Below are 144,179 nucleotides of genomic sequence, written 5' to 3' on the forward strand. Positions count from 1 at the left end.
ATCTCAGAGAGTTGGACCTCCTAGCTGCACTCAGACTGGGAGGTGATCTAGACTTTTTAGTTGCACGGGAATGGGAACTGCAGAAGGCATATAAAAAACAGTTTGATCGCGTTCAACAGTATGCTCCAGTGTCCATGGATTTTATTGATTATTCCTCCGAGTATGTTGACCCGGGAGAGGTGGATTATACTGTGGTCTCCACCTGAGCGCAGAGCGCTGCTGGCCTCTGATCCAAACCCGCAATGGCTACAGGGATCCAGGGAGATGGCGTCAGCCGGCCCATCTCCCCAACCGTAGCTCACATCTCCGGGAGTGGAGGAACTTGTCTTTCCTCCCCAGCGGTAGGCCGACCAAGAAGATTCCCTAATCCCAGCTGTTGTGCTGGCAGCAGCAGGAGCACCAATTTTGGGAGGGCATTGATGGGCCAAATTAACTGACTGACTACGAAGTCAACCCGTTTGGGGTCTCCTCCTGGGTCAGTCCCATTTGGAAGGGGGAGAAATGTGATGGAACCCTCCATCACTGGGACCACTGTAGAGGCCTGACTGCCAGCCTCCTCCCTGTTGACTATGGGCAAAAGACTTGTTTAAAGACTTGTGTGGCTAGCCCCAGCAGTATATCATCCCATTTCAGGGGATTATCTCCGGCAGACAGCCAGGATCTGCAGATTAAGGGGGCGGTTTGTATCCCAATATTTTGTTTTATGTTAATGTGTGTTTTGCTGGATATATCCAGCCCTGTGTGTCTAAAATAAATCAGTCTTTGTTGGTTTATACCCTACACTGAGTCTCGGCTAGTGACTGGGAAACCGGGGAAAGTGTGTGGTGTCCCAGGCTAAGGGAGCACAAGTCAGCGGAGGTAGTCAGTCGGACTAGCCAGCTCCGTGACAACACCCATTTAAAGTCATGACGTTCTGGGCACAATTTTCATTAACTGACTGTTTTTCATGACAATTGTCGTCAAGGGGTCAAAGGGATGTATTATTAATTTAATAAATTCACTCTTGGATTCCTGTTAATAGGCCCACAACATGACACATATAGTAATAATGTGAAATAACCATGCCATTGTAGCAGTGGCTGGTATTTAGGGATATTTAATATGTTCATGATGTGTGTAGAGTTATGGCAGGTATAAAATGATCAAGACAAAGCAAGAATTCAGTACATGGCCAGGGAATACCATTCAAAAAACACCTATGTAAGGCATAAGTATTAGGGATTTTGTCACTCTATATGGCCATATACTGCTTAGCCTGCCACTACATCAAAGTACCCCACGTTTGGTGAGTCCTGTCTAATTTTTCATGGCTGTATTGCCTAAAATAATACCTATTAAATAGAATGATGTGTGTGCATGGTTTATTTACTGGCTGCTAGTATAAAGAGATGTGCTGTATTTTAATATTCACCCAAGCTCGCTTCATGCTTTATGCTTCACCATTCTAGCACGCTTCATGCTGCAGTGAAATCAGTGGCCGTGGTTTATATAGAAGCTGAGAGTCATTGAATTAATGAGCCTGTTCATACAGTGCATAAATCAATGGTTTCAGTATTAATACCAAGATGTCTTCCATTTGTTGTTTAGGTTGATTTACATGAGGGAAAACATCTTAAATTATGGTTTTCTGTTATTGTAGTCTATGAAGTCTGTAAAGGGTTACGGTGATGGTGCAAACTTTTGTTCACTGTGTAGACAGTCAATATAAAAAGTATCTAATGATATCTAAATGAACATGTTACAGGACAGTTGCTACAGAATACACCCAAAATAGCCAGTTATGTGCTACCAGAATTACAAACAGTGTCAGTGCTCATTGGAGATCTTAAGGGACAGTTTAATGTCTCATGCATGTCTCACCAACAAATAATAGACATTAAAGAACATGTATAATTAGACAGCTGGTCTCAAGAGGAGAGGTGACCTACTGGAAAATCTCCCGGTATCACGGTAGGTTAGTCTGGCCCTGCTGCCACTCCCTCAATTCTTTTATATAGATAGCAATATTTTTAAAGCTTAGCAGGACTGAGCAGTGGACAAGGTGTACAGGGTACTGGGCAGAGAAATTATTTCTTATGCATGGGCATGCTGAGTACACATCATATTCATGTGCCTGAGGCAAGAACAGAAAATGATGCCTCCAATATATCTATACAGATGTTATTTTAAGGAAAGTAAATAGATAAACAACAAGGAAACTAATAATATTAAAGCTGCAGATAATTAAATTACATAAATAATGATACATTTCTACAAACCCAGTGATTTAGTCTCATTTTGTGCTGGTCTTAGTAAGTGTTTTGTATGAGCTTTATAGGATATCAAGGAAAATGGGACACTAGTAACCTTTGGCACTCTAGAGGTTGTGTACAATAATGCCCATTATGCAAATGGCTTAAAGTTAGCCAGATATAGATATGATACAGTGCAGCTTATAGTGCGCATAAGCACATAGTGAGCCTGAAAAATCCACTACTTGATAGTGATCCAAACACTGATGCCTGTACTGCATAACTCCCATCATTATACAGTATATTGAGCCAGACAATGACAGTGGTCCAGCATAACTTCTATCAATATATAGCAAGTCAGACACTGATGATGGTACAACATATCTCCCATCATTAACCCTTTCACTGCTAAGGACGTAGTGGTTACGTCCTCACAAGTGGGTTTCAGGTGCTAAGGACGTAACCACTAACGACCTACCTCAGTGGAGGTCCACAGCCTTCTGCCCCGGTGATCTGGCCTGTATCCTCACAGGCATCGCCGGGAGTTCGTCCTCCAGTGATGCAGTCATCGCGCAATGTCGCGATTATGTCATCTAACAACTTTATTAACAACTGACAATTGTCAGTTAAAGAGGGCATGCTGCTTGTATCTCAAGCATATAAGCAGCTACAGACATATACAGTTGAAAAGGTAACCTTTCTAATGGTATAAGGCCTGTAAAAGAAGAATAAAAAATATTAAGTTAAAAAAGTAAAAATGTAAAGAAAAGTAAAAAAAATTATTTGGGGGCAGATAAATAAAGACCACAATTGCCTAGAGACCCCCAAAATTAAATTTCTAAAAATAAACTAGTTTAACTTTTAAGTATTATAGTTATGAAAAGTCACATTCCCTTTAAAATGATCCCTTTGATCATGGGGTTAAATTTAGCCAATGGTAGAGGGAGGCAATTTTTGAAACAGGTTTTGATATTCGAGTTTAGAAAAATAATCCCCCCCCCATTTTTGGCTTTATTTTGCAAACCTAATGAGACATACACATACAAAAATAGTATATTTGGAATCTGCTGGGTGTGCTGAAAAAAAACAATATATGGTTTGTATAGTTTATTCCCAAGAAATTTACTTATAAACGCGTTTAAAAGCATTTAAACGTGAGCTGCAGCAAAATTCTCAAAATTGCCTTAGCAACCAGGGTGGGAAATGGCTTAGCAGCAAAGGGGTTAAATAGTAAGCCAGTCACTGAGGTGATACAGCATAACTCACATCATGAAATACCGAGCTTGAAGGTGGTACAGTATGTAACGGGTTCACCAAGAGAGCTGTAGTAACTCCCAGAGATCACCCACATGTATCCTCCTCTTGTCCCCGGAATCACTTCCAGCACCAGCCAGCATGCACACCTTGGAACCCTGCTATGTGTACCCAATAAGTAGACACAACTACCTTGAATTGAGTACAGCAGGAATGAACAGTTTATTGTTGTAAAACATAGACTGATATAGCCACAGAACTTCATTAACATAAATCAACATTGATAAACAAGTACATGTAGACAACCCAACCTTTAATCCCCTTTATCTACTGAATATCCCCCTGATAGCCATCCTGTTAATGGGATTAGTTTAACAATGGAGTTCCTGCCTGTTTGGCAGCCAGGCTGGAGCCATCTCTGAGTACCTTGGGCCCCTGTATGACAGGTCATTCTGTCTCACAGTATAACTCATATCAATATTTACTGAGCCAGACAGTGGTACACTGCAACTCCCATCTTTACAAAGTGATCCAGACACAGACAGTATGTCAAGGGTGAGTCGGGGTCGGAGCACAGCGCAGAGAGACACCGTGAATGACGTAGTAAGGGGCAATCCAAAAAGCAAAGTCCAGTAATCAAACCAAGGGTCAAAGTCCGTGAAATCCAATCTGAAACAGTACCACAGCAAGTGTTAATCCAAAAAGCAAAGTCCAGTAAGGCAGCCAAGGGTCAAAGTCTGGGAAATCCAATATAGAAGTAATCAGCAGCAAGGGTAGGGAAACCAGTAAGGTACTTGAACAACCAAGTACTGAAGGTACAGGGCTGCAGGTTTAAATAGCCCGCCAAGTTGCTTCACCTCCCACAACCCCTCCTTCCCCCTCCTCTCACTGTGACTGTCCGTCACTGCCCAACCCCGCCCCCCCTGGTTGCCTGCAGCGGTGTTGGACCGCAGGACACGCCCCCCGGCTGCCTACAGCGGTCCTGGACCGCAGGACACGCCCCCCGTTATTCCACTCGTTCTGGCGCCTGCGGCCCGCGGCAAGAGAAAGCAGTCCCGAAGACGCGGGCGCTTGGCGGAGTCCCCGACGGGCGAAGACCACCGCCGCCGACGGGGTGAACAGGTAGGGACCTGACACAGTATGTCAGGAGCAGTAATCAGGAAGGACAAGTTCAATAGGGAGCAGAGCTCAATATTCAGGCAGAGGCGCTTAGCAGATAAGGCCAAAAACGCAGTCAGGATAAGCCGAGGTATAGTACACAGGCGGGCCACGAGGTACAGGAGGATCAGACAAGCCAAAGTCAGGACACAAGTCGAGGTACGGTACACGAGCGGGCAACGAGGTACAAAAGGGTCAGTCACAGGAGAGCCAGGAATCACGAACCGTTTAGTGGATAAGGGTCAGGCAGGAGTGTGGTCAAAGGAAAGCCAGGTAGGTACACGGAGAATCACTAGAAAGGCGCACTCAGGATGTAGCAGGGAAGCACAATAACTGAGCACTGAGCAAAGCTCAGTGCTCGGTTTTAAACTTGCCGCTCGGGGGAAGCTCCACCCCCGAGTGGGAGGCTACAGCGGCGAGTTCCCGCGAACCCTGTTCGGGAAACAATAAAGTTAATAGAGCGCGCGCCTAGCAGAAGCCGGTCGGGTGGAGAGACCGGTAGGAGACCTGCTGGATCCGATGCCCGCGGGTAGCGGGCATCTAGGTAAGAGACCGCATCGGGTCGCCGGACCCCGGCGGGTACCGCATCGGGTCGCCGGACCCTGACAGTTCCTCCCCCTAACGGAAGGCCTCCGGCCTGTACGAGGACCGGGGCGATCGGGATGCCTTCGGTGAAAGGAGGAAACTAGAGCGGGTGCATGGACCGTATTGGCAGGTTCCCAAGAGTCCTCGCTAGGATCATAGCCTTTCCATCGGATCAAGTATTGCAAATGGTTGCGAAAGAAACGTGAATCCAGGATCTCCTTAACCTTGTATTCAGGGGAATCGTTGACGATGACTGGCGGGGGAGGACTAGCATGTCTACCGGGAAATGGGTTCATGACCCAAGGTTTAACTAAGGACACATGAAAAACCGGGTGAATGGACAAAGATGACGGTAATTGTAATTTTACTGCCGAGGAGGAGATAAGTCGTACAATAGGGAAAGGACCAATGAACTTGGGACCCAACTTCTGCGTAGGACAAGTCAACTTAAGATGTCTTGTGGAAAGCCAAACCTTGTCTCCAGGTTGGAAGGATGGGGCTGCTCTCCGGTGATGATCTGCAAAGTTTTTATAGCGGTGTTGAGCCTCAACCAAAGTCTTGCGTAAATGTATGAAAGTTCTTGACATACGTTTAACATGTTCGGCAACCGAGGGTACTGGGCTGAGGATCGGTGCTCCTGGTAGCATAGAGGGGTGATATCCGTATGAGGCAAAGAAAGGAGATGTCTGAATTGAGCGGTGGATGTGATTATTATACACAAATTCAGTGAGTGGTAGGTATTGGTTCCAATCGTCTTGTAAATACGAAGTATAGCACCTCAGATATTGTTCGAGCGTCTGATTAGTTCGCTCTGTTTGTCCATTACTCTGAGGATGGTAGGCGGAGGATAGGTTACGGCACATGTGAAGTTGAGTGCAAAATGCCTTCCAAAAATGCGAGGTAAATTGTGATCCTCGGTCGGAGACGATTCTCTCAGGTAATCCGTGTAGTCGGAAAATCTCCTTAATGAATAAAGCGGCTGTCTCTGTGGCAGAAGGAAGGCGCCTATAGGGAATAAAGTGTGACATCTTTGTGAACCGGTCAACAACCACCAGCAAGGTGGTAAAATGATCCGATTGTGGGAGATCTGTAATAAAGTCCATTGAGATGTCTGTCCAAGGGTTAGAGGGCACAGGAAGAGGCTATAAGAGACCTGTCGGACTTTTAGGAGCCTCCTTGGCACGAGCACAGGCGTTGCATGAGGCGACGTATCTTCGAACGTCCTTATGAAGAACCGGCAACCAAAACATCCGCTGGATTAAGTCTATGGTCTGATGAATGCCCCCGTGACCGGCAAGAGGGGAGTCATGATGAGCTTGTAGGATCTGTAAACGGGCCTCAGGGGGAACATAGATGCGCCCCTGGTGGTAGTATAATCCTTGGCGTCTTAGTAAAGTGGACGTCTCTGAGTTGTGGACCCTCGAATGTTCACGTACAGAGTTCCAAACGTTGTGTGTGAGAGAAATGAAATGAGTGTTTGGTAACACTGTATCCTGTTGTGCGGGATCTTTCATAGGTGCTTCAAACATACGAGACAAAGAATCAGCTTTTACGTTACGTGAACCAGGCCGAGGTTGTAACAGCTTAGATGATCGTAGATATTCAAGGTTTTTATGATCTGTATATACAGTCACTGGGTGTAGAGCACCCTCCAGGAGATGTCTCCACTCTTCAAAGGCCAATTTTATGGCTAATAATTCCCGTTCCCCAACGCAATAATTCTTCTCGGCGGGAGACAGAGTACGTGAGAAATAGGCCACAGGATGTACTTGTTCATCTTTGGCTTGTCTTTGGGATAAAACAGCTCCTACGGCAGAGTCAGAGGCGTCAACCTCAAGAATGAAAGGAACTTGAGGGTTAGGCATTTGAAGAATTGGAGCGGAGACAAACCTCGTTTTAAGAAAGTCAAATGCTTGTTGAGCGGCCTATGACCAGATGAATGGAGTGGTCTTGGAAGTCAAAGCTGTGATGGGTTGTATGTGTTTGGAAAAGTCTCTAATGAACTTTCGGTAATAATTAGCGAACCCAATAAATCGTTGCGCTCCTTTACGATCCGTAGGTGGTGGCCAATGGAGGATGGCCTCCACTTTCTTGGGATCCATTTGGATGCTGGTTGGCGAAAGGATGTAGCCCAAAAAGTCCACGCTTTATACCACGAACATACATTTGTCTAATTTAGAATATAGGCCATGAGTTCTCAATCTGGTAAGCACTTGACGAACATGCTCTCTGTGAAGTTCCAGGGTGGCAGAAAAGATGAGAATGTCATCTAGGTATATGATAACGAAGTGGTCCAAGATATCACGGAAAATATCGTTAACGAAATGCTGAAATGTGGCTGGAGCATTACAAAGTCCAAAGGGCATCACTCGGTATTCGAAGTGGCCATAGCGACACCTGAACGCGGTTTTCCACTCATCTCCCTCCCGAATCCTCACTAGGTTGTAGGCACCCCGCAGGTCAATCTTGGTGAAGATTTTAGCCGTGCGAGCATGCTCAAGTAATTCCGGTATAAGTGGTAGAGGATAGCGATTTTTTACAGTGATATTGTTAAGTTCACGGTAATCAACACACGGACGTAAACTGCCATCTTTCTTGTGTACGAAAAATATGCCAGCACCCGCCGGGGATGTGGAAGGACGGATAAATCCCCTGGCGAGGTTATCCTCGACATAGTCTTTAAGAACAGCGAGTTCAGGTTCTGACAACGGATAGATCCGACCGAAGGGAATGGCTGAACCGGGATACAATTTGATGGGGCAGTCATACGGCCTAAATGGGGGTAGAGTCTCGGCCCTTCTCTTCTCAAAAACATCCGAAAATTTATGATATGGTGTAGGTAACCCTTGAAGGTTGGTGGCCGACTGGGTGATGCAAACAGTAGTAGGAGACAGGCAGGTCTGGTTGCAGAAATGCGAGGTGAAGCGGAATACCCGGGTCTCCCAGTTAATACAAGGGTTGTGGGTACGAAGCCAGGGAAGTCCCAATATAATAGGAGAAATAGGAGAAGGAGCAACGTCGAAGTGAAGAGATTCCACATGTCTGTCTCCCAACTTGACGAGCAGAGGGATGGTCTCCAAGACAATAGGACCGGTCTTTAAGGGACTGCCATCGACTAGCAAAATGGAGAGGGGGTGCTTCTTACGACGAGTAGGGATGGAGTGAGTCTGAACATAAGTGGAGTCGATGAAATTACCACTGGCTCCGGAGTCGATCATGGCTGAAAGGCTAATAGCTCCTTTATTCCACTGTAACGATACGGAGAGGGAAAGGTAAGCAGATGTGGCAGATAATTGGTCAGAACGAAGTTGAAGATGAGCTATAGGCCTCTTACCCTTAGCGTGGCGAGCCCTGGATCTGCAGTCCTTGAAAATATGCCCAGGTTTGCCGCAATACAGGCACAATCCCAAGGTCCGGCGACGTTCTTTCTCCGCAGCTGACAAAGGACCTCTGACGATGCCAATCTGCATGGGTTCTTCCTGGGAGGAAGGTGCAGGAGATGGAAGTTGAGATCGCACTGGAGGCCCGGCAGAGGTGGTAGCCAACCGTTCTCTTCGTCTTTCACGAAGGCGGCGATCAATCAGGGTGACAAGGGTAATAAAGTCCTCCAAACCGGTAGGGGTAGAAGTACGGGCAAGCTCGTCCTTAACAGCCTCCGAAAGACCCCAACGAAATTGGTCGTGTAATGCAGCCTCATTCCAGGAAGAGTCGAGAGCAAGACGACGGAATTCGGTGATATACTCCTCCACTGGTCTTTTCCCTTGCTTAAGGTTTCTTAAAGTGGAAGTGGCAGAAGAGGCTCTAAAAGGGTCATCGTAGAGGGTGTCCAGAGCTTGCCGGAAAGAAGGCCAGGAATCCAGGACTGAGTTTTGGGTGTGGATCAAATTGTGTGCCCACATTTGAGGTTCATCCGCCAGCAGAGCGATGACTGTGTGAACCTTAACATAGTCCGTAGCATAGGTTCTGGGCTTGAAATTAAACAGGATTTGACAGGAGGTAATGAATGTACGGTATTTGGTACGATCTCCCGCAAATCTATCAGGAAGCGGAATAGCAGGCGGGTAGCGGGCATCCAGGGAAGAGACCGCATCGGGTCGCGGGACCCCGGCGGGTACTGCATCGGGGTCGCCGGACCCCGGCGGGTACCACATCGGGTCGCGGGACCCCGGCGGGTACCGCATCGGGTCGCCGGACCCTGACACAGTAGTACAACACGACTCCTATCATTGTACAGTGATTCAGGCACATACAGTGGTACAGCAGGACTTTAACCATTATATAGTGATTCAGACACAGAGGGTGGTACAGCATGAGTCCTATCATTATATAGTGATCAAAACTCAGAAAGCGGTACAGCATGACTCTTATTGTTATATATATATATATATATATATATACAGACACGGTGGTACAGTGTGGCTTCTTTTATTTTACAGTGATCCAAACACAGATCGTGCTTCAGTGATTCAGACACAGATGGTGATACAGCATGACTCATTTTACTATATAGTGATTCAGACACATACAGGGGTACGTCATGCAGCAAAAAAACTACTTCTATCATTATATAGTGATCCAGAGAGAGAGAGGCAAGGGTACAACAGAATACCTACTTTTAACTAGTGATCCACTAAGGATGGTACAGCATGACTCCTTTTACTTTATAGTAAACAAGATACAGCATTACTCCACTCATTATATAATAATCCAGACATAGATTGCAAGGCACTTACCTCGGGGAACTGGGATTCCCTGCCGGCATCCTCCTCTTCTCCTCAGCAGGGATGACGTAAATGCTCACAGTGGTACGAGGCAACCGTACTATATGGATTGTTTACTGATCCAGACAAAGAAGATCGGACAACATGACCTCTATCATTATATAGTGATCCAGAAATTGAGGATAGTACACCACAACTCCATACACAGACAGTGGTACAGCATGACTCCTTTAACTATATCGTGATCCAGACACAGATGTTGATACAGCATAACTCCCATCACTATATACTAAGCCAGATATAACTCCAATTTCCTATCATGATTTTCATTTTGTTGCTTTTTCACTCACTGTTATTCACGCTCTCTCACACTTTCACACATACTCTTTTACAGTCTTTTTTCTTCTGTCCTCTTCTCCTTGGTACCAGCCACACTGGACAAGGCCCCACAGAGCACTTCCTCAAAAGAACATAAGAATTTGTGCACGGAGGCTCTGCCCCTTTGAGAAAACACTCTGGAAGGCTTGGTCAAGAGAAAGAAGATGTGCATGCATATTTCAGATACAGCATCACTGAGCCACAGCTCCGTAAAGAGAAGCAAGAGACGTATAATCGGAGACACATGGCCCAAAAAATTTAACCGGGACTGGCAAAAATGGGACAGTTGGCAAGTATGTATTTATACATACTTAATACCTGTATTAAAAAATGATAAAACATAAAAAAAAGCTTTCTGAAAAGCCAGCAAGGAAACATATATGTTACCTTATTATATACCGGTAAATATATTTAAATACAATACTGTACACTGCCGCATACTGTACACTGTTTAGTTTGTATACACTGCTTCTGCACACACTTAGTCTAACCCTGACAATAAAATTCTACACAATTACAATTCTAACCTAAAACAATACTAAATAGTACCCTGGGCTAAGCGTATTTTACGGTGAATAATTACATATTCTTTAGGCCCAAAATAGCAATAGTAATGGGTATGCTGTCACAATACACATGCATACACTGGCCTTACACACAAAAAATACACTGCCCATAAACACACATATACATTGCCCTTACATACACCAGCCCATACATATACATTGCCCATGCACACATACTGTGCCCATACACACATATACACTCTACTTGCAAACGCCTGCCCGTATAAGCACATACACACTGCCCATACAGACACATGTACACTGCCATTTCAAACACCTCCCTATACACAATCAAAATACAAACACACACTTATTACCCCATCTCTTTTTCTTTATCTCTCTTCTTTTCTCCCCCTATACCTTTTATTCCACTCTTTCTCATTGTCTCCTCCCTTGTGACAAACTCTGTTAGCTGAGGGCCATAAATGTCACTTTTAGGAATTCTAAGCACGGTCCTCTAGGGCAATATGACTCAGGAACACCTATTTGCAACAAACTGTGTTCTTTATTTGCAAGTGCACAAATCAAACACCCCAAAACAAAATCATAAAACAAAATTCTAGCTCTCAGTTGGAGCACTCTCTGGCTATACTTTGTTGGTCCAGACTGACTAGCCTAAACACCCACTAACTATATCTTCCTGTCAGACCCATCTAAACCAGGTTCTGGAAATCTCCTCCAGACAGCAATAGCTAGCATGGATTTCCCAATGGAAGGGGCACTGAAGCCTCCCTATCCCCCTTTCTCCTCATCTCTTACCTTTTTCCATGCATGCATTCTTCTTCATTAAGTCTTGTGCCACAGGCTGTGATGGGAGTGCAAGGTCTGTTCCTTCAGATTTCTGCTTCAGCTCTCCCTTGCTGTGAGCACGTGTTCCATGCTGAGCGATGGCAAATCACTTCATATACCAGTGCTCAGAATCAATTGCTAACACAAAGTGGGTCTATGGGACCCAGGCGGCATTATGACGGGGCGGCAAAATTGCTGTCCCAAGACATTTTGTTCCTGGATAGATTTCTGGAGAAGAAGAAGTGTTTTGGCTCCTCTCTTTTCGGTGAATCTATCTGGCCTCTTGTGCACTTTCCAAACACTTATTTTAACCCTGTAAATTGACACAATGATTTTAGCCAGGAATAGCCATGGACATGGTTAATTGCATACATTATATATATTTTTTTTAAACTTAAAACAATACTAAAGAGTTCCCTTGGTTAAACATGTGTTAGAGTAAGTCAGACTTTTTTGGGCCCAAAATAGCAATAGTAAATGACACAAAACACACACATATACACTGCCCTTACACCTGCCTGTCCATATACATGCCTGCCCAAACACACACATACACGCCTGCCTATACACACACATACATACACACGCACATACACGCATGCATACACACAAACATCCTGGTTTACCCTTCCCCTTAGACAAACTTGCCCTTTTCTCTTTTTTCTTTCTCTTTATCTCTCCTCCTCCTTTTCTCTCCCTTTCTTATTATATCACACCTTTTCCCTATCTCTCCCCTTTCTCCCCATCTCTTATCTTTCTCTCTCTCCGTTTCTGTCTTCTTAATTCCCATGGTAGGAGTACAAAGTCTTTCCCTGCAGAACTCTGCTTCAGTGCTCCCTCATTGTGCGTGTGGCTTCAATGCTGAGTGCTTACAGTTTCCTACTTCATCTATAACCTATATTTGCATTAGATTCCTCTATTTCTGCTGGGGGGAGACTAAACCCAACCTGTCCTTCCATTACCTCCTTTCTTTGTAAATGCAAATTTGTTTGAACTCCATGCATGCTTGTTTTTCCAATATGCTTAAACTGAAACAAATGCAAATACATTGTCCTCATGTCGACCGACAGAAGACATATTACTTTTCAGGAAAGACAACGTAGCATTATTTTCCCCTGTAAAACATGTATAGCATAAGATCTACACCCTATCTGCTTCAATACTGTTTTCTATTTGCTTTAAATATAATATATAGAATCATTAAAGCATCCTTTGTGAGACCTTCTGTACAGAGAGGTATATACATATCTCTTCTTTGTAGTCTTAATACGCTAACCAGGAGAAAGGGCTAATTACTTTGAATTAGGGGACCTCATGGGGAATCAATGACATTTATATCAAGAATGTTCTTTCCTCCCTCTCTCATTAAAGTGTGGCAATATCTTATTGGCACTACCAGCCACATACAGTCAAAACTCACTATGAGATTAATTAAAGAGTAGGTAGCCTAGTTTGCCCTTTAATGATATATGTGTTGCAATAAATTCTTGACCTTAGAATACATAAAATCAGTTATAGATGGTTCAGAAACATCTTTCACACTATAATGTAATGGGTAAGATGACATGATATCTTTTTTCTTCTGGTTCTACTCTATTTACTTTTGATCTTTATTAGACAGACTTTAAAATTGTAATATTATTGCACATGAACTATTATTCTACTTACCTACAATGATAATTCAGTGGTTCCCGGTGGTAAGATGAGGACATCTTTACTTGTTGTTAAACTACAATCCTAGTTTGCGTTAGTTGGTGCAGACTATATTGATTAAACCAGACAGACTGAGTGGTCTTTAGCAAATAGACATACAGTACATGACAATGTGCCCATAATAAAATACCCTGTATTGTAGTGTCACTTCAAACAAGCCAGTGTGAGAACTAGTTATTTAAAGAAATTAAACTGATGGGATGAAGGTGCTCCAGCTACTGATGTGAGTAAAGTGTTCACTGTTCACTGATCATAGGCCACAAAATATATCTCCTCCCCTTAAGAAAACATAAAGCATAATAAAGTGTATTCATCGGCAAAGTAGGGAAATCCATTATAATCTATAAAGAAACAGTGGTGTGTTAATAAATTTCACTGCAAATAAAACATTCTCTGAAGGCCTTAATCGGTTTTATTAACAGATATCATCGGGTTGCAAAAAGGTTTTGATAAAGGCCTGCTTACTAACCACACATCTAATACTACCCCCTAAATCAAGTGTACTATTTGAAATGTTCAGAGACATGTAAAAACATTGGCTTAAAGTTACCCAGGTACCCACTTAAGGTCCACACAGTGGGCAAAGGCTGAAAATCACATCAAAATGTAATGGGGATCCCTAATATTTATGCCTCAGATAGGTGGTAGAATGGTATTGGATGGGTGTTCTTGCTCTGTTTTGTGTACTTATTGGTCTTTATTTTGAGGTGGTGCTAGTGGAGGGGGGGTGAGCACTGGAGGACAGACTGCGGCAGTGAGTATGAGTATGAGTAAAAAAAGGCACAGACAAGTTGTGTGGAGGTGATGATGGCACAGACCAGCTGCTTAGGGGCAAAGATGGTACAGATACACTGTTTGGGAGAACTGACAAGCTGGGGAAAAGATGGCAAAGGCAGGCTGTTTGGAGGTTAGGATGGCAGTGATAAGCTGCTTGGGGGCAAAGGTGGCACTGTGGGACATGTTGCTTGGTGAAGTTGCGGGGCCCCAGGCAGTTTCCTATGGTTTTTAGTTACACCCCTGTTGGAATCCAATTTACTGAAGAAAGAAATACAAAATCGTGCACAGTTTAGTCACGAGGAAGACTAAAACATTCCTCTCTGATCTTATATACTATATAGGACATGTTTTTTATTTTATTACCTAATTTACTGAAAGATTTTCATCTATGTCATTGATTTAATTACCACGAATAACAAAACTGCAATACAAATATCCAAGTCTCAATACTCCATTATATTTATGAATTAATAAACAAGTTATCTTATTTAAATGTGTGCTTTCCCTGTGTTTTAATTAAATTGTGCCCCTCTGGCTATTCTGCAGGCAGAATGAAATTAGGAATTTGCTATTTATTTGTTAAAATGAGTGACAGGTGATATTTTACTGTTGTTAAGCAGAAGGAATCTGTTACAGAGCAGCAAATATTTAGCTATGAATTTCAGTATATCAGATACATTTTGCAAATAACAGCATGGTTTATGTATTATGGAATTATCAGCTTTAAGTAAACTATATAGCAGATGTTCAATTGGGATAGGTCATGTAGGTTTATACATATATATTATATTTTTTAATAATTGTAATGAAGTTCTCTTGTGACTTTAAAATACCAGCAACAGTTTCTTAATTAGTTTAAGGCAGTGGTCATTCCATACTAATAAGCCATTTCACTTTTTGAATTCAAAAGTTAATTGAAGGAACTCTAGGGTCGAGCCAAACTGCAAGATATATGAGCATGTAATCTAATAATTTAATTGCTCATTTTGATAAATGTGTTCCTGATTTAGACAGCTTTATTAGAAGTTTAAGAGAAATATCGAGTTATTCAAATGAGCCACTTGTCATTGTTCCAGCTATAAAAAGGACTCGGTTTTCATGACACATAGTCTTAGGATATGTAGCCATCACCTTCACTTGTGATTATGTATACAAAACTGATTCTTGTAGCGTGTTTAAAAAGGCAATTTTATCACTAGTACAATTGATGGAAAAGTCCAATCTGCAGGAACATTCCACTGGTTGCTATGTACCAGTAACATGTTTTTATTGGTTAAACCCAATATAAGTTTATTGACAAGTTCCTTGTAGACCTCAGGGGTCTATCTTGTAACTAGAGGGTACCCTTTTTGATGCCTTGATGCCATTATACTGCCACATTATATCAGTGGAGATCTGTGATGCGGTTAAGAAAAAACATGCATTCATTTTATCAATCAATATCCAAAAAAGGGTGCAACTGCCAATGTTGTATTGCAAATAAGAATAAGATTGAATTCAGAGTGAGAACTCTTTGGGATAACCACAAAGCCTCTGGTCCCAAACATAACTAATATACACACTAGAATATACACACTCAGCATAACAGACACTAAAACACATCACTCACTCATCTATCACGCATCACTCCTATCATACCTAATACACCTTTCACACTTAATATCTCACTACCTCATACCTATCAAACATCACAACTCACTCCTACCACACATGCCTCTGCCTCACAGAGCCAGTCTCTACATTACTGGCTTTACCAAAGGAAAGTCATCAAAAAAGTTATCAAAAGAAGAACAATTTCACTATAAGATTCCCTCTTTTTAATGGCTCCTATATTAAGTGGTTGTGATGATGACATCCATTAATTCATCCAGACCAATGTTGCGGTAAAAAATATTTTAAATGCCATCCCCTCATCACAATCATTATAAGGACCCCATAAGGAGATTGTGTGTTGGTCACATTCAGATAAACCATAAAAGAAATGCATTCTTCCCACCATTGTTTAAATAGGCTGGTGTAAACTGGGGCCACAACATGTACCCATAACATAATGTCCTGTGTCACAAAGGGGTTAAAAATTTGTAAAGTGTTTGTATATCCAAAAGAATTTGTATAAAGAAAAATGTAGATATTGTAGCATGTTGGTTCCAACGTTTATCATGTAAAATAAAACCTGTAACACCAACATCAAACCCAGCTTACTAGCAGGCCCTATCTTGGATCCTACATACCGTATATCTTTAATATACTGTATATATATAAGTTGTTAATGCTATTATTTAGAATGAACATTGAGCCTCCTACAGATCTGTCTAAATTTTAATGACAACGTATTCTACAGAATTCAGGATCCTGTAGTGACTTATTCAGAAACTAAAATGTTGTATTTTAAAAGCATAATCAAAGACGTGGGTAACAATATGTCAGACTTGTTTTTAGTATTTATGTATTAAACAGTTTGTGTTTTGTTCAGGGAAGAGAACATACTTCAGTTGCCAGCAGTGCATAATTACAGGGAGTGGAGCAATTACTGCTTTGTTCATCAAGACCTTTGTGTTACAGTTTAATGGTGGGGTAATGTATGCAAAACCATATCATTTGTAGCAATAAATATCTGTGTGAGAATATGTCCACTTGAGTACTTATGTTGGTCATGGTCCATGGTTCTACGACCCAGAGCAGTGTCCCCTATGGCTCCCAGGTCCTACCTCAAAGAATGTCTCTTCCTCGTGCCCTCTGTGATAAATACTGGTTCATGAGGTCATATCCCAGTGCTCTGCCTCAAAAGGACATGCAAGGAAAAAATACTACAAAGTTTGTACCAGCTGATCTCTCCAAAACGCCTGTATAGTGTCAGGAATATGCACATGACTTTCTGTAAAGAAATGACCGACAGGCCTAATTTCTTGCTGAAACAGCAGGGCCGCGAAAGCACCGACATACCGGCAGCCAAGTTCATGTGGGTTGGAGAGTTAACAGTTGAGGTGCACATTGAAGATATAGCCTAGTTAGGAGACTCACATGTAGGGAGGCAATAATTGAAAAAAGGATAATTCCATTTTACACAATTTGTTACATTTTTTTTAAACAACAAAACTCTCCAGTTGATCATCAGACATCTGCGTACAAGTTCGAAGCAAAGCTTTAAGATGAAGTAGGAACAAAATGGTAGTTTTCAACTAACAAAGCACACATGGCATGTGATCAGGAACCACACTCCTACACAATGTGTTATATGGCATTTACATGTACAAAACAAAATCATGATATGTCTTTTTAAATCTACGTACACAATTTATCACTAAGCGATAATATATGAAAAATGAATTTGTTTTCATTTTTCAAGGTCAGAAATGTCCAAGTAAAATATTTCAGTGTGATTAAAATAATTACATCCAAGAAGTATTTTTTTCCAGGGGATTAGATTACTGCATTGCAACACGATATGAATCATTTTCAGAAGTTTGTTTCCATTGTCAGCTCTGATCAGAACCACCATTTTCTCCTTTGAAATAACACTGTCACGGTATTTTTCTATTTTATGTAAATTGTATGTTCAAGATGCAAAAGAGGTTATCTGCAGGAATATATTACTGCAAAACTAATTCATCAACCCAATATACTTGCTATAGTGAATTTTAACACCAATAATTTTCGTGAGGAATGTATTGATCCCTCTTAAACCCAGTGTCTAACCAAATAAATAAATATATTGCATGATCAAATATAATAAATGCAATTCAAGTTAAAATAATTTGTTCCGCAAGTAGAATTTGCTGCAGTGGGTGAGAGTTCTGTTTTTATTACATTTAAATAGCTTTGCCCCCATGTGTTAGCATTAACATCACTTTCTGTATGTGACTAGAGTAGTGCTGCACAAATCCGGTACTCGAGGGCTGCAAACCAAGGCTTGAGCACAGGCACCTTGATTACAAATGAATTAAACTACTTGTGTTTCAGGCAATGGATATGTAGAATTCCTGGGCTGTTTGTAGCCCTTGAGGACGGGAGTTGTGCAGCCCTGGACTAGAGGGTAATGGATAGGATACGCTCAGCTTTATACTGTCACACTGTTCATAGCCATAGAGGCAGACAAATCCATGTGTATCAGCCTATACTTCCTGTCTGACCCTGTGTGTTCCTGTACACAAGAGCTATGCTACCAGTTTACTAAACAGTATATTATGATTACGGTACATAACAATATAGGGTGAATAAATGGGTCAAGTCGCTAGATTTACACATTTGATCGTGGTTTTTATTTGCCCCTAGAATCCCTCTTTTGAATCCCTCTTTTCAAATGCAATGACATTACAAAATCCCCACCATCCAAGCCATTTACAACCGTGCAACCAAAAGCTTGCCAGGATCACCTGGGCCAAACCATAAACGTCACCTATGGGGGGGCATCCCATGAAGCCCTACCCCCATCCGAGGTTCTAGCAAACACACCCAGGCAGGAACCTCCCACCAAAACTTTTCCACCAGTGGCTATAACATTACACATGACACCCCCTGGCTACCTGGCAAGCTACCAGACAAAATGCCTAGAACAGAAACAGAGAAAATTAGTAAACATGAACACCAACCAGAAACATAGCAACAAGAAAACATCTCACAATAAATAAAGGGAGGGAGGGTGGGACAAACACACGGGGTAAGCTGGCACAACAAAACAGCCCAGAATCCCCCTTTACCTAACCTTATATACCCCCTTCACTTCCTCCCCCTCCCATTTGAACTTTACATGACCCCCTGGCCTAGCCCTGCTCCGCATCCCTGTCAAGGCTCCCTCTAGTCTATGCAGACCTCGTGGGCATCATTTCTGTGGTTCTTTTTGTTATACACCCCCAGACCGGCCATCTGGCACACTGGGCAAGTACGCGGTAGGACGCTGGCCATGCATTTGATCTGTTGCTTCATCATAATAGCCTAATATGTGGCCTGTCATACCCACCTGTTGTATAGCCAGTCTAGTCCTGTTCCTATACTATGGAGACTGGAGAGGTGGATGATTGTGTTGACTAGGTTAGTTTCTGATAGAAACCACCATTACATCAGATATGACTTATATAATGTTGTTGTTTTTGTGCTAAAAGGAAAGTCATATGTATGGTTTCCTCTGACTGAAAGCAATGACAATATAGCCAGCTCTCCGGTACGTAGTAGCAGAGAAAATGGTTTATCTTCTATAATGACAATAACTAAAATGGTAAATGCACATAAGTAACAGTCATTTCAATTTAATAAGTGGATACAACTGTATGAACTGTATGAACATCAGCCATTACATTGCCCACCATCAACCTCTAAATTGGTGGAAACCTTGCATGTTAGCAAAAGACTAGATATCCTTTTGTTTTAAAATTCAGCCTTCATGAAAAGGTCTATGGATTGATGTCTGTATGCTATTAAAGATGACGGTAAGGGCATTAGTCATGTTATCATCTACAGTACAGACCTATTTTATTATTGTGTCTGTGTTAAGATGTGTTCCCATTTGGCTTCTGGGCAGCTTGCCCAGAGATACATTTGTCAGTAGGACTGGCCTCTATTCTCCAGGGAAGTTGATAAAGTCACCAGCATGGAAAGAAAATGTGACAGTTGTCATCACAAAAAGGACAAAGTTTGAAGGTTTTATAGACTTCTGTGACAAGCAAACCTAGGCAGTCTCCAAGGCTCATTTTGAATGTCAATGTTGTATAGAGGGTGCTGTGTGGTCCTCTTTTATACATCTTTAAAGAGGAACTCCTAGCAGGATTTTTAAATTCAAGTATCACATTAAAAATTAAAAAAAAAATTATTCAAAATGTTCTATTGTTTGTTTTTTTAAAATGTAAAATCATTCTAGTTTTTAAGTCATACAACATTTTCAGACAATAGCATATATTTGTTATGTCTATTCCCAATATACTAGTAGAGCAGAACTGGTACCTTCTGAGCATGTAAGGCCAAGTGATCCCCCCGGGTCCACCTCACCATAATTTACAGATAACACACTTACACACTCACTCTACACACAGACAGGAGGCTGGGTTGAGTGGGGTCCTAATGTGGCAGCCGATACTTTATAGGGCAATTGAGTTGTGCGTGAGTATGTTAGTGTGTGTGTCTTGGTATGTTTACCACTTGGCAATATGATAAGGAGTAGTCATTGTCTAGTAGATTGGGCTAAGTTAACAGAGCTAGAACATATGCACAACAAATATGCATCATTTTATCATATAAGAACTTATATTGTTTATAAACAGAAAACACAATTTTTAAAAACTCATTCTAATGGAATAGTAGTAGGAAAAATAATGGTGGGCCTTCTGTTTTGAGACTCCTATTTCTTTTAATTATTGGCTGGTCAATTTTAGTTCTCTATTCCAAGGTTTATTCTAGAAGTAAAACATTCTATTATCTTTAAGAGATAAACTACACATTCAAGTCATACCCCTATGAGCTCAGTGCAAGGCAATTGTTGCAATGTGATTATCAGTTTAACAAAGCACTGTATAAAATCTCCTTTGCCGACATTACAATATACCATGAGTTGCTCATCTATCACTAGTCCCGAACAAATGCTTTTTTTTAAGTAAGAATTTCTTATGTTGTTAGCGTAATTCATCTTTTTTTTTGTACTTATGTGTCCTTGATGCATAATAGTACTTCTGTCTTAGACTCAAAGGGTGACCTCAATATCCACTTAATAAAATTGATATGTCTTAGATCTTGTTAATGTGCTTTTTTGTCTGTGTTATGCGTTTCTTACAAAATGTGCAATTTTCTGTAGTTTTTATTTGAGTGCCTGTGATATAGATGAAATGATGTGGAATTTATCATTAAAGCCATTGGACCCACCAAGTTAAAATGTATTTCTACAATGTGTTAAAAGACGTCAAGATGGCCTAGTTTTTTTTATATGATTCTACAATCAGATGGTTACTTAAGTTGCAATGTGCTCAATAAATGATCGTGAGCTAATCCATAGGCGTTCTCTTGATTTGATTTGTCTCTCTGATAAGGGGCTTTGAAGCTAAAACAGTATTGCACATATTTTTTATCTAGTTGATTATAATGTTTCTTGCATAGGTAAGCAGAGAAAAATGTATATCAATTTTGGAAAAAAGTTACAAACCCTCCTTTCCAGGTCTAGAGGTGAGCATGCCATGCCTCAAAGGCCAAGCGGAGCTAAATCCTTAGCTGAAACTGCAGTTGTGTGACTGGGAACTAAAACAGTTTTCATTTTTGTATATTATTTTCAGGAAGCATCAGTCATATGTATATGAGCTAGCTGTGTTATCTTAGACACCCTGACTCCTTTTCATATTGCCCGCAGTAAACAGTAGAATAACTCACCCGCCTGGACAATTTTCTAATTAAAGTCTGCAGAGGAATAGGCATAATTAGCATTGCCATAAATACTCAGCTCAGTGTAGTGTTTAAGCTGGGAAAGGCACCCAACATATCACACATGACAGGATTGGCAATCTCCTGGTCTGGTGATAAATAAAGCTTTTTGGAAAAAAAAAAAAGGTTTTTGTCAATGATAACCTACATGACTGTATACAGCACTGTATTTTCCCGTGAGACTTGCCGAAGAAGAACTTTTTAGAAGCTCTCTTGACTTCTGTGGCACATCTTTTCAGTATTGTTTTTTGTGTCAAATGGCAATTTAGCTATAAGTGTTAAATTCAGTAGGGGAAGCAGAGTCATTAAGTTAAAATACAAAACCTAGTGTTGTAAATTTGAAGCAGACTTTATATCATAGTCTTAGGTGTGAGGTAAAACCTCTTAATCTTATCACATAATGACACATACACATACATGGTTTGCCAGTTCTTGTACCTGTATTAATGTTACTCTATCATATACAAAATGATACATTTATTTAGCTTGAGGTGTTTTGGCATGGCAATATGTGCTCCCATTCATGTAAGCCGGAACCCAGAAATGTCAACTGCACCCTTGCTCAGAAGCTACCTAAATGTATTGATGGACAAATGACGGCATCACTTAAAATGATATCGTAAACAATGGTAGGCATTATTCTGTGCCTACTTTTGTTTCTTTTTTTGAGCACATGAGGCGTAACACAAAATGTTGGGTCCTGCCTTTCTAGAGAGAGACAGAGACTGATTGCTTGTATACGCATGGGAAGTGTAGTCTGAAATATGATCAATTTAGACTGACTAGAGGAGTGATTTCAAAGTCCCTAATATCTGGTTTATAGAATTAGTAATCGAGCTAATCTAATACTTATATGTCTGACTGAACTGCAGGATCTGTTCATTGCAGTTAGATTCAGACCTACAGTCTAAGACAAGACGTTATCTTCAACCATTTGCTGTATTAATAGTTTTGAAACCAGCCTAATCTATTTTAGAAGAAACTGTATTTTTAATATGCAGAGGCAGGTGATATTTAGTGCATGTGTCTAGCCTGTTCTGTCCTATAGAAGCTAACCCTTTTGGGTTTATTCACTAGAGAGTTGGCAGGTACAATGCACCCGGCTGCCCTGTTACTTTCATATTATGTGACCCCCCCTCTGGTATGTGCTTGCGTGTGTTGTGTTAGAGTAAGCCTGTGTGTGTTAGCGTATGAAATTAGAGTGTATGTTAATAGGTGTGTGTGTGTTTGGGTGTGTGTTAGCATATGGTGTTAAAGTGCATGTGTAAGTGGATGTGTGTGTTTTGTGGTGAATTTGCATGTTAGTATTGTATGTGCTAGGTAATGGGAGGGGGCAGAAGCCCAGAGAGAGTGGGGAGGAATTCTGGTACCAGCGTATAATATATATTTCTGTAATATTGCATATATTTGTGAAATATTTACTGCAGTGTCTGCTTAAAGAGAAGTGTATTGCCCTATAAAACAGCAGGGTTTTGTTTGATGACATTGGCTTATATCATCCGCCTACAAAAAATATATGCATAGGGCTCAACAACAGAGGTTTGCTTGGGGACTCATGAGAATTAGAGATGACTGTAGTCATTTGGTCCATCCAGGTAAAGAAAAAGGGTTGAATATATTAAATTGAATGGTATTCCACATCAAAAAGAGCAAGACTTGATCAACAGACAAAAAATATGTAATACGCCCTGGGATGGTTTCGCAGCAATTCTACCTTACCTTAAAATGCCCATTTATTTTTTACTATTGGATCGGCGATGACTAGTGAGTTTACCCCACTATGGGAATAGCTTCATAACAGTATTGAATTCCCAAAGATTACCCATTGGCTACAAGATTTTAACACTTGATTGTTCATATTGTTTATATTCCAACATTTAGTGAAATCCCCAAAAACATTTATTAAAACATTGTCATGGTTGATAAATTGGATTGAATAATTCATTGACAATGTCTGTCCTTGGCGATATATAACTTGCCATACCTTCGGGAACTGGAAGAAAAGTTTCTGTGTTGCATGGTTCACAGGAGGATAATAGCTGTGATAAATCAGGACAAGGTATTCCGAGTAGAGCATAAGACTTTTTAAAGGAACAGACACATGCATTATTCATTTATTGAATCCCCCTATAATTTTATATATAAAATACAGTGTTCCTATGATGAATACAATTGCGCTGTGTCAATCTCTTCTCTGTGCTGGTGCTGTCATCCTAAGCTGTTTTTCTCGCTACTGGGCCAATAGCACAAATGTTGTCCTTTTTTCAAACCCCAGCAGCAAGAAGAGAATGCATTAGGAACACCATTTTCTAATTCCAAGAGGCAGTGCTGTTTCTTAGCGTATTAAAGCTCAGATTGCATACAAAGGAAAATACAGAAAGCTACACTGATTCTTTAAAATGCCTTAACCCTTTCCCAAACACAAGTTTAATTCAAGTAGGTGGTTTTTAGTGATTGCATAGACAGTATGTGGTGACAACTCAGTCCTGCTTCTGCAACGGGTTGTTCTCTATATTAGCTTTAACTTTATATCATTGGTGAAGGGGTGAAAACAAAAAAAAACCCAAAAGGATCGATCCAGCACTTGAAAAAAACTTCCAGCTTTATTTAATTTACTAAATGATTAAAAAGCATAATTCACACCTAAGTGCATAGGAAACCCCAAATCTGAAGGGGTGAAAAATCTAAAATCTCTGTTATCCCCAGATCCAGGTGCCTCACAGGTTGTAAAATACCAGCAGCCATGAAATCCATGGTCAGGATTGCCAAGAACTTTGCATAACCCTAGCTGCCTTGGAGCCCTTCTATGCAGTGAAGCCATGCATAAACAGGACGAAAGCCCTCTCTTTGCTAAGGAATTGGCCAGAAGTAGGAACTAGAGCTCAAAGGGAGAACAGAGGAAGCCCTTAGGTCACATAGTGTGACTAACAAGCCACCAACCTCTAGCTTGAAATGTGTCTTATGAATGAATTGATCTTATATCGAGACTGTTTCAGAAGGGGAGGACTCCTGGGATAACTTGGACTCTGAAGAGGACCCTATTGACAGGGCCGGCCCAAGACATAATGCCGCCTGGGGCGAAGGTTAAAATGCCGCCCCCGCCCCCTTGCCGACGCCAGGGGTCATTATATACCCTTGCTCTCCCTCCCTATTATCTACCCTATCCCTCCCCCTTTGTACTTCACTTACCTTTCAGCAGTCCTATGGCGAGTCTCCATGCTCTGCCACGTTGCGCTCTGCTTTACTGCTGAGCACCGGAAATGACGTCATATTCCGGCGCTCAGCATTACAAGCCGGCACCGAGACCGAGCTGGAGGGCTCGCAGAGAAGAGAGAGGGGCGCTGTGCGGTTACTGACAACTTGGTAAGCGAAAACCACTCGGCGTCCCCCTCTCTCCTCCACTTTAAAAAAAAGAAGGCACTTGGGGCGGCAAAGTGCCGCCTCTTCAAAAGTGCCACCTGGGGCAATTGCCCCACTGCTCCATGGTAGGGCCGGCCCTGCCTATTGATGAGCACTGGGGTTCACATATAGTAAAAAGGGATTTTAGTTGGGCCAGTGTATGGTGGGAGGACCAAGACGTCTCTGATTAGGCCCCCGTGCCTGTTTTCAAAGACACAAAAAAAGAGGACGTTTTGATCGTGGTAGGATGTCTAGAGACCGTCTTTTTGAGGGCTACTGTCAGGAATCTTGGCATTAGATCAAGCAACCCTCAGCATAGGAGGATGATCACCTGCCCAATGTCACCACCAGGAGGCTATGTGGTTGCTAGAATTCCTGCTTCCACATTTCCTCTGCCTATCCTAGTTCTGGTTTCTGACGCATTTGTGGCTTGTCTGCTAATCAAGGGCCTATAGATATGAGCGCTTCCAATGCTTGTCTGCATGGTTTGTCCTCCAGTTTGACCCTTGGTTTTGAACTACAACCTTCTGTTGTCCTTTTGGTTACCTTGCTTGTTTTACATCACATTTATTTATATAGCCCCAACAAATTCCATAACGTTGTTACAACAGAGTCAGTAAAATAATTTAAAATCACACATAATAACAAACTGGTACAAAAGAAGAAGAAGGTCCTGCTCTTGTAAGCTTGCAGCCTGGACTAACACCACTGCTGCTAACTCTTGGTAGTGTGTGTGGTGCTCTCTAGCTTTTATGTGGCTGCTTAGACATGAAAACCCATTGCATTAAGCATTCAATGAACAGTTCCCAGACCGATATATGTTTTTAGAGGAAGTTAAGAACTTAGTAGCCAGAATTCCAAGCCAGATGAGTCAATTTTAAAACACTTTATCAATGTATGGGCCTGTGTGAACGCTCACTTCACAGCTGTGTAATTATTATTCTTAGATGTTTCAACTTCACCGTAACAGCACTCACCATTTACTGGGACAGCTCTAGTAGGGCAGAAAGGCAGCATCCTATGACAGTCCTACGTTGAAAGTCACTACATTTTACCATCAATATTTGTCTATGGAGATTGCATGGCTGTGTGCTTGTTTTATGCACATGCCAGCAGTGGATTCGGTTGCAATAAGCAAATCCACTAACTAAAGCAGACGCCCATATAATTTTGTAGCGCACCTCTTATGTTTATTAATGTTATTATCGCTACTAAATTAGTGGGTGCTCTATAATTAAATGTAATATTTTTTATCTGCAATCCCTTCAATCTTATTGTTTAGTCCACATCAATTATTCTGCTTCCATTCTTCTCATTCAGTTGTTCATTCTGATATTTTATGATTATATCCATCATAGATTTATAAGCCTCATATTCAGGCAATGTAGGTGCAAAGTTCCCCATTCCTTTACTGCAATTTCCCTTTTACAAACTAGGACCAAGAGCTTTTGTCTATTAGCGAACAGACATACCCCTGGGATGCATTTCTCTTCTTCTGCTTCTCCATTTTAAGCCAGGGGCCTGTCTATGTTTGTTAAAGTTGTTTCTCTGTGAATTAAATGTAGCATGTCCTTCATTATCATTCATTTTGTTCCTTGCTTGGGCTATAATTTCATCACAGTTAGCAATGATTTCTGCTGCTGAGGCGCATGAAATTATATCAGCATCTTTTTAAATTGGTGGAGTGGATCCAGCAGTTTTGGTTACTAGTGAACAAGAAAATATCTTCCAGATAGAAAAAGTTAACTTTCTGTATTTATCTAGTGGCACACAAATTCATGTTAGAGTAAACCAGTTGACCATCTAGTTGGTAATGTACAGGCAATGTTAGGAAACCAAATGCTCGCCACTTTCCCTCTATACACAGATGAAACCTCAAATCTGCCCATCTTTCACCTGATCTCTCCTTTTCTCACACCCTGTATTACCAACTGCTTGTCTGCAATTTGTTCCTGGATGTCAGAACGGTATGTGAAACATCAGTTATCAAAAACTGAACTCATTATCTTCCCTGCTACCATCTCCACCCCGGTATCTCAATCTCCATTAACAACACAACTCTCTACTACTATCCAGGCCTGATGCTTTGGGGTCGTCTTCGACTCAACCCTCTCGTTCACCCCCCACATTCAATACCTTGCAAGATCCTGCTGCTTGATGTCTAGACTACTGCAACACTCTTCAGGCTGGTATTCATCTGTCTTGACTTCTATTCAAAATGCTGCTGCTAGGCTTATCTCCCTTACGTGATTATCTTCTTCTGTTTGTGCGCTTGTGAAGCCTTCCACTGAACCCCAGAAAAAGTACATTTAAAATCCTTCTACTACTGTAACATTTAACACAATACTCCCCTAGTTGACTCTTAAGTCTTTCCTCTTCCTTTTCCTACTTACAAGACTTTACTCGTACTGCACCATAAAATAACGGCACTTCCACCTAACCTCCAGATCTTACCCTCCCTCTCAATATTTAAGAAAAACCTCAAAATCCACTTCAGAAAAGCATACAATCTTTTCAGCTAGAACCTATCTGCCACTAAGACAACTCCCACATCCATCAAATACACCATAACTCCCTCTTTATCTATACCTTATGTTTCTATACACCCCATTGCCTCTAGAATGCGCGTAGGCCCCTCTTTACCCAATGTGTCAGTTCATCTTAGTCTGTCAATATTAGTCATACACTTTGAATGTATGTATTATAAGAACCACGACATACATTGTTGGTGCTTTATAAAAGATATTTAAAAAATAGTAATGTTTCATTGCAAGGGGTTCACCATGAAACCACACAAAGAGAATGTACATAAAATTAAAATGAAGAAAAGAGAGATCTTGTAGGTGCTGCATTCCACTATGAGTATGGCTGTATACTTGTATTCCAGAAACGGTTTCTTTCTATGTTTCTATGTGGTATGTGTGAAAATGTCTGGGTTTAATCAAAAGAGGCAGGGTTGAAACTTTGTATTGTCAACTGTGATGTATGTATTTACTTTTGGCACTGCCCTATGCCAGACCCCCAGTTGTTAGTGAATCCAAATAAAGAAATGGGTCTGGCACTCATGCTTTCCTTTATTCAATCAAATAATCTATCAGTTGATGATAAAAAGCACTGCAACATTGTGGAAGGTGTATCTCAGCCTTACAAAAGCTTTACGTACTAGATGCTTAATCATGACCTTATGTGAGTGCCAGACTCGTTTCTTTATTTGAGGTCAGAGATCTCCCATGTAAGTGGCCCATTGGCCTGATCGCCTAAGATAGCAAACTACCAAACAGTTTTGCAATAGAGGGACTACTTTTTGATCTTATCTGGCCTTGGTTGGTTTGCATTATATGTCATAAGGAAGAATAGGATGACTTCACATGACAACTTTCTGCTCTGACAAAAATAGAAGGTGAGGAGGTGTTTAACCGGTTCCGCTGTGGCTTGCGCTTCTCCCTTCTCGAAGAGCTGGGGCAACTAAGATTTAAGCCCACACTGGCCCAGCTCAAAATAAGTAGTAAAAGTAAGTTCATTAAGTTTTAACCACAAAGATCTTTTTTCTTCATACGGTGAGTCATACAAAAGACTAAGCAACTGAGTTATACTGCTGAATACTTCTTATTTAAGCTGCTTTATCTTTCTACGACTCCTTCTTCATTATTATCCTGATTGTCCTGCGATAAGCTATTCTGTAGCAGGTGTCTCTTTGAATTTAAGGGTTTTCTCATAGATTAATATACTACAAGACATTGTAAAAAGAAGGTTGTTGCCTCCATTGATCGCACTCAGTATAATGTCAGCTGCTTTTACATATGCAACCACTCTTAACAACAGTTACTTGACTTGAGCTTTACATGATTCATCTTTTCAAGAATTGTTTTTGAAGAAACCAATTTTAATTTAAAGTGGAGGTTTATAATCAGTTCCTGCTTGTTGGCATTTAGTTTTCAGGGTTTTGTTGATGTCCTGAATCCATTTGAAAAATACAATTTGTGAATTTCTTAAGTCTTGTATACAGGGCCACCATCAGAATTTTGAGACCACTTACAGAACAACGGGTTGGAACCCCCTATGTAGATGACTCCCCTTCACACCACTAGGATTTTTTTGGTGGCAAAGGTGAAGCAGACAAGCTACGTTAGGCGCAAATGTGGCCCAGACAAGCCATTTTCGGCTCCTCCTCCAGCCCAATCTAATTAGTGGTCTAGTGTAGAGTTGTTTCTTTTTAAAGGAGGGACAAGCGGGCCCCTCAGGACAGCCAGGCTCCTTACAACTGTTGCATTGCAGGAGCAAGCACTGGTGTCTGTAGATAAGGCTTATGGACAGGGAAGTTGTTCAAGCAAAGCCACCTTAGCTTGACCATACTGGGCCAACTCTCCATGTTAGGCGAATACTTAGCAGAAGTGCACAATGGGCAGGGTGTACGTCTTGCTGATATAGAGTAGGGGGTAAGCTGCTGTGTTCAGTGTCCAGGGCTACTATGATCTTACCCCCCCAGGTCTAAAAGGAGCCAGCCCTCCCGTGTTTGTGAAAGTAACCATGGAGGTTTAAGTTGCCCATCCGGTCAGGTAACACTTGTGCCAACATTGCATTTATGTGTCGCCATGAATACCGGTAATTAAAATCACTTAGTGGGAAAACAGCTGTAAAAAGAGCCTGTAAGCATCTCACAAGGCATATAATTCTGAAAAGATAGCAGGGACGCATGCAGGGCATTAAGTAATTTCACTTCTGGAAGGTCAGAGTGGCTATACAATGTTCCGAGCACTGTAATTTTAAGATAGCGTGCCAGTGGCTTGGAGAGGTTACATCTGTGTTCAGGCTTAAATCTAGCTTCTAAGGGAGAATGTCTAAGGAGCAAGCTGTTTGGTTTACTGATAAACAGGGATCAGTGAAGCAAAAACAGTCACTTCACCGATTTCTAAAAAAAAAAGAAGAAATGATTGCAACTACCCATATTAACATTTCATGAAACACTAAGCACATATTTTGTTTATGTATTTATGTAAACCCTTACATTTGAGCTAGGTTTCCAACAGTAATAGACCAGGACACCAACTGTTTAACACTCGGCCGGTTATTTAATAGCGCTGTCAGCTGCACTTGCAGCATTGACTGATGCAGTTTGATGTTGCCAAAAGACTTTGCGAAGCCAGCTTCATCTTAGTTATATCTACAGATATAAGAAATCTTAGTGGTATGTAAAAGATATCCCAATCACAGATGTATGTTTGTTAAATGCAGTGTGAATGAAAAATAAGTCATAATCGCCATATTTTTCATTGCTGTTTCTCAAAACCAGCCTGATGAGAGGTTATTTGATTTCCAATGAAAACTCAGAATGTACTGAGCTGTGACCAAATGCCACCTTTTCCCGGGGACATGTTTTGTCAATGTGCATTAAAATTCCTGGTGTACTGCATAATACGTCTTTATGTAAGCATCCTTAAAATATTTTAACCACCATAAATGCACTTAAATTATGTTGTTTTTCGCCATATGTGTTTAGATACGGATTTCTCTACTATAGTCGTAGACCAGACATACAAAAGCAAAAAGTTAAATTAGCACCATTTGGTTATTTATAATAGGCTTCTTAATGCATACATCTATATTGCTTTCCCTGTGTAATAGAATTTTAGATGTGTAGGGAGGAGAGTGATTCTTTTAGTAATCATGTGGGGGGTAGCTTTGGTTTATCAGCATGGACACAGGTCACAGCTGCAAACAGCTAATCTATTGCAAGGACAGGTTTATAGGAGAAAGCAAGATAGGAATCTTTGTTGCATATTGTTATCTCCAAGTTCAATGTGGAATACTGATGAAAATATTTCTATTATTCTACAGATCTTACAAAGCAAACCCTACTGTTAGGCACAATAGTACAAAAAAAAAAACAATATAAAAAAGGCTCTTTTTCTGTATGAGCTGAACTGGGACCCTAATATTCTTCAAATATTAACTCATTAATAGCCATTCACAAGGATTATATTGTAATGACTCACTGATGCAGGCAAACAATGATCCCTATAACTGGCCTGGACTATTTATGTGGAGCATTAGGCAAATGGCCAGTTGGCAGATAGCATCTCCAATGCACTGCTGTATTGCTGGTCATGCAGTCGATACAATGCTTTAAAGTGCAGCTGTGTATGAAACAGCAAATGATTTCATAAGCAATTTTATATACAAGGACATGCACATATGTATGCTACAAAAGTGTAAGAATGTAGCATATGACCATATGGCAGACATATAACAAAAATGGCCATATGTCATAAATAGCATGTGGCCATCAGGCCGACACACGTCATTTAGCAGCTAGTGGCCTTAAAGTTCCAGGGCCAATTTTTATCTTCATGCTGCTCCTTAAAACATCTGTATTCTATTAGGTATTTAAACTGTTCTATACCACTAAGGAAAGCACAAATGTGAAGGCTCAAATAAATAATGCATTAAAGTCCAAATGATGGTTGAAGTGTGCCTCTTAACATACTACAGAGTGCTATTAACGTTTTGTTCAACAGCATCACTGAAGGGGATTAAAAAAACTCATTAATTGAGGGAAAGCATGGTCAGGTACATCCCCATCTCTCCTGAACATGGGTATGCACCAACATTACTTATGGTGGACATTTAGTGGGGTCTGTGGTGGACAATTTAATGATGTTCTACGGACCTTCACAACCCTTACCACGGACACTAGTGTCTTTGTACATACACTTTGCCTATCCCTGCTCCTGAAGCCCAGTTAGAGGGCTGGAGGGAGAGGTGAAAGGCATTGTGTTTCAGCTCCTTGCCTTCAGTGTACTCAACATATCCTTTCGTACCTCCGGTTTAGCATTTTCCGATCTTAAACCAAAGGGAGGTTTGGAGGTGCAAGATTTGGAGCTCTATTATCATGCGGCGCATTTGCGCAAGATTGTAGAGTGGTCGGTCCGTGATCCTAAACAATGGGTGATGTTGGAGGAGGCTGTTTGCTTCACCCTGCCCACTTGTTTCCTTGGCTACCGGACATACATAGACACAATTCTTCTGTGAAACATCCCACTATATCTCAAACAATTAAGATACTCAAAAAATATATATATGTCCCAGGGCCACTTGACCTCTTTTCTTAACCCTCTCTTTCCACTGTTGGATAATCCTGCATTTCAGCAGGGCTGATAGGTTATCTCCTTTGCCCTCAGCCATCTTACGAATACACCATGTTACTACTTCAGATGCAGCCTTTGAGAGAGTTGGTTAATACAACTACGTCCAAGATCTTTTTTCTACACACAACTAACTCATTTTGTGACTTCTTTGCCACAGAATGAAAGGTATCGTAGGCCCTTGACGGAGTTTGAACTATTGTGCTCAGCCAGGGGGAAAACTGCACATTTTATGTCTAAATGATATGCCATCTTATTATCTTTTCGCACTTTTCCAAAACCATATTTTCTGGCTATGTTGGAGGCAGACTTTCCCGGCATTTCATCTGCAGAGGATTAGGATAGAATTATCCGATCTGTACATAAAGGGGCTATAGTGAGTACTGACCCCAGAGGGGTCATTACAGTGCTCTTCCGCTTAGCAAATATAAGAATTCGGTTACATACCATGTCCTCAGTGCTGCAAAGGCGGCCATTCCCTGCTTTTGGAAAAAAGGGTACCCCACCTATTCCAGCCTGGCTCAGCAGAATGCAGTTTATCTCTTCTATGGAGGAGCTGGTGTGGGCCTCCAGAGGCAAAGCTCACCTCAATGACAAGAGGTGGTTTTGGTGGAGGGAGCTCATAACCTCTCTGGGGTTTTCTTGTGTGTTGGGTCTTATCCCCTGACTTGCCTCTGCAGCTGCATATTGTAAGGCCCTGGGACTCTATGCAGTCTTCTTATATCCCATTCTGGGATATTACGCATACTACTTCACCTTCACAACACACATTTGTGCTATATGCTTGTTTGGCTGCGATGCGGCACGCATCTTTACGTTAATTGGTTGATTTCATTATTATTTTACTTTATATCTTTATTTGCACTTTTGTGTATAAAACAATTCCAGTATTGTTGTACGATTGTCGGTGGGTACTGCTATGCCGCTCTGACTTCCACTGTATGGTAAACTGTTTATTTGGATTATGATATGTATACTGTTGCACTGTATGGTTTATCTATCTGTATTGTCTATCTATGCCTATAAATGTGTACTAACGGCGGTGCCCATATGTACTGTACATCCATTGACACTTTGCCTGTATACCTGATTACTCATATTTTTATGTTTATTGTATACTCACATTGTACTTGGATGTCATTGTATTTTCCATTGTCAATAAATGGAGAATGTATATTCCAACCCTAATGATACTTCTGCTGAAGAAAGAGCTTGCCTGGCCGTGTATCAAAATCCCCTTACACATTCAATTGTACAGGGGCAGCGCAGCCCTTCTTGCTGGGGGAAAAAAACAAAAACACTTGGCCGTGTTGGCCCTTCATGATGAAGGTGAAGCAAGATCTTAAAACCACAGCTCTGATGCAAACTCTCCTGCCCCCTCTCTTTTTAGTGAATAGACCCAATAGATTCACAGTTGCTCATATTGGTCTAGCATGATCTTTCTTTACAGCTCCATCATTTTATTAATCTATCGTTTTAGACAGGGGCTGGAAACCACTGACATTTTTAGTCACTGTGGACCAGGATTTACATGAGATCAAGCTTGTAGATGGCTGGATGAGAATTAAAAGGGAGTTGTAGCTATCAGCTGTAGAGGCTGAATATCTATGTCATTTTCTGAATAATCACAGAAAGCAAGAACTGCCACGCTTTGCTGCTTTTTGCCCCAGCCTCCTCCACACACTCAGTCATTACTGTTTCTCTGCAGGAGACCATTTTGCACATACTACGTAAAACTGCAATTGTTGAAATCTGAAAGTGGAAAAACCACCCAGATCTATAAAGACCACTGTAAATTACACGCTAGAGTGGGATATTTACATTTTGCTAGTCTACATTAAAGCTTATTTTTTCCTCTGAGTTACTGGAGTGGATATGCAATATATTATTAAAGAAGAAATATTTTAGGAATATATTTTCGTGTCCCACGTACAAACTATTCATTCTTTAGTTCTCTGGTTTTGCGACGTGTCAAAGATTAATTGTAACTTGTGACTGAAATTAATCATGTGAACAATTAATATGAACACAACATCCAGAATGAATAAAGGAATAAAATAAAAATAAAAAAATAAGACAGTCTTTATTGTCTGCCAATGTTACTATATGTATCATACAACATATTTCACTATGCATTTATAATGTATAATATATATATTATATGGCAGCAATCAGCTGCCTAGTAATAGCCATATATAAGGACAACATAAGAATAAATCCGGCAGCAGGCACTGCATTCGGATTATTATTACTATATAGAATATTCTGTCTACTGTTACAATGTGTTAAGATTTTTTAAATATTAAATAATACATTACAATAAAACCTTTGCTATATCACATTTAACATTAAATAACCTATATCAGCCTTGAATCACTTATTAAGCTAACAACTGGCATAACAAGGCTTTAAATGCAGCTGTAATTAACTAGTGTAACAATTATCACCATTTAAATAAGGGCTCAATTAAAGTCATTTAAAAAGCAAAAGATACAGTTTCTCCCCCTCTCATGAAGATGTTTTTTTTTACTTTTAAAGAAAGGCAGCATCTTCAGATTATTACTATTTCATAATGATCATAAATTAATTAGCTGCTGTCTCAGAGGGATCACGGGGAGGGAGGACTTAAATCTTTTTTTAAAAATCCTTTTTTTTTAAAATGCAGCTGACATATTTTATTTATTTTTAGCTGGTTTCATGCAATTATTCTGGAGAGCAGAGCAAATGAATGAATGTGTGCAGAGCTGCCCTGTGCTGTGTGCAGCTCAGCCATAGAATGGTCAGTAATGCTTTGCAAGCCAGGAGCTGATGAGGTGTATTGATTCTTCCAGTGCTCTCAGCCCAGGAGAGTGCGCACACTCTACGAGCTCAGCAAGGGATCCAACACAAGCATTTGTTGTCTTTCCCATAGACCTGTCACACTACCCGGATGGAAATGTAGTGGAGCACTTTCCCTACGAAACAATACTCTCCTCTCTGCCTTTATAATATATCCCAAGCAACGGCTCCGAGGCGCCTGCTAACGACTGCTACATACCGACCAGAGAAAGGGGTTGGTGCTGCCATTCCATTCACTGCTCAAAGCTCCGCAAGGTAAGTACAGCCTGTGTTCTTCATGTGCTTTTATACAGGCATTCTGCTAACATGTTACTGTCTTTGCAGCCCAAAAAAAGGAAAAACCCTCAATGTGTAAGATTCATCAAGTGCCAAAAGATATATATGTATATACACACAGATTATATATAAATAATCACACACATATGTGTATGTATATATATATATATATATATATATATATATATATATATATATATATATATATATATATATATATGTGTGTGTGTGTGTATAGGTACTGCATTTTCACAGTAAAGAGATGCATGATTTTTTCATGTTAAGCATTAAATACTGGTTAGGAGTTTCTATCTGAATTCAGTGTCATAATATTTTCTTGCTACAATGTTTTTTGAGATCTTTATATAATAATTATCCAGATTGCTGTGTTTTGCCCCGGTATGTTACTTAAACTTGTCCTGTTTGTACAGCACAGGTAAGCTCCGCTCTCCCTGGGCTGCTAAAGGGAAATTGCTAGCCTTGTGGCTTGCACTAATTCACTACAGAGGGAGGGAAGTCAAGTGTCAGCACCCTGGGATGCCTTGAGTGAGTGGTGCGATGGTACTTTGTATCTTGTAGACACTGCACCAGGAACCTTTACTGGCACTTGGCTGCAAAATGGGGTCTGTCAGTATGCGGCAGCAAGTTTGCGGATCTCTGCTGCATAGCATTGTTATGGGATCTGTTCATTCCTTTGTCTGTGAACCCGAAGCTGTTGACTCCTGAATACAAGCATTTATCTGGAGACAAAGGGTTAAGTTCAACAGCATCATGAGAGCATTGCCATGGCGATAAATCTGTTTTAACCATTTCATTGCCAGAGTGATGCACCTGCAGTACTGAATGGAATTACACTTTCACGCTTTCATTCCCCTAGAAATCAAATCGCTCTGTCCTACCATTCTAATTAGATTGGTAATTTCTTTTTGTCGGATTTCTCTATTATGCAATTATTTAACTACTACCATGCTAGGTTATGGTTTCTATAGATTCAGATTTGAAAAGTGCTTGCGGCACTCCTGGAAGACAGATTCAGTTTTATATGCACCATGGTACCAGTTACAGCAATGTTGATTGATTTCAATGTAAAGAAAAATAATAATGAAAATGAACCCTTAGAATGAGTTTTTTTCCCCTTGACTTATTGTCGTCGACTAATTACAGCAGTAAAAACTATATTACGAAGACGAATATGTAACCATTTAAGGTGGTGAATGGTTCTAATATTAATAATTTTTTTTACCTGCACTGTTTCGAACAAGTGGTAGATTGTATTCTGCATATCAAACAAAAAAAATCACTAGTTAAACAACTTTTAATACATTATGTTCTCTCAATGTCAGTCCCTATTATGACAATTCTCTGGCATGCATTTTCTTACAATGTCTCCAGTAAAAATCAACCGGACACCATAACTTAACAAGCTTCATCCTGAAATAACATGAGTTAGTTGGGAGTGGTTGTACCACTTGACTTCATCAGGACTAAGGTGGTCGTTCCAAGGACTGGATGGGCGACCCTCAGCACATTATGTATTAGTAATGTTGGTAGCTGCGGATTTTGGGAGTGGTGGAACCAACAGAGGTTTCCCAACCCTAGGCTACTTCTACTAGGGACATTAACCTGCCATAGGTTGAAATATAATTATGTCTGTGTCTCCCTAAGCATTAGACTTATGATTTGCCTGACAATATGATGGTAATTGAGGATTGCAGCCGGACAGCACCGCCCTACAACACTGTCTAATAGTAATATATATATATATATATGGCAAATAAACAAGATTTTATATATATATATATATATATATATATATATATATATATAAAATCTTGTTTATTTGCCATTTTAGATAAATTAGACTGAAAGCTAAAGACCAAGCACATCTCGCTCATTCATCCATGTCTTCATTTTGACAAGTACCCAGTTTTAGCCCCCAGACCCAATTATAAAAAGTATTTGTTTAAGGCAGCAGTCCTACAATCATTAAACTTACACAGATCCAACAGTTACAGATATTGTATTTAAAACAATCACAATCAACAATCAAAAATAGATGTCATTGTTTCCATATTAAATATTTTATATGGCTTTTTTATTATTATAATTTAGCTGAACTAAGAGAAAGGGAGATAACAGCTAAGAATGTTTTGCCGTCAATAATATAACATGGATTAATAAGAATACTAATGCAATTTATATCAATTAAGCTACGGAAAACTGTGCTACACTCCTTCAAGCATTTACTACCGTGGCAAGCGAATGACACATCCTGTGGTTGTCTTTGGTCATTTATCACGCCATTTGCTTTGGAAACACCTGCTGTTCAGGGGAAAGTGTGGTTTTAATTTGTGAGCTCCCCCTGGGACAACATTTAATGACTTTAATGGGTGTAGATAAACTAGCCACTTAAACACTTAAGGGAATATGTGATATTTTAAAATGCAAAAACGCTTATTTGGTTGGCTACCCACAGTGCACAGCGTTTCTCTGTAACATTTTGAGTTAGGGGTGCAATGGCTTTTGTAAAAATAATTTGTGACATCATAGCATTAAAACATGAAAGGGTGTTTTTGGAGTCACAGTGGGTATGCATGGCACTGTACTGCAGGTTCCTCTATAGACAATAGGTGATTACCTTGTTTGCTTTGTAGTTGATGACCACGTCAGCATAGTCCTGAAGTATGTTGACTGTATGAATTAATGGGAGGGAATTAATCATTCAGTTACATATACCTCATACTGCAAGGCAGCACTTTACATGTGCTGCTTGCCAGTGTATTTAATGTATACATTCTGAGGCAAATGGCTGATGTGGTAACTCTGCTTGTAGTTAAAGGGACACTCCAGCCATTATGTATAGCTTAATGCGTATGATAGCTGAATATTCCCTTTACAATACGGTTTTTAGTCCCCCTAGCAAATGCATGGAGGGATTATCTAGAATCCTCCCAATTCATCTCCTCTCAGCTTTGTAGGAGATGTGCTCGCACCCGCGCTATTCTAACTGCTGGCCAGCTCTGGCTCGCGCTAGGGTTCAAGGGAGAATATTGAGACCCCGGCGCACATGGCAAATGGTTTCAATAGGAGCCATTTCTTGCCCATGATTGGCTGCTTCCTGAGCCAAAACTGTCTCAAAAACTGCATAAAGGGGTTTTTGGGTTGGATCTGTAGCTTTTCCTAAATGTAAGTGATTTTTGTTTCCCTTTTCAGCTAAAGAATGCTTATAAACATACTTACAAAGTACTTAAATTGTTGTGGGCACGGTATTGTTCCTTCAATGCTCCAGTTCTGTCATATGGACTCTTTCGGTCACACAGTATACTTAGTCTTGAAAAAGTCTGTCCTTCCCTGGTATTATTATAATTATTATCTTTTATTTATATAGCAGCAAAGAATTATGCAGCGCTTCTTACAATACAAATATTCAAGGGGTATGACAAGACTAGAATTGACACACTAAGACAAACCGATACATTAGGTGGAGAGAGTCCGGCTCGCAAGTTTACAATCTTGAGGGAGTGGGGTGACAAACATAAGGCACAGAGAAAGGGTGAGAGGTAGTGTGGTGGTTGTGTCAGTGACAAGGAGGTTCTAGCAGCTAAGATGGTGCGGCTTATCTGAAGAAGTGGGTTTTGAGATGTTTCTTGAATGTTGGGAGGGAGGGTGAAAGCTGAAGGTTTGGTGGAAGTAGTTTCCAGAGATACATGTCTGCCCTTTAGCTAGTCATTTTATTTCCTGTGGCCCCTGAATTGTCCATCATATTATAGTTTAAGTTAATGACAAGGAAAGTTGCCAGGATAGCATCACAGGTGGACTGTGCAACCAGTGTAGAAGGGCACGCCAATTTATTACATATTGACATATTTTGTGTTATACTATTCTGGGTCAGCATGAGTTGTTAAATATTAAATCAGTCTCGAGAATCCAGGCGCTGGCTGTGAGGAAGATTATTTTTACTGCTTTGCTTCTTCAGATAAACATTTTGCTGTCAGATGTGACTTAACTCATATGTCAGTATCTATTGAGAAAAATATATACATTTATGCTGATATAAAATTATGTGCATTTATGTCTGTGTGTATGTATCTGTGTGTAGCGTGGGGCAAAAAATATTCAGTATATACTGTAAAGTGTTACCCTTTCTTGTTATCTTTTATTTATATAAAATATACTCTGCACTTCTTATAACAATCTGTCAGTTCTAGTTTTGTCATACATTTGGAATGTGTCTAAGACAACCCTATGCATTGGGTAGAGGGCCTTGCTCTTCTTTTTTGAAGCTTGGATATTATTGATAATGCGAACTTTTTCATAATTAGTTTCCTGTTACTATTATTTATTTATAATGGACTTAATGATTCCTCAGTGCTGTGCGAAGGGGGAAATCATGAAACTCTACCATGTAAAACTCATTTGAAGGCTGAGGTACGTAGCTATAGACGGACAACCGCATTAGTCCCCCAACATATTTCTGATAAGTCTCAGATTAGTATATTTCCACATAATTTAATTTACTTATGACCCATTCCATTTTAATATTTTTTCCTTACTTAAGCAAGAGGCATGTTTACAAACTCCTTTATAAACTGTGGTACGTACTGTACGGAGTATTTCCAATCAGTACCTGAATCAAGCATGGTGATCAGAAAATATTGCTTTCCTAAAAAAGTCTGTCACTTATAGTAAAGATAGAGGCGATAGATGGCAATCATTCTATATATATCACAGAACCAACTTTTTGAACTGCATTTAAGGGTTTCTAGGATGTCATTGCTCACATAACGATTCTAGATTTGGGAACCATAATGTTAACATATTTAATTTATTCTGGAATCAATTAAGACTATACAATTATGCAACTAAGTGTGTTTTTGCTATATGCAGTGTTCTTTGTACCTAGTATGGTGTATCTTCTCTGCAACTCATGAGGATTAGGCTGTGTAAGTGAATGCAGTATATGCCAAGCATCGTTGGTCTTCCCAGAGTTCTCCTGAGCCATGGGAATTGGGAGCTATGTTTAGGATCTTAAAGCTAAAATGGAGCCTGGATTCAAGTTCTTTAAGGGTGCTTTTCTTTTTATTCACATAATCATGGATTTAGCTGTGAAGGGACTCCAAGTTTAGTACTGAAGCTGGGTCCGGAAAAATTCTTATGAATACCCATGTCTATGCCTAATGAGGTTCAGCGAAAAACTCCAGTTTTAGACAATCTGTTAACCTTGTGCTAGTTTTGAAATATAAATTAGCAAAATTAAGATTACCAGGATTGTATTTGCTATAAAAGTGAATCTAACCTTTTAATCCCACGGGGTGTTATTCTTCCCACGCTTCCAGTGGTTAATTAAACTGGAGAAAGTTAGATTGATATAATCGTACGCCTGTGATTTTAGTCAGCATTTTTTTTCTTTTAGCGGCGTTTTGGAACGCAGCACTAGATGTTTGTTTTGTGTACATGGCTGAGATTAGAAAACAGATGGGTGCACAGAATGTTTCCACACTTGAATTTATATCACTGTGACATGCACCATGCGTTAATAACCAGGATCCTATACTTCAATTAGCTTCGCCTTTGCAATGGCTAGATGTCTACGAGTGTTACCCATCAATTAAAACCTCTAATGATATTATGAGCATCCACACAACACTATTGTTTGTATAAACCTTTTGGGAATATGTCTGCTCCAAATGAAAACTAGATTAGCAGATAACATTAATACCCGCTGACTTCTGCTCCCAAAAAGCCATTTATCGTTGGCTCTAGTGTGCATCCTGTTATAATTACCTGAATTTTATATTCTATAAATATAATAAAAATGCACTGTTGTCAGTAGATGCAAGAAAATGCCATCCTTTAAGGTATAACATGTTTTAGTGTGCCATTAATTGAATTGCAGATTTCTGTATTGACTACAGATTAAGAAGAGCAAAGTAATTTCCTTCGGGTAGTGAAATCATTCTCTATTTGAGAGAGAGATCTAACTAATTGCAGCATGCAAATGGATCTTTTTAACGTGACCACATTGTATTTCTGATAGATTGGCTTAGAAGAGCATATTGACTGTGGCACGGCACCTTTTTTCTTGATTATCTATAGAAATGTGTTCTTTCCAATGGATGACCCTTTGTCATAATGGGAATTGGGGCTGTCTAAAATTTATGTAATATGAAAACGAGGTTATTGATTTTTGAAAGGCTAATAGTTAAAAGAATAGGGAAATGCTAAAAGCCAACAAAAAAAATCTTTCTGGTAGACCTGTGCACCGCGAGCCAAGTTGCTTCAGACAACATTTTTGTTTCCTTTTTAATGTGTTTCACGACCATTTGGTTTGGTTGAAATTCAGAGGTCTTTTTTTTATTCATGGGGGTGTTCCTAAAAGGACTCCCCTATCACTATAGAAATTAAAAATAGGTACCCCCTAGGAAGTACAGTCCAAGAGATGCAACAGTAGTAGTAGAGCACTGGGCCTGGGCAGACAGACACTGGCACACCATAGGCACATGCAGCCCCTTAGAGCAGGACTGGATTTCCCCAATATTATAGAAATTAAAAAAAGGTTCCCCCAGAGTTAGGACTGTCAAAGAGATGCAACAGTAGTAGTAGAGCACTAGGCCTGGGCAGGGAGACACTGGTACATAACAGGCAAATGCAGCCCCGTGGAGCAGGACTGCATTTTCCCAATATTGTATATTATAATGCCTGGTTTTGTCACCAATATTTATTTATCAATGACGAACAATAGATGATATGATAGAATGATAAAAAATTGACTTGTCCACAAATTAGATGTTTGGCTAGTAGCATAAATGGGCAACTGTCTTAATCAGCTAAACTCCACTCAGGAACAGGGAAAAAAGTCTGCTGCAGTCCCTGTGATACACTACAGTAGTCACTACAGCTCCTCCAAGCCACCTCACAACAGTAAATATTTTTGCACTAAAATAATTAATTTGCAGTATTATATATGAGTAATGAGCATTAATCTCAGCCCCTGCAAAGGTCACTGTCTCACACTTCAACTCCCATCAATCTGTAACTGCTGCCACTGACAAGTTAAAATGGCGCCAGCACATTTATTTAACTAATGCTTGTCCCTTTCTTTGTAAATGCTGATTGGCCAGAGTGAAAAAAGTAAGGAAAAACTCCCACAGGTTGTTGGAGCTGTCAGTCACAGCCATAACCATCAATGAGACCACTTCTCATTTTTTGGCTACTTCTACCTATCAGTTATCGATATGTACTCTTCCACTTTACCTCATCAAGGAGCGCCAAAACAGCTTGTAATGGCGACTACACGTGGCAACAAATGTAAACTAATATTTGTCACTTTTGCAGTTTGTTTTAGTTCATTTCGTTGGAGCTCACCCTAATTTTTTTGTTGATTCGTACCAGTGCTTGAAACATGCTATTTTTGTTCAAAATAAAGTTTGTACAAAAACAAATGCTCAAGTCTACTTTCTGGTGCCAGCAGTTAATATGTTTAAATCTATTGACAAATGTGTCAAATCACTGCATGCTCTAATATAGCCAGAGACTTAAAGGCATGGATAAGTGTAACTGTCTCTTTGTTGGTAAGACTTAAAGGATTTGTGTTCAGAGAGAGCGAGCAGTCACAGTAAAATAATGTCTCTAAAGAAGGTAGGCAACGTAAAACAAACTGGATATGAAGTTTAGACTTGATATAATATCCCTGCAATGTAAACTGACCCAGGAGAAGAAAAAAAAGTAGCTATTTTTTTATCCTCTGGGCTATTCTCTGGCCAACTCAGTCTGCGAGACACTTCCACATATACACTCATGGTAATGCACACTTACACATACAGAATCATAATATGGCATCCATGAAGAAAATAGGAACACTCGCATGACTTCGTATTATATTCGGTCTCCTACACAGAGCCTTCATCAAGTATATACCATACCAGAATCGCTATAATGCTTATACACATTAGTGCACATACACTAATACGCTCATACTAACACACACTTAATCTTACACTTCCCACACCTCACACGCTTACCTGGCTTGTAGCTCTTCCAATATTACCGCGTATCATCATGTTACGTGACCCAACTTGGACAATCCCTGTTTGAAGAATTTTGGACCCTCAGTCCTTGGTCCTGTTCTAGAAGATGCTTTTTAGGAGGTGAGGTTTTACTTAGATGGAGATTGAAAGAGCTGCAAAGACCATTACATGCTCCTATTTGGATTATTTTTTTATTTGTGTGCAGCTTCATATTTCCAAGTGGCACTTTTTAGGAAGTAAGTGCTAATTGCATTCATTACCACACTCCTTTTTCTATCTACTACAGAAGATGGTATGTAGAAAACCAAACAGAAAATACACATTATTTATCAATAAACAATATTGACAGCAACTGTTTTATAACATGAAAGAGCATGAAACACCTGTTATCATTATGACTTTTAGCCAAGCATTTCTTATGCATCAGTAAATTTGCGATACATTGTTCAGCCATTTTTTTTATTATGGGTTTTAAATCAAGGCCGATGCAGCCACCAAGATCAGAAAATCCCTACTGGTTTAATAAACTCCATAATCAGAGGGAAGGCCGAAGGGATGAAATGCATGATGCAGTTTATGTGTGATGCATTTTAATGCATTTTGTTATATAAAATATGGTTATAAGTCTTATCTATTAAGCTTTGCTTTTGTAATGCATCACATGCCTGGACTGAATTTTACTGTGGTAGCAAATTAATAAAATCTAAGTGCAAATCATACTTTTGCAGGCAATTAATAAAAGTTGGTGCATTTAAAAGTGATGTCACACACCAGCACTTAGAATCAGAAGGATACCTGAAGTAAAAGATACCTCCGTAATATAAATGGGTAATTTGAAATTAAGATCTCTGATCTCATCAGCCAGGCCAGTGAATACTAGTGCACTTGTGAGCCCAATAGGGAAATCTGGCCCCATTGCACAGGTACTGCGGCCATAGAATATGTTGCACCCCATATGCTGCTTCCTTGCAGTATGTAGGGTACAAATCCAAACTGTAATGTTGTACACTACTTGTTATGTCCTGTTTACCCATTATAAGGTTCCATGGATCCATATAAAACAATAATAATGTATAGCTGAGTAACTAGTTCCCATTTATGAGTTCAAGCTTCCCAGATATTACAAATGGGAACTTTGCATTGAATATTTGCAATAACGAGAAATATGTGTGTCCTGGAACACATGGCCCACGTGGTCACCCCAGCTGCTACAGGTATGATATGTGTACAAGAACTTGAGTAAATACGTTTACAAGGGCAAACTAAAAAGCAGTGGTTATGCCATCTGTACCATTAAAACCCACTTTTTTTTTTAGCAAATAATCCCCTTGGAGGAAAATTAGATTACTTGTATGTATGTCATCTTTTGACATTAAGAAATTGAAAGGTTTATATACTTTGACATAACAAATACATAAATTGTATTTGTTTTTTCCTCCACAACCAGGGAAAATGATAATCTAAAGGGGACACTTGGCAATGATATGCATTAACTACATAATAGAACTTGTATATATCACAGTGTTGTAATTTTTACTATTTGATTTATGTAAATTGCAGTTAAGTATTTTTTTAAAAAATATATCAAGAAAATATAGTACATTACACAAGATGAGCAATTTATAACTGGACCAACATCTGATAAAGGAGCATATGTACTATGCCTAAGTCGTAATATTTCTTTATGTGAATGTAGCTATATCCCCTGTAACAATATCATTACAGGACAAGGACTAAGTCTCAGGGATTTATGTATACAGTAGCAAGAAAAAGGAAGTGAATCCTTTGGAATTACCAGAATTTGTGTATACATTTATTTTAAAATATGATCTTCATCTAGGTTACAATAATGAACAAACACAATCTGGTTTAACTAATAACACAAAAAATATTGTGTTGTTCTTGTCCATGTTGACTGCATCATTCAAACATTCACAGTGTGGGTTGAAAAAGCTATATGAACCCCTGGGCTAATCACTTCAACAAAAGCTAATTGGAGTCAGGGGTTAGCAAATGGAGGTCTAATCAATGAAACTGGATTGGAGGTGTGTTTTAGAGCTACTTTGACATAAACACTCAAACATTTTGAGTTTGCTATTCCCAAGAAACATCTGCTGAAATGAGCCATGCCTCCCCAAAAAGATATCTCAGAAGACCTACAATCAAGAATTGTTGATTTATATAAAGCTGGAAAGGGTTATGAAGTCATGTAAACAAAGAGTTTACATATTCATCATTCCACAGTTAGACAAATTGTTTATAAATTGAGACAAGAATTGTGGCTACTCTACCTAGAAGTGGGCGCCCAGCCAAGATGATTCCAAGGGCACGATGCTCAATGCTAGCTGAGGAGTAATATCTAAAATCTTCAGGGAATAATTGGAACTGGTTGACATCATGTTCCTGAGTCTACCATATGCAAAACATTGAACTGGCATAGAGTCCATGGCAGGACACCACATAGAAAACTCACCGTTTGCCAAAGAGCACCTTGACACTCCACAATACTACTGGGGAAATGTTTTGTGTACTGATGACACTTAAGGTTGAATTGTTCAGGAAGAACACAGCATTATGTATAAAGTAAAAAGTGCACTGCATACGAACATGAAAACATTATCCCAGTATGGTTGAGGGAGCTTCATGATTTAGGGCTGCTTTGCTGGACGATGAATCCCCAAGTTTATCAAGGTATACAGGATAATTTCAAGGTGGCTGTCCATTAGCTGAAGATCAGTAAAAGTTGTGTAAAGCAGCAGGGCAACCTTAACATCAAAGTAAATCTGCTACAGAATGGTTTAAATAAATAAAATAATGCTTTTTGGAGTTGCCTGGTAAGAGCCCAGACCTTGCCCCATAAGAGACGCTGTGGAATGACCTCGAGAGCTGTTCACACCATACATCTAGGAATATGACTGACCTTAAGAAGCTCTGTAAAGAAGAATGGTCTAAAATTCCTCCTGAACTTTGTGCAGGTCTAATCCACAGCTTCTGGAAGTGCTCCTCTGAGGCTATTGCTGCCAAAGGAGGTCCGACCAGTTATCAAATCCAAGGGTTTACCTACTTTTTCACCAGCACTGTGAATGTTTAATGGGTATGTTCAATAAAGACATGACAGATTATCATTGTTTGTATATTATTATCTTAAGCACATTGTGTTTGTCTATACTTGTGACTTAGATGAACAATTAGTGCAGAAAACCAAGTAATCCCAAAGGGTTCACGAATATACAGTGTATACATGTGTACATGTGATTTCTTATACTCACACTTGTGTAAGTATAGTGAAAAGACCACTTTCAAAACTGCCCCAGAATTATCAGCTTATACTGTGTCAAGTAACACTCATTTGTAAATACTCATATACTCATTGTGGGCAATTATTTATATCTGGCCTTGCTGATCATCATTGTGCATGGTCTCAATTAAATGTAATTGGGTCTGTATGACAGTATTTTTTGGACAATGTTCGCTTTTTTCATGATTATTAACATGCAATTATTGAATTGTTTGACTTTTTTATTACAAAAATCAAGATTTAATAAAACAATGTAATAGTAAAACTTGCAGATATTCATACAAACGTTCTTTACTGCAATGTCAGAGCTATATTTATAATTTATTTAAAATATAGAATTAAAAAAAATACATTAACCATTGTGGATTTTGCAGAATATTTCAATACTCAAATATTTTAGGTCATTTTGCTTACTCTTGTTAAATGGACAAGAACACACCAAACTTGTTTGCTCTGAGTAATTCAGGTTGATAGGCTTTTTAAACCCAGACAGGAGGAGAAATCACTGAAACATATAACAGAAGGAAAAGTAACCAGAGAATCCTAATTGACAATAAATTGAAAATGTAATTGCCAGTCCAGCCAGAGCGCTTGAAATGCTGTCAGATAGCAAGACGGGAATTGCCAAGGGGGTGAACACAAGTAATATTGCCTTTTATATCAGCCTATGATCTTGAATGTCTAGAGACAAAGTGCAGGCACAGGATTACTGAGAAAGAATATTGATTCACAACAGAACGCTAAAGTTCTAGGCTAGAAACCAAAAACTTTAAAATCCTTTTTTCCAATTTGTGTACTAAAGAGGAATTTTGTTACATATAAAGGCATATGTCACTGTGGGAACTATTGGTTATGCTGCTGGGCCTGATGATTCACTATGAGTGGACAGTGTTCTAGTCCCTAGGGTGGCATGCCTTTCGTTGTTGGCTGAAAGCCTTTATTCTATATCTGTAATGTGGTAGGGTAAGTAGGAGTGATGTCACGTGACAATGTACTAGGGTGAGCATCAGCCCATTTTGCCTCCTGCATCACAATGTGATGTCTAGCGGGCGACAGGTATATCTTGGAGGAGTTGAAGGTGTATGTTGGGTGGTTGTGTTGGACTGAAATGGACTGCATTGATGTGCACTGTTCAGTAATATTTTAGTGGGGGACTGTGCTGTGTTTATACCTTGAATGGTGCATTGTTAGTGTTATATATTGGGATAGATTATCAACAGAGAGAGATGGGGGTTTTTGCTTTGGTCACAGCTCGTTAATGACTATTGTAAGCTGCTATTTAATAATTATATGATGTTAGCCCCAGGTATCGTTTGGAGCCCCAAGCAACTTACTGAAGCTCCAACTATGTATGTCCATGAGATAAGTTTTCTGTTAGTGAGGGATGGACATGACTTTGCAGAACCAGGTACACACTAAAGATCTATTGTAAAGCTAACCACTGCAATGCAGGTCCCATAAATGAGCACTGTGCATTTACCCTTGAATGATGTGCTTTCAATTCAGGATTACTTAGAGTTGTAGAAGTTGTGTGTTTCCCTATTGACCTGTGGGGCAAAAATCTTAACTTGTATTTTCTTACTGAAAGAAAAAATAGTTTTCACCAATTATCTACCTTGGGATATTTTTTAATGCAGTGCACTACTATTAATATTTGGCGTTTGAATAACGCCACCAAAATTATACAACATTAAAGTTACACTCCCCTTGGGTAATCCATCCACTAGCCGCTGTTTGTTTGCTAGTATCTTGTCTTGTATCGCAGTGCGCTGTGCATTGTCAGTGTAATCTGAGCAGAGCTGTGTGTGTACACTGTGACTAACCATGATTTACAAAATAAGTAAAAAGGAGTGCTTTTGTGCAGGAGGGGAGGACCCTACTTAAACCTACAACAACGGGATTAAAAAACAAAAAAAACCTATGGATCTGGTCTGACACGAGTCCACAGTTTGGTGGTGCCATTCTAAAAGGAAACTGCAACATTTTGCTTTGTATCTTAGATATGTGTGGTGGTGTTGTATACTCTAGTGAAATTTAACACAGTTTTTTTTTAGATATGGTCACCTAGTTGAGAATAAAGGAATTGAATCCTATCCAAACACTAAGCCAAAGTAAAAGAAAATTAAAAAATAACTTTTATTGGTACACTAAAATGGGATAAGTCTGAGAAAATCGAATCATAATAAAAATTAGACAGATAAGGCAACCTTACTGGAGCACTAATACCTCAGCTCCTGCTGACCTAATGAATCCTACCAGATAGTTTAAGTTCCATGCAGCTGCCAGCATTCTTCATCTGGACTATATAAAACAATGTGCAAAGTACTGCTAATACCATTTTAAAATAAAGTTTGCACGCTGTCTGCAGTACACCCTCTGATGCACAATGGACATTCCTTGCTAAAAAAAAGACACTTTGGATGTATGGTTTAATAATTCCATATTTGTTGCATAATTGCCAGCAATTTAATTATATCTTGAGTGGGCTGTGGCATGAGATCATTTCATGTTCAGCCCACATTATGTGGCAGTGTTGTGATATAACATAGCAGATTATTCCATTACTGAATATCTTGCGCTCCATAGGGAGTCGTTACAGGTCCTGTCCCGCCCACAGAGATACAATTAAATAAATATATTGGATGTGTTGCTACTCTTGACTATTTTGGTCAGAGGGACACCATTAGTGCCATGCTGACCATAATTGGGCTATTGGTAAGCATGATTTTGTCTAAGGTAAACAGATGACACAAAACACATCAGATTGAATAGAAAATTGCACAGCATGTTTATGTAAGCAGGCATGTTCATTAGCTAACCAAATATACTTGATCCTCATTATATACCTACAGTACTGGGGATGGCAGACCCTAAACTTGTTACAAATCCCATTTCTATATAAGACCACTATTCAGAATATCAAATAGTTCTAAGACTATGGGTTCTAGGTCGTAACGGCTTAATATTTAACACCTGTTGTTTAGACTTGCCAAAATGGTCTTGGTTATGTTTTATCTGCAAGGTAAATGTTAGGAATGTGTGCTGATCTTATGAGCTGTTTATATAGATTTATGAATCGGAAAAAAAAATATTTATAGGCACAACGAGATTTGGATTCCAAAGTGATATGGATTAATGTAAAATTCCCATTCTCACTGACCATTCCATAAACACAAAATAAGGACCTTCGCCCCTTTTAATCTGTATACACTATCACAAATGTTGTGGCAAACACAACCCCCTCTGTTCATTACATGCACAAAATGCAACGGATAATGTAAAATATTATGTGGTATTAAATCCTAAAATATTCAGAATTTCTTGATGAGTTTCTATGTGTGCTCCAAAACTGTCATTTAAATACTACTGTACTGTAAATAGTCCTTGGGCAACTGTGTAGGAGGCCCCCTGTTGTATATAATAGCACGATTTGTATGACGTGTTCAGTTCTGCAATGTTGTTACAGATTATGCATCTTGCTTATATCTAAGTAAACATAGTTGTAATGATTTTGGGTTTCACACTCAATAGTCATGCTGATGCAATAGCAACACGGTTATATCAGTGTAAATCCCTTCTCTAGCCAGTATTAAGAACATTTTGGATGTAAAGATGCATTATAGTCAGCCTTTTTGAGAGAAGAAGTCAAATGTCTAGTGGTATCCAAGAGGTTAGTCATGGAAGTCTGTATTGAACTGTATTAATAGCATTCATAAACACATGGCTAGCTATATATTTTTACAGTCCATGGCATTACAAAGTCACAGTTTACTTATAATGAACCCTAAACCGATGATTTTTTTTCGAGATACTGATTGTACATTTCCATTGATTATAAGTAACAGAAAAGTGATAAAAAATAATATAGTTCCATTTGATCGAGTTCAAAAGTCATTGCAGGGATTCTGGGTAGGCACATGCAAATAAGGTCAACAATAGTCACCTTTTGTCTAAAGGCTGTCTTATACAGCGGGCAATTACTTTGAAGGGATCCATGTATAAAGTGGATATAGAGGCGAAAGGTGATTATTGCTGACCTTATTTGCATGCGCCTACCCAGAATCCCTTGTGGTTGTGGCAGCACCATGAGATTTCTTAGGGAAAAACAAGCCTTCTGGCATGTCTGGTGTCTGCAGATGAGTGTTTAATAATGCTTCTACTACACATTCTTATCTGCATATTAAGAAGCTAGAGCTCTCTTTGCAAACACAATGCACATTTTAGTAACTTATGTAGTGCATACCGATGTTGAATGTTTGCCGTCAGTGTGCAGTCCATCTTATGGTGCCATGTTACTGCCAACTTGTTAAGATTTGCACCCCAGTTCTGTTTACTTTAATTCTGAGTTTGGAAATGCTTTAAATATTATTATTGGTTCAGTTTTGAAATAAAAGTTGGTATTTTACCATCTATATGGCTCTCCAGCATAGAGTAAAATGTCCATATATAGCCTAATGCCATTGTGAAAGGAGTAAGACTGTCCTTGATTGAGTGCAGCTTGTGTAAATTGAATCAGACTGTTGCATAATGAGTGATGTTGATTTATGTTGAGTGAGCTGTACATAAGGGATGAGAATGTCTTAATTCATACTCCGAGCTGTCTGTCATGCTGCCTTACATTTAATTAGGCTGGCCTGGTTTGTGGGGCTACCCCTCTACTAAAGGAGGATTACTAAGAGGCAAGTGACATAGGCTGCAAAGAGCCAACGCTCGCAGAGATTATATAAAATGCTCTGGCTTAGACTGTATAGATTGTAGAGTGATTGCATTGGGCTTTTAGTATCTGTGAAAATAACCTCATTATTAGTTTTGGCAGAGACACTGATGAGGCAGCAGTCTTATTCAATATTTAAGAAAGCTGCAATGCAGAGCCAGATCCTGGACAAGTGAGCTGCCTGTGTTTTGTATGACATAAACTACTAGAACAACTCGGATATTATTTACATTGTGTGTGTGTGTGTTGTGTCCAATCTTTGCCAGAGGTTATGTTTTAACACAGGCTTATTGTCACACTCTGCTCTTCTGCAGTTACATTTTATTGTATAATGCATTGGAACATTATAGTAATAATCTTTATTCAGCACCTAATAATTTGGAAACAGCTTTATCCTACCTGAAAATATTAATTTTCACTTCATAAAACGTTAGAAGTAGGTCAGTCATTTCCGGGTTTTGTTATTCAACTGGCTTTTAACCTGCGTTACTCAAGTATGCAAAAGAAACATGTTAGAATTTTCTCCTACTGTTGGGAACATACTTAATGGCTTGCATTACCTTCATCAGAGATAGATACCCTTATTTTAAAGAGCCTTATGATTCAAGCTGTTTTTAAGGGATATTAAAGTATAACTAAGCGATCATTTTGAGTTGAAACTAAAGTAGGACTAAAGGATAAACCTTGTGTTAATATGAGTGAATTATTATTACCACCAAATTTTCTACCAATTAATATATAAACAATACATATTTTATATAATTTATTACAAATGTCCAACATTTCAAAGGCCACATTGTTGCTCTATAATATAAAAACAATTGTATGTATATCTTTTGGCTGTGTTAGTGTATTTGCTCTAGCAGTTTTGTTTGTGGCAACTTTAGGAATGTGTGGAGCAGCCACACTTCTATTGCCTATTGTCCCTTATGTATGTGAACCGTTTGTCAGAACCCTGGCACATTGCACATAAACCCTAATTGTGTGTGCTGTAAAACTGTACAATAATAATTCAGAATAGTGAATGATGAGGCTGTATATAAAGTGTGGTATATTAACCCCCTTCTTGACATTATGCATGCGATTTATTTTATTTGGCCATCTACTTCTCATAAAAAAATATTGAAGCGCTCTTCCACAATGATAAACATTTTTAGTATTTTGGAGCCACTGCTGGCTTGATTTCAGTATGAGAGTTATAGCGTATCTACACTTGGAGGACTGCTCTGGAGACGCTAATGCTTAAAAACAGTGAAGTGCAATGAAGCAAGAGAAGATACCAAAAACAAACAAAAACACATCATTCTGATATATTTTTCCTTTTTGGTCTGGAATATTTTCACTCTTTTTGGCAAACATTTCTTAGATATGTTTGGTGTGTTTTTTAATTTTCATAAAATACAATCATGATATAACCCTCCGTGGTCCAGAACCTTTACTGCCATACGTGATATATTGGCCTAGCTTTAGTGAATTGGCATACCTAACAAATCGGTGTTCTCAAACACAGTAACAATTTATTATACATAGTAATAACCATTCCAGTGGATCTACAGATTACGTACTGGAGAGAAAACACCTATTTTCTCTTGTTCTTGCCAAGAAATGGGTTAATACCATATGCATATTTTTTCCCCCGCACACCTAATATTGATAACACCGGGAATTAAGAAGCATGTAATTATAGCTCTTTAAATGCTGATATATATAATTATTAATATCTAGATTGACAACATTATATATGTAGATGATAAATTGTTGCTGTTGTATTATGTTTCAGAAAAACATCACACATCCCCAGTTTTTTTTTTTTAAGTGATTTTTTGCCTGATGGAAAGACCTTAATAAAATACTTGAAGCAAGAACCACAAATCGATAATAACAAGGCACTGATTACCGTGGGTAAGGATGGGCAACCCAATAATATCTACTAGTCCCACTAAAGGTTTTGATGCTTACCTGAAATATTGAAAGATACAGTACCTGATATTGTTGACAGATTTTATTATTGCCAAGGAAATTATACAATTGGACCAACAGAATTAGGCTTGTATATAGCTTATTGCCTTTTATCATTTGGAATGAGTACTATCGCGAAGGGCTACTCTATTCTTCCCTGCAATGCCGAGCAACACTCCTGCTTCTTAACTGGATGCATACCTGTTAAAGAGTGAGAGATGGACAATGGGCTTTCACTCCACATAAGATTCTTATCTCCTTACATCCTCGGTCAATAGTCAAACTGTAGTGAATGGTAACCTCTGTATGATTAGAATTAGGACTTTTTTCTGCCTGGCTGGGTGTCATTTAAAGTTAAGATGCAGCAATAGTGTACTGCAGAGCTAGGTAATGCCACATCGTTAGGTTATCAGCCGTTTGTCTTGTAATGATGGGAGAGCTATTCCAGTATACATTTACTGCTAGGTCACCCCTGGGATTTAGCACATTAAATTCAATTTATTTCCTCATTGAATGACAGTCACTACTGTCTGTCATTATAAATATGGATGTTTAAATTGGCCATTTGTTGTCTAAATCCAGGTAAACTCTGTAAATAAATTCTTATGTGCACAATGTGTGTGTAAATATGTTCTTCTGATCAACTAAAGTCTCACAGATTAGCACAGGATAGGCTATACAGTTACACAGTATAAGTATCTGATATCCATGATAAATGCTAGCAGCCCCTTTGAAGGCTTAGACGTTCCAAGGAAGTTTCCATTCTCTGATTAGTTATTTAGTAATCCTGGCCGGGGTTTAAGACCTCATTTTCCACAGTTAGATATTGTAGTATATTTTGTATGTTATAAATTATAACTGGACACGGTGCCAGAGCAGGAATATAGAGGCATGTGTCAACAGGAGGAAGGGTTCTTTCTTGTTCTGCTAGACCACCAGCCATGTAGTCATTTAAAAGCTAGGCAAGTTGTAGAGGGATGAAGACAGATCATTTAGAAAGCACAAGTAATGGTATAAAAATAATTAGATGGAAAGTAAGACATAATAAATGTAGAAAGAATCACAATGAATAAAACGGGAGATAATGGGTGGGGAAATAAATATGAAAGGGTTGAAGGGGGGTAGTAAGAGGGAAGGGCAGAAATTATTTGGAAACTAATGGGATGGGAACAATTTAAATGTGAAGTCTAATAAATGACTAGAAAGAAAGATTTCCCCCAGAATAAGATGGGAAATCTGCTTCACAATTAATATTATATTTAGTATTCTAAGACATTGATGACAGATGGCTGGTTTTCTTACATATGTTTCCTATTGGTGTGAATATTTCAGTTTCAGTTAGTAAATCTTTTTTTCTGTTTAAAGACAACCCATACATTGTAAGATAAGAACACAAAATGTGTGAGAGCAATGAAATGGAGTATACCAACAGACCTGTGGACTCTCTGGGTTGGGCACAAAGACCCAGCACCTGGAGACTCTAAGTCAGTATATTCTTTCTCCAGACTAGCGTGTGATGGTTGGATGAGACCCACTACCCACTCACTCCATTCCACTAAAGGCTGTCTGGAGCTAGCCCTACCCCTCTGTGCAGCTAGCTGTGACTCCTAATGAAGTCACTCCTAGAGAAGCGGTAGAGCCCTGGGTAGCATACCCCAGAAAGTTTCCAGGTATGTCTATAGCGTTTTTCCCCTTTACCAAGCCACTTCCTGAACACTCATTGAGATGTTGCACAGGAGGTGTGGATGAGAAGGGCAAACCAATCACATACCAGGTGGGCTGATTACCGACAGAGGTCCAAACTCAAAAAAGTGAAGCTGCGCCTATCCAGCTGTGCAAATCCAGCCACCAGATGTGTCATTAGGTGGCCATGCGACTTAAAGCAGCAAGGCTTTCTTGTCAAATCCAGTCCGGCCCTGGGATGGTCTACAGTTAATGGTGTGATCAAGGGCACAGTTCTACTGATGCTAACTAAAATAGAAATGAGTAGAAATTAGTTTGAGATAAGAAATAATAGAAATGAGGGGGAGACATGAGAACAGAGCAGAGAGAGGAAAGAGGGGCATAAAAACGAGGACACAGGAGATGAGTGAGAAAGGATAGAGAAGAGAAAAGGATGGGAGATAAGTGTGAAAGAGGAGGAAAGAAGCAATAGAAGAGAAGAGGGGAAAAAAAACCCCACTTTAGCTGGTGAAGGTTGATAACATTTGAACACCCCAGCAGCTGCATAAGAGAAAGAAGCTATGCCCAAAAAAGCTGCTTATAGGTTTTGTGCAAGAATAATATACAAACGGTATTCACATCCGTAGTGGTAAATAATAAAGATAAATCAATACTCCCCAATGCTGGGACATGTGGCCCCTGACAGCCTTGATGCTGGAGGTTGGTTATATCTAGCAATTATGCCAATTTTATTATTGTGATTATTTAGGTTTGTGCTCCAGCTATATGTACAGCTATATAGTATCACTGCAATAAGGGGAATACAGATAACATACATGACACATTTTATTGTCATACGCAAAGGGACATCATCATCAATATCTGACAATATACATGTTTTATGGTGTTTTTTTATCAACCTATTTAGAAAAAAGTAATACTACTAATGTTTTAATGACGGATATGTTTAATCAGTAGGTGGCAAAGACATATGCTGCACAAACTGCTGTTTTTGAAGCTCCTAATTGAGAACTATGGGTCATCAACTATTAAATGAGACAGTTGAGACCAGGCAAAACTAAATATAGAAAAGATGCGCAACAACCTTGTAAGATTTTATAGAAATGCGCTTGAGCCTAGGAATTTGGTATCATTACGTGATGGTTGAAGGTGGTGGAACTAAAGCCCCCTGTTGTGAGAGTTATTATTATTGTTTTTATGTTTGTTTTGGTAGCCTCAGTATTTGTTTGTGGTACTGTTTTAATGGATTTGAATAAATGTATTTAACGTTAACACACACACACACTTTATCATAACCAGGTGTTATGACGCACAGGAGACTCAAAACACATTTCTGTAAAGGAATATGCATGGGTGAAGCATCTCCAAGGAATTAAATTATTAAATTTGCAAGAATCTAAGAAATAGTTTTCCCCCATAATGAATCATACATGACCTTCAACGAATAGCTATGCTTTATTATGACCTTTTTAGATGTTGGCATTTGAAATCCATGAAATTGTAGTGCTAAACAAAAGTCAAAGTGCATATCACTGACCCAAAATGATAAAATAAAAAAAAATTTGCATGGTGTGGTGACCTTCATAAGAAGCTCAATAGTCTTAGCAGTGTGGTGGAGGAAAAGATCACTGAATCAAACAAGGAGCATATAGTATGAGATTTTTCAGCCAGCTTTTGGTAGCTCTTGTTCTAAAACGGATTAAGGTTTGAGGGTTCAATCCAGAGGAAGGCTGTCACTTTCTGGATCGCGGGTGGGGGGTGTCTAAAGCCAAGTGGCGCTTACACACATATGCTTACAATACTTACACACATACATACGGTAACACACACAAACCCTTACACCTACACATTCAAGCGCACACACAAACACTTATGCATACACTGTCACTCTAACATGCAAACATTCATACATACATGCATACTCCCTCCTTTACCCTCTCACTGACTCAGTCCATCCCTCACTCCCTCCCCTCATCTGCAGATTTCTCACTGGTTGCTCACACTCTATCCAGATGTGTAGGTTGGAAGGGTTTTCTACACAAAGGGGCTAACCAAGACAGTCTTGAATAGGAGGGAATGTGGGCAAGGAGTGGGCATGACTAGATGTTCCTTCCTGGAGAGAATAAAGGGACCTTAAGAAGCAGCGCTTCACCCAAAGATGCATGGCCAAACATGGAGAGTTCCTAGTCATGTTGACAGGTTACTATTCGTTTTATTAATAGGAATAACCATAACCACTAATTACCAGTGTCTTAGTTAATTTGACGAGAGGAGAAGATTGGAGGTTTTTCCCCCTTCAGCAACATTTGAAAGCATGTGAGGCATTGGCCACTGTGCTGTATACTCTGTGTTGAAGTATTAATGAGACTTCTTTCTATGGGAAAAACAACAACTGGTTCTTAAGATGCCTCTCCTGCCAAGAATTACATAAATTCAGCACAGGTGGAGATGTAGTCAACATATCCCTTATATCCGATGGGTGCTGAGTGTCCACTTTAATTTATTTCTTTGCTGCTGATGCTGCAATTGGATACATGGGGACAGAAATTTACAGCCCTATTGAAGAAACCAGGCTGAGTACTTGTTCCTGTATATAAATCGTGAACTGCCCACACTGTTCATTTAGTAAATTAGTTGAATAAAGGTTCAATTATATATATAGGTGACCGCGCCCCTCACACCAAGTGAGTATAAATAATGCAAATGATACCAATTCAATGTAGCTTCAAGGAAATCCGAGCAGTATGTAAAATTCAATCATAAAACAAAGAGAAAAGAAAAAAACATCATAGTGTAATTCATCAAAATAGTTGTGTGTATATATCTAACAGGCAAAATGGACCCTTACGTTTGGTGGGGCTTATTCAAGCCCATAAACCGCGTAGGGGGGTGATCCACCAACGTACCTGAGGAAGTATAGCACGAAACGCGTCGTACGTTGCACGTTGTGACAGAGGAGAAGGAGGACGTGACTTTTATTTGCGGATATACATTCGGCTGTGCAGCAGTGGATGAACGCGGGACGCCGTGATTTTGAAAACTGCCGCTAGTCCGATTATTTATTTATTTTATATATTAAAGTATTCATCTTTATCTCACCCTCGCCTCCGGATCTGTGCTTTGAAGAATTTGGGAGTAGTTACCTCGATTTCTCGCTCTTCTTCCGAGATCACGAAGTTTTGAATAATTCTACGGTGGAGACTGAAATTTATTCGGGAGACGAACAATCCCTCCCGCTCACCCCCCTACGCGGTTTATGGGCTTGAATAAGCCCCACCAAACGTAAGGGTCCATTTTGCCTGTTAGATATATACACACAACTATTTTGATGAATTACACTATGATGTTTTTTTCTTTTCTCTTTGTTTTATGATTGAATTTTACATACTGCTCGGATTTCCTTGAAGCTACATTGAATTGGTATCATTTGCATTATTTATACTCACTTGGTGTGAGGGGCGCGGTCACCTATATATGTTTTTGTAGTTTTTCTTTAACAAAGTGGGGATTTGTTCTGAGGTGTACCAGCAGCACATTCACATTTATTTATTTATTACATTTTTTTGCTTGTATATTTGCATCTTATATTATTTATATAATTCTATTGCGCACTACTCACTTTTTATTAAAGGTTCAATTATGTCAACACTGCACTTTCTACTTCTACATATATATTGTTTTGGGTCAAACATTTCTACTCTTTGAAATTCCCAGCTGGTGCTGAATTACCCAGATGATGATAGCAGTTATGAAACAACACCTGCGTCCAGTCCTTAAAAATATAATATAATGGCTTATGATGGTTTTGGGAGCAAATAGCACATGGAAATATTTCACTCCATAGCTTGCTATGAATTAACTAGATTATTTTATATATCACCATCAAATTCCACAGCTCTCTTCAATAGGGAAACATAAGAAGTAATGGACATAACAAGTAGTACGGATTGGAATTACAAAATCCAAGGGTAAGGAAAACCCTTATTAAAGAAATGTTACAATGGGGAGTGTTTGAGTTCAGAAAGATAATTTGCAAAATTGTTGATATCAGCCACGATTGTCATTTAAATAAAAAGGTGTAAACAAATACCAAAAATAAGGTAATATGTTATATGTACTTATTTTAACTGTGCAATTATAGAAATGGTTGCATTATGCTTCTACCCTTTTTCTTCTCTGAAGCCTGGGGTAAACATCCCGTAGAGAGAAAAAAAGGTGCCACATGGAAACCAGGTCCCCAATTTCCTTCTTCTCATAAGGGGATATGCAGCCCCTTTCTTTCATTCCTAGAAAGAAGTCAAGGTAGGGTGGGATCTGACCAATAAACTGTCAAAAATGAAATCCACATGCGCACAAAAAAAGAGCTAGTTAAATGTGTGATCAGCGTGCCGTGTCCGGCCCCAGACTATGTCTATTATTATAGAAAGAAATTCTCTGCACCAATAGGCCAGGGCAGATTTCAGTGAGGGATAAACAAAAATTACATAGGCTTTGAAGGGTACGTGGTGAATTCTGCACACAGCAGAGCCAGCGCTGTAGGTGAGTACATCAAGTCCAGGGAGATATGTTCGGCCAGCCACATATCCTATAGGGTGTGGGGAAAGGGGCAAATGCATCTGCAAAATGCACACACACAGAAATTTAAAGGCACCACACAACTATCTTATGCATTAAAGCTGGAGTGCCACTTCAACAACAAAAATAGTTTTACCACTTCATGGCACACAAGTTACATGCAAAATATACCTGGGTATATCCATCCGGCCATCATATAGAAACGAAAGAGAGACCAAATTTCAGTCTTTCTTGTGGTATCAAGTGATTTAACTTTCTAGGGAACTAACTTTTCATAAAAATCGTATTCTTCTGGGAAAGAAAACACTATTCCTTCTTCTTTGTTAGGTCTAATTTAACAAAGTTCTAAGTTTTTTCAGCCGATGCGCCAAATCTTTGGCAAAAAGACTGAAGACACATCCCATTTGCTCCTGGGAGTTAAAGACTTTGCAGAGACCCGGTACTTTAACTGGATTATTCAGCAAAGACATGCTACTCCTGTTTGTTATGCATAGTAGTTAATTAGTACAATAGGCTTTTTATTTAATTTAATGATTTTTTGCCTAAAGGTGGATTATGTATATTAAATAACCTTCTATGTGCTATGACTCATAGTATAGATTTCTCTCAATTAGTGAGACAGTCTTCAGGCTGTAACCTTGTTTATATGTGATTATGATGCAGGAAAATAAACTTTTACCTTCCAATTTCTTTTGCTAGGGAGGCTATGGTGCATTTCTTTTCCAAAGAGTTAGTATTAGCTCTGTATAAATGCATCTATGTATGCCCAGTGTACAATTTATTTGGGATTCCAGCCTACTATCTTTTCTCTTATCCTTGTAGAGCACCTTAATTTCTAAAACATTTGAAATAATTAAGAAGCTGATGTGGTAGATTACCTGCATTATGTTCTAATAACAAAAAAATGTGTTAGTACTTGTTATACAAAACAGAAAGCTATAGTATTCTCTTTCTGAATGGCTGTCATCTTAAAAAGACCAACGTATTTAATTACACACTCATATGGGAACATTTCTGCATATTCAATGAGGTGTGACTGAGCAAAAAACAATAGAGTGCTCCCACCTTACTTCAACTAAACACTGCCGCATAAAAAGCCATGCTGTGTAAAATGTCCCCTGCCACCTGTGGCACTCACCAATGCAGCCATGGTCCTCACTACTGAGATCATATCTGGGTTTGACCTTAAGTCTCGGGGTATTTGCTCCAATTACAAGGTTTCCAGATGAGAGGCCTGTGCATGATTGGCCATTACAGTTTTAATATTTAAAGAGCCTTAGGGTGATTCATGTTGAAAGTTCCCAGGTATGGATAGGATTTCATATCACTGCCCTCTGCAAAGCAACATGAGCGATGCCTCTTACAGCATTCTATGGGGATCTTCCCCTAACCCACCCATTGAGTAGCTGTACACCAGTACACATACCTGGGAACTTCTGGGATCCGGCTATCTAGAGCCCTCCCAATTCGGGATGCAGGTCTGTTGACAGCAGTGGGTGGACCCATTGATACTTATGGGCAGGGCCGATGAGGTTGCAGGCAGCGTTAGCAAAGCGCTAGATACCTGGAGAGTTCCCAGGTATGCCAAAACTGTGATGACCTTCTCGCCCACACCCTGGACCAGAATACACCATTGCTGCTAATAAAAAAAAACACTGTGCATTTATAAAGCCATAATAATATTATTATTACTATACTATATTAATATTTTTAGTATTACTGACAGTAACCACAAATTATTCTCAACCATTAGGAACAGACATCTATGCAACAACTTGCTTGGTTTCTTCAGTATGCTTCACACAGCAGGTTTAAATGGAGTTCATGTCAACGTAGGTAAAAAAAATAAGAAGTAATACATTATGAGTACTCATTTGCATGGAATCTTGGGGCCTGGTACATACTTAACACAGTGCTCTCATTGCTTCACCTATAACTCTGCCGTCAGATCCTCCCATAAACTCGCTTTAATACCCACTCACTCTATCACCGCACACTACATACTCACGCATTCTTTCTCCTGCTCCTCCTCTCCGCCCCTACCAGGAGCCACTAAGCTAGGCTCATCCCTAACACTCTAACACCATACACTGACACACAAACTCAGAATAACATCATACGCTGACACCTACACACACATGCTAACACCAATTTATTCTAGTCTTGGGGTTAATGGACAGATTCTCAAGGTGATATAATTATTGTTCATTTGGTAACTTACTCAAACGTTTTTGGCATGGCAGGCCACTCAATCCTTTCTGAGATTGCAGTTTGACACAATATTATTATTTTTTTAGGGTAAGGGTCTCCAACAGCCGAATCCTATCACACTGGACTGGAAACTACCTGTCCGTCTGTTTCTGTATCTATAAATACCCATGTATTTCTCTCTACTTGGTGTATGTCACTTGCTTAGTCTTTTGTTAGTGGGAAACAGATACCGAAACACACTTTGTGTGCCAATGGTGTTATTTAATCAAGCATTCTTTTTTTGTTTTAAAAAAGGGTATATAAAGTAAAAAAATAAAGACAGATAATGTATATATTTTGAAAGTTTTCTTTATCATTTTTTCAGTTTATTTAAAATGTTCCCATATTTAAAAAAACATAGTAAATTAATGTGGTTATGGTTTCAAAATAATATAAACATTGTTGTTTTGTGTGTACTAAAGAAGGCAGAGAGAAATTAAGGTTCAAAGAGAAAGTACTAAACTGCTTGCATTTTCAAGAGTAAAAAAAAAATGTCATCTTTTGCACTAATCCTGAATCTGATTTCTGGTGTTAGTAATTTTAATGGAGTTTTTTACTTCATTTTTTAAATTCTGAAAACATAGGTCATATAAATAAGCACGGTGGTGATCTTAGAATTCTGAATAAAAAAGAACTGTGCTCTAGGAAGTGACTAACATTATTGTTCTACTGACATTTCTTAGAATCTTACCCTCATATTTATGGGCCTATTGTCCACATCTGCACATTTCAGTAGTTGTTGCTATGAAACAGAATGTTTCTGTGCCAGCTATTTAAATGGGCCCTGTCACTTAAAGGATGTCTTCACAAATCAATACAGCAGAAACTACCATTATTATATGTTGGAAGAACATTTTTAAAAAGTTTCTTATGCAAAGGCTTGAAAAACGCATAGATCTTACCTCGCCTCATACGCAACATAATATATAACATAAAAAGCGGCAAACATATATTCAGCCAATTAGAAGAAGCTGTTTTATGCCTTAATGAGTTGATGTAAAGGAGTCTTAGGTCCACAGGCCATAAAGAAAAGGTTTAGGAGGTTGAAATTCACCAATCTTTGTATGTGCTGTACATACACTTTATGGACAAAGGTATTTGGACATGGACACCATACCTTTACACCAACAGGGACTTTTATGACATTGCATTCTAAATACATAGACATTAATATGTAGTTGGTCCCCCCTTTGCAGCTATAACAGCTTCCACTCTTATTGGAAGGCTTTCCACAAGATTTTGAAGTGTTTCTGTGGGAATTATTCTGTTGGGTGAGAAGGCCTGGCTCACAATCTCCGTTCCAGTTGTTTCCCAAGGGTGCTCAGTGTGGTTGAGGTCAGGGCTTTGTGCGGGCCAGTCAAGCGGACCTTGCTTTGTGCGTGTGGGGGGAGGGGCAGGCACAGTCATCCCAGAATAGTGAAGGGCCTTCCCTGAACTGTTCCCACAAAGTTGTAAGCTTAGCATTGTCCAATATGTCTTGGTATACTGAAGCATTAAGATTTTCCTTCACTGGAAGTAAGGGGCCTTAATCAATTCCTGATTTCAATCATTTAGAGCTGTGTCCCAATACTTTTGTCTATATAGTGGTGCACAAAGCAAGGTCCATAAAGACATCTTGTGGAAAGCCTTCCCAGAAGAGTGGAAGCAGTTATAGCTGAAAAGAGGGGTCCAACTACATATTAATGTCTGTGTAAAGAGAATGCAATGTCATGAAAGTCCCTGTTGGTATAATGGTCAGGTATCCCAATACTTTTGTTCATATAGTGTATCTTGGTCTTGTAATTCTGCTTTTGCTGGACTTTGCTATGCTGAAAATTAATCACAGGTTTTATCTGTACATTCACACATATGCATTTTGCAAAGACAATAGACTCTAGTCAAAGGATTCAGAAATATAATTGTTATTTATGAAACAGTAATGCTTATGCTCGGTAGCACTTCCATTGAAGTCAAAGGAGCAGAAGCCAATCACACGTATGTTAGCAAAACATCAGTGTTCAGATAGCATTCATGAGATTGTATGGATACAGGAAAATGGAGGGCTGGGGTGCTAATATTTTATATAATGACATTTAAATAGGGACTTTCTGCTTTGTCTATCTGATTATGCAATCTAATATGCCTTCTAGGCTTGTATTATTTGAGTAAATTCACAGTGTATGTTTTGAACCTTGGTTTTGTATGTTTGCCCTACCAGATACTGAAGAATCAACAATGACGGACACCGTCATCGGAAACTCTTCCAACCGCTGGATGTGTCCAAATGACCGTCAAATGGCTATGAGATCTAAGTAAGTAGAATTCTTCTTGAATTATGCAGTATGAGATATCGACCATTTTGTGCCAATATTCTGGTTCTGTATTGCATATTGCTCATCAACTCTTATTTACTAACGAGACCTTATTTTCCAATTTGCCTTTATATGTTTATGTACATTTTACAGCTCCATCTGTTTTGTTTGAGTGCCCTTTTCATTGGCATTGTAAAGCTTTCTTTTTTCTTAGTGTTTATTTTACAACGTCTATATTGGCATGAGGTGAGAATGCTACTAAGGGCATGGTAGCAGGGATCAGGTTTTTTAACCAGCATTTTAGCCAGCTGTAGACTTGTGCACATGGACTAAAAAACACAGATTCCATGAGCATTTTAGGAACATGGGGAGTCGCTTGGAGAGATCAGTGATCTCCCTTTTACCGGCCAGCTGAACTGTAGCTACAGGAAGCCTGATTGGCTAAGAAGGTAATAGGCTTCCTGTTTTGCAACAGAGGGGCTATTTCCCCTCACGGACCTGTCTCCATAGGCCTATTCAGCCTAGCCCAGACCACCCTACTGCCCCAGCTGCCATCCTTACTGAAGAGGACAGGGATATAATGTAATTTCCCACCTCTCTGTGTCTTTTAGTAGATCCTATTAAGACTGTGTTCACTTGGAACACTCTTCCATAGTGTAATGCTCCAGTTAGGGAGGTCAGAAGTATCCATTGTAACCCCTTAATGTGCAGTGTCACATTTGGGGGCATGATCAGCCAAGAGGGACATATGCACCTTTTCTGTGGGAGGGAAACTTCTGCCGCCTGGACCTGCTGCCATAGGCCTATGCCGGAATTAGTCGCTGCCTGAGGGCATACAAATAGTAGGGATAGATTTAATCTTGTAAATAACTTTCCACTTATACATTTGCTACCCAACGTAAGGTTCCAACGACGTACAAACAACTTCCTGCATTTAGTACTTTGTTATGGATGACATAATTGCCTGCACAGGTATTGGCATCCCTAAAAACAGCTGCATTGATTACATTTTTACATTTTCTCCCAAAAATGAAGGGCATATGACCAATGTGTACCACGGCTTCAAAGTCTGTATATATATGCTTCTGATAAAGGCTGCTTCTGCTTTTTTTCTAACACACAGCACTGCCAGAGCCTTCATGTATATAGTGAAGTGTTGCCCAGGGACATGGTGCTGCTTTGCAGTATCATTCATCTAACAAAACTGGCAGTCTACATTTGCTCAGCGAGCTCTGAAACCACACAGCACACATTTCATCCGATCGTTTACTCACAGGGAAGAAAACCCTATACCTTATAAATATATTTTACTTTTCATTGATCATCAATATCTTGAACAAATAGTTTCATACATTTTGTTCCATCTACTAATGTAAGATATTTTTTCTGCGGTAGCGAATGCAGCAGTGAGCATCATTTTCAAACTTTTGAGACCTCAGCATTTGAAGTTTTTAAGTACCTTTGTCACTTGCTGGGATTATGCTGCCCAGGGTAAAACACATGTTTTTTTTTGAGATTTATTGGAATGCTGGAGCCAAGTTTGTTTTGTTTTTCTTTTATTTTTTTATCTTTTTTTTATTTTATTTACACAAAGTCTGTGTTTTGGAGATATTTGTTCCTACACACAGTCATAACACCTTATCTAGTGTGTTACTTACGCCTTTAGCAGTAGACACTGCAATATAATGCCTACTTTAATTGTTTAAGAGTCTCTCACAGAGCTGTGGAGAAACCTTGCCCCCCTCATCCATGCACAACTGCTTTAACTCAGTGACATTTGTGCGTTTTTGGCATGAGTTGTTAATTTTAGATCCAGCCACATCATCTCAGTGGGGTTTCCATATGGGCCATTCCAAAACTTAATTTGTCGATCTTAAATCATTCTAATGTAGACTTGATTGTGTGCATTGGATCATTACCTTGCCTTACTGCATGACAAGTTGCCCTTTGGTTTAAGGACAGATAATCTGACTTTCTTCTGTAGAATTCTTTAATAAGCAGAATTTATGGTTCCTTCAATGGTGGCAAGTTTTGCAGGTCCTTCATGTAGCAAAGCATCCCATAATTTAACACTACAGTCACCATCATTGTCCTTTAATCCTTAATGTGGAATGCAGTATTTGCCTTTCAACAGACATAAGCTGTGCCAAATCAGGTCAAATAATTTACTAAAATCTTGAAACACCTGGATGGGGTAAGTTGTTTTTAGCTACGGTCTGCATATTTAGTTACCTAGCATCAACAACACTAGAAACCAAACATTAGCATTACATAAAACATAAAAAACTGCCTGCTTTACTATGATACGTGTGATCTGACCAAACTCAACTGAAAAATATTTAAGAATGCAGAAAATTAGACAGGAGGCAAATACTTTCAAACAGCAGTATTTGTCAGTGTATATAAAATAGTCATACATATTTGGAAAGAAATACCTGCTTACTATGTAACATTAATTAAATTGTTTTGTAAAATTAATTAAAATTCTGTTGTGTAAAAAGCAGAAGGTGCTTTCTAAATTAAAAAAAAAATAAAATTGGGCCTGGCAATTTAAGACCAGCGGCCGACTGGATGCTGCATGCTACGCTTTTATATGCCTCCAGCGAAGGGCTGCTTGTATCCAGCTGGCGGCTACACACTGGAGAACCGTATCTGCTGCGTGAGTGGCGGTAAATGTAGATGTGCAGTGCTTGGCCACCAGCCCAGTGGGCATTCACCTGGTAAGGCTGATAATATGCATGATTTAAATGGCAATAATTTAAAAGATGACCGAACACGTTTTTGTTTTGACATATTTTACTTACCTTGTATCCCATCCATGCAAAGTGTTTTACCGTACAGAAAACCCCTAAATAGTCATACCGCTAATAAATAGTTATGCTCCTGTAGTAAGCCACCCAGACTTTGTGTGATGTTTGGTAATATAAAGCCAGATTAAACCCATTATGTAAGTAAATTATGAGCCAAAGGTAGTTAACATCAAATCCCTAAAAAGCCTAGATGACTTACAATGGATGTCACATTTTCCCAATTCATATATTTAATATATTAAGTATTAGAATAGACTTGAAAGATATACACTGATAAAAGGTTATGCAGCAGCAGAGCGATATTTAAATTATTGATTATCCATCATTGTAGAAATACATTTTGGACAAGATACTGAAGTGATTTTGGAATTATGATAGTTTGCTTTTGGCATTTTATTTTTTAAATACAAAATAATGTTAGACGATTGAGCATCAAAGTTTAATTAAGTAAAAAATTATTTATATACAGTGCAGGCCACACTGTTTTCATGTACAAATTGCAAGCATTTTCCAGAATTTTGTATCACTGCTTGGGAACAGAATGTTCTCGTATGTTTGAAGAGGTAGGATACACAGCCTGGCTATATAAAGTAGTAGCTTTTCAGAACAGAGGTGTTTGCTAAATATACAACATAAAAATACATAATAGTTACCCCAGTTCACCATTTGCACAGTACATGGACCTGCTAAATCCTCCCCAATTTAATTGCAATTGATTTAAGGATAAAAAAAGAGTGGCTGTCGCAAAATTGAACCGAAGCACTGCAAAATCTCAATCCAAATGTACCTCTGAAAATTGCATTGTCCTTTAGAGCCTAGGGAGCTTACTTAAAATGCAGCTGCTTTATTGTCTCAAGTGAAACAAAGTATGATTGAAACCATACCTCCCTAAAGTTCCCCTTCATGGCTTAAATCTAATACCTTTACTTCCTCGATGCCTTTTTTCCCAAGAAGTTCAAAATGTTTAGTGGGTTGGAACATGAGCATTCTATAGCTAATAAAGTCACAATAATAAAATTAAAATGTCTACATTTTCTTCATTTTTTTTCTATAAATATTCTTATGAATGCCTTAATCTGTTACATTATTAGCATTTAACGGTTCACAAACAACCCCTACTAATAATTGCCCTTGTTTAGCTGCTTGAAATGTTGGGAGCAATGCAAGCTTGCAAGTAAATGACCATGTTCTAGAATATAACACTGCGCATAAGAAAGATGTCAAATGAAAATAGGATTATTATTCAAAAAAATCAATGTGAAATATGAATTAACAATTATTCCTTCATTAAGGTTTCTGATTTGACAGATCACTTTTGTTTGAGGAAATGTTTTGTTACTGGAGATGCTTTTAGCGTAATTAATGCCTTGATTTCATTAAAAGCTGTAAGCAATTAATAATGGGAATTTTGCTACATGGTAGATATCCATTTCAAACTACCAGGAGCAAGAGTAATATTTAGTCAATAATGCTCATATAAAAATGTATAAACAGGTACGTTTTCTGCTTTTCTACAAATTTAGGAAGTTCTGATTTGCTGAGGAAAATGTGCAAATTGTTTTGAACTTGAGACCTAAATAGAAGTTTATATATAGTAGCAAGAAAAAGTAAAAGAACCCTTTGGAATTACCTGGTTTCCTGGCGTGAATTGATCATTAAATGTGATCTGATCTACATCTAAGTCACAAGTATAGACAAACATAATGTGCTTAAGTTAATAACACACAAACCTTATTGAACACAACTATTAAACGTTCACAGTGCTGGTGAAAAAAAGGTAAGCGAACCCTTGGATTTAACACCCATTGTACAGCTCTATGGAATTTTTGAAATGACATTAAAAAAAGACATTCACACCAGACGTCCTAGGAATATGGCTGAGCCTAAGTAGTTTTGTTAAGAACAATGGTCTGGAATTCCTATTGAACATTGTGCAGGTCTGATCCACAGCTAACTGCTATAGGGTAACTTAAAATTTAAGTTATGTCGGCTGGCTTAGGCAAGTTTAGGTGATTTAGTCTGGTGCTCTGGGCTTGTGCCAAGGGATTGTGTTTTGTTTGTTACATTGGTTACAAAGTTATATAAGTTACATTTGAACGTTATTTGTTTAAATGGTAAACTAAATAAGTCCATGGCCTGATTCATCCAAATATGGTGTGTTGTGTTTTATTTACTGATGGTTTATATAGGTGTAATATATATATATATATATATATATATATATATATATATATATATATATATATATATATATATATATATATATATATATATATATGTGTGTGTTTTAGTTCATTATGGTTTATGTCCCTTACAACCTCATGTGTAAGATGTGGAATACCTGTTTACGTTAAACAGTGAATGGTTCCAATCAGTGAATGGTTCCAATCCAATTCTAAACCCAAATTTACTGAAATAATAATGTAATTATAATTCAAACAGTTCAAATTATTACAGTATCAAATGAAACAGTAACCAGTTTATGTATTTGGTTTCTACTGGTCTACTGCTATGTTCTTCCACATACCACTTAACTTTGCCTTCCTCAAACTCCTAATTCTGACCTTTTTTCCACTTTGCTATGCTTTCTCCTAATGCAGCCAATAATGCCACTTTCATTGTGGCACAGACAAAGCGAAAACACTATTAGTTTATAGAATATAAGAGACCTTGACATCATCACACTGACTCGCATCCCAAACAATGGTTCCCAATATTTAAATTTTTTTTTGTAAAAGTGCTTTACTTTGTTTATGAATAACATGTTTTTTTAGTACCAGTATTTTGATTACTAGAGCATGATATATCTGACATTGATTTTCTCTTTTCTTCCCACTGCTTTCTCACAGTGAAAAGGGACAGTAAGTATTAATACATCTGATACTTTTTAACCTACTTCAATAATATCAAACTTTTGAGCTATACATTACATTTTCTTCCTGTTGTAACAACTGTGAATACATGTTTGTGGTTTATTTTTATTTTTTACAGTTATTCATGTGCCAATGCCTGCAGAAGTAGTGCAGGGATTGCTTTTTGGGGAGATTTCACAAAGTATCTGATCAGTGACATTTCAACATGTACAGTCACCCTATTACCTTCTGTAAAGGTCAGAAGTGTCGCCGTGTAAATGACACATGCGGTGATGCTGGCCATGAAGATTCTGTGTGTAAAACTAGGCATTTGACTGCACACGGTTTGTGTTAGTTGTTGAAATACTGTTCCTTAGTAGAGACTAGAGCTGAAACAACGAATCGATAAAATCGATAATAATCGATAACGGAAATCATCGATAACGATTTCCGTTATCGATTAATCGAGTGATCAATTCGTTGTTGGAGCACTCGGCTCCTTTTACTTACCTCCGCGAGCGTTCCCCGCTTCTGCTACACGCTCTGCAGTCTCCGCCTTCTAGCTACGTGACGGATGTGACGCGTTCCGGAGGTAAGTATTCTTCATGTCTATGTGCACGGATCGCACAGAGCCACTCGCACAGAGCGAATCGCTCTGTGCGAATGGAGCCACTCGCACAGAGCGGTTCGCTCTGTGCGAGTGGCTCCACTCGCACAGAGCGGTTCGCTCTGTGCGAGTGGCTCCATTCGCACAGAGCGGTTCGCTCTGTGCGAGTGGCTCCATTCGCACAGAGCGGTTCGCTCTGTGCGAGTGGCTCCATTCGCACAGAGCGGTTCGCTCTGTGCGAGTGGCTCCATTCGCACAGAGCGGTTCGCTCTGTGCGAGTGGCTCCATTCGCACAGAGCGGTTCGCTCTGTGCGAGTGGCTCCATTCGCACAGAGCGGTTCGCTCTGTGCGAGTGGCTCCATTCGCACAGAGCGAACCGCTCTGTGCGAGTGGCTCCATTCGCACAGAGCGGTTCGTGAGTGTGGGTGCAGGGCAGAGTGGGGGTGGGGGTGCAGGGCAGAGTGGGGGTGGGGGTGCAGGGCAGAGTGGGGGTGGGGGGTGCAGGGCAGGAGACTGGGTGCAGGGCAGAGTGGGGGTGGGGATGCAGGGTGTGAGTGTGGGTGCAGAGCAGAGTGGGAGACTGGGTGCAGGGCAGAGTGGGGGTGGGGATGCAGGGCAGGGTGTGAGTGTGGGTGCAGGGCAGAGTGGGTGCAGGGCAGAGTGTGAGTGTGGGGGCAGGGCAGAATGTGGGGGCAGGGCTGGGTGCAGGGCAGAGTTAGAGACTGGGTGCAGGGGCACAGTGCAAAGTGCTGGGTGCAAAGTGCCAGGGCTGGGTGCAAAGTGCCAGGGCTGGGTGCAAAGTGCTGGGTGCAAAGTGCCAGGGCTGGGTGCAAAGTGCAAAGTGCTGGTGCAAAGTGCTGAATGCTGGGTGCAAAGTGCTGGATGCAAAGTGCCAGGGCTGGGGCAAAGTGCTGGGTGCAAAGTGCTGGGTGCAAAGTGCCAGGGTTGGGTGCAAAGTGCTGGGTGCAAAGTGCTGGGTGCAAAGTGCTGGGTGCAAAGTGCTGGGTGCAAAGTGCAAAGTGCTGGGGCAAAGTTTCTTGAACAGTAATAGTCCACCTCTCTTCAGAATGTTTGGGGTTATTTTGTTTCATAAATATTGTGTTTGGGTTCTTGTACTTTGAAAATATTGTTTTTTATTACATCATAACAAAATAAGAATGTTAATGTAAATTTTAAGTTGTTTTTTAACATCCAGTTCATTAAATTCTTTTAAATAAACGAAAAATTTGCATATTGTTTTTTTTATCCGATTAATCGATTAATCGAAAAAATAATCGGCCGATTAATCGATTATTAAAATAATCGTTAGTTGCAGCCCTAGTAGAGACTTAAGACTTTGTCCATTTACGTTACCAAACAAAACTTCTAGTTTGTGGACAACACAAAACAATCCAAATTTTATTCATTGATAAATATTGGTGACAAAATTGGGCATTTGACTGTGTTTGTGCCCAGTGTGACTGTTTTTTTAGTTCTTGAAATACTGTTACTGATGTAACAGTGTATATCTCCAGGCAGATGTAAACTGTATGTAAGAAGCATTTAAAGAGCAAGGCAGGACTGTGTTCAACCTCAATATTACAGCAGACTGGATGCCCCTCATGGGTTTGCAGGATCCAGTCTAGGACTTTAATGAAGCCTGCATCAGGTACAGCTGCTGGACACTAAAACCCCCAGGAGCCTGACAATCGGTGAGACTTTTGGAGGGAGAGGAAGTTCCTCAGTGCTCCCTGGGCCAAAGGAGCCTAGCTTAGCTGGGTTTGGCAGAGAGGTATTGTTGGTGGGAGTTTAGGCTGGTCAGTCTGTATGCCTGCAAAGTACAGCAGGTTGAGCTCAAATTGGGAGTAATGCTCTCCTTTTATGATTTTGTTTCTGAGATTTTCTTTTTGGGCACATGCAAATAAATAACAGTTTGCTGCAAATCAGTGTCCCTGACCCTTTTTGCCTGAGAGGCAACAGCTAACAGTTTATAACATTGAGTAGCGTTTATTAAGACAGTTGCTCATTTACAATACCTGCAAAACCTCTAGTTTGTGGACAATGCAAAATTATTAAAATTACAATCATTGATAAATATCGGTAACAAAATTAGGCATTGGACTGTGTGAAATTCCCGAGTAGGGTTACACAGTTTTTGTGGGTTGGCCAGAGCTGGTGGCAGGTATGTACAAGTAGTCAAGTGACCCCTGGTATACCAGTCCCAAGTGGGCTGAAGCCTACTTGCTAGGAGTCAGAAGTTAAACTACCAAGAGCTGCGTGCAGCAGTAGTGCTGAATGTCCTCGCTCTAGTAGTGCTAAAATTGTGTCCACCCCACCTACCAAAGTAAAGCCCCTCTAGATTGTAAGCTCGTTTGAGCAGGGCACTCCTCACCTGTTGTCTCTGAGTCAAATTGTTATGTTACATACTACTTGTTATGTCCTGTCCACACCTTCTACAGCGCTACGGAACATTATGGTGCTCTATAAAACAATAAATAATAATAACTAAGGGGTATTTTATTTACAAAGGACTTACAGAGAGGTCATGTGCTGGTGACTTGGTAGGATCCAGGGCGAAGATAGCTTGTAAACAAGGAATACATACACTCAGTGCAACCCTAAAGCCAAGCAGAGGCTCTTCCAGGTGAGAGAACAGGGAGGTCACCCCCGTCCGCTTCCCAGCCATGCCTCTTTCACCAGTACTGGGCGTACCCACATGATGGTGGTGCCCCGGGATGTTAGACTTCCGGTGACTTCCAATATGATACATGAATATAGTATTTCAACGACTGATGGCATTTAGTGTTGTGGATGGAGTACGATATACCACAATTCTGTAACATAATGTGACACCACAACTTGTAATTCCATTTACAGCATTTAAGAATAATGTAATTGTTTAGATTGATTATAACCAATCTTTTTTGTTGAGGTGGTGCACTGAGGGTAGAGGATATACTGTACTTCTAATGGTGTTCATAGACACACTGTGAAGGGTGTTTGGTCTTAGTTAACTAATTACATGATCTGTTTAATGCACTTGGTTTACAAGTTAGTCAGGTTAATGTGTTTTCCAACATTCAACACCTTTATATTCATTATATGCTTAGAGGAATATATTTGAAATGTGTAGGATGACACAGCCCAAAACATCGTGCTCCATCTAGCAATTTTCCTTCTAAGCCTGTCACCTCTTTTGCACCCATTGCACAAAGCACTGAAACAGAAGCACTCTTGAGTCTATCTGCAGTGTATGACATGTTTTGCACCATAAATCTGCAATGTTATGACTCATTACAGATGGGAAAGAGAATGATTACGAAATGAAATTAGGTACAATTTATACAAGCGACAAAAAAAAATGCATTGAGGTGATTGAAACGAACGTTCTTCTATATTCCTGCTAGATGATGAGCCAAAAGAAAAGTTAATAATGATAAAATTTGTATGGGTAAGCAATGAAGCATTTTTACAATCACATGGCTATCTAATTAAACTTACAGATAAGGATGATAACACAATAATATTATGCAAAATAATCACCTTTGCTGTACACAAAATACACAATTTTATTGCATTATATCATCATTCTTTTGTTTATTTCTATAGTCATCATGATTCATATTTGCAAACATTTGAAAAAATAATTCCAGGCACACTTTGCAGCACAGCTATCAAATGCTTACTTGAAAATCTCCCACACCCACTGCCCTAAAGCTCTGCCCACATAATTAGCATAATTTAGCTCCACCCAGATATTATGGTGCAGATTTTATTACCAAATTGACAAACTGACTTGCCATTGCACCCGCAGGAGTTGCCCCTACACCCAGTGACCTGGATGCCCACGGGACTTGCCATAGCACCCACAGTAACCTTATCTGAAAATCCCTTATCAGAAATAATCTGAAATTAATTCCCCCCCCCAGATAAAGGAAATTCAGATAAGGAATACTTGGGACAGGAAGTGTCTGACCTCTCCTGTAGTCAGTAGATACTTTCCCTGCCTCTTTTTCAGCTTATCCCTGCTGTCCGCTCCATTGTTCCGGCTTCTCCTAGTCCCAGAGCTTCCGGTAACGTGAATAATGGACAGCAAGACACAAGTTGTTTAAGATTGGGGGGCTGTCTGAAGGAAAGTAGGGGAGGCTGTGGAAAAATTTCCCTGAGTCTGTCATCGGTGTGTAGTGTTGTTTGAAGTTCTTTAGATATTTTGCGTAGAGCTTCTACCTGGGGGTGGTAAGTGACAACCAGAGGCACACGGTTTCCAGTATGATGTTTTTTGTACTTTAGTAATTTTTTTCTGGGAATGTTGGTGGCTTTCTGTATCTGGTTGTCAATTATCCTGGAATTGTAGCCCTGGTTCATAAAGTCTACCCTTTAAGAACTTCAAACAACACTACACACCGATGACAGACTCAGGGAACTTTTTCCACAGCCTCCCGTACTTTCCTTCAGACAGCCCCCCAATCTTAAACAACTGATAAGCAGGAGTGCCCTGAACAAGTCCACAAAAAATGGCACTTTCCCCTGCCTACAAGGAAGGTGTAAAACATGCACACACATCCACACTGTGGACATGGTGCCTATACCAAATTCAAATACACATCATAAGATCAATGGTGCCTTCTCCCGCAAATCTTCTAATGTGGTTTACCTTATTATGTGTGCAAAGTGCCCAACAGCCCTCTATGTGGGTGAAACAGGCCAGCCATTGCATAAAAGGTTTAATTCACACAGATTCAACATCAACAACAAGAGAGCAGAGATTGTTGCCAAAATGGACATAGCATCAGAGACATCAGACTGGCTGTATTGATGGGACTGTTCAAAACTCAGAGGGAGAGAAAAATATGAGAGGTTAAATTAATACTTAAATTTAACTCTTTAAATGCTGGCCTCAACCCGGGGATAGGGAATTTGTATCCCATTATCGCTTTGTAGATGAACAAACCAGACATGCACACAACCTGACCCCATTAGAGTTGTGAATACCTCCTGACACTTCCTTTTATGACTCCAATCCACCTCTGATTTTAACACTATTGACTGATCAAAGAACCTTGCCTTAGACTTTTTGATGTTATCTGCTTCCCATTCGTAACCATGTTATTTGACTGATACTTAAAGAGAGGTCTTTCACATTGTTGTATAACATGCCCGATGAAGGGACCTGAGAGGTCTTGAAAGCTTGCAATCTATATTCACTCAGTTAGCCAATAAAGGTATCATCCTAACTCCACTTGTCTCCTGTAATTTTACGGCTAACACGGTACCAACTTTCATCTTTTAGACACGTCATGGAAATACATTCCCTTAATGACAACTGACATGCCTGGCACATCATGTGGTTAAACGGGTGTGGAAAGCAATAAATGCTGATTGCTTTCTTTGCTCAGCTGTTGCAAAGGCATGTAGCAACCCCCCAAAAAATAAAAAATGTAGGGGCCCGTACACATACTTTGGAGCAGTAGTATTTACCACATTGAAAAGCTATATGCCTTTCAATTATGGCAGCACCAGGAAACTAAAAAAATGTACTTGGGAGGTGATCAACGATTGCCTCGTAAGCTCAGCCAGTGTTGCTGAAGTGCTTCAATATAGAAGCATTCAGCCACGCAAAAAAAGTCAGGGTCCCCTTTTTTATAATAAATTATTATATAGTAAATTAGATTAATATAAGGATATCTAAAGAAACCCCTTGTCCTGAAAAAAAACTAAATGAGAGAGAAGAAAATCACAACTCAAATTGAACACTGCCTATGCGCGCACACACACACACACACACACACACACACACACACACACACACACACACACACACACATATATATATATATATATATACACAGTGCCCATACACACAATATACAGTGCTCTTACACACACTCACACACATATATATATATATATATATAGTGCTCTTACACACACACACACACACATGCACTGCCCTTACAAATGCCTGCCCATGCACACACATACCATTACTCTTTTGCTTTATCACTCTTCTTTCTCTATCCTTATCTCTCTTATCTCCCCCTTTGACATTATCTCCCCCTTTATCCACATCTTGTTTCTGAATAGATGCTCTCTTTCTCACTCTCTCCTTTCTTTTTATCTCTCATCATCATCACTCTTGTTGTTGCTACAGGCTGTGCTTCTCTGGACATGCTCCCTAGGTCACACAAAAATCCATGAGATGAAGGTCTTCCCTTTGTTCAGAAATATCATATATCCAAGCCATGTTATATTATTTACTTCTCCAACTAGTTCTCCATTCTTGACTGATCCTTGCTTTATTGGCTGAAAAGATTAATAGAACACACACAATACATCATATATGCTTGAAAAACCTTAGTTTATCTAAATGACTTACGTCTACTTTGTCAAAATTAGAATCCCCCAGCTGTATTCAAGCTTAAGTACTTCCCTTTTAACATTTATGGACCCCTCTTTTTATTTCTTGTTCTTACTTTCTCTCTTTCTAGTTATCCTGTTAAGATTATTTATCTCAACAGGATGATCTCATGAAAATGAAATGCAGTTGCAATTCTTTTAAGACATGAAAATAGCCCAAAGGTGCTAGTGGGCCAACATCAATGCAGAGGAAACTCCTTTATTTGCATATTCTGAAAACAAGTAATAATAACCAGGCATGATATATTTCTGCATACGTTCTGATCACACCCAAATAAGGTCTCTAAACATAATACTAAAAATAATAATGTGTGTAATATCTGTGAACATGGGTATGTTCATAAGGCGAAGAACCTGCACAAGTAGCTAAAAATTGTGTTTTGTTTTACTGCTCTGTGCAAGTTTACTTCTCAAAAGCTAAATGTGTCTTTTCTCAGGCTTGAAGACGGGTGGTCAGTACACCCTGCAAATCAGGGAGACAGACAACGGAAGCATGAAGACCTAACTGATGAAGAAAAGGAGATAATAAACCGAGTGATTGCCAGAGCAGCAAAAATGGAAGAGATGGAGCAAGAGCGAATTGGGTAAGAAAAATGGATTCTACTTGATTTGTCGAAACCTCTACATTTGAAATGTGAATGAGGTAATTGATGTCAGTGACTTACCAAATGTCAGATTTGTAGTAGCACTCTACTTAAGCTATATAAAAAAACAGAAAGTGTGAACATCAGTAAGATCAGGAGGAACAGATTAGTTAGGTCTTCTCACCAGAGAAGAAGGGAATATGAACAAAGTTACCAGCAGGAAACCACTATTGTAGAGAAGTAAAGCTGAGAATTTTTACCAGGTGTGTTCTCTGGGAAATCCTTTTCAACACTTTTTAAGCCTTTTGTAAAATGTTATACTCTTGGTCTTACATAAAAAAAACTGTTTCTTGTTAGTTCAAAATGGAACCTGAAAAAAGTAAGCTCACAAGAGGACACCAGAAGTATGCAGGGGTGGGCTGGCACCTTCTGGCCCAAGGGGGAGAGCAAGTAAAGTGGCCCCATCGGCCCCTTTCACCCACCCCCGGTAACTTGCATACACACTGGCATTCATATTTACACACACTCTCAAATTTACACACAGGGGCCTAACTAGAAACCACAGGGCCCTGATGCAAAAATTGCCCAGGGACCTCACAACTTGACCAAGCAACATGTCCAACAGTGCCATATTTGCCCCAAACAGAATGTAAGTGTCTTTGCCCCAAGCAGCTTATATCATTCCGTCTCACCCCACTTACACATCCATGCTCACACACACACAATTACACGTCCATGCCGACATACAAAATCATACATACATAAATACAAACATATATCCATACCCCCTCCGGCTTACCTCTCCAGCAGCTTTATCTCTGGCTACTCACACACATGCACATTCGTGCTCACACACATACATATCCATGCTCATGCACGTACACATACATTCATGCCAACACACACTTAAACATACACTAAATACATACTCCCTCCCTTATCCTCTAACTGACTCACTCACCCCTTTACCTCACCAACAGCTTTCTCTCTAACTGCTTGCACAGTGCACGAGCAGCATTGCTTTTACTTTTTTGCTGCCCCAGGTCTGTTCAAAATTGTTCATTAAGGACTGGCTATCCTGGGCCTGCCCTCTCTTTGAAATATGTCTAATACTGCTGACATAGTTGCTCTTCTAGCTGCATGTCAAGGTGATAATTGACATGCAACATCCCAGCATAACTTGAAGGTGATTAGACTCATCATCAGCTGTGCTTGCAAAATCTTTTGTCTGTTAAAATCTTTCAGAATTCTTTGGGAATTATTCCAGTGAATTCAAAATTGCGGCATGGCAACAAGTGAACTGAATTAGTATTTAGATAACCTACACTTAAACCACCCAGATGATTATAGATAGTGTCCACATTATGGCAGGGTACGTAGTGCTTTAATTGGTGGACTCTAATGAGTTACTTATAAACACACGCTGTGCCATTCTATCCAATATATAGAACATCATTAAAACATGAAATCCAGTACATCAAGGAGATATGTGTAAAGAATACAAGACAATTAAGGAGATATATATTTTGAAAGTATTTATTCTGAAGACTGAAACATTGAAATTATTTTGATACATATAAAAACCTTCTCAGTGTGAGAATTGTTAGTCCCGTTGGGCTGGGCTTTAAGGTAATTTTACTATGAATGGACACTGTAGGGCCTATGTGACAAAGAATTAACACTATGTCTCTGCTAAACCATGCAGTGTACAGCGAGGTGATGCTGGATTGTGTTGTGTCCAGTGAGGAGATGGGGATGCCAGACAGCATTGTGTGCAGGGAGGAGAGGGGTTGCCTTCAGTGCTTTTTGTGGAAGGGGCTGCCGCATAGTTCCATGTGCAGTAGGGACTAGAGGCTGCCGCATAGTAATATGTGTGGTTAGGAGAGGGGCTGCTAGATCCTATTGTGTGCCGGGGGGGAGGGGATGCCAGATAGAGATAGAAAAACTAGAAATGCACATTATTTTAGCTTTAGATGACCACCTCTGCTGCGTTATCTACTGCTTGCCTTTGTTAAGTATCATCATCCCTTATTGTAACAATGCTACAGAACGTGTGGGTGCTTTATAAATAGATGTAATATGTGGTGAGTTATTACTAGCTTGAATAGTTGTAGCAGCACAGAAGTGTTTTTACATGACAAACCAAATGAGATTGAAAGAGATCATAAATTGATGTAAAAAAAATCAATAATCTACTGAAGGTTTTGATGCCTTAAAGCTATGCTGGCTATCATTTGGGTATCATTTGTTGTGGCAATACAAATGCAGATTTTAACCTTTTCATTAGGATTGCATTGTGTGGGTCGAATAGTGAAGGAGTTTGTCTGTCTTATCTTGACATGCTAAGTAAATTGGAATTCCGTAGGCTGCATTAGGTTTTCCAGCCATACCGTGAGTTGCACATAATTCAAGAAAATGCATGGGAGAAAAGAAAATAACATCTAGCACTGGCCTTGGGCAAGCTGTTAACATTTTCCTTGCCACATAAGTGTGATCACAGAGAAGTATTAGGGTGTTTCCATAATCATTGTCTTATTATTTACACAGAGCCCCAGCATATAAATATTTCCGTCATTGAAGAGGTGAGCCATTTATAACAGTATGTTTACTGTTCTTATAGACTGATTCTTACATTTTACTTCTTCTGTAATACCAAGATTGTCCATGTGTTTTTTATCACTGATTTGATGAAAAAAAAATTGTTGCTCAATGAAATAAAACCTGTAATATCTCTGCACCGTTTTAGGGTTAACTGGACATGAATACTCCCCTTACACAAAACATTGACCAAATTGGCGGCCAATTTTTCTTAGGTCAAATGATAAGCTAAAATTAAAGGACAAATGTAGTGCCCAGTATTTTAATTTTTAATGGAAATTGGAGTTAATTTCACACGGACTGAAATTTTTTTTACAGTATGAAAATCTGAGCATATATCATTTTTTTTATTGGCTTCCTGCCCACGGCTGCCACTAATGAACCAGGAAGTGCAAACAGGAAGCATACTTAAGTATACTTTCTACACAGTCTGTGTACACATTTGAGTGTGGGCTTTGTAAATAAAAGCTACTTACTGGCTCCTCGGTCAGAGTAGTCGGGTGAGCAGCATTTCGGCCTGCCACCCCTAGACCAATCCTGCCAATTCCCATCTTGATTCTACGTACTCCCTACCATTTTCAAGCCACCTAAGGTCTAGCACAGGCCTTATACATGGCAAGCTGCCTAATAGAAGGAGCAAAAGAAGATGAAGTCCACGGGATAGGAGGGGGAGACCTTTCCAGGAGATCACCAGATGCCCATGGTACTTTTGTTTTTGAAGCTAACAAAGTCTTCAGGAACTGATGTAAAGCTCTGCTTGAGTATGATAACAATGAACACAATACAACACAATACAGCAGTATACCAGTGATAATCAAAAGGGCATGTTTAAAAGTAACACTACCAAACTCTTGTCTCCTTATATCATGATCAATATATAATCATACAGTAGGTCATTTATTATAAGTTGTAAATTTCCAGCATTGAACCATGCACATCGTAACAGGTTCACAGCTTCATCTATACTTCATAGCCGCACTAAACAGGTTTTATGGATTTATTTATGGCTCGTGTGTCACGTATGTGACAATTTCTTTCCTTAGAAATCATCTTGTCGATAATGTATAACAATGTGGTAAAACGGGTGTCCTCTCTTCCTTAAATATCTTTTTTTTCTGGGACATGTCAAGACTTTCCCAAGTGCTGCGCTCATTGCCAACTCTGCAAACCCCCTGGGAAGGCAGGTAGAAGTCCAGGCTTTAAATTGGTCTCCGAGAGACTTTAACGTGTCTTAAAATAATGTTCTGCTATTTAGGCCTATTCCATTTCATGCAATTTATAACTGTCAATGTCTCTATGGTATCATTATCATCTATTTTACATCGCCAGTCCTAATACTCAAAGATCTGCAACACAGAAACAATCCCTGGCATGCTTTATGACTATAAGAAGCAGTCGCATAAGATAAAGATAGTTGGTTCTGGTCAAGTGTATAAAAGTATGACTTTTTGGGTGATTGCCTCATGCTGTAGTACTGATATCTTTGCACAGAGGTACAAAGTAAATCTGGTGCAAAGGTGTTTTTATCATTATGGCAACCAGTTGATTGTTGTAGCTGATAGGATCTTTCACTGGTTGATAAGATCAGTTTTAAAACTTTGCACTTTGAATTAAGTTTATTTCATGATGGAAAAAAATCTACTGATTTTTAGCAAATTGCTAGTCCCCTTTCTACAAATAAAATACATGGTAAAAAAAATAAGTAAATGCTCCCAATGGTATTTTTTAACCCATTCATGCCACAGAACAAGATGGGTGGGGGTCAAGCAAATCTTAGTTTGTGCTTCATGTAGAGTATTTTTAACCCCTTAAGGACAATGGGCGGTCCCTAAACCCATTGAAAACAATGCATTTTAAGCCCGTACATGTACGGGCTTTGTCATTAAGGGGTTAATAGCATTTAATCCCCTTACCCTCTGAGCAATGGATTAGGGGCAGGTTATATAGGACAATCTATCCCCATATTTTTTCTTAAATTACCTACCACCCCAACCCACAGGGCTGGACTGGGAATGAAAAGCAGCCCTGGAAATATTTGGACACCAGCCCCATGTATTGCGTTGCGTGGTCGAGCTCTTGTGGCCACACACCTCTTACACGCTCCTATCTGAGCCGCGCTATTTACCATCCAAATAGCTACAAATCATTAGTTTATAAACTATATTAAATTATTATTACAATTCCTGGAACCAAACGTGTTAAAAGGCCAAAATAAGTATCTGGGAATTGACAGAATCTTAACTCTTCGGCATCCATGTTTGCTGGATAAAGATGACATCGGTGCTCAGCAGATAATGCTAGATAGAATTGTATTGTATTGCCCCCAGCCACCCTCCTCCATTTATATTGATTTTGTAATGCCAAAACCCAGTCACCCCCCTCCTTTGTATATGGGTCTGCTTTCCTATTACCCCTAACTATGTTTCTTGGTTATACTTTTTTCCCGCTCTCCTCCGATGTGGTGATCCTCTCCTTGTCAAGAGGAACTCCTCTGTGAGCCCTGCCCCCTTTATCGCCACGTCTTGAAAGCGGCAGCCCGGCCACGAAGTTCAAAGCTGCCGCTGTGTGGCTATGAGACCGCCTCCGCCAGCCGCCTAATGAAGTTAAAGCGGCCGGTGGAGGAGGTTTTACAGCCACATGGCGGCTGCTTTGAACTTCGCAGCCGGGCTGCCGCTTTTAATGTTGGTCTGCCGGCCCACGGGCCAGCTGGCCCACTGGGAAATTTCCCTGTATCCCGATGGGCCAGTCCGGCCCTGCCAACCCACATGAGTCGCATGCCCTCACATATTGTTTTGCAAGTGTTGACATACGATGGTATGCAACTGTAGTCAAGTTGGATCAGTTAAGTTAACCCTTGCCTTTTGTTTGTGAGGGTATTGGACTGTGATTTTGAATGAAACAGCATGCTAGATAAATTGGACTTGTACATACATATACCTGCAAATTTTATATGATATACCTGGAAAATAATAAAATTCTAGCTAACAAAGTGTTAAGAAGACTGTAGGGCTTTTAGCTATTCCTGGCATTCGGTTTCAGAGCAGCATAAATATTTAAACACAAAATCTGGCATGTCTCTCATTTTTTACCTGACGGAGCTTTTGATGCAGTCTAACATGGGCTTAATGAAAATGCAATTTATATTTCACATGCTCATTTGAAATTGTCCAAAATAGAACAGTTATGGTAGATAAAATATGGTGCCAACATTTGGCCTCATATGTAAGGCAACCTTTTAGTAATTAGAAACTGTATAGGACAGTTTGCATGTTTATATAGGTGGCAAATATTTCATATAGCACAATTATGAATCTGAATTATGAAGGATTTTTGATAGGGTTTTTCTGAGTAGGTTTGGCCCTTTGTGAACAATTTTGGACTGGCCTGGGGAGGCAGAAATGCAGTGGGATCACGTAATGCGATGGTAGGTTACTGTGCCAGTATGTACAGTGAGAGTGGATGTACAAGTGTTTTGTGTGTGTTTGCATACATTTACATATACAGATCCATGACACACACATCTACGCAAATACTCACACACATACACATTCATACTCACATACACATTTGTATGTAAGCATTAATGTGTATATATGTGAGCGTTTGCATGGATCTGTATGTGTGTGTCAGCATCGATATGTCTATGTAAATGTGTGTGAGCATGAATGTGTAGGGTATAATTGTGTCAGCATGAATGTGTATGGTATAAGTTTGCATGAGCATGAATGTGTATGTGTGTGTATTTTTGTGCAAATGTGAGAGTCCATAAAGACATGGTTGGATGAATTTGGTGTGCAATAATTTGACTGGCCCGCAGAAAGCCCTAATCTCAACCCCATCAAACACCTTTGGGATGAACTGGAATATAGATTGATGAGCCAGGTCTTCTCGTCCAACATCCATGTCTGACCTCACAAATGCTCTACTGGATGAATGGGCAAAAATTCCCACAGAAACACTCCAAAATCTTGTGGAAAGCCCTCCCAGAAGAGTGGAAGCCGTTATACCTGCAAGGGGGGAACCAACTACATATTAATGTCTAATGTCCATGTTGGTGTAATGGTCAGGTCCATATAGTGTACGTAAGTGTGTGCATGTCTGTATGTGTGAGGTCCATAGCAGAAAGACGTTAATTGACCATAATGGGATCAATTAAGGAGTGAGAGGCATGATTGACAGTATTGACAGTATTGAGACATTTATATATAAAAAATAAGGATAGCATTTACTTAAATATAAAATTTAGTTAATAGACTAATATGTCTTTTTAAATCAGATTTTGTCTCCGATATTAGAACCTGGGTGACCAGATAGAATTATGTTTATCACAATTAGAATAGACAGCATAAAAGTATTTTTCCATTTTACATGTATGATCAGGATTTGATTGATAGCAGCTTTGCAATATATTTGGTTCCTCCAAATTGTACCATATTAAAAATATTTTTCAGTAAACCGGTTGTAAAAACTAAACCAACCATATGAATGGTAAAATTGTTTTTGCTTGTCAAACATGATCTTCTGATATTACTTTTACGGTATTCCTCTCAAATGGAGTTGGTCACTGAAATACATTTAGGCTTTCATTAACTAAAGCACATTTTCTTTTTAATGGAAGACAATCTCTAAAAGTAAGACCCCCACCCACACACGCGCTATTTTCCAAGAACGTTGGAACATCACTGTGAGCTCCTTGTTGGTACTTAGCATAACATGTAAGTAGCTGCCATACAGATGATCAGCCAGCCTGGAGTCTTTTGTATTCTGGTGGATAGCCAACACCGAGCTTGCTGCCAAGGAAAAGGGATTTATTACAGAATTAATGCTTCTCTTGCAGACATCTTTCAGTGATCTTACAGGGCCTTAACCATATAGGCATAATGTTTTACCACTACATAATTTTGCTTTTATTTTAATAGCAATCTTAGCTGGCAGGAGATTTAGCCCTCTGTTGTAGCACTGATATCCTAAGTCAGACTTAATGTCTGACCAGTGTGGTCTTGACTCATGGGGTCAATGGGTTCTCCAACTATGACAACAAAGGGGTCTATTCAGTAAAGTGAGAGTTGGTAGGAGAGTTGAACTCTACTCCTGTTGTAGAGATCTCACTGATTTTGCTATCCCTTATACAAGGCCAGACAAGCTCTTCCTGCATCAGAAGCTCACTGGGATTGGACCTTCATAAATCAATAAGTCAAGCTGTTGAAACCACAACTCTCCTGTAAACTTTCCTTTCTGTGAATAAACCCCAAAGCCTCCTGTCATAAAGAAAAGGATTGATACGGTTACCTTAATGTCTTGAATGCTAACTGGCTAACACAATTTCCGTTTCTATCGTGGAAACTGGGAAAATGCCAATTTGCCTGTTAGATGAAGAGTCCCTTAAATATCTTGGAATTTTGAGTCCAGTACTACACTAGCCCTACCACTTTCATAAACCTATTTCACGGTCCACTGCCCATACTATAAAATATGTCTTTCAGAACATATACTTTCAAGTAAGCACACATTGAAAATATCGATGAAAATATCCTTTTTAAATGCAGTGTTTTACAAAAGGTACTCGGGCATGAAAGGCAGCATTCCCTGCAGCACAAACTTAAGAAAAAAGAAGCTAATATTGAGTTCTAGGCTGCACTTCTCTGTTTTGTTAGATGTAGGTCACCACGTAAGTGGAGCGTATAAAACATCCATGAATCGGGGATTTCTAATTTCATCTCCCAAGGCTTGTGTTTGGAGCAACTAAATAATCGAGTCATGGTTATTCTATTTTTAGTACTACCGATTTGAGCAATTAACGTCAACATCAAGTCAAAAAATCTAAATTTTCTTGAAGTGTTCTATTTAAAAGCAGATTTGTTAAGTTATTATATGTTTAAAGGGACACTATAGTATCCCACGGTACCCTATGTCCTTTAATATGCATAACATTTTGGGAGAAGCTGCAGCTCTAGAGCTTCTGTGCACCTCATCCCCTTCTGTGGTCTAGATTTGTAGTCACTTCAGTGCCAATCATCGCCAGGAAAGTGCTGCCATTAAAACAATTGGTTCAGGCTGGGCACATGCATGTGAGAGGTCTTGTTGAAACCATTGGAACAGTCTTGGGAGTTGGAGCTGGCTGGTGGTGAGTATAGCATGTGTGCAGTGGGGAGCCGGATATGTGTTCAGCGGAATACATCTCCTGCAAGCCAAGCTGATTTGGGGCATATGGGTAAGCCTGTTCAATCAATGCATTTGTGAGGGGGGGTTAGGGGACAGTGAGTTATTTTATGCAAATTATGCCTGAGGTCTCACTTTAAATCGACATAGGCATGTGTATAGTATATTTTGCAACAGATTACTGGGTATATTGGAGGGGGCTGGGTACACTTGCAGGTTTAAGCAGGGAGATCCATCTTACTCCTATGAAAAAAGATTGGTATGCTAGTATCAATCATAATACTATTTAGGACTGCCTTCTAATTGCTAAAGACCTTTCCACAGAGAATTGACAACCTTGTGCATTTTAGCTCTATATGGATCATTTGATCCTTTGTTCAATATTATTAATTAAAACAATAACTCTTGTCTCCTTTTTACCTATAATTCTGCAATCTAGATTTGAAATGACTTTAACTGCAAGTGATTGTACTAACGTTTGGCTTAAATTGTTTTACTTTTTTTTTTTATTCTGCAAAACTTTCCTTTGGAATTTCTGTTGAACTGCACAACCTACAGGCAGCGCTGGTGGTGCACAGAACCAGGTCTTTTTACCAGTGTCCAGCCGTTTCAGTAGTGTTGTCTCTGGAGGGACCTAAAAGTCCTCTGTTTCACTGAAGTGCCCAGCACATACCTTCAATACACTGTACATTTATCAGCTGTGAAACACGTTAACTGGCTTCCCATGTGGTACAGAAATTGCAGGCTTGTCAGAAGACGGCTTTATTTTCATTGTATCAGCAAGTTCTGGGCTTTGCTGATACGTATATAGTAAATTAAGTATATGTCCCTGTGGTCAAAACACTCTGCAGATGGAAAAAGATTGGAAGTTGTTAGAAATTAATGGTCAACCATATTTTCATAATGCATATTGGAGTAATTTTTATAACTCTAAATCAAATTTCATGTAAGGCGTACTGTATTTAATGGTGTGATAGAATGAGCACTCATGTCTTATTTAACTCCGCCCCTGCTGCCTTTGCTGAAAGCAGGGAGCATTTCTATGTACACTTCTTGCACATGCTCAGTAGAATTCCCATGCCCCTCGATGGGAGCTGAGCTGCATTGGAAATCAGTAGGGGGAACATAGTTCATTGACTTCACTGGGAGTGTTATACAGCCAGGACTCTAATTTTCTCCAGCAACCAAAAAATGTTATTGAATGTAGTACATTTTGGAGCAGTTCTTTAGAAGTTCAAATTTTTTCCAACACATATGTATTTAAGAAGAATCTGTTTTTCTAGATGCATCCATTTTTAATCCCGGTCTTTTGTTCCATCTAGACGTTTGGTTGACCGTTTAGAAGACATGAGAAAGGCAGTGTCTGGTGACGGGGTCAATCGCTGTATCCTCTGTGGAGAACAGTTAGGGTTGCCAGGAGCTAAGTGTGTTGTTTGTGAAGACTGCAAAAAGGTAATTGCCACGATTAACATATTTAACCATATTTAAATCTTGAAGAAATCTCTATATCCAAAAAAAAAAACCCCATATGAATGTGATCTATGAAAATATTCTAAGTTAACTGGCACTAATGCTAACCAGGAGTACGAACACATATACCATTATCGTTATGGTGCACCGTAAATTCGCCAAGTATTTTGCAAGAGACAGTTTGAGTACAGGAGGTCTGTTCCGTCTTCTGTGTTTGGCTGATTCCTGATTGTGGTCAGTGTGGAGAGCCACAATTTCCCAGCAGCGGATGTGCATAGAATGTGAGGGGAGAGCGTTTAAAGTCGGAGGTGTTGATTGCTGCCACAGCGCCACCTTCTCATGAGCATGAAAGATAATTCGCTATTTACAACCACCCTAATAAATCATATGACACTTGACCTTCTAATAAACCATACATGATGTTAAATAGATTATGTGCATATGCCTCTGTTGATGAGGCTGTATGCAGATGCTCCAGTACAATTTGCAATCATTGTCCTTATAACAATATATTATGCTGTGATGCTTGTGTCTAATTACCAGACTAGAAATGATTATTTCCTTGTTTATTTAAGTTTATATAGGTATACCTTGATAATGGTGCCTTTTTACTTCATTCATTAGACTGCCTATGTGTTCTGATATTTAGGCTGTTTACTGTAAATATTATAATAGGAGGGATTATAGTTTATAAAATGTTTTTTTTTATTTTTCTAGAACGCTTGCACGAAATGTGGTGTGGAGACCAACAGTCGTCCTCATTCCATCTGGCTCTGCAAAATATGCAGCGAGCAGCGTGAGGTGAGTACTATCAGGAACTACTTGGGAACCTAGGAACAAAGAGAAGAATTTTCTAATTTTCTTAACCCCTTAATGACAAAGCCCGTACATGTACGGGCTCAAAATGCATTGTTTTCAATGGGTTTAGGGACCGCCCATTGTCCTTAAGGGGTTAAAAGCCTTAACATAAAATACATTGCTGTGAGGCAGGGGTACCAGGGAAGGGCCATCACTTGGGACAAGGGTGCAATTGCCCCAGGGCTTCTCTTGACCCCTGGTCTAATATTTGCCTGCTCTCCCTTTTATGATGACATAAACTGTATGTGTAGAGGTGGACACAGCTAAATAGCTGGATCAAACCTAGATTGTACACCTTGGATAAGATTTGGGTTATTTTTTTGAAAATCAGGATTATCTAGGTTTATTGTTAGGTCTTTTAGGCTAAAATGGTAGGTGAGACCCGGAGATGCTAGTGATTTCTCTTTGTGTTTGGGAAAACTTGTTGAATAATGCAAATATAGTTTGAATGTGCTTTTTTATTTTTAAGTATGTAAATAATCTAATCTATTTTTTTTTAAATATATTTCCTTTTGAAAATCGAGGTGTGGAAGAGATCTGGTGCTTGGTTCTTCAAGGGCTTACCGAAGCATGTCCTACCACAGCCAATGCCAGTATCCAAGCCCGAGAAACCTCCCAGCGAACTGGCTGAATCAGACATTTCAGCACCCGAGCAGAAACGCTACCCTCGCACTCAGAGCCGAGGTGATCAAATGTATTTATTTTTTAAAAGCCTACAGACTAACGGGCCAATGCATTTACATATATCAAATTAATTAGTACTAAGTATGTATGTGTGTGTATGTATATAAGTGTGTATATATACATACATAGGATTATGGATTATAATATGTCTTGGTTCAGCAAAAATACATTAAATGAACCTAAAATCAAAAATTCATCTTTTTAGTCTCTGATTTTATACCACCCTACTACCTGTCATGCATGATAGTTAAGAGTATAATATGGTTTAGAGATTGGCTAATGTCATTAGTGTATGGAATGTCAAGAAAATAAATTAAGACAAAAAAACCTAATCAAAATGATTATATATATATATATATCCTGCTATCTAAAGTAGAACAACATACACTACATGTGTGTCATACCTCCATTCTCTACGGTAATTACTTTGCAGCATAATTGTTGCGGTAATGCTATACCTAGATAAGAAACATTTGTAGTATTGGCTAAACAAATCGGTGCATATTAACTGGTTTCATTTATTACATGTTGATGTATATTAAGGTACTAATTTATGTTTATTTACATGTTGAAGCTGTAGCGGAGAGTAATGCACAACTGGATCAAGAATTGTATGGTAAGAGAAAAATGGAAATGGAACGTGTATATCAAAGGAAGAATAAAAAGCATGTTTTGTCATCTGTTGTAGAGAAATAATGAAGAAATTAGAATGCAAGACTTACAATTTTTGGCTCCCAATATTACTATGGTTACGTGATTTAAATATAATTTTACGGTGGACATGTAGAAAATTATAATGCATTTAAAACAGCAGCAAGTCTGTAAATAAATGAAAGGAGTTAGTCAGTTGCTAAGAACATTTTGTTCTCTACGAAGTTATCTTTTTCAAATTAACAAAGTATTATCACCTTTTGGGTTATTAAAATATGTGGGTTCTTATAAACTAATTCGCTGTTACTGCTTATTTTTTTAATAAAATCTGGAAACAAATACATACATATTAGCAGGGCATTCTGTTTTCAGAATAGTTGACCATTGTTTACAATTTTTGAAGGTATGAAATCACCTGTGAGCTCTATTAATTGGGCCCATGAAAATGTAAGGATTTCTGTAATTGTATGATAATAACATTAGTTCCAGAGAAAGCAGATTTCTTAGTAGTTTGGGAAATCTATTAGTAGACCAGCAGAGTTAACATACCTAGGAACTCTTCTTTATAGCCTAGAAGGCCCCGGCTATCATAGCTGATTATGAGCTTCTAGAGCAGTGCTGTGATCTCTGGCCATTGGGAATGTTTTCTTCTGCCCATGACCCTAACTCTTCTAGTGCCTGGATGCACCCCTACTGGAACTGTAAGTCAATCAACCCAGGAAGGTCTAGGTATGGTAATAAAACCAGGACAAACCTTTTGATTGTTTTAACATGCATTGCCCAAAATGAACCACTTTGTCCTAGAAGAGCCCAAATCTGTGTTAGTTAGGACCTGTCTCTCCTCATTAATCTGGACACTGTTATCATTTCCACCTGTAAGGTTTTCATCTTGGATAGAAGATTTTCATGGCAGCTTTGCTCTTCTATTTAGAATGTGCTCTTATCATACCACAATAAATTGATGTGTAAAATTGTAAATGAATGGCACAAGAGAACACACCTGTCTTCAATTAATTAAATGTGCCATGGAGCTTATTTTGATCAAAGGTTACATTAGTTAAAGATATTAACTTCACCGACTTAAACTGCTGATCGCTGGTTTATGATAACAGATGTAGGAGTGCAGACACTAGAGCCTCAATTTCACACATAATCCATGTCTTACAGGAATCTGGGCCCACTGTTCTGCAGACTTATTCTTGTTTAATGCAGGCTTTATTTATTGCGCAAATTAACTTTATTTAGCATGGCTGGTTACATGGAAATTTAAGTTTGACCACTCTTAGCCTTGCAATTTCTTCCTTGCAACAGAGCAAAGCACTGAGACGCAAGCAGCGAGGAAGCCCTGTTTTCCACAATGTCCCTTTCCTACGCTGATACAGAAGGCCAGCATAAATGCGCTAAAGGCTCATAGCACAAAATGTGATGGACATTGTTTTTCTTTCTTAGGGACAGTTGGGCTCAGTAGATCAAGCCCTACTCTACATGTATGTTTTCTCAAGCTTCTCATTGGTAGCCCCAGAGTTACCAGTAACATGTCTGTACAAATATTAATCGTAAGCATTTATGTTAAGTGGTAGAGTGTGACATTTCTATCATCAAAGTCATAGAAAAAGGTTCTAACACAGTGTGACATTTTCTATCATCAAAGTCATAGAAAAAGGTTCTAACACTTGCATGGGGAAATTTGCTAGCGACCATGATGAAAGGGACATCCTAGTTAGGCAAATTACCTGTGTCAAGGCTCGTGAAAATCATATGTCTAAACATAATTGTGGCTTCTGCAGTTTTATTGTAGTGTTAATTGAGAGTAACGTTCCAAGCATGGGGGTAATAACATAACTTAATATTCCAAAGAAGGCCCCGGTGTTCAAACAGAGGTTTTTTTACCTCTACAGATCTCCTTTCTTTTAAATGCTGACCACTTCTAGCACAGAAATATTTATTTATCAGTAAATTCTGTAGAATGTTTTAACCTTTGATTTCTACTCATCCTTGGGAACTGGTTTGTGAAACTCTGTCTGTAATTGTATGTCTTCCCAAAACTATAATTCATACTATATTTATAATTTAACATAATTTAGGTCACCTATTATTTTTTTACTTTAACTTCTTGAATAGTCAATTTTATTTCATGTTGTTAGTTTTCCATACATATAGTACACCTTTGCATTCCAGTACCTTGCCAGTTTAATATTCCGTAGTTGTGTTGTTATAAATAGTCTAAATCCTTGCTTAATAGGTTACTTTTGAATATGCCATTTTTTTGGCATGGCCATGTGTAGCTTAATACCTTCAAATAAAATAAAACCTTTTTATAACCTTCGTCCTTATCTATTTGATATATTATCAGCTTGGAGGCAAAACAGCTAATCTTCAGTAACAAACACAACTGGAAATCTAAATTTAAAACTGGGAACCACACACGTAGCCTAGAGAACTTTTATCGAAAAGCATTCTTGTCTACTTTTCTTGTTCCAGAGATAAGCTATTAAAATTTTGCTTTGAGTAGAAGATCCTTAACAACTTCAGTCTAGCTGAACAACCACAACCTAGGTTGGCTCTTGGCTGCTGAGGCCCAGGAACAGAGAATTGTTCAATTACATTTGATGCAGCACCCCATTTTTTCTCCTAGACAATCTCCAGCTTAATCCATTTTGGCTTTATTTTTGTTGAATAAATCATGACACAATGTCATATGTCACGTGTTGTTGTTTATCTGAGGTTGCATTTACCTTATTTTTAGACCTACTAAAGAACAGATGATTGCTATTGTGTCCTGATGTGTTTAAGAATTATGAGGGGATGTACTTTATTTTTCACACAACTGTATATGTGTCAATTCTGCATACTGAAGTGTTCTTTTCATCTTAAGAAATGTTCTTTTCATGTTGTGATCAAGTATGTCAAAGCTGTAATCATCATAAGACAAACACTTATGCTTCCAGGCACCGAATCAACTGCTGCTACTACTGGAAGAGGAAATTATCCTGCTTCTGCCCGTAAGCAAACCGAGTCAAGAATGGTTTCTAGTGGAGGGGAACACACTGGTGGAGACCAAGAAAGCCGAAACTATTCTTACAGCGGAGCAGACACTGAGACCAACAGAAGTCCTGGAGGTTTGCAAACATATGTCTATTATGGGGTTGGGAAGCATTATTTTTGTAACTGAAAAGATATTTTTGCAGTGAAAAGAAAGCTGTAATACACATTGCTAAAGGCAGCAGGTTTACTTGTTAGTTACCTTAAAGATAGCCCAACTTTTTGCCTGAGCTAAATATCCAGCATATTATGTGGGGGGAAAAAGGTGGTTTGTGTAATACAACATGAACTTTTGACTCATAGCATTTGCATTTTGTGAAAAAATGTTGCATATCTCCAAGCTAGCTTAATTCAAGCATGTCAGATCATGTATTTGATGAATGTGTGTATCATAATTACATTGCTCAGAATCGCAAGTGTAATTCTTCTTATATTGACTGATTATCTCTATCATTTGTTAAGTGTCTGTTTATGAATGTATTATCGTAGAGCTGCAGTGTATCAGAACAGTCTACAGTCTTCATTCAGATTTGGGCCTCCTATAAGTCGATAAACATATTGGAGGTTCCAGTTTAGTGCATAAAACCTAAAGGCTTAAGCAATCCATCACAAAGATTGTGTTGTTGTGGCATTGGGATGATTGTGATATAGAAACATAAAAGACCAACCTTATACACAACCAACTCACTCCATATTACTCTGTAATTTATACTTAATGCAATGGCATGGGTCATTTCGTCTGACCTCAATGCACCTACAAGTCACAGTCAATGGAATTAACCGTATACTACACCCTTGTAAGCTTCAATTCTACCTTAGTGATCCAGGCTCAATATATGATCAAACTGAAGCATACAATCTAGTTCTTGACAGAATTAAGGAAAACATGTTGAGGTCTTAGAAAGGTTAACTTCATTATTTCAGATTTTATTGTTCTGATTTCATGACCGTAAGCAATGTACATGTTGTGCAGCCAAGCACAGTAAATTATCTAGATCTGTAACGGAGAAAAACCTTCTCCAATCCGTTAATTCAGGCAGTTTTACAAGAAAATATTACTCCCTCTTCCCTGGTAAGGCTGGTATTTTTTTAGATGTCATATACAATACACACAGTCCTGACATTTCCACACAATCCTGACATACAAGCAAATATTGCATGCAAAAGAGAACAGGTCACAGTCATAGTCCTATGAACAAATTAAAGGAAAAACATTAGAATTAAATTCAGTAACTGTGGAGTAATTCATCACCCCGAGATAACATTCCCACTAATTCATATTCTACATATTGTATCATAGGTTTCACCAATAATGCACCATAGTTTAACAGATTTTGACCTCCGGTAGGTCAATGGGTGGCACTTGTGACTCCTTATGATTAAAACTCCTTATTAGAATATTTACAATGCGTAAACAGGACATGTATGAAGGTAGTTGGGATGTTCTGTCAATAATCGATACCCACCAACAACCTACTTACCCAAGTAACCACGCTGACTGGACCCACGCTGACTGTCCCCAGAGGCCGCCGCGCCTGGGACAACTGATGTGTTTCCAGGAGAAACCTCTTTTCCCTGCAGATGTCCCTTCCCCACCCCCACCTGAGCTGCCATGGCAGCTAATTGCTGCGCTGCATGTCTTGGCAGTGCCAAAAGGTCTGCAATTGCCCCCCCGGCCCCTTCTTTTTCACATATCTTGGAACTTGTATGAATACTGAACCTGTGGAGGCCCACTATTCGCCAAACCCGCCAAGACCTGTGAAGTAGAAATATATGCTGCGGTGAAGTTACCCCAGGCATGGTGGCATGTCAAGAGGAGTTGCTGGATCCTGGTGTAATGTCCCATGATGGCAAACAACGTCAATGGTTATGGCAGAGGACCCAGCCTGTATGGAGAAAAGTGGTGAGAAATTAGGGCCCCAACATAGCCAGGGGTACCCCAGACAGGGAGTGATGATCTGTTCAGCCACCCGCCTGGTGCCACGAACCTAGGGACAAGCGGAGTGGTAATGGCCACCTCGCCTAAGGGGCTGATATGTCATTGTCTTTGGACGCTCTCTTGCCCCTAGCAGGTAAACGGTCCAACGTTGCTGCCCTACTGGGTCTTCTCACTCATCTTATTGGCCTAGTAGCTTCTCCTGCTCTCCGTCTGCGCCTCCTAGCTGATCTCCGGAGGCCTACTGAGCCTATGCTCCCACATCTTCCCATGCGAATTTCAGCATCTGCTGGATGGTTCTGTGTGGCCTGCCGCTGCCGAGGTCATGGGTCGCGCAGCCAGCTGAGTGGTCTTGCAAGACTCAAGTGACCACTCCATGCCACACCAGTGCAATTTTGTTGGAGCCGGGGATGTAGCTTGCCACCTCTCGGGACTCCTGTGGTTCTGCATCAGGGCTCCAAAGGACACTCCGAATGAGCAGGAGGGTGGGCGTGCCTGCGGACTGGCACACGAGCGCCAGATGGGGCCTCTGCTGCCCCACCAGACCCTGAAGGCCCCCAGACACTGCAGCCTGGGGGCAAAAACATGCTTGTATATGGCTCTGCCGCTGTCACCCTCTGCAGCAGCCCTGAGAGCAGCAATGACATCCTTCAGCTCCATGTTCTCAGGCCATATCTACAGCTCAGAAGTATCAGGTAAGGAATAATTGGTAGTTGTTACAAATGGCACTTACCAGGGACACCAAAAGGGCACCCACCCAACTCATACATGTGCACTGTCCGTTAAGTAAGTGCATTACAATTATTGCTGGAATTCTGTGTGTAGCTGTTGAATGAGGACTGAGCAGTTGGCATGTTAATTATAAACTGTATGATTGCTTTGTATGGTCCCTTGCCATAACAGAACAGATGATTCTTGTCTGTACAATGATTATTTGTATTTATTTATTTATTTTAAGACTAACGCTCAGTCTGGAAAGTCATCTTTCTTGAATAAGATATTGTTAAATTAATGTAGTTTAAGGGGCTTTGAACATAAATTTAAAACTATTGCTCTTGTCAAATGCAAGTTATCATATTGAGATATAATATAAATGGCACACAACATCAGAATGAACAACATGAATAATGTACACTCACCATGGGAGCATTTTACCAAATTAATGGATTACATTTTTTAATGCCTTCAAGAAATCCTACTTATTTTATTTCAATACGATACACAATGACAGCTCTCTCTCCCAGGCGGTGATAGTGACTGGAGGCTTAGCTCAGTGTGTTTTAGGCTGACAGGTTTGTAACTCCCAGGCATTTACAGTAGAAATCTTCCCACACACTATGTGAAAGTGTAAAAAGAGTCTTTAAAATAAGTTAGGCACACGGGTGGGTTGGATTGCTGTAACCTCCACCCCCTCCTTTAGGAGCACCTACCTGATATTGATGTACCAAACCATTAATCCTGGAATTTAAAATTAGCTTTCATGAAACCTTCAGAAAAAATATCTTTTTAGTCATTATATATTATAAAAAATTCTAATTATTCTGCCTCTAATATATTTATATTCAAATACTTGTTTAACTGGATCTCAAATTTATGTCTGTTTAGCTGTTGAACTGCAACCCCATTAAACATTTTCTCGAATTGTACAAAAGTACAGCCCTGATGAATAACATTAAGGAGCAATATACAGTCACAGTTCTCTTAGTTAATGGTTCGTCTTTAACCTCTAACCATGCATGCCATTCATTTGTTTTATATGCCTTAGATTTAAAAAATCTTTTACTCATCCAAAAAAGCTAATGAAAAAAACCTGCTAAATAGATTCCACTGTTTGTCCTGAGTTTAGAAAAAAAACCTTTTTTTCTGCAAGTTATTGGCATACCTGGGAACTTCTGAGTACCCAGAGCCTTCCCTTGCGGGACGCAGCCAGGACTGCCCACTGACGCCCCCCTTTAAATGGAAAATAGGCGGGGAGTGGGGTGTGTCAATGCCTGCTCCGGCGACCCGGAGGATTCGGGTGTTGACGCGGAGAGCCGCAGAAGCGATGCTTCACCCAGAGATCTCTGGATCAAACTCGGAGAGTTCCCAGGCAATAAGTACAAGTAGCGTTTTGCTATTTCAGAACCATTTTTTTTCCAAAACTGGTCATTCTACATCATGTGCTATTTCGGGTATCTTTGAAGCCGGCCAATGAAACTTACCCCATCAAACCATATATTTTGGAAAACTAGACACCCCAAGGTATTTCAAATGCTGACCCTTTCCATGCATGAGATTCTACCACCAGCCTTTGCCAATGTTTGTGGTAGTATTTTTTTTTTCTCCCCCACACAAATTGTATTTCAGTTAGTAATTTATAGCTCCTGGCATACGTCACTGTCACACAACACCCTAATATGTGTTCAGCAACATCTCCCAAGTACAGGGATACCCCCCCATGCATGGCTTAGTCAGGTTGCCACATTTGGGAAGTGCACATTTTTCAGCTTGAAACTTTAACATCTGGTCCTACTCCCCTCATGTGCTAAGTGAGCCATCTTTGAAGCCAGTTAATTAAATTTACCCCATCAAACCATATATTTTTGAAAACTAGACAACCCGGGGTATTTCAAATGGTGGTATTTTAAACCTTTCCATGCACTAATTTTACCACCAACCTTTGCCAAAATTTGTGGTAGTCATTTATTTATTTTGTATCACATAAATTGTACTTCAGGTATATGTCACTGTAACACAACACCCCAATATGTGTTCAGCAACATGTCTTGATTACAGTGATACCACCCATGCATGCAATTGTTTTTTGGGGGCTAAATTTGCTTTTTTCCCCCATTTTGGTCAGTCTGTGCCTATCTTTGAACCCAGCCACTCCAATTTACCCCACCAAACCATTTTTTTTTAAATAGACACCCTTGGGTATTTGAAATGCATTTATTTTAACTCTTTCCATGTTAGGATTTTTAGGAACATACAGTGCTAATTTAAAACAGAATTGAAAGCTGAGCTCCATTGACTTGCATGGTTGAATGCAGTACCTGTATTCAACCTTGAAGGGGAGCCAGAGTTCTCAGGAGGGTCTTCATGTGCTGACATTTCCAGGGATACATAATGTCTGGGAACGGAGTACTTGGCCAGGGACTGTCCCTAGAAACAAGGACTTCTGGACACCTTATTGTATATACTCAACAACACTTTTCTTTCTTTTACCAATGTGCAGAAATCCGATAAGCTGTCATGTGACATCCTTTTGTCACATAAAAATGACATTTTTGTGCAAAGTCCATTAGCAGACTCACACAGCTTTGGATTCTCTGCTTATCCCCGAGGTACTAGTTGTGACTGGTAAAATGGTATAGATTTCTCACTGTCTCTTCATTGTTCCACAGAATGACAATGTCCCCAAGGCCATAGTATATTCTTAAATTGAGAATTGATGAATGACATCTCCTAGAGCAGGTGCTATATCGGGTTTTGTGGGTTAATTGACAAACTTGCAGCCAAATTTTAAAGTGAGTAAACAAAAAGTCCTTGGTAAGATTCCAGCCTGTTTCTTTCTTACCGTCTGTTAATCACACAGCTGGCTGCCATGTACCACATCAAGGACTATTTAGTGAATGGGGAAAAATACATTGTTGATTGGAGAACTTGATTGGCTCTATGTATGAATGCAAATTCTGCAATTGGCTGATTCTGCCATTGTTATATCTGATTACAAGCATCTTTTCCAGAAAAATAAAGACGTTCATTACAATCTGCATTGAAATCAGGCTAAATGTCTGAACAGGAATAGCTGTAAATATATTTTGGAGTGGGAAAGATGAGGTACAATATATGCCCAAATCCTTTACGTCATTCTCTAAAATATGCGAAGTTGATGAAAAACATGCAAAGCTTGTATACTGTAGTAGCAGACTTGCAAACTAATGCAGCAATGAAGCTGTATTTAAATACATTTTCTTATTTTGGTAGTTAATGTGAAATCAGGACCATCTTATATCATAGAGGACGCAACTCAGTGAATGCAGATCTCTTCTTTCTCTTGATCAGAGCATTTTCTTGCACTTTTGCATGCAGCGAGTGTGGTTTAGATGACTAGATGACTCTCCCTATTCGTATTATCACAATAAATCTCCTACCTCCTCCGCTCGATAATTGGTTGTAATCGCTGGTATACACCAGGTATCAGAAAGAAAGAGAGTGTGCACAGCAGACGTGATATAAGACATCATCTTGTTAAAATAGTATTAGCAGACCACAAATGTAGCCATTATAAAGTGGCAGTCACCTGACGTGTTTCGTCATTCTGTCTTAGATGTAGGTCTACGTCAGGTGAGTGCCGCTTCTTGATGAGTTTGATGTACTACAGCTACATTTGTGATCAAATCTGCTAATACTATTTAAGAAGATGAAATTGTAATAATTACGTAGGAGACGATCTTGTAAAGCTAACTAGGCCAAGCCACAGAAGACTAAACTCAGAATACACTGGAGGCGGGAAATCAGAAGGAGACGTAGTCAGGCAAGCTGGGTCAGAACCAGAAGGACAATGTCAAAGTCAAATTAGAATCCAGGGTTAAATATCATAGTTCAAGCAGGAGTGAAAAACACAGTCTACACCAACCAAGGTTAGTGAAAGAATGAAGGTCCTGAGCTACTATAGGCAGTCTGGAGCAAAAAAAGGTAATTGGGGTCACCAGAGGTCATATATGCGTGTCACGAGACACCATACTAAAACATAGACATCATTCGGCCCATCTAGTCTTTCTGTGGAAACCTCAAACATTTGTTGATCCCTGGCCTTGCCTTATATGCAGGATAGGCTTATGTCTTATGCACATTTCAACCTACAGTATTATCCTACACCACTTCTGCTGGGAGTCTGTTTCAATTTTTTACCCCCCTCTCAGAGAAGGAAAACTTTGGTACTTGTTGTATCACTTTATGTATTTTCCTAATAAATAATCATGTATATAATTATAATCTTAATTTAGATAGTGCCCCAAAACTGTGGAGAATTTATATAACCCATTGCTGGATCAAGACTCTTTTGGGTACCCAGGGAGCATGCATTTTGGCAGGGCCTGCTGATGTCTTTTGGTGGTCCGGAACACACACCATTTCTGGAGGGGAAATGGCCAGGGAGCAGGGTGGCAGTGACCTGGAGAAGTGGCGCCACTCCTTTATCCTGCCATATACTTTAATACTAAGGAATGTACAGACAGCCCAGCTTATGAACCATTACATTATCACACATTACCTTTTAGCATAAGGCTGTGATTAGCCAGGTAGGCTATAACGTGATGCCCATGTGTTTAGTTCAATAGTTCTGCTGCAATTCAATTTTATTAACACTCCCTGCCACCCATTTAGTTAATTGGTTATTGGGATTAAAGGAAGCTTCTGCAAAACTTAAATCAAACCGGTCTATTAAACTAATTATCAAGAGTACCACAGGAACACACAGATGTTTGCAACCCAATTTAAAAAGGGAAGTTAAAATAATTTTTTTCCTCTGGAAACTTAATTCTAGGGTATTTGTGGTTTAGTACATTGGAATATACAAAGAAGATTTGCATCATTATATAGTGTCTGCTAACATGTGGACCAAATACATGGGAATTATTTATTTATGCTTCTACAAATGCTAGTAAGTTACCATGAAACGTAATTTTTTTCAGCACAATGCATATGATGATTTTTTTTAACTGAATGATGCTTAATAAGGAAAGCACATTAAATATGCAATAATGGACACCACAAAATATGTCCTTTAAGGGAAAACAGTACTTGTTGGACACTTATTATCACACACGGTGAGCAATTAGTGGCAAGTAATCCATGTTCAAAATTGTTAGGTGTGAAATGCACATATAACACAAATTTGGAATCGCTAAGAATGTTACTATAAAATGTTGATTGAATTGCTAATTATCTATTGGATAAAAATCTGTTTTAAAAAAAAACCCAGTGCAATAACTTGTATTCATTAAAATGCATATGTGCCCTCCAGGTTTTAAATGGTTAAAGCAGATGTTCTGAACTGAAAAGTGTTTTGCTTACAAATGAGTTTGAAGTAATTTTATGAGCCAGAATTACAAGTAATTATTTTCTGGTTCCAGACCGCCAATGGCACATTATAAATATCTCCAAGCAATTTCAAGACAATCAGTAAAGGCTCTGTCCCCATTGCCGCATTTACAGAGCGGTATCTTAGCAGATGCAGTTAGGATTATTAACATTAACCCTCAAGTAGACCAAGAACTTTATACTTTATAAAGTAAACTGCCAGTGTGTTAACATTGTGTACTGAAGGTATTGAAAGTACTTTGTTACGCTCTTATCATGTATGTTTATTTGATGCCTGCCTGCTTTGTGAATTTAAAAGCAGATAAGCTGCATTCATTATTTTGAATCATTGTAGAATTTTTTTAATGTAATTTTTAAGATTTATGAAAGAATCTAGAGATTGATGTGCTCAGCCATGTAATAGTGGGCACTTGCCCTGGATTTGCCCCATGTAATTACTTGATTATTTCCATTACAGCTTTTGATTTATACCCTTTTAAACCAGTGTCCATTTCAGTGTCCTATATATATTGCTACTAGCCATGTTTTATTTGTGACTGCAAGAGAGAATAATACAATGAAGAAAAGATCTAAAAATGTTCATCAAATCACTTCACAATCAATCAGAATTAGAAAAGTTAAACTTTTCAAATAGATTAGCATCGATGTTTTTTGGATTCATAGCTATTAAATAACATTATACTGTGCCCCTTAGCATGAAAAAAAATACTGCTGAAATAATTTCTTTGACTTTACAATGTAAATTAAGTTAATTGGTTTTAATTTTTTTTTAAAGGTGTAAGACGTACCAACCCTTCCCAAGGTGCCAGAGCTGCTCCTCCTGCTAATCAAAGCACCAACATACAGCCTGCTCAACAAGGTTTGTTGTTATTATTACTACCAGAAACCAGTAAGCTGTGCGATAGTTTTCTGCTGTAGTAAATGGTACTGTAGTATTTGTCAGCTTAATTATTTTACCAGTCATATGTTATTTCTTCTAGCTCCTCAAGTAGGGGGCAGATCAGCACCAAGGCCAGCTCCAGCCAGCAGATTTTCTGAAGCCCAAGGTAACGAGCTTATGGTGTAACCGAGTGATCTGTGTTTCTGTGTGGACAGTATGGGATTCATATTTACCAAACGGTGTTTGAGGTTTACTCCCTAATGTGTGAGTTGCAAGAAGCATTTGCAGTGGAGTTTTGTTTCTTTGGGGTTCCTCATGCAAGTTTCTCAGGAGAATGCATAGTCCAGCCACTAAGGTGTCTTTCAGCAAATATGTCAATAGTTCTATTGAGACCCCTGCCTGAGGCATAGGAAGTACATTTGTAGAGGTTGCATTATAATTTTTCTTCTTGTTTAACCCGAACAAGGTATTTTTGGGCTGGCTCTCAGATAATTAACCACTCAGTTTACTTAGGTAAGCTCATTTAAATGTATAGACTGTTGCCCATGAAGAAACAAATGATTCTATTATCTTCCGTTTTGGAGAACTTATTATTATTTGCATTATTGTAAGGTGACTTACATCATTGTTTCTACTCCCCATAGGCAATTCCCCTCCGCCTGCAGCTCAGACTGAATCGGCCTATGCACCTCCAGCCCCTAGAGAGGAAAGAGCAGGGGGTTTCACTGTACAGGGGGTGAGGGAGGATAGACCTCTCCGGCAGACTGCATCATACAGTTCAGTGACGCCAACGGCCACAGCAGCTCCTCCACGGCAGCCACAACCACAAGAGGAGGAGGAGGAGGATGCCAATAGCTATGACTCTGATGAAGCAAGTAAGCAACAAGACATGGGCGACCCTTTTTCTACTGAAAGATGTAACACAATGGTTTGTTTTCCATCTACAAGAAAGAGTGTCTGTTAAGCAGTGGAGCTTCGTGTATTTTAATCCCTTTGTGACAGAATGCAACTGAGCATTCCTTTAGCGACATAGGACATACTATTACGCCCTTTGTTAGCTTGCATCTGCAGAGATATATTCCTACCTAACGATGAAGATTGATAATAGGTCATAAAATGTGTAGTTATTTTTTAAGAAGAGTTCACCTTGGTTGATGCTGGGCTCAGATAGTTCTGTTGGTAAAAGGTATGACTGGGCTGGGGAGTTCACTACGGGGCTGCCCCATGCCTCATTTGCATTGAAGATGTATGTTTGTGTCCCGTGGCATACAATACAATTGAGAACACAAGGATACAACTTAATAAGGTCACTACTGCACACCAGAAAAGGGTACATTTTGCTTAATTTATTTGTAATATATTTTTTTGAGATGATTGGGCGACTCCAGTCTCCAGCTTCTGCTAAAACAAAAATATGCAGAAAGAGTTGCTGAACACGTGTGAAAATATATTCCAGATGTTGGCAACAAGTTTCAGAAAGCCTTGACATACTGTTATGTGTTTCTTTTAAAGCCATTTCCACCTCCAGCCATATGTACCAAGTCGTATTTCCATCACATTTCAAAAACGTAGTACAAAACCACTGACTTGATTATACTTAAAAATGGTGTTTACAGAACCTGGAAACTGAGTAATCTACATTTGAAGAAAATTGACTTTTTCTAGGCTGCTCTGGAAGAGATGCTTGATTGATTTTGTTACTTTTGGTGAACAGTTACAGCAAATGAAAACTGTTACTTAATGGACCAGAAAAACGTTGCTTATTTTTACCGTGACGGAAAAAACACTATTTCTTTTATTTTCTACCCATTCAAAAAGAAACGCATTGCACCATGCACGGTAATTCCATGTCATGGCTCATTAAGAAAGCTATGTCCACATCAGCGTATTCACCTTTGTGTAAAGATAATACTGTTTATTTTCCAGCCACGCTGGGATCACTGGAGTTCAGTCTTTTATATGACCAGGCCAACAGCTCTCTGCATTGTACCATTATCAAAGCAAAGGTATGTGACCTGCCTTTTCATGGCAAGCTTGTAGAGGATGGATCTATAGCGGGAATACGGTTTCCAGAGCAGCTCATTGTTAGGGCTTAGTGTAATTATTAGCCTTTGAAACTTAATGATCTGTCAATCATTTTATGAGGATTGAGTGAATACTTTTTGATTATATTCAGAGGAGACGAGATTTCTAATCACACACATGTGAAGATGCCCCAACATTTCTCTAGGATTGAGTAAGATTCTTAATTGTAAACTCCAGTTTACTTATACACTATATGGACAAAAGTATTTGGACACCTGACCATTACACCAACAGGGACCTTTATGGCATTGCATTCTAAATATGTAAATATTAATACCAAGCCCCCCCCCTTTGCAGCTATAATAGCTTCCTCTCTTTTGGGAAGGCTTTCCACAAGATTTTGGAGTGTTTCTGTGGGATTTTTTGCCCAATCATCCGGTAGAGCATTTGTCAGGCATTGACGTTGGACGAGAAGGCCTGGCTCGCAATCTCCACTCCAATTAATCACAAATGTTTAATGGGGTTGAGGGCAGGGCTCTGTGAGGGCCAGTCTGTCACGGCTAGAAGACCAGCAGTGCAGGAACTTGGTTGTGACCACCAGCCGAATAGGACAGGCAGCCACACAAGCCGAGCGAATCTGGATCACATAAATGTTCAGAAAGCGTAGTCGGTACACAAAGCCGAGGTCAAGGATTAGCGAGGACAGGATAATCAAACAACAAGCCGAGTCAAACGTAGGACAGGAACTTCAAACAAGCCAGGGTCAGAACCGGAAAATCAATAAGAATTTATTATACGCAGCCAAATGCACAAGGCACTAACACAGGCACTGATACAGCATAAGAACCATAGTCCTTGCAATTAAATTCAATGATTAAGAGGTGTGTCCCAATACTTTTGTCCATAAACTGTATGATGGTGGAGAGTGTCCTTTTAATTAATGTTTTTTTTTAGCATCGAAATGCATATATGGACTCACCAGAATCACAAATAAATAAATCATTGCCTCCTGTGCTTGTTTTGAGAGATCAAACACATGACCCAGTTTTTTGTGGCATAGAGAATGAGGTCTATGTGCCTTTTAGGAATTTTATGTACTGTACTGTACTGTGTTTTGATTCACTCTATACAGCAACACTAGATACATCATGACGCATACTTGTCTAGAAACAAATCCAATCAGTATACACAAGAAACAAACATCATGTACAAATATAGGTTTACAGATATACATTATGCGTAATACACAAGTTTTATTAATAAACATAAGCTTCATGACTATACCATAAACAAATTTATGATCATTTTGTATTTTAGAGCAATTTGTTCAACTGATAAAGCGATAGGTTATTCTCTTAAGTCAATAACACTATTTGGCACAAAGAATATATAACCAAAAATTTGAACTTATCTATGTTAAAACATGCATGCTGAAAACATACACATATTTATATATATATATATATATATATATATATATATATATATATATATATATATATATATATATATATATATATATATATCCCTGCTCCTTGTTGAGAGCCAAATGTGACAATGCGGAAAGCTATAAGGAAACATGGTTTGTAGACTTGTTCCCAATATAGTGCATTTAAAGTTGAGGCAGTGTTGTACAACTGGTCGCTATATATATATATATGTAGTGATATTACATTAACCCATGTTTACATTGTTTTCCAGGGCCTCAAACCCATGGATTCCAATGGCTTAGCCGATCCTTACGTGAAGCTGCATCTCTTGCCAGGAGCTAGTAAGGTAACTTATAGAGCAGTCTTATATAAAAAATAAGGATACAATTAAAAATGTTAGTTATATTAAAATATGGGCTTTTAACGTAATTGAAAGGTTGTGCCTTTAAATGCTATAAATCATTATAAACAAGGCAATCGTCTGATTACACCAGAGGCGGGCAGACTAATATTCTTTAGGTAAAGTGCAGCTAGTTGTAATGATCATCTACCAGATTTACAGCCACTGGAGAGAAATTTGTCATAATAGAAAATATATATAATAGAAAAAAAGAATTTGCCTAGGTGATTACGGTTTTCCTTTATGTGTATGAGAGACTTTCAGGCATATGCATAGCACGATGGAATTTGCATGTGCCCTATACACATCATTTAATAATAATCTGTGTACATATATCAATCATATTGGTCGGTCAAACTGGCGGGGGTCAAGGTCCAATCATAGGGTACTATGATACAATTTGTGTCCTGTTCCACTCAGCGTTCTAGTTCCCATGATGATATTTGTGCAGTTTTGGTTGATATCTTTCTTTAGAAATAGGGGAAGATTTAGTTACTGGTTTCATGGCGAGTGATGTCATGAGTGATGTCATGTGGCAATATGTCGGTATATATATATATATCTTACCACTCTTTGTATAGAAAGTGGCACAATGTGAGTGTATGGTGGGTATTTGTTTGCGGTGAAATACATATATTAAGCACTGTTAGTGGGATACATTTTTGTGAGAAAAAGAGCTAAAATGGTTTCATGCACGTCATTTTAATGACAGGCATATATACAAGTACCAGTAATTATAATATAGGTCTAAAATATATTTACTTCCTTGCCTTACTAACCCCTTGTTAGTATCTGGCATATACCATCTGTTTGGTTTTTGGGCACTGTATGTTATGGTTATTTTGTTTTTTGTAACTTAATGATTATTGTACTAAGCCTACACTCTCTTTAAAACAAGTAGGATTCCAGGACTCTTTTGAGTTATTTACTTACACAATCGTTTATTACTATCCACTGTATGGTTTGTGTTTTCAGGCAAACAAATTGCGTACTAAGACTCTCCGAAACACTCGCAATCCTATGTGGAATGAGACGCTTGTCTACCATGGAATCTCGGATGAGGAATTACAGAGAAAAACACTTAGGTAAGAAGTATGTTTTAACCCAGTGGATATGAACAGCCCATTCAGTGTTATTTTACAGACTTGAAGTACTCTGAACTATGCAAAGTTACTACTCTATTCCTAATAAAATGCTATAAGTATAGTGTATATATGTATTTATGTATATGTGTGTATATATATATATATATATATATATATATATATATATATATATATATATACATATATATATATATATATGTATATATATATGTATGTATATATATATATATATATATATATATATATATATATACACACACACACACACTTACACTAAGTTGCTGTTGTGAGTGACGTTGGCCGGTCTGCTTCATTTACTGAGATGTTAACCAGTTCTGAGTTAACCAATTCTGACAAAGGAACTTATGTGGAGCAAATCTTTATTTTGACTGACCAGCTTGACTAAACTCAACTTTTTCAGAATAGCCAGTGTTAGGGGATAAACATAAGGGAATACACAAGTATTTCCATTAATGCCATATCATCTGATCCAAGAAAAAGCTTTTCAACGCCATGGTCTTAGTGATTATTGCAATCCTTTATTATACCATCACATTCAGACAAACCTCAAAGAGTCTTTGGGGATTATTCACTAATGTGGGAGTTGGCAGGAAAGCTTGTACCAATCGCAGGCTAATTTCTCAATAAGAATGCATGAGCCGGCCCATGTTTTATTACATACATGCAGTTAATGCAAAATGATCATTCATAATGTACCTTTCAGAATTTCTGTTTGTGATGAGGACAAGTTTGGCCACAATGAATTCATTGGTGAGATCCGATTCTCACTGAAGAAGCTAAAACCCAATGTGAAAAAGAACCTGAATGTGTGCTTGGAACGTGTTATCCCGGTATGTTTTACTATCAACTAAAAACTGAATTTGACAACAGATAAAGAACATTCTGTCCATCTAGTCTGTACATCTGCTATATATCATGGTTTTTTGATGTGGTAATTAATTTGTTAAACACTGAGTTGTAGTGAAAAAAAAACCTTATCTATCCATAAAAATAGTACATTATTAAGAGCTGGACTTTATCATGGTGCAGAAGAAGCTCACTTTGAGCTATCTGCATAATGCATAGTACATGGCAGTAATACGTGGCATTAATATATATATACAGTTTTAGTGAATATAGACCTCTTTTTCTCCATGGGGCGGCCCTCATATTCTAACTTTGTATCACTTTGACCACAGATGAAGCGCGCTGGGACTACAGGATCTGTACGTGGAATGGCCCTTTATGAAGATGAAGTAAGTCACTTTCTTTAATGGACACATTTAAATTGTTGTTTTGTGGTAACTGTTATAAGTAAAGATGTAGCCGAACTGCTGAATTCAGGGAATGAATGTGGGATTTTTATTTTTTTTTTTGTGAAAAAAAACCCCAAATCTACTGGTAGAGTAGAAAATGCTGAAATCTTATCTCGTGCCACAGGCTGCTTATTAATTCATTGCCGTTTTAAAATTTAGCAGTTTGAGAAAAATTACTTTCAACAAAATGTAAACTGTAATATGTGAGTCACAGATTTATAACACTTGTGTGCATACCAAAAGAAAACACATCATTTTCTATACCGCATCATCATCATAAACCGAAACAATTTTTTCCACTATTTGTTGTATACGCTGTCTATTGTGTAATGAATACATATTTTGTAAACCATATAGCACAAGTGTCTTGCGTACCAAGGCTTAGGAACCAAAATGCTCCCTGAATACAGATATCCCTTTATTATCTCATTTCCCTAACACCATAATTATATTACCCCAGCAGTGCAGCTGTATCTGCCACCAGGCTGAAAGGGAATAATAGATTATTACAAATTCCCACAAAAGTCATTAGTGGGACGTGAAGATGGTCACGGTTCTGCAGTTACTGTGAGATTTTGTGATCCAAGCTGCAGGTGTCTTAACTCGACATTTCCCAAGCCGTCTCCAAAGACTTTTGTTGCTTGTAATGTTCCAAGATTTGTGTAGACAGACCTGTACTGCATTTTTATCTGTGTTAGAAGCTGATCATTAAATCCAACGCTGGTAAAAAGTGTAAGCGATACATAAATGGAATTGAACCTGGTATTATTGCTCCCTCTGGTGGGATAAACTGGAATAGGCCCATTGCATGCTTCAAGACACAGAAGACACTGTCTTCCTGCACTTTGCAATCATTTACAGTAGGAATAACACATGTATGAGATATATAAAATATATTTAACAGCAATAAACCATGTGTTCCATCAGCTTTCTTCCCTTCTAACAATTTTATATTTTATAACTAAATGGAATTTAGCCAATGGTCAAACTGTTTGCAGCGTGGCAAATCTGGTCAGTTTTTTTAATAATTCTATCTTGCATAAAGACTGTCAACTTAATTTAGCAACGCCTTTGTTTCAAAGTAAAGTTTTAACATGCTCTCAAGAAAACCTTAGTAACTTATCAATAAATACCTGATATCGCTGTCTAATTTGTTGACTCCCATGCTCTAATCTCTGAAGAACCTCACAGTTCTTTCCGCAGCACTACTTAATCACTTCACATTGCCTTACTACACCATGTAATGTCACACAATCGTATCGCAAGCACTAAGCACCATGGCTTCCAATCAAACAAATGGCACATCACCACAGCAATGGCAGATTACACTGGACGGGGGTTAACATGAAGGTCCAGCCAGACTCTGCACTTTGATTGGTCCTTTGCATTAAACTATACCCAGTGTGACAAATGGTTCCCGCTATGGCAAGCCTTTTACATGCGTATAAGTGTGTGTGTGTGTGTGTGGTCAGAAGGTGGAAGTGTCCTACCAGCATGACCAGCCAATTCCATACTGACATGGATCTCATATGAATAGAGATTATTTGTAAAGAGTATCTTTGTTTTTACAATGTTTTTAGCCTTTATGCACACATTTTTTAAAATAGAAATTGAATAGTAAATTAATTTTATGATCGTGAACCAAGTGATTTGTTGAAGTGAAGGTTAAGTGGCACTCCAAACTCTTATGCAAAGAGCCTGTTAACAAATGCTACACACGTTTTTCTTGTAATATAGGTTACATTGTTTGTGTGCCTGTGTCTAGAACAGTGCAAAATGTAAGATCCAATTAAAGAAACTCAACAAATAATACAGCGGAAAAAAAACCTAAAATACTACATAATTGCTGTTCCGCTGAGCTTAACGTCTGTCTGGCGCACAATAGGGGGCCTGTGTATGTGTCTTGAGCAATCGGTTCCAGTGTCTGTCTGTACTTGGTGTTCCATCCACATTTTCTACACCTTGTGATTGTGGCACCTGCTGTCATTCTCAGTGCCATCTGGAGCATTCATCATCCTGCTGACTGCAAAGTATACAGTCAATCAAAGCTGCTTTGCAGATCCAGTTAAGGAAGTGTTGTTTTCTACCTAAATGAAGAAAAGCCTATTTATTTTTTTTCTTAAAATATTTATTGTATGAGTTTAGGTACGTTTTACTTTACAAAACAAGTTTGTGGTCTATACAATCTTTCACTTTTACATTACATAGGTTTTTATTAGAAAATTGAAAATTCTATCGTTAAAGTAACCTACTTTAAAAAATATGCGAAAGATCATCCTATATCCTTTGGTGACCCGATCTTGGAGTGTAGTTTATATTGTAGAGGCGCATGAACTATTTTTCTTTGCCTGCCAAAAAGAAAAATAAATTTATGGGAGCTGTAGTTTATGAACATCTGAAAAAAAATAATGTATTTGACCAACTGCTTTTTTTGGAGCTTAAGTTCAACAGCATATGGAGAAGACTGTGATTATTCAGTACATTTATTGAATCTTTCCACTTAATTGTTGCTTTTAGACGGAGCGCGGAGGTGAATTGGAAGACAGGGGGAAAATTCTTGTGTCGCTAATGTACAGTACTCAGCAAGGCGGTCTAATCATTGGAATTGTACGTTGTGTTCACTTGGCAGCAATGGATGCTAATGGCTATTCAGATCCATTTGTCAAACTGTGAGTGGCTATATTACTTAAAAACGTTCATATTTAATATGTACCTAATATAAATATTAAGTATAAACATACATTAAGTTTGCAAGCATGTAGAAGATCAATAACATTCACAAAACTCTTTTACTGTATATCTTAAACTTTAACCCCTTAATGACAAAGCCCGTACATGTACGGGCTCAAAATGCATTGTTTTCAATGGGTTTTGGGACCGCCCATTGTCCTTAAGGGGTTAAATGTGGATAAGGTTTTTTATGTACTCTGTTCACTTATACTGTATATAAAAGGGTATTAATGACAATATAAAGTGTATACAAAGAGAGTCTCTAAAGAATTATGTTATTGTACATAGCCAGAAACCTCAGTACTTAAATAAAAACTATTACATTAAAAAATGCTTAGCGCATATGTAGGGGGACTCCTGTGGCAAAATAAAAATATAGATTAGATAATATAGATAAAGCATAGACTGCAGTTATTCCAGTGGGAAACTTGGGTGCAATATACAGATAAACTCCTGATAAAAACTGAAACTTTTTCCTCCCCATGTCCAGATGGCTAAAACCAGATGTAGGGAAGAAGTCGAAATTCAAGACTCAAATTAAAAAAAAAACACTCAATCCGGAGTTTAACGAGGTAAAGATTCCACAATTGGTTTTAAGTTGTCACTAGACTGTGTATCAAAAAAACTTGGCCATTTCTTTCTATTAAGGGTTCATTTATATTGGCCATTAGGATGTAATCATGCACAGAATTGTTGCCAGATGATTTTAGCGTTGCTGATAAGCTACATGTGGAAGTGAAAACTGTTTTATCCTTATGCTTTTCTTTAGTTCTTTTCTTTAAGTTCTTAAGCATATTATGCCACATTTTCATGGCGGAGGTGAATTGAATGTATACCTTGCTACCAAAGCTATATGTACTTTGGCGAGTATGTGGGAGGAAACAAAGGGCCTTAGAGGTATGATCTTTTATCCATCTGAAGAATAGACCTTAAAAGTTCTTAAAATGTATGTGACTCTACATCTTTTTCTGTCTTGGCCGAAAGCTATCAATTTTGACTTAATACTCCTCCTACATATAGCATAGGTTCACTTCCCACATCCAAGATTTTTTTTATGAGAAAAATACAACGTATACATTACAACTGACAATTTTTCATTGTTTATTATATATTGTTTTTAATATTTTTTTTTATTGTTTTTTTTATCAAGGAATTCTTCTATGAAATAAAGCATAGTGATCTGGCAAAGAAACAGCTGGATATATCAGTTTGGGACTATGACATTGGCAAATCCAATGATTATATTGGTAAGTTATTCATATACGGCACAAAACTACTTTTTCCCTCAGTCTGTGTTCTTCAGGAGCTTTCATGGTGGTCCTCTGTATGACTCAGGGGTGTGCTGGAGATCGTTGCTTTTGATGAAAAGTAAAACATAGGAATTTACCACTACCTGACTATTGAGGGTAATGTCTTAGTTTGCATGGGCACCATTTATATAAACACAATTTAAAGGCTTTGCCCAGGTTCTGCATTATATAACTGTATAACTATATAGTTATAACTATACCTATGTATAACTGTCTATACTCTAACTCTATATCAGCATGTTTATTTATTAACTGCTGCTTTATACAATTCCTGTGTAATAATAAGTCTTAGCAGTGCGCTTTGCTCTCTCACCCCAGTATAAAACACATCTATAGAAAACAAGTCCGGATCCGTTTATGTGCCCAACATTTTTCCATTTAATATATGAGTAGCTGATTTATAAACTTTTAATTGTTTGCAATGCATCCATAATATAATCCCAAATGGTGAAGGCCATTTAGGTAGATTTTAATAGACAGAGAGATTCACGTACCGTTAAGCAGCAGATCGGTTGTAAAATGTGTCCGGGGTCTTAAGTTTGTTTTCCCGATGTCCTGTTGTTTATTGTGATTGCTGCATTTCTTTTATTTATTTTGAACTGCATTGTATATGCCCAGAATTGGCAAACCGCTGTAAATTCCGGTGATCTCGAAAACCTTCAGCTGCCCCTAACCAAGTCCTTGAAAGAATATGTTGCCGTTTCTTGCTGTAACACTTTAGATATATCTTATGACACAGCTAGCCGGTTATACGTTCAACGGTAGAGAGCCTCTACGGAGCTAAAAGATTCACCGCGTGATAATTCTTGCCTTACAGGTGGATGTCAGCTTGGCATCACTGCTAAAGGAGAGTGCTTGAAACACTGGTATGAATGCCTGAAGAACAAAGATAAGAAAATTGAACGCTGGCATGTTCTACAGAATGAAAACCATGTCGCAAGCGATTAAGTGATGCAGCTGACAACATTTTCCACTGACATACCTGTTGCGCACCAATTCACTGTAAAATTTTTATGTCTTGTCTTCCAAAGTGTTTACACTTTTAGCTGTAATATTAGGTAGCGAATGGAGAAAAAAAACTAAATATTAGTTGCTTTTAGAATTGTCAGAAGCAGTATCTGCTGCAGACTGTAACTCCCATCATGCTCTACCAGCCTGTAGACGCATCATGTGTGCCACAGTAGTTGCAGTGCAAGGCTTACTTACTCCTGTGTATAGGCTTTTAGAGAAAGGCTGACTATTTATTATTATGACTACTTATTTATTATTACTATGATTCTTGCCTCCATTCCTTCACACGCCCTTGTCCAATTTAAACTTTTAATAAAATGTCTCAATGTTACTCTATTATAACTGCATAATAGATGGTAAATAGAGAAAATATATACATTGAACTTTTTTTTTTTTTTTTTAAGAAAAATCCTTTATAAAGGCACAAAGTGTGTTTTGTATAGTGTTGAATAATATATATTTCTGCTAAACTGAACAAGGTCTTAGGGCAAAAATAGTCCACCAGTTATGGGTTCATAATATGCCTGTGTGCTATTACGTATTCACTTAATTTGATGTATCTGAGCACAAAATATTGGAAAGGGAATTATTAAAAAAGAGAGGAAAATATAGTGATATTGTCTTAAAATGTCTTAGTGATTAACCCCTTAAGGACAATGGGCAGTCCCTAAACCCATTGAAAACCATGCATTTTGAGCCCGTACATGTACGGACTTTGTCATTAAGGGGTTAAAATACAGCAAATATAAAAAATGAAGACTGGCCGGGACCTTCGTTTCATTTGCTTATTAATCAGCTTAACAAAGGTTCCTTAATATGTATGAGAATTCACTAAACAAGTGGTTTGTGGAAGAGTTAACCATTTTAACACATACTTTTAACAAATGCATTGTGAAAGGCCAGATCCAGCAACATTTTCCTATAACAAGAGGCTGGTTGGCCCTGTACTGCATATAGTTGTTATACGGTGGTGTCTATGCATTATACAGGGCCACCTCAGCTCAACTTCTTGCTGGGTTTGAATAATGCATAAGAAAACATTGGTGGGCTGAAGTGCTCAGAACACATGCAAACTCCTGGTTTAGTGAATACACACCTTGGTTTCAAAGCTTCCATAAAACCTTATCTACGTCCATTGAGCCTAAGTACAATAGAGAACACGAGTATGGTCCCATATGACACTGTAATGCAGACTGAAATTGTCTAGTACATTGTTTCAAGCACAAGGGAGATCTCTAAACACTACTCACAATCACAAAAAAATGATCAAATATGCTGAACATTTTCCACCACTTAACAGCTCTTAGTTGCTGTAATATTCCATTACGTTGGAGTTAAAATAATTTAAAAGCTTTGTTATGAGCAGTCATCTCACTTTTTCTAACAAATAATCCAATAACTTGGTATTTAAATTTAGAACTAGATGATATATGCTTTCTTCAATTGTATTGCTTGTAATGCTTTGTATGACAATAGGTCGCATGAAGTGCCATTGAAAATAACTAAAAAATAACCAATGTACTAATGCTCATGTTAGGATATGCTTTAGCCCAGGCTTAGACAGCCTTTGGCCTGGGTACCAGATGCGGCACCTTCAACTTTCCCCCTTTTAAGAATTATAAACACTTGCACCCAACAACTTTAAAACATAATCTCCCCATTAATAATTATATTTTACCATAGCCTTGTAGTATAGTCAAGAAAATAAAGTAAAATGACTCGAATTTGCAGTTAACTATTTTAATGTTAGAAATAAATATCTGCATCCACTTAACCTGGGATTTTGGAACCAGTTAAGGTCATATGTATATGTAAAATATCAAACGACATCTCCTTAAAATGTACCATTTTTATAAAATAAAAATAAAAGAAAAATAACTAATTGTTTTATGCCATGAGCACTGTGCATTAGGGTTCACTGAGGGTCCAGAACCAGTTACCTGTACTTCTGTAAATTTGGGTCACCAATATTCCACTAAGCAACGAGGGACTTCAAATTGAGCATAGGGTCATAATCCCAAATTTTGATTGCATGACATGTCACCAAAATAATAAAATAAAAATAAAAAATAAAAAATTATTGTGAAAATAGGTGGACATCAACTCCAGTCATGCTCACGGAGTTGTTACCTTGCTATTGGCTTTCAGAGCTACAGGAGCCAGACTTATATTGCCCATCCATGTTTCTAAACTATTTACACCATGCTACACACCAGTAGACACAATTATCTTTGTATATGTGTAGAACATTATCATTTTTTACATTGTTTTCCATACTTCAAATCCAAACCCATGTAGACCCCCCAGTTAGTTAAATGTGTAACTAAATACAGAAAGTGGAAATTATTTTAGTTGAATTTTGGTAGATCTAGTGAGTAATGTATCAGTGCCTATGTATGGGTTACTGTTCTGTCCATTCTTTAAACAAGAGTCAGTAAGCTCTGTTGTTGGAGGTGGTTTCACTTGGATCGTCACTGTATTATTTATGCCTTTAACCTGGAAGTGGTGTATAGTGTACAGCTTTACCATTCATATTGGTTTTAATATCACAAAAGCTATCTTCTATGTGGACCTTCCCCTTAGCTTTATATCATCTAACACATATAAGATCAAATCGATACCTCCAAATATTGGTGATCTCATATTTCCTTAGTAACTATAAATCTTAGTTTCTTGGAGCCGTAGACATATGAGAACTTGAGGGCCACACTGGAACATCTCTGGCCTAATATAGGAGATACATTCTTCTTGAAAAACACATGTCAGCAGGTCCTGTCTGGTAGCAGGTCACTAGGTTGCCATTGAATAAGAGAATCAAAACAAGTAACACCCTCATTTATTAGAAGAATGTGGTGTTTTTTTGTGGTTACATGTAATAATGCTCGAGATCTACTATTCTTCTGCATCTTACTCCAGTATCCATGTATGACAAATTCATTATATTTAATATTCATTAGCAGACATTGCATTATGTGTACTTATTACAATTTTTCTTCCACTCCTTAGCTTTGGGTGTTACAGCAATTATCTAGCTGCTGTGGACTCTATTGTGCATGAAGCCTTCACTGCCCTGAATCTCAAAGAGTTCTGTATTCTGAATAAAGGTTTATTAGCTCATTGTGTACTTTTGTTACCTGTCCCGAAACCACTGCTTGTTGGTAGCCACACAAAGCACAATGCTCAGTATAATAACCTCTGTATTACAGCATTTGTGAATTGTGCATGTTCTTGAACTTTTCTTGTCCTTGTCTACTATGACTCTTTTCCATTTATAAAAAAAAGATCTATGTATCATGTATTGTATATTATCACATGAATCAATATAAGTATTATCAATCTTTATAATTATTCTGCAAGTTCTAAGTGATCATCTTTGTATTGTTCTGAGGCTTTATGAGCCGGTTATATGACACCTGTATAATTAACCCTAGGGTTTTTCATACATTTTTTTCCAACAACAGAACTTAGATGGGAACTTTAATGGTTATATTAGATTTCATTTTAATGGTGCATTTGGAAGCGCCATGTTTTTCCAAGCCTTACTCAAAGAGTCTGTGTGAGGACATTAGTAAAAAATGTATTTATACCCTAACGCTACAGGGGAACAGAAACATATACTGAATGAATACGGTAATACGGTGTCCCAAAAAGAGAGACCAGTGAAATATCAATGATCATTAGTGTGTGATGAATCTTTTACAGATACTCAGTAGTTGTGACTAATATCTAATATAGATGACTGGATTTTGGGAGTCTCTGAAAAAAGAGACAACAGAAACATCTATACAACTATTGTGATAGAGATCTAATTTGCTATTAAGCTGAACAAAACTCATTGGAAAAATTCAACACCTACTGACATTGTCAGGCTGTAACAAGCTTGTCCGTACCTTGTTTGTTAATAGTTTGATTTGAGCATTGGTTCCCAGGAATACCAAATAGATTGAGATGGAACCACATCTTTAGTGTTAGGTTGTTCCACATGAAAGATCATTCACTACTTTATAAAGAAATGTTTTATGCTAAATGACTATAGGATGCATGAAATACCATGTACTCTTTTTATGATTAATACATTCTGCTGTAGTAACAATACAGTTTCAAGTTTCGTAAGTGTCACTTTGCTAAATGTTAATACATTTGGCGACATTTTTGTTGCAGTATTAAAGTCAATTTAACACTTTGAGTGTTAAAGGGTTTCTCCCCATATTCTGTATCTTGAGTACAGGGGTGCAGGTGATGTGTCAGCTGCAGGAGAACAGGTCTCACTCAGGGTGATGGGGTGTAATCCAGTATATTGGTACCAGCCTGCATTAAGCCTATACTGGACACCACAGGTGAGGACTCAACTGTTAGGCAGAGGACACCAGAAATATAATCTTTTCTCAAATAATTATAGAGCAGCAGTAAGAAGTGGAGTGGTGCAGGTAAAAGGGCAGACAGGACAGAGCGGTGGGCTTATTCTGCTCCAGATGATGCTCCTCACCTCAACACAACAAAATTATAGCAGGGGTAAGAATATTGGTGGCTATCTATACAAAGGGCTTCTGGCACAGTTTGATAAGCAGTCTTTTCACTACTGCAACCAGTGGACTCAGTCCGGTGCTTGGTCTTTGACACAAATGGCACAACTTATTGAATGCAATGCACAAATTATTGTTCCTTGTTTATGCAAAGTAGGAATTATCTTTGCATTATTATTTAATTAACTCCTTGATAGCCAGGGTATGATGTATGGTTTTCCCTATTGGCAACGGAAAGGTTCACGTTTTTTTCCTCTTTAAAAAAAACAAACAATTGCGGGCTATAATTATTTTAACCATCCACACCTGTACATTTGTCTCATTTAATATGCTCTCATTAGCTATATGATGTGAGCAGGACTTGTTCCCCTCTGTAAATAAAGCATGCGCATACAGGCAGAGTTGGTGCAGACTTATATGCTGATGTTTGCATTCTAAATAGCATGATGTGATATTAACAAAGACCTGTCACATGTCAGTTAAAAGGTTGATGTAACCCAGAATCTAGAATTAATACTGTCTTCCTCTGCATGCGGATAGCACACTTTGATCTCCCTGTGTGATGTGTCTAATAAAGGAAAACACAATACTGGTTTATTTGTGCCTTTTTTCCCCTGTGTCATGCAATACACAGCCTAATGCATTATTTAACACCTATGAATTCACTATGGAGTAAATCTGCTTCACAAGCATTATCTAAAAGGACATTATATGAACATGTTCCAAACAGAATGCCAATGTTCAGTGTATTCTCCAATTAAGGATTTTGCAGGAATCACATCCATTTGGACTCATTGATGTTGTTATGCACTGTGGTGGCCCTGCATAATGCATTGCTTAATCAACAAGAAATCTTAGACATTAACTATTATACAGGATCTGATCACCCCTTATAATGTTTGAAGCTTACTTCAGATGATCAGCCTTCCTGCAAACTTGTTGAATATGCTGAGTATTAACTGAATATTGTACATCTTGTTTGGAACAAGTAATTTAGCTAAATGTCTGGATAGGGAATTTAGCATTAAACAGCTTAAACATACATACCGAACTTAGTAATGTTATAGCACCAAAAGTAACATAAATTTTATGTTTTAGAGGATATGTATGTTTGTAAGAATGTGAGCATGGATATCTATGTATAAGTTTATGTGAGCATGGATGTGTATGTGAGCATGAATCTTTATGTGAAAGTGTTTGTATGTACAACATGAAAGTGTAAATGGTGTTAGATGGAGCATGTGTGTTAGTGAGTATGAGCAAGTGTATGTGTAAGCATGTGTATGTGTGTTAGCATGTGTAAATGTGTGTAACTGTGTTTTGCATATGTGTGCCAGAGTATATGTTGGAGGGGGGTGAGAGGCAAATAAGGCACACACAAGCTGTTTGGGGGCAGCAATAGCACAGATAAGCTGTTTGGGGCACTAACAAGCTGGGGCAAACATGACACAAGGCTGTTTTGGGCTTAGGATACCACTGATAAGCTGCTTGGGTGCAAAGGTGACACCCACAAGTGTTTTGGGGCCATAAGGGGCACTGTGGGACATGTTGGTTGTTAAGGTTCAGGGGCTTTTTCCGCAGCAGGGCCGTGTGGCTTCTAGTTACGCCCATGCTAATCCATATTAAAATGCATATGATGGCTGGAGCGTACCTTCTCTTTATTACCTGTAATAAACAGAGTCAAAACACATTCACAAATTATAAAACATACAACACAAACATTATATTTTTTAGCATAGGTAGTGGATTCCGGAGCTTTACAATAGGGCTGCAACAACTAATTAACAAAATCGATAATAACCGATAATGAAAATCGTTGCCAACGAATTTCATTATCGATTAGGTGAATTGATTTTATTGAATATAAGATGAGGTTTTTTCGTAGCAAATGCTGTGAAAAGTACCCTTCGTTTTATAATCCATCCTCAAATAGAGGTCGGATAATAACACTAAGATCCAGATCCCCTGCAGCGCTGTGGGGGACCTGGATCCTTCTCTCCGACAGCTGGCGGGCATCTGTGTGATGCGCGCAGACATCCTTGGTACTGCGGACACTTCCGCCGGGGCTTCTATGATGGAAGTACCGGCCAGCAGTAGCGGAGCTTATCTGTGCGCGTTGGGCAGCGTTCGCCAGCTGCCAGAGAAGAGGATCCACCAGAGCGCTGCAGAGGAGTTGGATCCTCCTCCCTGGAAGCCGGTGGGTGTCTGTACTGCCAACACTTCCGCCCGGGCTTCTATGATGGAGCACCAGCGGAACATGACCTTCCGGTGCTCGGTCATAGAAGCTCCCGTGAAAGTGCCGGCCAGCAGCAGAGGTTGTCTACGCGCATCGCGCAGACGTTCACTGGTTGCCCCAACTAGACACCAAGGAGTCTGGAGCATGGGGGGTAAGTTGGGGGGGGCAGAGTGGCATATCTGGGGTATAAGGCATATCAGGGAGGGCAGAGTGGCATATCAGGGGGTATAAGGTATATCAGGGGCACAGTGGCAAATAGCGGGTTATAAAGGCATATCAGGGGGCAGAGTGGCATATCAGGGGGTATGAGGCATATCAGGGGGGGCAGAGTGGCATATCTGGGGTATAAGGCATATCAGGGGGGGCAGAGTGGCATATCAGGGGGCAGAGTGGCATATAGAGGGTATAAGGCATAGTTGGGGCAGAGTGGCATATCTGGACTATAAGGCATATCAGAGGGCACAGTGGCATATCAGGGGGGTATAAGGCACATTAGAGGGCACTATGGCATATAGGGGGTTATAAAGCATATCGGGGGCAGAGTGGCATATTTGGGGGTATAAGGCATACTAGGGGTACAAGGCATACTGGGGATATAAGGCATATCAGAGGACACAGTGGCATATCAGGGGATATAAGGCATATCTGGGAGTATAAGGCAAATCTGGGAGGCAGTGTGGCAAACCCGGGCTCAAATGTGCATAACTGGGGGGGCAGGTTGGTAAATAAATTATTTTAAATAAATGAAAAATTTACATTTATTTTTGTATCCGATTAATCAAAAAAATAAGCGTCCAACTAATCGATAATGAAAATAATCGTTAGTTGCATCCCTACTTTACAGTCCTTACTGTATAGAATCTCCATCTCTGTTTAACAGGACTCCTCTAGTGGTTGTTATAGGGGTCTTGCTGTTTGCTCTGTCTATAAGAGAAAGATGGTGGTAAAGGAATGCCTCTCTTCCAGGGATGATGAAGCCAATCTATCAAAAGGTTGTTGTTATTAGTATCTTATTATAATTATTTTTTGTTTTATATAGCACCATCATTTTCTGTAGTGCCGTTCAATGGGTAGTAACAAGTAGTATATAACATAAAAATTTAAATTACAGAAACAGGTGAGTAGGGCCCTGCTCAAACAAGCTTACAATCTAGAGCGTCTCCATAGCTGCAATCACACGTTATTTCATAGCTCTTTGTACCGTTGATACTTTTATAGAGACATAGTCACCTTCTCAGATATCACACTGATACCATTTGAATGCAATTTGTTGACCTTAGCACTTTGTACTTGACATTACATGTAATTGCCCACAACTAGCACACCTAAATCTATTTCAAATGTCTCCAATATGACCCCATTTAGCTTATAATTTGCATGTTGGTTTTTATTGCTCATATGCATTACTTTACATTTATTGATACTGAATCTCATCTGCCTTTTGTCTGACCTTTCTCCTAATTTAATTAAAACTGTATACAAAAAACCCACGTATCGTGAGCTTAATTTACAACCCTATGCAGTTTGGATGTGCAGAAATGGAAATTGTCTTTTCAATACACACTTCAAGGTCATTAATATACAAGTTACAATGCAGAAGACCTGAAACAGCATCCTGAGGTGCTACACTGCAAGAACACCTAACACAAGAGTACATTAAATGCATATATTAGGCAAACCGAGAGAGTTGATCATTAAAAATTGTATCTGAAATCCCAATTTTAAATAAAACCAAATTATGATGACTGGTCTCCACATGTTCCTCCACTTGAATATTAGAAAAGCCCTGTACATTATTTGAGATCACACAAATTTGAGACATTTAATTGGGATTACTGAAACCTTATTGTTCAGCACCCATAACCAGGCTGCTTAAATGAATATCGATTATACGCTTCTATTTAATGCTTAAATAAATATACATTCTTCAATAAGGGTAAGGATTAGTATAAGAAGGGGCATTATTTGTTAAACCTATTATTCTCTCAAGTGTTAGAGTTGATTTAGGTGAAAGCCATTCCATTTCCAACGTGGTAGCTCTGTGGGTAGAAATTAATGGTAACAATAATAAAGCTTTATCAGTGGAAATTAGTCATAAGCCACCTCTTATGGGTGACTATGAAGAGATAACTTTACTATTGCAAAGGGGCCGAGGTGTCCAATATGGACGAGTTATAATCACCGGGGATTTTTTCTACCTAGAAATACATTGACGGAAACCGGTATCATATAATACAATTTTATCACACTGCTCACTAACTGCAAAAACGCTTCACACATTGATGTGATGTTGGCTGGAAAGGGGTTTATATATAAATATATTCTAAATAGCCCTCTGTATGTACCACAGAAACACTTACAGAAATAGCAGTCTACCACTGTACAACATACAGAAGGAGAGATGAATGGATATTGCTACACAATTTTCACTAAACCAGGTTCCTCCATTTAGCAAGTCACGTGGACCAGGACTCACCAGATTTCTATTTTTGTCCTTTTTCCTCAAAGTAGTAGGACTGTAGGCTACCATGAACTGTTTGTGTCAGGCAACCAAGGTTAGACTAGGCTTGTGCATGGCCAGCAAAATCACTTCAGACAAATTTTTGTTTTGTTTTTAGCCGGATGCGTTTTTGGACAACAAATTTCATTTCCCGTCCTTTTGCTTAGGACAAAATTTGGGGGCCTTTTTTGATTCGGAGATCCCTGACACATTCTGGACTCACCTTTTATTATAGAAATGAAAAAGAAAAGGTTCCCCCCAGTGTTAGGAAAGTCAAAGAGGCCTTGGCGACTATTTAATAGAAAGAGTAGATGTTCTATGTTTTCAATACTTGCAATATAATAAGTACTCAAAAGTAGAAGACCAAACCTCCCAAATTATGGTGCTTGTGGAAAATATGAACTCTTTAAAATGACTTCTATGCCAATTGATGCATTTTTGATGAGCTCTCACAGTGTCTTGTTACGTTATCAAAGGGCATAAAGAACAACTAGAAGTAGTTAATTGCAGTAAAGGGAAGATTTCCTCCAGTATGAAATATAAATTACAGAAATGAGATGCTGAAACTCACTAAACTTGCCTGCCTCGTTGAATAATCTGATAGTTTATGATTACAACAAAGTTAATGTTTCTGTCGACTCAGATCTTTTGGCTTAAAAGATGGCAATTGCCATCTGTTATATGAACTAAAACTGCAGGACTCCCATATGCAAAAACAGTCAGTTATGTGCGATTTCATTATGACATGCCCCCACTGCATATACTCAATTAATGCTGGTTGAATGCATATCAAGGCAATGCACAGAATACAGAAGAGTAATGTCTATCCTGAGAGCTAATACAACAAACTAACCCTATAATTAAATATTATATTCCCTTTTGTTTATCAGTGAGCCAAAGTCATTGAAGGTATTTGATTACAGAAAGCTCATTTAAATTTCTAGATGCAAAAAGCCTCTCAAACGATAAAAGATGAAATATCCATAAAACTTCAACCTATCCAAGATATCCTGAGCTGCATTCTTTAGAATAAAGATTAATCAATTATAATTAAGATACATTATGAATTATATAAATATGAATATAGCTTGGAACATCTTGGAAGTCTTCTCCACTGCTTCCCCAGGGCTTCAGGTTAGTGTCTTCAATCTCTGGCCAATGTAGTGATGTTTGGTTATGTCCACTAACCCATGTCATGGCCACTCTTGAACAGGCCCTGGCCACTTCACATTTCTTAAGAATCTAATTGGTGCTAACCCTGCCACTATGCGTTTAACCCCTTAATGACAAAGGCCGTACATGTACAGGCTCAAAATGCATTGTTTTCAATGGGTTTAGGGACCGCCCATTGTCCTTAGGGGGGGTTAAACACATCCCTTATGGAGTGGGATCTCCAGCTAATTCTAGAAAATATGAAGTCTAGCATTACATGTTATTATGGGTTTTCTACGTCTATGGAGAGTATTACACGTCAAAGAATCTAGAATAACAATATTTCAATTTAACATAAAACCATTGCTCCTCTCCTCCATTTATCTATTGGTATAATGAACCTGGAACGTGTTATCACTAATGTATCTATGTAAACCAATGTAAATCAATATTAGAGTGAGTTTTATGTCTTTGAACTTCACTGAGATATTCTGCACGTTGTTCATTATCCGGGAATGCCCATATTTCTATGTTTCTTGATTTAGTTTTTTAATCCCTTTGCTGTTAGCTGAAAGAATTCCGATAAAAGAATTCTAAAACGGTAAACAAATTTAGAGAAAGCTTACAATATACAAAAAAATATCATTAAAAAAAGTGATTTAAAGAGGGCAGCCTAGGTTTGCCAATTGGTTCCTTTGTGTCATCACTATTTATATATCTATGGTGGTGGCAGCCTTACACATAGTAATTAGATAGTTTATGTAATCTTTCATGTGATGATTGAGAATATGTTTACTGGACACTACCAATTACGTACATATTTCTTAACTGTTTTAATACTGTTTCAGAACTGCCAAATTTTTGAGTTGGCCTTTTGTACGAGCTTCCTGCACTTTTTGACACTCACACTTCAGTCAATAGACCCCAGAGATGTACAAGATATGGATCTTCTAAAACGGGATTGAGAGATTTGGTAAATTATATACAAACCTCCCAACAGTTTAGGTTTTCTTGATTTCCAGGCACCGTGCTGGGTAGCTGTTGCAGGCAGTGGGCATCATGGATCGATTGGGGAGAGCACAGGTCTCTATTGTGGCTCCCATGTGGCTTCCTTGCAATGCTGGGAAGCTGAGTGTCACAAGGTAGCTTTTTAGATAAGGTGTGTGGGTAGCCATGCCCTGTCCACTTTTGGTGCTGACTCCACCTCTCCTTACCTTTTGATAGACTTCCCAACACAAGTGTTCCGATTTGGGCACCTGAAATATGTATACATAACATAACATATTTTCAGTATTAATAGAATATCAAGGTAGAATGTGAAAGCTCAACCTTTATAAAGTGTGACCACTTTACCAACATGCCAAGAGCCCATGTATTTGTCCTGTCACATGAGTACTTGCATATGTGACATTATCCACTTCCTTCTAGTCTATTCTATTCCTGCCTTATGTACATAGAAGTAAAATAAAGTATACAGTATAAAGTATTTAGAGCTATAACTTTAAGTTGTCATCACTAAACAGCATATTCGTTGACTAAGTCTTCACCTGTTTATATCCCACGATTAACATAATATTGGCTGGCTGATCATCGTAATTGAATTCACTTAAAGGAGATATACTGCAGAAGCATACATGAGAAGCAAAGAAGATGCAGAACTGAAATACTATGTACACTTCTTATTATTTGCCATGAGAGGGCAATGTCTACAAGGACATTTTTTTTCAACTGAACAAATTTATATATACACAAGTGCCCTGTTTCTGCATTTTTCCAAAGTAAAACACTCTGTATGGCTTCATAAACCTTTTAATGCAAAGCAGCTGCACTGGCATAACTGTAGTTCTTTGAGAAAGAAGTTTAACAAACCATGCAAATCCATATGCAAAACCTGATTAAGACATGTCCTCTTCTTAAGACAGAAGATGGCAATCTGGCACTAAATACAATAACTGTGGTGGTAACCATGACTTCCCAGCTTACCAAACTATAACCCAGACAATTTTAGGCAATAATAATAATTCTTGTGTGTCGAAGCGGTAACATTTAGACACCAACACTAAAATTTACAAAATTAACATATATCATTGCACAATTAAGACATTTTTTTAGAAGAACTCCCAGGTCTTGAAGGTTTCATTACAATGAAAAGCAGTATAGAAACCCATGTCACTTGATTCATGAGAGATCAGAATTTTTACATCATACGATAGAATAAGACACTGCCTCATAAATTGTGAAGGTAAAAAAATTACCTCCTGCCTTTCAAGAGGTCGTTTATATGTTAATCTGTTGACAGGGAGATCCAGGTGTTTCAGGAGGCATACAGCTTAAGTTTTTGAAGAACTCATTATACAGAAATAAAACTGTGCATTGCAGTACAGATACAGTGCATCTAAAGTAGAATGATGTGACAAGATGAAAAGAAAGGGATGAGAGACTCTGGAAAAAGAGAGCATTGTGATGTGGTGGGGAGGGTAAATGACCCACAGTATATGACCAGACTTAAAAGATGCTTTAAAAGATGTAACATTTACATATGTTTCAATGTTTTAAATAATTTGTAACATAATGATCAAGTGAATGGTGACAATGTACACGTTTCATCTTGTCACATATATTTGTGATTTGTGAATTGCAGTGATTTATATACGCTTTACGTAAATAGAATCAGGTTTCGCGGAGTAGGATGTGACAATGAGCCATGATTGAGGCTTTAGTTGAAATAAAAGTGAATCGTTAGGGATTAAAAGAAAGCAGAAGTGTGATATTGTAGGGAAGATTCAGTTGTAGCAGGGAAGTCTAGGTCTGTTATCTCACAGAATGAGTGTATGGCAGCACCCTAATATGACTGTAGATGTTAGTATGTCTACAACAGAAGCACTGCAGGCATCAAACTTATAAGGCACACGAAGGAAGAACAATTACAAGTCTATACAGTTGTGTTCCAGATGACCTGGGGATAACTTTATGTAAGGAAAATTGTGTGATATTTTAGATTGTAGATACATTTGCACAGTAAGAACAACATTGATCCTCATTTGCATTAGTCATCTAAATCCTTCTTCAGAAGATAATTGTCTTGCAACCTTACTTTAGATATCTAGTGTACAGCCCCATCGCAATAATAGTTAAGCATATTCAATAAAAGACTAAAAGGCTATGCTATTATTGAAAAACAGCTCATAATATGTAGTAGCACACATTGAAGACTGTATACAGGTCTGGCCCAAGGTTTATAGCTCCACGGTGAACTGTATCATTAGTGCCCCCTTCAGTGCCCTAGACAGCCACCTAGGCAAACTGGATGTGGGGATTGGACCTATCTGTATAAAGAAAGGAACAAACTAGGCTTGGAACACCAATGATTTTGTGTGGAGGCTCCAGATACCACAGTTGATTACCAGGCCAGTGCCTATCTGTACCTGTGTTTAAAGGGTTGTATAATGCACATGCAGCATGACCTCTCCCTACTGTGCTTTGGGGTATATAACTGCCCCACTTGGCTGCATCCATTCCCTGGGATGAACATTGCAGGTCCTCCTCTGTGTTTTTTCCCTGTCCATTTCGTACCTTCATCAAGCCCTATTGATATTTGAGATTAGGGACAGCTCTGAGGTACTAGCCCTGGAAATTTACTCTTGAATGATTATACTGGTCCATCCCTAGTTAGTGAAGAGCTAATAATTCAGAGTATATTTTTTCCTGACAAGCAACCTTATAATTTTTGAAAGATGGTTTTAGAACAACTTGGTTGCCACCAAGAGTCATTGCAGCAGAATTGTTAAGATGGACTATTAAATGGTTAACATTTGAAAAGTATCAGGGTCAGCTCACTATATGTAGTATGTAGTTATATATCTACTAAGGCAAGTAAACATAACTCCGTGGACAGATTTTTAATAAATGCATCATTAAATGTTAGATAAATCATCAATTTTTCACTGACCAGGAAAAAAACAGAAGCTCAAATTAAAAAAACAATAATATGGTAAAATATGTCTGTCTTCCCTATCTTTTCGCTTCACCAACATCTTCTCTAGAACTGTTTGGAGTTAATGTAGTTTATGACCCCAGAAAGACTGCAGAATAGCGCAATTTAAATGCTAAAGCTTTTTAGCGAGCATTAAGCATATTCAATGAAAGACTAAAAGGCTATGCTATTATTGAAAACCAGCTCAGTCATATTTCCTTTTACTTAGAAAAGTGAGAACTGTTTGCCTGCCTCACAGGGAATAAACTTTACTCACATGAACAATACAGTAGCAGATTAAAAAGCCTCATAAATATGTATGACATTCCCCCCACTTGCATGGCTGGGCTTCTCACTTCAGATGCTGTAAATCTACCTTTTTTATTCTAAGACCAGGGATCCTTGTACCTTTATCCCTGCTTTCACTTGGTAAGAATTTCTATTCCTGTGGGATTGGAAATCAGTGCACTGTCACCCTAACATGGACTAGCTGCCAGCCACTGAAAATGCCATGTGATTAAAGCAACAGCCAAAAGGAGAGAAACAAATAGAATAATGTGCCACACTGTGTTTGGTTGGTGAGATTGTAAGTGACTCAAGCATACCCATTTGATTTATACCACCAATTCTGAGTTTACATGGGATTTTCAGTTCAAGACTGGGTATGTGTTTTATTCAGTTGCTCTATATCTGCAATGCTATGTTTCCATGTGTTATTTTGGGGTATGTATGTTTGTATGTAGTGATCATGAATGTGTATGTATAAGTGTATGTGAGTATGAATGTCAAGGTGTAAGTATGATCATAAGTATATGTATGTATACATACCTGCCATCTCTTTCCCCATTTATGTCTTATTTTCCTCCATGCCTCCCATCTTTCCCCTTGTATGTCTTATATTCCTCCAATGCTGCTATCTCTCTCCTCCTTTTTGTCTAACTCCGCAGAAAAAGGATATGGTGCAAAAGGTTACCTTCAGCAAAAGAAAAAAGACTATAGGTAACCATTGCAAAGCCAGAGATATCTATACTGAAAAAATCCAATTTCAGATCACTCTGAAATGAAACTTTTAATAATATCTTTATTTTTATAATATCCAACTTATATTAGAGAGGTGCAAAGATGAGGAAAATAAAAAAAAAAGATTTCAGGGGTTCTGTGGATCTCAAGTTAATTCTACAGGGAGTCTGTTCCACATATCCATCACCCCCTCAGTAAAGTAAGTATTCCTTACATTAAGTAAACAAATTTCATTTCTGAATACCGTATTTATCGGCGTATAACACGCACTTTTTTAACTAAAATATGAAGCTGAAACCCTACCTGCGTGTTATACGCCGATAAATCCTAGAGCCAGTGGCGGAACTACCGGGGTCGCAGGGGTCGCAACTGCGACCGGGCCCTGGAGTTCTGCCAGTCAGGGGGGCCCAAGGGGTGCCGAGCGGTTGCTGAAGACGACCGCTCGGCAACTCTTGGGCCCCCCTGACTGACAGAAAACCAGGACTCCTCTGCTGGCGGCGGCCGCCTGCCTCAGCACTTCAACTCCTGTGTTGGAAGCGTGAGGCGTTTGTCTCGGGTGCCGGCGCTTCACGCTGGGCGCCGGCATATGACGTCAGACGCCGGCGCTCAGCAGTGAAGCGCCGGCACCCGAGACAAACGCCTCACGCTTCCAACACAGGAGTTGAAGGTAAGTGACCGGGAGGGGTGTTAGGGAGAGAGAGGGGAGATCCTGAGAAGGGGGTTAGGGAGGGAGAGGGGAGATCCTGAGAAGGGGGGTTAGGGAGGGAGAGGGGAGATCCTGAGAAGGGGGGTTAGGGAGGGAGAGGGGAGATCCTGAGAAGGGGGGTTAGGGAGTGTGTGTCTGAGTGTGTGTGTCTGAGTGTGTGTCTGAGTGTGTTTGTGTGTGTCTCTGAGTCTGTCTGTGTCTTAGTGTGTGTCTTAGTGTGTGTCTTAGTGTGTGTGTATGTCTTAGTGTGTGTGTCAGTGTGCGTGTGTGTCAGTGTGTGTGTGTCTTAGTGTGTGTCTGAGTGTGTGTGTCTGAGTGTGTGTGTCTTACTGTGTGTGTCTTACTGTGTGTGTCTGAGTGTGTATGTCTTAGTGTGTGTGTCTTACTGTGTGTGTCTTACTGTGTATGTCTTAGTGTGTGTGTCTGAGTGTGTGTGTCTGAGTGTGAGTGTGTCTTACTGTGTGTGTGTCAGAGTTTGTGTGTGTCTGAGTGTGTGTGTGTCTTACTGTGTGTGTCTTACTGTGTGTGTCTGAGTGTAAGACACACTCTTAGCGTGTGTCTGAGTGTGAGTGTGTCTGAGTGTGTGTGTGTGTCTGAGTGTGTGTGTCTGAGTGTGTGTGTCTTACTGTGTGTGTCTTACTGTGTGTGTCTGAGTGTGTATGTCTTAGTGTGTGTGTCTTACTGTGTGTGTGTCTTAGTGTGTGTGTCTGAGTGGGGGGTTAGGGAATGAGAGAGGAGATCCTGAGAAGGGGGGTTAGGGAGGGAGAGGGGAGATCCTGAGAAGGGGGGTTAGGGAATGAGAGAGGAGATCCTGAGAAGGGGGGTTAGGGAGGAAGAGGGGAGATCCTGAGAAGGGGGGTTAGGGAGGGAGAGGGGAGATCCTGAGAAGGGGGGTTAGGGAGTGTGTGTCTGAGTGTGTGTGTCTGAGTGTGTGTCTGAGTGTGTTTGTGTGTGTCTCTGAGTCTGTCTGTGTCTTAGTGTGTGTCTTAGTGTGTGTCTTAGTGTGTGTGTATGTCTTAGTGTGTGTGTCAGTGTGCGTGTGTGTCAGTGTGTGTGTGTGTGTGTCTGAGTGTGTGTGTGTGTCTTAGTGTGTGTCTGAGTGTGTGTGTCTGAGTGTGTGTGTCTTACTGTGTGTGTCTTACTGTGTGTGTCTGAGTGTGTGTGTCTGAGTGTGTGTGTCTTACTGTGTGTGTCTTACTGTGTGTGTCTGAGTGTGTGTGTCTGAGTGTGTGTGTCTGAGTGTGAGTGTGTCTTACTGTGTGTGTGTCTGAGTTTGTGTGTGTCTGAGTGTGTGTGTGTCTTACTGTGTGTGTCTTACTGTGTGTGTCTGAGTGTGTGTGTCTTAGCGTGTCTGAGTGTGAGTGTGTCTGAGTGTGTGTGTGTCTGAGTGTGTGTGTCTTACTGTGTGTGTCTGAGTGTGTATGTCTTAGTGTGTGTGTCTTACTGTGTGTGTGTCTTAGTGTGTGTGTCTGAGTGTGTGTCTGAGTGTGAGTGTGTCTTACTGTGTGTGTGTCTGAGTTTGTGTGTGTCTGAGTGTGTGTGTGTCTTACTGTGTGTGTCTTACTGTGTGTGTCTGAGTGTGTGTGTCTGAGTGTGAGTGTGTCTTACCGTGTGTGTGTCTGAGTGTGTGTGTGTGTCTGAGTGTGTGTGTGTCTGAGTGTGTGTGTGTCTGAGTGTGTGTGTGTCTTACTGTGTGTGTGTGTGTGTGGTTTCCCAGATAGCAGTGATTCTGATGAAGTTTTTTTGTTCAGTTTTTTTGTTCAAAGAGGTGCTTTTTCTTTCATATTTGCCTTATAAGTGGTATAAATGTTATAATAAATGTTATAATGTAATAAATATTATTCCAACATTAAGTTCATAGCTTCCAAGTTAAAATTATTTTTTCTTACTCAAATTTCCTTGTTAAAATGGGGGTGTTTGTTATACACCAGTGCGTGTTATACGCCGATAAATACGGTAAATAAATCCCCAAATTTCATCCAAAATGAAAGGGCAAACAACAAAATGTGTTGCCGGAAAACGAATGGGCCAAAAACAAAATTAAAAAAATTGTCTGAATTGATTTTGGGCCTCATGCACAAGTCTAGTGCATTCAATAGTGTTAACATAAAAAGCATTAGACATTGCAACACTCAAATCAGAAAATGTCAGCTTTATCCTGTATGTGATTTATGTGGTAATGACTATGCTCCTCCTGTTCATGATATGGTCAAAAAGGGGGCAGGGCATCATGAAATTACTAATGCCCTCCCCGAAAAAAATTATGTGGATGTTCACATAGCTCCTACAGAAGATGGACTTAGGTAAGGCGTCAAGGACATGTGGGAGACATGGGGTAACTTGGTAAATTTAAGCTCATAAAAAAAAATTAACAGGATGCTGATGAAGAAAAATAAGCACTGACCATTTATGGCAGTATGATTGCCTTGGGGGAGCTTACTTCAACAAGTAGATTTAAAGAGTTGATGGAATAATCTTTGTTGCAATATTCTGGAGATATAAGGAGACAGGAAGATGTATGCTCTTGTTAAACATTACACTCAGCCGTGTAACGTTGGTAGCGGGTTTGTGGAAACACTGGCAGCCAAAGGGGGGGGTGTAGTTTAATAATTAAATAAATGGCTTTTATTGTGGATGCTTTTCTTTACTCTTTTTATGATAATATACATCTACCTTATGGTCTTATTCAAAGTGTTCTTCATGCAATTGTATGTTGGCCTTGATACCCAGATGGGCCCAACAGGTGTGTGCTTGGTACAGTCAGGCAGGCAAAAGAAAATCCATATATAGCTAAATGCTAATAATACTTTGTGAATGTTCTACTATACATTGTACATTTTGCAGAAATATGTAAACCCCAATAAATAGAGTTTACAAAAAAACCCAGAACAGCTTGCATACATATGTTGTTGTAAAATGCAATATTATCCTATATGGGGCAATGTGTTGCTGCCTGAAAGAAAATATTATCTTTAGCATTGTTCCCATAGGGTTATTATTGCAAATTGTGTTAGATTTGTAATGGTTTGCAAGGTGAAGTAGGCATTTTTATACAATATAAGAAGCAATCACATATGAATGATGAATAATGATATTTTATTTCTAGAAATAGATAATCAGGCATGCCGAAATAACAATAGTCTGCTGGATTAATGTTCAAAAGACACATGTAGATTGCTATGAAGCAAGAAGAGTAGACTTTGTCCCCATGGTTTGTATTATACTGTATTGATCCTGTGTGTGTGTGGGGGGGGGGTTTAATGTATCACTTAACTTCATCAATAATATATATAAAAAAATCAAAATAAATACACTATAACTACTACTGTTATGGAACCATTATATATATCAGCAAGAAACGCTTATTGCTTTAATGAATATAAGCTGGCCTCGACCAATAAAGGGTTACACCTCACGCAGATACGTGAGAGACGCAAGTAGCAGTGTATTCAGTTATCTATATTTTACTAACCGCAAGCGCCATTCTGGCTATATCTTGTTGCAGGAAAGTATCTAATATTTGTTTCTAACGGTTTTCTGCCTTTCTGCCTATTTCCGCATAGTTTCAGGATTAACCAATTAATAAGCTTTACGTAACCTGACGTCCCTTTTTTTCTGGACACTATATAATCTATAATATAAACAAAATAAAGCAGAGTGATTTTGGACCTGACCCAGAGTGTGTCGTGTGTCTTATTTTTCTCTCCGTGCACGTACATTTATATTCACATAATTTGGAGCAGTTCAACAATTGAAGAAAGGCTTTATTGGAAAGCATCCAAAACAGTTGGCGCCCAACGTGGGGCTCGAGGAAGCCGTACCTGTCGGAGGTCCCTCCCGGGGAGAGTTCACGCCGTGAGCTGACGATTAGACCCTGGGACTGCAGCCCAGTTACAAGGTAAGATCGTTTCTTATCTATCTTGTGTGTCTCTCGTTACTCACGTATGTATTCGGAGGAAGGAACTCAGGTGGTTGACGCACCCTCGAGAGGCAATAAAAGAACCCCATGTAAATCTACTGTATAATCACTTGTTGAACTGTGGTGCCTCCCTTTTGCTGGCGAGCACACTGTTTCGGAAAGGTTTCGGAAAGTGTTTCAAGTCTACACCGGATCAACCCAGTTGCTCTGATCCCAGACGGTGCTGTAAGACTAACACTAATTTGGACAGCCTAGTCGTCTGTCCCTAGCACACTGTAGAAATCGGTAAAGTGTTTCAAGTCTACACCTGATCAACCCAGTTGCTCTGATCCCAGACGGTGCCGTAAGACTAACACTATTTTGGACAGCCCAGTCGCCTGTCCCCAGTGCATAATATTACTACAGTGTGTGTGTGCCTCGCTCGTATCAGAAGGTTTCGGACGGTTGCGGACAAGGTTACAATACCGCTGCGGAATGGGGAACGATAACAGCGTTCCAAGTGGGTTCTGTACTCCCTCCCAATTAGTTGCTGACAGACAAGAGAAAAGATACATTAAGCAATTATCTAAGTTGGAAAAACGATATAAAGTACCCAGAGGAAGAACCTTATCAATTTGCACCTGGCAAAATTTTCTAAATGAAAAAGCAAGAAAATTAGACGACGACGGATTGAAAGATACTGTTAAAATCTGGCTAGATTGTAGCAAAGAATTTAAATCGTTAGATAGCGAAGAAATGTATGATAAAAAGCACTCAAGATATCTGTGTAAAATTCCAATGTCTTATACGCCACAGCTCTATAATGGCGCCGAGTCGTCGGACAAGGGGTGGAGCTGCCCAGCCTGTAATGCAATGACGTCAGGAAGCCGTCGCTCTTGTCTGTACTGTGAGACCCCCCGCCCCCCGTCTACTCCGGCTACTGTGTCGTGTCTGACACAGACACCAGCGCCATTTTGTGACGCACTTCACCAACTGTCTTCAGTGGAAAATCCCCACCAATTGCCTGCCCCGCCTTCCATGTTAAATCCGGTACAGGCATCGGCGCCATCTTTATTAACTGACAACGCCCAAAATTCTGGCCTACCTCCAGCTCCGTTATCTTCTATGTCTATTCCCACAGTGTCATTGTACCCAGTAGTTAATCCGGATGGCACATTTGTATTACCTACCCAGATTACAGCACCCAGACATATAGTCCCAATCATGATAATGGCAAGCGGTGAGGAAACAAAGAAGGAAAATATATCTACTAGTGCTGTTATGCTTCCGGCCCAACACCAGGCTGAGGAAGGCCTACTACTCCAGGAAAGCAAAACACTAGAAAAACCTCAAACAGTACTATTTCCACCCACTCCTCCCGTAGTTACACCCCCGGTACCTACACCCAGCACTACTGTCCCGTTAATGATGATGGGCCCAGGCGACAGTCCAGAAGGGGAGGAAATAGATACGACCGAGGGCGCAACAGCTGCCCCAACCCAATCCGATGCCGACAGCAATATGATACTTAAAAAGGGAAAAAGGTTACCTAGACCGAAACCAATAACTAAACCCCAAAGAAGAACTAAGCCCAAACACACACAGTCCCCCTTAGTGGGTTTTGACCCACCTGTTCTCCATGCTGAGGAGATGGAAGCTAGGCCTAAGCACCAACCTATTTTCACTGATGAAGAAATAGGCACTCATGACAGTCTATCAGAAGAAAAAGGCTCAGAGGAGGGGGAGGAATCCCAAAGTATTTACCAGAACTTACCTTTTGTACGTTCTCCTATAGGCCATCGCCGTATAAGATATACTCAACAATCTGATACCGAACAGCCCTCAAGTACGTCAACCCCTCAGCCACCATCCATGGGAAATACAAATCCCAATAATCCGTTTTCTTCTCAATTCGCTGAAATTATGTCTGCAGCTATAATACAAACCACCCGACTCGCCACAGAAAATGCTACTCCACGAGATGGTCTCGCTTCCACGGAGCCGCGTTCCAAGTATGTAGCATTCAATCCGCAACAACTGTATACAATCGTCAAAGATCTCCCTGAACCTGATACACATCCAATGCCATTTTATCGAAAAGTTTCACAGGCCTGGACTACCTATGGATGTACCTGGTCTGACTTTGTTAGTATTGTCCAAGCCAAAGCAGGAGACTACGCAGATCTTATTCTCAACCAAATTATACGAAACCCATCTTATCTACCTTGCAATCCCAGATCCACTGAATCAGGTCAACAGTTTATCAAGCAATTGGAAATCTGGACGAAGGACAGATTGTCCGAACAAACAGTATCTCTACAGAATATAACTCAAGAAAAAGGAGAGTCAGTGGAGAAATATGCCTACAGAATCAAACGACATTTTCGTGATCTAGGATTCTCACTCCAAGAAGTGGCACATATTCGTATGTTGGGTCGTGCCTTTGTAAACGGCCTCCATTCTGATCTCAACAAAGTACTCACTACCTGCCGCCCGGAATGGAGGTCAATGGATCTTGAAGTCCTTATACAGGTTGCTAAAGGATTAGAGACAGGAAACAGCAAGAAAAAGTCCGCCATCATGGCGGTAATGACCGGAGCCGACGCCACTAATGAAGCCACGGACAGACAGCGACAACCTCGTAAATGTTTTGGATGCGGAAAAGTCGGTCATCTTAAAAGAGTATGCCGTAGTCACCATCTGTGGGCCGCTTATCAAGCCCAGAACCAAAACCAAAACCAGAACACTCTTCCTCCACCTCCTCCTCCTCAGCCATAGGAAATAGGCGAGCAAATGGAGGAGGGGGACTCTATTTGCATGGCCGTCTCCGCCCCTCCTTCTGGCCCTTCCCCTAAGATCACTCTTGATGTAGCCGGAAAACCTTGCTCATTTCTTGTTGACACTGGCGCTGCTCGTAGCGTGCTTTGTGAGACGGATGCATTACCATCCTGGCTATCTGATATACAACTCCCCTGTAGTGGGTTAGAAGGCGTGGTTCAACACAACCCACTCACACGCCCCTTACCCGTCACAAGCTCTTCAATACATCTGCCTTCATCTACTCTAGCTCAATTTGTGGTCAGTGCCACTTGCCCTTTCAATCTTCTAGGAGCGGATTTTCTCAGCAAAATCCAAGCCAATATTACCTTCACTGACAAAGGAACTGTCACTCTCAACACTGCTCTTACCCCTGAAGAAACCTGTATGCTTATGGCAGTAGTACATAATCCTGGTGCCGAAACCTGGGATAATCTATTTAATTCTTTGAATACCATGCTAGACCATCTTCCAGCTACCCTATGGGCCTCTGGACCTATGGACATTGGACGTCTCAATGTCCCACCGGTACAAGTTGTGCTTAAGGATCCTAATGTTCTTCCATACAAGGCCCAATATCCTTTATCAGTGGCCCAACTAGATGCAATATCTATTCAAGTAGCTGCACTCCTAGAATCTGGTGCAATAATACCTACTACTTCTCCTTGCAATACTCCGCTGTATCCAGTCAAAAAGAAGCAGATCAAAGGCCAACCTCCAGTGTACAGGATGGTACAAGATTTACGCGCTGTCAACGAAGCCACGGTTCTGGATACCCCTATTGTGCCAAATCCACATACTCTTCTATCCAGTATTCCACCTACGGCATCCTGGTTCACTGTAATTGATTTTGCTAATGCCTTTTTCTCCATTCCATTACACCCTTCGTGTCAATATTTTTTTGTATTCACACATGCTGGTCGGCAATACACCTGGACGGTGATGCCACAAGGAGCTCAAAACAGCCCGTCCAGTTTCAGCAAAGCTATGTCTTCTGTGCTTTCTTCATGGCAAGACGCTCACCCGGAAGTTGAACTCCTGCAATACGTGGATGACCTACTTCTTTGTGCTCCAGACCCATCCACGTGTCAAGAAACTACCCTGGACCTACTCTATTTTCTAGCTACAGCTGGCTGTAAAATCTCCAAATCGAAACTACAGTTATGCCTTCAAAAAGTGATTTTTCTGGGACACTGTATTACCAAAGGCCGTAAACACCTTACAATGGCACGAAAAAAGGCCATCCTGGAGTTGGCTCCGCCAGAAACTCCACATCAGCTACAGACCTTTCTGGGTCTCATTTCATACTGTCGTCCCTGAATTCCCGACGCTTCTGTGCTAATGCAACCACTCTATGACTGTATACCTCGAGAACTACCAGCAATTTTTTATTTAACACCAGAGGCACTGGACTCATTCGACGCTCTACAACAAATGATTGCCTCATCTCCAGCTTTAGGAATTCCGAACTATTCTCTGCCGTTCCGTCTCTATGTTATGGAACGGCAAGGCCATGCCACAGGTGTTCTCACTCAGATGCACGGTGGTCGACATCGTCCCCTCGGATTCTACTCCAAACGATTGGACCCAGTTGCTCGCGCGACACCTTCCTGTGTAAGGGCTATTCACGCTGCCAGCTGTCTTCTGGACGTCACTTCAGATATTGTCCTCGGACATCCCTTGACAATTCTAGCTCCACATGACATCTCAGCTATTTTACAACAGACTCAACCCAGACATCTCACTGCTCAGCGTTATTTTCGTCTCCAAGGGAGTCTGTTGTTGCCCGACAATGTTACTATTCAACGATGCAATGTTCTCAATCCGGCTGCCCTCCTTCCACTTCCAAGGGGGGAGTATACTGATATTCCGTCTACGGATTTTATTGATCTAGCCACAGAAGAAGATCTTCAGGAACAGCTATTGTGGCATACACAGTCATCAAATGTCGATTTTCCAGATGTACCACCCGAGGACGATCCACATGATTGTCTGACCATGATGCAAGCGGAAGTCGGTTCGCCTCCGAATATACAGGATACCCCACTCTCAAACCCAGAATGGACCCTATTTGTGGACGGCTCCAGATATGCCGATGACAAGGGTCATTTCCATACGGGAATGGCGGTTACGACTGACACGACTGTACTCTGTGCAAAAGCTCTACGACCGGATCAGTCGGCTCAGGAGGCTGAACTAGCTGCCCTCACCGAGGCCTGCATTATGGCTAAAGATTCTACCGCGAATATCTATACGGATTCCAGGTACGCCTTTGGAGTTGTACATGATTTTGGAGTCATCTGGAAGGCAAGAGATTATATCACCGCAGCAGGGACTCCAATCAAGAACGGGAAAGCAGTTGAAGCTTTGATGACTGCGGCCCTACTCCCGAAACAAGTTGCAGTGATCAAAGTCAAGGCACACTCACGGGCTGACACTATGGAAGCAAAAGGAAATGCCTTAGCAGATAGTGCAGCCAAGCAAGCAGCTCTCGATGAAGACTCAGTGGTCCCTTTAATGACGGTGACCAAGAAAGCACCAATGGAATTAGACTGGGATATTTTAATTCAATTACAACAACAAGCTTCAACCAAGGAACAAAATCAATGGATACAAGAAGGAGCATCCGAGGATGAGCGGGGAGCCTGGGCCAGAGGCCAATATCTTTGTTTACCCCGGACTTTATATCCTTTAGTCGCATCACTAGCTCATGGACCGACGCATCAGTCTAAAACCATTATGAAGGAGATTATCGACAAAATCTGGATCGCACCAGGAATCACCCCAATGCTAGCACGAACCACCGAATCATGTTTAATCTGTGCTCAGTGCAATACCGGAAGGAAAGAACCTACACCATCCAAATGTTTACCGAATGCTCAATACCCTTTCCAACGGATTCAAATTGACCATATTCAAATGCCGATGTGTCAGACATTTCAGTATGTACTGGTAGTGGTAGATGTGTTTTCCGGATGGCCAGAAGCCTATCCAGTACGAAACCAAACCGCACCCACTACCGCAAAGAAGCTTATTCAGGAACTCATTTGCCGGTTCGGTGTCCCAGAAGTCATAGAAAGTGATCATGGACCTGCATTTACGGCAAACGTCACTCAAGAAGTGTGGAAAATTATAGGTTCACATCTTGCTTTCCATACTCCCTACAGACCGCAGAGTAGCGGGAAAGTGGAAAGATTAAATGGCATAATCAAATCAAAGATATTGAAAATGACACAAGAGACTGGTCTAAATTGGGTACAGTGCCTACCCATCGTACTTTTTGCTATCAGACATACGCCAAAGGCGTCACACAAACTGACCCCACACGAAATACTTTTTGGAAGTAGCCCTAGGTTAGGACAATACTTCCCACAACAGTTGCAAATGAATTATGAAACAATGGCAAAATATGTTATTGTTTTGACTACTCAATTATCTAATATATATACCCAAGTTTTCTCTTCTATTCCAGATCCCAATATCCTCGAAGGTACTCACTCTCTATTGCCTGGAGAGTGGGTGGTCGTGAAGAAACACGTCCGATCTACTTTGGAACCGAGATTCGAGGGCCCTTTTCAAGTGCTACTAACGACTCCTACCTCAATAAAAGTTGAAGGGAAACCCACGTGAATACACGCATCGCATTGCAAGAGAGTCAAAGGATACGATCCTCCAATCAATGACTCCTAGAATGCATATCCTTTGCAAAAGAGTGGGCATCCCACTATTATTATCATTTATTTTCCAACATACATGGGGAAAACCAGCCCAAGCTATCAGTCACCAGGGGGGTCGGGTAGCCATTACAAGAGATGCAAAACAAGCAGGTCCTCCCATTTTTTGGTACAACTCCAGTAGCACAACAGTAGCCACATACTCATTCCAATTTTGTCACATTATAGATTGTGTTTCTAAACGCTACACCAATGTATATACCGGGGTGATGACACAAGAAGGGGATACCACCGACAATTTTGACCCCGGGTATTGTGATGTTCAAATAGGAGAATGTGTTGGGTACATATGCTATGTTGGAGGGCAATGGGGGGACGACTGCAGGTATTGGGGCTCTGTTATAACTAATTCAGGAACCAAATGGGGATATAAGCCCCCTGAAGCCCTAGCCCTCAAAGATCAATATGGTAAATCATTGCTCTCACGAATGACTCTCATATCCACCGGAACTGGTGATAACCAACGATACACCCTTACTATAGAGAATCCCCGGCCAACTGATGCTCGAAAATATATTTTCGGGATTTACAAATATGGTTTTATGAGCGGCAAGGCCCCCTTCTATCTTAAAGATATGTACAATAGTTTAGAATGGGAAGAGCCACAAGGTAAACCATCAAACCAACCAGTTTCGAAACCACCGGAAATTCCATATGCTGTTCTGCGCGCCATTCAAAGTATGATAGCTATAGCGAATCCCACTTATGATGATACTTTAGCCATAGAAACTGGATATAATGATATTAATCTATGGCTCGAGTGGATGCAATATTCTGCTATTAAGCACAATAAGTCCAATTGCTATGTGTGTGGTAAAGCCCGTCCACATCTGGGTACAGTACCCCTACAGTTGCCCTATCAGTCACTACTATGTCTGTTGAGTCTTTATACCAATACCAGTAACAAATTCACCGAATGTGAGAAATGGAAAAGAGAATATCCTCTACTAATCGAGGCTCCCAAGCTCAACGGAGGAATTACTATATATTCTGGCACTTATATTTGTATTTCAAACACCAAAGGAACAGGCAAATTTCTTGGTAAATTCTCTAATGGTAATTGTGCTGAATACAGCAATTTGACCGGTCCCCCCACACAGAATCAAGTATATTCTCTGGGAGACATCTATTGGCTATGTGGAGATATGAAATTGCGCACCAGATTAGAAGGTAGTTGGACTGGTGAATGCGCACTGGCCAAAGTTATAATGCCGTTATTTATAATGTCGGAAGAGCCAGAAGCTGTTGAGGCCCAGTCTACCCTGTTCCGTAAAAAACGCAGTGTCTCAAAAGCCCCCGAAGGAAGTTTCGACCCCCATGTGTATATAGATGCAATAGGAGTTCCTAGGGGGGTCCCAGATGAGTATAAAGCCCGAGATCAAGTAGCCGCTGGTTTCGAATCCATTTTTCCCATTGTTACAATAAATAAAAATGTTGACTGGATTAACTATATCTATTATAATCAGCAGAGATTTGTCAACTATACCCGAGATGCACTCCAAGGACTTTCGGATCAATTGGAGGCTGCAACCCAGATGACTTTTCAGAATCGTATGGCATTAGATATGATTCTGGCAGAAAGAGGCGGGGTCTGTCGAATAATTAGAGAAACTTGTTGTACTTTCATCCCAGATAATACAGGCCCCGACGGAAAAGTGACCATGGCTATTAAAAAGTTAAATTCTCTAGGAGACGAATTAAAGCGCAACTCCGGAATCGATCATCCATGGGCCGAATGGTTTGGCTGGCTCAAAGGATGGAAACAAGCTCTGGTCCAGCTGGGAATAATTTTACTGATTATTGTGATTATTGTTGCTTTTATGCTATTCTGTGTAGTCCCTTGTCTTCAACGCCTATGCGATAAAATGTTTGCAGTAGGCGAGACTATCCCGTTAATGCTTATGTACGATGACACGATGCCAAGCTTTGCATCTTCTTATGAAACACCATCTAGTTCGATAGTTCCCCCTGACAGTAATCCCTGCCCCGTGTAGGGACATATAGATCCGAGGGACATGTCCAAGACCTGAAACCGGGATTTTATCCAATAGGGATAATTTGTCGCCACTGCAGGTGAAGAGGATGCGGGATCATGTCCGGTAGGATCTGTCAGGATTAGGGACAGTCGGCCATCGTATATTCAAGGGGGGACTGTTATGGAACCATTATATATATCAGCAAGAAACGCTTATTGCTTTAATGAATATAAGCTGGCCTCGACCAATAAAGGGTTACACCTCACGCAGATACGTGAGAGACGCAAGTAGCAGTGTATTCAGTTATCTATATTTTACTAACCGCAAGCGCCATTCTGGCTATATCTTGTTGCAGGAAAGTATCTAATATTTGTTTCTAACGGTTTTCTGCCTTTCTGCCTATTTCCGCATAGTTTCAGGATTAACCAATTAATAAGCTTTACGTAACCTGACGTCCCTTTTTTTCTGGACACTATATAATCTATAATATAAACAAAATAAAGCAGAGTGATTTTGGACCTGACCCAGAGTGTGTCGTGTGTCTTATTTTTCTCTCCGTGCACGTACATTTATATTCACATAATTTGGAGCAGTTCAACAATTGAAGAAAGGCTTTATTGGAAAGCATCCAAAACACTACTGGGATATAATTCTCTTACTACACTACTACACTCCTACTACAGATCACTTACTGCCTGCAGCACAGAAGGACTAGATATACAAGTCTAGATGTAAAACTTTGATATATAAAGTAAAGTATTTTATTTATTGTGCAGGAATACTAGTTCTGAAAAAAAGCTAGCTAAGGAAATAATTACTAGTTCACTTGGGATCCTTTAGTAGTCACAGGACTAAATTGAAAACAACATGTATCTGTAGAATGCTTCAGGTGCATCAATTGAATGATCAGCCATCAAGAATTTATGAAACAACATTTTAGACTTACTGGGAAAGATTCACAAAGATTCACAATGTAGATGATATTTTAAAACAGTGTTTCAGGGTGCCTCAGACAAATGTTTTTATTTTCTCTGAGTTTTTCATTTTTTTTAAAATATAAGTTTCATTAGGTTTAAGGAATAGATTGTCCCATCATGCATTCAGGCATGTCCTGATGGGCTGCAACTCTTTTTTCTATTAGCTCAGAATGTATGAGTCTACAGCCCTAGAAGTCACAATAACATGTATAGGAGCACCAGGAAATGTTTTGTGTGTATACAATACATTTTTTGTACTGGAGGCACAGTACAAGCAAGTAGGCTTATTCTTGGTTGAAAACGAACATACCACTATTTTACTAACATCACATCATACAGTATGTAGATATGAGATTACAAAGCATGCAAAGAAATCAATATCCTTGACTGGCCATCATTTTATATCTAATCCAATAACATAATTGTGCTCTTAGTACAAGAAAACTGCTAAAAAGCCAAAAGGTCATTCAAAATGAAAGACCAAACGAACATAAGTCCATCAGCTAGAATATCACAACCGTATTAAAACATTTAACAAGTTTTTTTTTTTAACGACTGTGAACTCAAAAGAAAGGACAAAATAATACGTGTTACTTCAAAAACTATTATTTACTGTTCAAAATACAAGTAGATATTTTCAAACACATAATGTTACATTGCACAGTCTGATATTTACTCATACCAGGACAAGACTTTGTCTAACTTATTTATAATGCTGGTTGTAGTACTTGGCTGGAGTATGCCATGTGCAATCAGTATGTATGTGCAGGATTTTTTTTTAGGATTCTGAGATCTTCCTTTAGCTGAGAGAAATATTGGAGAAAACACTTAATTTCTCTTAGAAATAATTGAACCTATGCCAACTCAAGACCCTGGTTTGCTTTTAGAAAAGCTTTGTAAGTGATGGGCCAAGCCCTCATCTTCTCTAACCTAAACTATATTTACATACCATATCAAACCTAATCACAAAAATGGACCACTATTGTGTGGGGCCTTTATACTGTCACAGCTGCAAATCCATTCAGAGGCTATATCAATTTCTTTTGTATTCTGTAGCACAAATATTCTGTCTCTCAAATAGCTGGGGATGCTTGCATACTGTAAGTAGGCTGTGAGTTATGCATAGTTTAGATGGCGAGTACCTGTAAACTCACAAATTAGTGAACAGTCCCTCTATTCTCGATAACAATAGTAATTTTACGAGTGTGTATTTCACAGAGCATTGGAATAAAATGATAAATAATCCTAAATTTCAATATTTATAGAAAAAGTAAAGCTGACTGCTATATTTGCTTCAGAATAGCTAAAGCTAAAGGGGGCTACAAATGAAAATGTGTATAAAATTCAATTTATATACCTGCACATTTATGTTTACACACATGGTACATACATACATACATAATAATACATACCTATATATAAAGACAGAAAGTCTGGTGTAGTGGAGCATCTAAAACTGCTGATTCGCTTACTCTTTTTTTTTCGCTTACTTACTTTTGTCAGAGTGTGTATGTATGTTAGAATGATAGTGTATGTTTAAGTGAGTTTCTGTGTTCTCATGTATGTGTAAGGGTCTGTGTGTGAGCATACATGTGTGTTTGAGCATGAATGTGCATGTGTATGAGCATAGATGTGTATGTGTGTGAGCATAAATGTGTGTTTGTGTGAGCATGAATGTGTATGTGTAAGTGTGAGGGACTGTGTGT

General features: G+C 39.3%; 1 protein-coding gene across 1 annotated transcript; it reads left to right on the forward strand.

The window, feature by feature from the left end:
* The first annotated feature begins 35,076 nt into the window (after positions 1 to 35,076).
* RPH3A (rabphilin 3A) lies at positions 35,077 to 113,355 on the forward strand. Its single transcript, XM_053473193.1, has 21 exons — positions 35,077 to 35,201; positions 63,926 to 64,019; positions 69,679 to 69,690; positions 77,122 to 77,268; positions 87,348 to 87,477; positions 88,213 to 88,296; positions 88,878 to 89,037; positions 89,612 to 89,653; positions 92,637 to 92,807; positions 101,529 to 101,612; positions 101,734 to 101,799; positions 102,278 to 102,508; positions 103,560 to 103,639; positions 105,360 to 105,434; positions 106,464 to 106,573; positions 107,319 to 107,445; positions 107,794 to 107,850; positions 110,428 to 110,579; positions 111,131 to 111,212; positions 111,791 to 111,887; positions 112,768 to 113,355. Exons 2-21 carry the CDS (start codon positions 63,943 to 63,945, stop codon positions 112,896 to 112,898), a joined length of 2,115 nt encoding a protein of 704 aa, XP_053329168.1. The 5' UTR covers positions 35,077 to 35,201; positions 63,926 to 63,942; the 3' UTR covers positions 112,899 to 113,355.
* Positions 113,356 to 144,179: the final 30,824 nt, after the last annotated feature.

This window comes from Spea bombifrons, chromosome 1 (assembly GCF_027358695.1).
Source record: "Spea bombifrons isolate aSpeBom1 chromosome 1, aSpeBom1.2.pri, whole genome shotgun sequence".
NCBI lineage: Eukaryota > Metazoa > Chordata > Amphibia > Anura > Pelobatidae > Spea > Spea bombifrons.

Coding starts and splice junctions, on each gene's coding strand:
- RPH3A (XM_053473193.1), top strand. CDS start 63,943: ATGACGGACACCGTCATCGGAAACTCTTCCAACCGCTGGATGTGTCCA. Junction 101,800..102,277: donor CAGATTTTCTGAAGCCCAAG/GTAACGAGCTTA, acceptor TACTCCCCATAG/GCAATTCCCCTCCGCCTGCA. Junction 107,851..110,427: donor TGGCCCTTTATGAAGATGAA/GTAAGTCACTTT, acceptor TGTTGCTTTTAG/ACGGAGCGCGGAGGTGAATT.